The following is a 105,907-nucleotide window of genomic DNA, read 5'->3' as shown; positions in this document are numbered from 1 at the left end:
ATCCAGGCAGGATTTCTTCTTGACACCCACCATCAATCAGTCTTCCATTTTTAGTGGCACAGAGCTAAGATTCATTAGTTAGCTAGTTAGCAACTGAATGGTGTGTTCTCACATTTGTTACTACACACCTTTTCAGTGTTTGAATCAAATTCTCAAAACATTCAAACGTTATGTCCTGCCTGACTATCCTGTTTCATTCAGAAATAGGTCAAGGAATCTAGATATTCTTGAAAGGCTGTTTCATCTGTGTTTTTTGAACTTACTATAACCATTTTTTTAGGCCACTTCGGAGCAGAGAAGCAAGATATAAAAGTAACACTAGTGCACTTTCTCCATTCAAGTTCTAATGATGAATGCATTAGCAATGAGCTGCCTGTTCACAGCTGACAAGGAGCAACATTTGTTAACATTTGTTTGGAGTCATTATTCTGTCTCCCTGATTAATGAAAGTCAAACGTTCACTCTTGTAGCTCTGTTTTTGAACTCCACCAACTCTTGAGGGAAATATCTGTCTCATTAGCTGCTAAATGCTCCTTCATGATGACTAGCTAGTTGCTAACTTTGTCCGTCTGCAATTTGGTGACTGGGGACGGTTGCAAAACTATTTGCATTTTCCTCAGTCACTCAGAGACTATTTGGACTAGACTTACAAATCCTTATATTAAAATATAGTAAACTATATTAAACTTATATTAAACATCTGTCTGCTAATTACTCATAACATTTGAAGATGATTGCATATTGTTCATAGTATTTATTTGAATGAAAGAAGTCAGATGTTGCAACTGACCCCAACCACGGGGACAGACGTACCATTTTTTATTAATTACTTACAATCACAAATCAGTGTAAAATTAAATTTCACTAATCAGCTTTTGCTTTTTGTCTTCAGTATAACCACTATATTCTGACAATATGCACTTTTTTACAATAATACCATAGTATCATTTATCTACACAATATTATAATATTAGTTATTTATTTAGTATTTATTTATCAAATATCATTGGTTGAGTTGTTTGTCAATGTGCAGATGTTACAGATGCTATTCTCTCTAAATTTCAGTGTGAGATAGGAAGAATGGAACAATTTAACGCAACAAACTTTTATTAAACATTTATGTATTGAACAGTGTGTCAACACTCGAGCGCGTTTCTGACTGGACTTGATGCAACTGTCCCCCTGTTGCAAACGTCCCCAGTCTAGCCTGGAAAAAACTCAAAAACAGTAATGTTGCAGCCCACTAAATCAATATATTAAGCTGAACTACAGAGTAAACAAAGGTCTCATGCTCTTAAAGGTTAAAAGGGGCTTCCCTTTAAACTCAGCACGATGTGTAGGTGTAACACATGATTTATTTAGCATTAAGCAGTATTTATATGGTATATTATTTTTGGCTTTATTTGACTTAATTTCATGAATGTTCTGAGATCAACCAGCAATGGAAAGCAGAAGAAGAAAAGGAGGAGGAGACGAGAAAGCATTACCAGGGTAATGGGATACAATGGAATGACCTTTGACCTTCACCTGTGTCAACCAATCAATAGTCCTCTGTTCCAAAGACTTCCACCAATCACTGAAGTCTTTTAAAAATACCCACGAGGCACCTGTGGAGTAGTCAGACTGAGGACAGCGTCTCCATGGCAACAACATCATTACCAGAATAGCTCTTTCTTTCTCTCTTTCCCTCTATTTCTGTCTCTCACTCTCTCTGCCGTTTCATTCCACCCCCGCTCTCTTTCTCTTTTCCATCTTGTGTGTTTTCCTCTCTTCATGCAGAACATTTCTCCTCTCCTTTCCTGTTTCTCTGCTTTCCCCTTTCCTTTACATTTCCTTTTCCCCCCAGTACTTCCATTCCCTAACTTCCCTCCCTCCCTACCGTCCGTCCTTCCTTCCCTCCTTCATCTCTCTTCCCGCTTCTCTCCTTCTTCCTTTCATCTTTTCTCCAATGTCCCTGCTCTGTCGCATTCTCCTCCACCTTCTTTCCTCCCTCATTTTTCCCAGTCTCCTTCATTTCTGTTCCCTCCACCTCCTCCTCATCTATCTGTTTTGCAGTCACATTGTGCTAAGAGTGGAGATATTTATAGCTTCAACTATGATTCCTCCTCTCCTCTCTTTCCCTCTACTCTCCTTATATATGTAAACAATGATGAATGAAAGTGAGATTTTTCCATCTAAATCTTGTCACTCTTAATTCTGACAGTTATTTTTTACCTGTATGCATCTTAATTACAGTTATTTTTAAATCTGTTTTGACAAACCTCGTATGTTTATTTCCAAACAGAGCTGAAGTCTTACCGCAGTTCTCTTGTGCTCAACTCCTCAGTGCATTTTTGCGATGTATCTCGCATTTTTGTTTCCTAGCAAAGACTATTTTATGCTCAGTTTGTACCCTTCAACTCTCTGACAACAACTCTAAGTTGCTGTCAGCATAGCTGTTCATGATGACACAGTGGGCTAAGATTCATGTCCATCTGAGTGTTGGAATTGCTGAGAGTCTTTAGCCGTGCCACGTAGCTCTGTGTGGCTGTAGGCCCAGCAATGCTTTCAGCTGAATGCTGACATCAGTATGATAACTTGCCCAGGGATAGACACTAATATTTTTAAGCACTGGCTCCAGGAGCCTTACCTGGCGAGGCAGCTGGATTCATGAGATCACACGAGAATCCATCTTACCAGGCTTCAACTAATCAGTTTGCATTTGCACCAAAAGTGGTGCAGCAAGACAGCATCCTAAGAGAAACTACTGGTAGTTATGGATGTAGTTTTAGGTGTGACGACAGGAAGAAGAATCCATGACTCGTCTTGAACAAACAATGGCTCCTGAAGAGGTTAGCATAGATGCTGTGATAGCATCAGTTATATCAGAGCTGGAAAGTATTTCTTCATTGAAAGAAGAACAAAGAACGACACTGAAGGATTTTCTCCATGGAAAAGATGTTTTGGCTCTTTTTCCCAACCAGCTTCCACTGTTCCATGTCATAGACAGATGGTTCATCCAATCACTTGCTAAGTGTTTTTTGAAAGTGCCTGTCGTTTTCCAAACAGTTTCTGATGATAATTTCCCTGATGGTTCTGTGTTACAAACCATGTGGTGTGTCAGGTTACCACGAGCCATAAAGCCCCTAAATCTGGTAGCCAAACGATGAAGTCTTAAAATCTTATAATTTGGATACAGGGACCCTCTTTGGGTCAGAGGCTTTTTAGCGCAAGTAGGTTTTACAATTTAAAATATTTAAAATGTATTCAAATAACCAAGGAACAATTGTCACATGGTTAAAGTGGGGCTTTTGGAGGCTGAAGGGGGGCTGGGGCTGGAATATTTATACATCCGGATGTTAACAAGAGCCTGAGGATTCTGAAAATAATTTCAGTGGTAAGGTATATTTTTGGTAAAATATGATGCTTGGCTCTGTGACTTGAGTGTGATGGTAGTACATGAGGGGCACAAACAAAACCAGCCAATAAACCAGCCGTGAGAAAAGCATTCTCACAACTGAGCCTCTCAGTTGTGAGAATGCGAAAGTGTGATGTTGGGCATTTTCCTTTTATACAAATAATTTAATTATCATTAAAATAGTTTTAGATCATTTTCTTTTGATTGACCAGTTAAGTATTACTCAAGTGATTAGGAAGAGTTTTAACTCTTTAGTCTTCTGTAGCCCTTTCCTATAATATCTGCAGGTCTGACAGTTAGCAGAAACTAGGGGAGACCAGGAACAAGTGCAACAGGGAGTAGTCCTCCAATCAGAAACAAGCTCAAATTATGACACTCTGCACAAGTTTTCAGGAATGCACTGATTTTGAGGTATGAAAGTTACTTTTTGTATTTCTCCTCTGCTGTCTAAAGTTCAGATGACTGAAAATTTTAACTTACTAGGGTTGAAGATTTTATATATTTTCCATAACTGATAGTTGAACATGTTAACGATTAATCAATGAATTATTACTAATTAATAAGATACAAAATGCATGTCTTTTTCTCACTTAAAGATTTATTGAAACAATTATAGTGGCACATAAGTTATTTGTAATATAAATTCATGAACAACAAACAACACAAACATAAACAATGTAAATGAACAGAATAATAAAACAATAAGGTTCTTGTCCACATGTCCTTATTTAACAAAAGGCTTGATCAAATGCGACAAATACTGCCATTTCTAAACTAACAAGGCAGAACAAACCAAACCATGGCAGAACCTGTGAGCTTCAGGGAGATGGTACAGAAAACAAAAATGCAGTGTTTCTCAAACTTTTCACACTGCATACCACTTCAGAAAATATTGAGCTCTTCAGGTACCACTTTACTGTTTTGTGCCATTTGGTGCTTGCAGGAGCCGTGGACACTTCACTGGTGCTTCTTAAGTAGCCACTAGCCCTTGGGCTTGGTTGAATGTCATTTACTTCCTTTTCAACCCAGCTTGCTCCAGATATTCTCCTCCTGATCTGAACTTCTCGTTGTAATAATTCCTGTTTGGAGCCATGGTTGTGGTGCTCTTAAAGCATTCATCTTCTGTGTCTTTTATCTCTACTTATTAACTTACATCACAGTTTCACCAGTAATCAGGCTGATTTTGAAAGAAAAATACAGGAAGGACTAAACGTATTCTAAAAACTGCTTTTCAGTGATCTGAAGTATGTTCATGTATTTGTCATTTTGCATTTTTTGTCATGACATTTTTGCAATATTTTTATAGTATTATATGTTTTTTAACTTCATTTCTTTTTTTAAAAAAAATCTGTCAGTCTTCTGTGTACCACCAGCAGAAGCTCATGTACAACAGACTGAGAATCTAGGGGTTAATACATTTTAATCAATTAAAGTGTTAATGCAAATTAACCGCCTTATGATTAATCATTACTATCTGTAAAACTTAGATCAGTTTTATCTCTAGGTTATTGGTTAAAAGTGAACATGGACATCCTATGCTGATATACACGGTGCTAGCTAGCATATCAGATTTTTACCATGACTACAAACCCCTACCAAGGGGGCAATTGTAGTCTGCCTCACACACTGCTGCTATTAAGTCCTACTATTGGTTACTTGCTTCTTTTGAATTGCGGCCTTTGTTATCTACGTTTTCAAAGTCCTTGGGAAACTAGAACAACCGCCTAAATGCAACCTACATGCGGAAAATGCCAAATTAGCACTTGGGACACAAATGGAATGAATGTAAACAAGCTAACAGCTGTTACCTTTAATTGTTGCAGTGGTATAGTCATTTTAATGCCAGAGTTTGCCTCCCAACATGCAAATGTTCCACCAAAACAAGTTCCCCCTTGACACTATTTTGCAGCAGTACCATTGGTGCATTCTGGTCTTAGCGCCACCAAACATGTTTGTGATTGGTTTAAAGAAATGCAAACAAGGCAGGATGTTTTTTTTCCATGATAGCAGAATGTGTATGTGTGGAGCCAGGCCTTTCTCCAACGCTTAGCTCTGTGGAGAGACGTTTGGCTATGCGAGACTGGGGCAATTGTAGCACTTCTTACATTAAATTTAATAGTCTTACCTTTATTAGTAAAAACATTGCAATTCTATCATTTAGCAGTGTAAACATACTATATGTTTCTTATAGCAAAATATGGCTAGTGTATTCTAAGTAAACTGTGAGTTGGGATGAAAAATTAATAAAATGTTACAACTGCCCCCGGTCTCCCCTACCGAAACACCACACTGCCGGGAAACACGGGAGAGAAAGGTGAAGCAAGCACTGAAGACAAACTAAAGTGTGTATCTGTCTGCCTGCCTGTCTGTCTGCCTCCATTGGTTTCTATTGAGTCTATTTTTAGCCCCAGCAGACTGGTCACGTGGCAGGAGGAGGACGTCAATAATGTTGTTGTTGGTGGTGGGAGAGAGAGAGAGAGAGAGAGAGGGAGGGAGAGAGAGAGAGGCAGACTGTAAATATGGAGGAGGTGAAACGACAGGAGGTGAGCCGCGTCCTGCTTGTTAAATTACACGTTTTTGTGTAAAATAAAGGCGCAGCGGAGCTCTGCGAGGGGGACACACCGAGCCACGGCCGACACCGACGCCGGGAGGAAGCGACCTCTGCGCTAATACGCGTCCGGGAGGACCCACCGACATCCACGGTACCGTGGGCTTTATGAGAGAGCGCGTGCATGCGTGTGAACGTGTGTGCGTGACTGTAGAAAAAGGATATACCTACCGACAGCAGGCAAAGGTTTGTTGAAGAATGGCTGCAGAATCAGGGGAAAATGCTGTGCTTGCTAACCCGCTGCCTACACTTTTACTACACAGTTAACACTGTAGCTAACTTAAAAACACTTACCGTACTACTACAGCTAGCTAAAGGGCACACCTGACAGATACAACAGCTAACTAGCTACTAAACAGGTAACACTTGACAGCCATTATCTGCTTTCATACAAGTTACCTGTCTGCGAACAGTTATTAAGTTAAGTGAATAGCTAGCAGCTAACTAGGACACAACCAAAAGTTAAACAGCCACCAGCCTCAGTGAAAGCCTAAAGCTAACAGAGGATAGTTATAACCAGGGTTGCCAGGTCTGTGTGACAAATCCAGCCAAATAGCCACTCAAAGCCAGCTCGAAAAACAGCCCAATACCAGCACTTAAAAGATATATCTAAACAAACTACTACTACTGTGTTTAAAGTCCAACAGCATCGCTATCTTTGCAAAATGTATTATAACATATGCAAACTAACCTCATGAATGTTTAGTTTGCCAGCATTAAAAGTAGTTTTCACTAAGCAGTTTTTCACCTGGGTCCTAAAAGGCCTTATGTAATTGCATACAGTATATCATCATAAATAAAATATAGCTGTGAACACAAACTAACCTGTTGCCTTGTCTTTTCAGTTTCTCTTCTATTTCTCCCTGCCTGCCTGGATAATATAAATATACTGTATTTACTTCATATGGATTTATTGTAGTTATTGCTTCACCTTATGGCAGCTCAGACATCTTATCATGTTGCTTTACTATATTTTAATCAAGTACTTACTGTAAGTACCTGTGTAATCTGGCCTGGAGTCAGTTTGATAGGATTTGGGTTTAAATATCATTCAAATATTTCTACATAGATTGTTTTTCATATACTTTGCATACAAAATAGGTCTGTCCAAGCCGCAGACATAAACATTTTACCTGCAGCAACACTTAAAAGTAGCCCAGTTCCCAGAGAAAACAGTGGACCTGGCAACCCTGGTAACTGTACAGTGATGGTTAGTGGATGGCAAAAAGACAGCAGTGACTCAACAATGATTACCAGTGCAGCCAAATAACTATTTTATTTTATTTCACACAACTATTACCAGTAGCAAGTGACTAAACTTTAAAGGTGGCTATAAACCAGTGTAATATTACTCTACCTTGTCCAATCAGTGCTTACATTTATGAATGAGGTCCCTTATTAGAACATGGCTTATGCGTATGTTGCTCACACATTGTTAATCTTGAAGGTTTCTTGCATTTTGCTGAATCTTCCTTAAATGCACTGTCAGTGAGAACAGCAGCTTAGTTCATGCTTGGTGTGAAATATGGCTCCCTTCATGGCATTGTTGTCATCTGCCAGCTAGAAAATATGTTGCACACAATATGCTGTACATATTTCTGTCAAACTGCATATCAACTGCCATGTTGTGTTTGGCACATTACACTAACCTTGGTTGCCAGTTGCCGATGAAGAATGAGGCATCATATCTCTCAGCGCAGAACAACAAAACTGACTTTGCTTGTTTGTGAATTACAAAGCAACCCACAAAACCTGGACATGGAGAAATGAATGGCTAACATGCAACAGTCAGTGAAATGAAAATTAATCTGACATTAATGAATCAAAAAGCGTGTAGTCTTATGAAAAAAATATATTTAAAAAAATCTGACATGTTGGATATAGTTTTATCTTCATGGTTATGTTGTGAAAGATACATATGCAGCTCTGACACATTAAAATCTAAAAGTAAACTCATAATTTTGTTTTCTTTTGTCAGTCAGTGTGCATTACAAAAAATGGATGAAACATTGATAACATCTCAGTGAGGACTTATGAATAAGGAGAATCATAAATATATTTTCTTTTACAGCCCTGCTGTTTTATTGTGCTTGCCAAACTAACCACCCTCCATTTGTAAAACTAATTTTAACAGCATCATTCTCAGCTTCATACAAACTTGACAGAAACAAAAATAAAACTCACCAAAAACATCTTGGTTCGTCTTTTGACTGCTCCAATAATCACCAGATCTGGTTAGGTTGAAATAAATCCTTAATTCTAGGCGTGAAGTCAGACGGCAGTGTGACAGAGGCACCACAGTCGTAGATTTTATACCAGGAGGACGCACAATTTTAGTTTATCTGATGTTTTCAAATCACAGATAATGAAGAAAGACATTAAGACGTGAGTCTCACGTGAGACACGTGTTGCAACATGCTACTGTCACTGCAACAAGACCAATCCTCACAGCAATGATCAAGGCTACAAACTTACCAAAGGTAACTAAAATCACCTAGCCACTGTTAAGAATGGAGGGAGACAAATAAACCTACATACAAAATAATGATCAGCTTTACTTCTTTTAACATTATATCATCCAAACAAAAGAGGAAAAGGGAAGACAGAATCCAGCAAAACCAAAGGAAATAAACAGGAATAGGAAATAAAGAACAAATGTGGAAAAACAGAAGGGTTGTGTGGAGGTGGGAGGCTGACAGGATACCAACATACAGTCCAGCTAGACATCACTTTACAATAGAGTTTGTATCTTTTGAATTGTGTTAACTCCATGCTGCTTTTCCCTGCGGGGTCTTCCACTGGTCGTCAAAGATCCTTTTAACTGCTGTTGTAGCCATAAGTAGAAAGTGTCTCCTTTTTTCTTTAACAGATAGATAAAGTGTACGCTGATAAAACTGCTCGGGAACATGTAATGACTTTGCTCAAAATAGTAGTCAAGAGTGACGCTTCCATAAGACTTGGCTTGTTGGACATTGTGATATTAAATGTAAGAACAAAATAAAGATGTTTTTGCCTTTAAAACCAGTGAAACGATGAGCTGATCTAGAGTTGTTGAATGTTGTTCAGAAAGCTTTCTCTGTGATGGTTAGCACTGACTTGCCGGGTGTTGCTGTTGGCCAGTTGTGTTGAAGCTGGTAATATGGAATTCACATGAGCCTCAGGATAACTAGCTAACTTGGGGAGCCAAGAGATGACAACTTGGTGGAGATTTCCACAGTGTTGACTATACAGTGCCACACCAGTGGCTGTTAACATCGTACGTCAGTGAAAAAAATGTCTCCATGCTACAGGACAAAGTCATATTTGTCCATTATGGAATGTGTTTTTCAAATGCTCAGTTTGAGGTGGTGGAGGGCATAGGATTATTGTGATTGGAGGCCAAAAAAGAGATGTGCTTTCAGGACATTTCTATGCATTTGCATAGATGTGATGTGATTTTTATCATTCAGTATTTTATCATCTGGCACACAGTGCAGGTGGGGCCACTAAGTTTCCATTCCCCTATTTTTATGCAGATTGTCAATGTAAACCTGTGTGGAAAGTCGAAAAGAAACCAAAATATCACTTGTTGGTGTCGATAAAGTAGAAAACAATAAAAGCAAAATGCAACAAGTACAGAGGAGAGACTTAGGAAAGTAATCATGATGTACATGAAGCGTATGATTTAGATGTCACTGAAGCTTCCACTCCACTGGAGAGACCAAGAACATCAACTCTGTGTGGATCGATGAGGATATGTTTCATTTCCATCTTGTTTTCCACATTGTTTTCCAGTGTTTGAGGTTTGACTGGCGCTCTTTTAATAGGGCTGACCAAATGCTTGGAAGCTTCTAATGTTGCCATGGTAATCAACATCCAAGTCAGTATTTGAATGCCTCCTCGCCTTGTGTTTGAAGAAAGGAAGAAGGTGATGTGTTTGCTGCAAAGAAGAAGAGGCTAAAGAGTGAGAAATGGAGCTCTTCTATATGGCCTTTACTTAGTCTTAATGCACATGCATGTAAAACAACAGGCACCTGCATGTGGTACAAGTGCACAGATCAGTAATGGCAGTTAAGCATCTTAGCCAGGGAGCATCTCTGCTTCATGTGCTCTAGGCATGTTCATGAGTAATCATTAATCGCTGTTTAACTTAACTTTGTTTTGAGTCATTCGTTGAATACAAGAGGAAGCCAGGACAACTGTTTCGAGCCAGAGCCTTATTGTTTCATGTTACATAAATTGTTTGTGCTTTATAAATTCATGTTTCACATTAGGGTTGGGTGATGTCTACTAAAAACTGGCATCTGATCTCCACAATGAAACATTATGATAGGGGATGATATTGTTGCTGGGTCTAAAAGGGTCTTTGTCTTGGCACCACATGTCAGAACATTGAGATGAAGTGCAATGAACAGCAGCAACAGCTTCATTTTATTTTCCCTTCCCTTGTAAGAAAAAAAAAAAAAAATGGAACTCAGGAAACAACTCTATGGCAACTCTGATGGGACAAACTACCTCAAATACAGGCTGCTTTTAAATCAGTGAGCGATTTTGAAAAAATATCTAATTGTGATTATTTTGACTGATATTGCAACTGCGATTTTAGAGGTAATGATATTTTGTACTTCATTATTTGTAGTTTGATTGAAAAATATGTTATTATATTATTATATTATTGTTAATTTTATTTATTTATTTTCTGCAGGAATCTGTACCATGTGAAGATGTTTTTTTAAGTCTGTAGAATCTGATGTGTAAGACAGGACATCTGTCTCACCACATTCTGTCACTTTGAAGTTTTTTGACACACATTTTGCCTTAAACAAATATTGCACCTCCTGCCATTTGGAAATTGCAGAAAGCCATATTGCATTTTCAAATTCTGGTTAATTGTGCAGCCCTAGCAGAGGGCCCGGTGGTCAATGACTGTCAGCCACCACGATGAATGATGTCATCGCACATCGGCCCAACCCTAATTTACATAACTAGAGCTGCAACAATTAGCCTAATCAATTAACCAATGACAACAATTATTCTAATTGCGATTTTGGCAACTATTTTGATAATCGATTAATCAGCCTGAGTGAACTTTTAAGAAAAAAAGGTGATAAAAAATATTGAAAAAAGACTTCTCCACGCCTGGATGTGTGACAGGAGTGCTGGAGGAAGATTCAACTCAAAGACCATTAGAGAAACTACCACACAGTCTCACTTTCTGCTGATACATTTATTAAATATAAACATTTTGGTCTAAATGACCTTCGTCAGGTACCTGATCAGCAGAAAGGGAGACAGTGTGTGGAAGTTTCTCTAGTGAGCTTTAAGACAAAAAAGGTCAAAATTACAAGATTTTTAAATGTAAATGTGTTTGGATGTCTTTAGTCTTCTATGACACTGAACTTAACTTTGGGTTGTGGACAAAGCCATGAGTGAGTTTAGTTACAGCTATACAAATTACTAATGTGCCATTAGAGTTGTTTGAATAAAAGAAAAAGCTAAGTGTTTTCTTATGAATTTTTAGTAATTAATTGATTATGGATTGTTTACATATTCAACTATCAGTTATGGAAAATGCACAAAATTTGCAATCCTGGAGTACAGCTCAACCCTCTGTACATGCTGTAGAGGTAAAGAAAATATTTAGACACTTTTGTGACATTATCACTGTGACATTGCAGTGCGGGGCGGCACGGTGGTGCAGTGGTTAGCACTGCTGCCTCACAGCAAGAAGGTCCTGAGTTCGATCCCAGGCCTTTCTGTGTGGAGTTTGCATGTTCTCCCCGTGTCTGCGTGGGTTCTCTCCGGGTTCTCCTCCCACAGTTCAAAGACATGCATGCTAGGTTAATTGGTGACTCTAAATTGCCCGTAGGTGTGAATGTGAGTGTGAGTGGTTGTCTGTCTATGTGTCAGCCCTGTGATGAACTGGCGACTTGTCCAGGGTGAACCCCGCCTCTCGCCCAATGTCAGCTGGGATAGGCTCCAGCAGCCCGCAACCCTCACAGACTAAGCGGTTACAGAAAATGAATGAATGAACATTGCAGTGCTTTTTTCTATTTTCACTGTTCTGATTGTGTAAAAAATAACTTTTTCAACTCAGATTTTATGCAAATGGTGGTATGCTCTTCATACTATGCTACTTTATACTTTCCCTGAAATTATATGAAAAACACATTATATCACCTTGCTTACCGTATCGCAACATATTACAATATATTGAACTGTGACCCTGTATCGTAATGCGCTAGATTCTTGCCAATACAAAACCCTAAGTCGCTGTAGCTGTCCTTGTCTCTTATGGCAAAGTATGTAAGTGAAGAAGTTTGAGCAAAAGTATAATAACTTGCGGTGCCCACTCCTCCGCCCCATCAAATCTCTATTTTAGTTTTACAATTGTCTGACAGCAAAGAAGTGCTAAAGATTTTGTCCATGCTTTTTGGGACTGCTGAAGTTCCACATTTCACAGAATAAAAACTTATTCCAGTCATTTCTAATGCCTCAAACCAGTCTGACAAGACTGAAGCACCAAACCTCACAGGTGGATACTATAGATAGATCCGTAGGTAGATGGATAGATAACCTGTTCCATCTCTTCTTGCTAGTTGTGATAACTGGTGTAGAAGTTTGTTCACAGCATTCTGATCTGTGTCTCTGTTTTTCATTCTGGCTCTTCACACTCTATAATCCTTTAATTCACCTTTGTCCTTCCTTCTTTGCATTTAAATATCCTTCCTTCCTTCTATTCTTCCTTCCATTGCATCACATTATTGAACACAACATACACTCACAAATTATTCTCTGTTGTATCATAGTTCATAAGATCTATCATAAAATAAAAGGCGTTGACCAGCTGTATTTATTTCATTCTGGCAGTCGGTTGGCTCAACCAGACAAGGACTTTTTTTCTCTTAAAATGTGAAAGCCAAAAGAACTTTACCGCCCATGTGCTTGTGAAGAACTTTAGTAAAGAAACGGGGCCCCATCTTGAAACATTTTACCCAGTTCCCCTAATACATCCTTGGTCCCTCCTCCCTAAAGGGCCTGACCCCAACATCATTCCAGCTGGTGATGGTCTGGTTGGGACGATGTTGAGAAGGGATTTGCAGCTCTATCATGCACAGGGGTCAGTTCATTCAGTTCAAGGGTCACTCCATTAGTTACATAAGAGCTTAAAGGGCCATACCATGACTTTTACCTTCAGTGTCCAGATTTTATATGAGGGCTGTTCTATTCTGTTCTGTTGCATTTTGTTTTGTTCTACAAGATGTAGTTGACAGTAGCCCTATTAGGGATGTTCCTGGTAACTAAGTTCCCTGTTGATTAAATGCAAATTTTAATTTAGACTAGTTGACAAGTTTAGAAAAGTAAGACTAATAAGAAAACACTCAGAAAGCAGATTGAGAACAGTTTATTGACTGATAATGTTAAACCTTGTTAAGAGTCATTTGAACCCATTAATCACATTCTTCAATGACCAAATTGTGTTATGAACGCAGCTGAAATGTGTGCTACTTTACACCATGCATCACCAACCTGGTACATTATCCTTCAAAACATGACAACTCACTAAATGCTTCAACTTTTCACACCAAACTGAATCAGTGTGTGTGTAGACGTCATTGTTTTTACCCAGCACTGACGCACAGTATGGCTAATATTAGCAGTGCTAGCAGCAGCAGCCTGCTCGGCTTGCAGATTAATATCTGTGTCTGTGCTGAATGTGGTCACACATGTTGCTCCAGTCAAGTGATTATATACCAGTTTATTCTGTCACAACCTTATGTCATTGTCTACATCAAAATACTGACAAACCGCGCTGTTACTAGCTGTCATCTGTCTCACTTCACAGATAAAAACATGCCTGCACTGGCTAGAGGCAGGCAGCTGCATAACATCTTACAGGCAACAGCTAACTAGGACCGCACATGAATGAAATTTTGATAAATAGTTTAACCAACTTATTTTCTGGTGCTGACTCGTGAGGGTGGCGGCGTTTAATAATATAGTCGACTAATCGCTCACATCCCTAAACCCTACACATGAGTGTTGGGACAAAGATACCCAGTTGATTTGAGATGAGTTTTGTTCCCATTTGTGACAAAGAAACCACTTCCTGATTACAACCACTAATTAACATTTTACAACTTTAGTAATCAACTCAGGAAGCAGCATTTTGATGTTTATAATACCAATGTATGAAAAGGAAATATAAAAACAACAAGACAGCGTGAAAGAAGAATTATCATCTCTTAAGCTTTACAGAGCTTTAGAGTTTAGAGTTTTAGCTCATTGTCTCTTCTGGTTGGAGAATGTGGCTGTTTTCAGAGACACAGCTCAAAAACCATGCTGAACACTACACGCTCAGAACAAACAAACAGCAGACAGACAAAGTTAGCAACTATCTCATGAACATAATGGAATATTTAGCAGCTAAAGAGTTGGATATTTCCCTCAGGAATTGGTTAAAAACACCAAAAACAGAGCTAAAAGAGAGTAAATACCTGACTTGTATTGACCAGATGGTTAGAAACATGAGTCCAAATGAATGGTAATGTTGCTCTGTAACTACTGGATTTGTTAATAAGGAACGGTTGTTAACAAATTCACCATACCAACTTCTAATATGTTAATGTGGTGTTCACAACCTGTTTCCACTACACCCAAGTTGTCAAGTTGTGTGTTGCCTGATCAGTTTGGCTTTAATTAGTTACTTTTAATGCCATGATTGACAGCTGAAGCCTGCTTGTGACTGAATCGGCCGGCCGTGTGGGGCGAAACTAGAAAGTGTGGCTCCAGCGTTGGCCACTGCTGCGCAGACGCTGGCTCTGAATGACCCTAACCCTAACCCTATCTTTTATTGATGTCAGGGGTCCTGACCCTACAGATGTTTTTATTTTCTCATGTAGTTCAGTAAAAAAACACACAATATAATATACTTTGGCTTTTAAAAAATAAATACCTAAGCGTTTAAACTGAATACTCAAACATTATTATATAAAATATTCAAACCAAACTGATATAAACCAATATAGCTGATAGATAGATAAAAGCTGGTCAAGACATAGAGAGAATGCAATACAATTTTTGTATTCAATTTACTCATGTTAAGACATGGAGAAGAAGCTGGAACCAGTGAATTTGTGGCATTTTTGCTTGCAAACTTGCAACTAATTGATTATGTGTATAGTTGTGGATTGATTTTAGTTGCAGGTCTAACAGTGTTCTTTAATATGCAGTCCTTATGTCACTGCTAAAAGGACAGCTACTAGCCTTGGTGTGTGTATGTGTATTGGAATATGTGTATTTGTCTCCTTTCTCCTTGAGCCTGCTGGCGGAGAGGGGTGGGGGGGTGGGGGGAAGGGGAGATGTTATACATAGTCATGGTTGAAAAGTCGAGTGTGTGTGTGTGTCTGTGTGAGAGCGAGCAGTACCAGTAGAAGCAGCCCGCCATGCATCCCGTTCTCTCACTCACTCACACTTGCTGTTTGTTTAGGGAAGAGGTGCTCAGGTGAACCGTTACCACGGCAGCCAGCTCCCTGGTTGCCAGGCAGCACTTCCTGCTCCTCTCGAGAATGGGAGGGGCCAGGTATTTTAGGAAATGATGGTGTGAAGAGGAGGAGGAGGAGGTGGCAGAGAGAGAGGGAGGGAAGGGAGAGAGAAATTTCTGTTTCTTGATGCTTTGGCAACACTGCGACACATGACTCAAGTGTTAGCTTGTTCTCTTTCTTTCTTTCTTTCTTTCTTTCTTTCTTTCTTTCTTTCTTTCTTTCTTTCTTTCTCTCTCTCTCTCTCTGTCTTCCTTTGTGCGTTTGTTGGTCTGCATGTCATTAGGCTAATGGAGCAGTTGGCCAGCAGGTTAGTCTGTCACAGCTAGTTAGCTCCATAACCTAAGTAGACACACACAGAGACGCACACAAACATGCACTCCCCCACAGCATTTCATCCCATTATCTAGGCCCTGACACTGTTACCACGGCACCCAGCCCAGTTGCTGCTGTGACACGGACTTCCTGTGGCTTCTTTTGAGAGTTGGCGGAGTTGGAGAAGAGCCACATACTGTAAAGATGGTGTTAGCCAAAAATAGGCTAACAGGCTGATTAAATATTCGGATCTTGCATTTCAACTCACGTTTAGCTTTTGTTCTTTTTCATTATACATTAATAATTAAAAGGGTTGCAACTAATGATTATTCACATATTTTCACACTTATCTATGATTGCTATGAAAAATGCCTGCCTCAATGGAAGTATTGATGGAAATGGCAAAATTCCAACAAACTGCTTTAATTTAACAAAAAGCTGTATGCTTGCATGAGATGTTTTTTTTTTCCTTTTTTGAAAGAGTTAATGCACTTAATGGGAGATGGAAACACCTTTTTTGAATAAACTCACTAAATGTAGTGAACATTTAAGTTACATGACTGATCAGCTGTTTCTGCTGTCATGAATATAGCTGACATGAAAGAATAATCATAACTTGCCTAGTTGCTAATCTTCATCATCTTCTTCTTTTGTCTTCATCTATATCTTCGACTTCAGAGTGCAACAATAAGTTTTGCCTGTTTGCCTGGGGAAATTAAAATGACATGTCCGGCTAGTAAATCTAGCAACTTGCTTGCTAGAATTATAATATTGAAGTATTTTATTATTTATTTTACTATTCTACTACTATTTGCTGGTTGTTGCCTATTAAATATGGAGATTTCCCGCTTTTCTCTGTTTATTATCATGGTAAACTGAATATCTTTGGTGATGGACTGACAAAACTAGACATTTAAATACATCCTCAACATCTGACATTTTAAGACATTGCAGCTCAAGATCAACCTTGAAAATTAACTTTAGTATTTTGTTGTGTCAAATGTCACTTTGCATAGCCTAATTTATTTGCTCTAAACCAATTAATGTAAACACACCTAACCCATTTTTTCCTTGGCCACAGGTTAATAAGATAGTGAACTGTTAAAGTTTCATTCCCAAACGTCATTTCATTACGTGCAAATGAGACTCAACAACCAACCATCTTTCCCAAGAATTGCTTACTGCACCTTTAATGGCTGTATAACAGTCTGTCTTGTTCACCTAAATGCATCGTCTGCTTGTTAAAACTGGGCTCAGTTAAAAAAAAAATGCTTACAGTCATCTGATGAAAGCAGAATGAAAAATTATTAGTTAATTGGGGTTATTAATATTGAGAAAACATTTTCTAGTTTTCTAGTTCCAGCTTCTCAACTGTTTCTCTTTGTCTTATGTGACAGAAAACTAAACATCTTGGGGTTTTTGACTGTTGATCAGATAAGACATTTGAAGACTTCATCCTGGCCTTTGGGAAACTTTTGTAGTCCAAAGAAAATAATCAGCAGATTAACAAAAATATACTACTAAAAATAGACAGACTTGTGTCCTCCAGACTTTTGCCAACCCTCCCTCTTAGGCTTCAGTACAATGAGAAATGTAGTTTTTTTTTTTTTTTTTTTTTTTTTGTTGCTGCCAAGTTTCATTTTAGAGATGTTGTGACTTCAGTTACAGTGAAGCATTTGCAGGCAGAAATGAAGTTGCACCAATGTGATACCAGTGAAGTGTGTATTCACAGTATAGTAGTAGGTAATTTCAGCCTTTTCAAAGTGACTGGAACTTGAAGTCCACCTCGATTTAAAAAATGAGTTTTGTTTATTGATGGATTTTTGAGCTTCACTGTGCAGAATGATACATATGTAGAATTTCTTTTCACATTTGTCTTCTGAAGGGGAAACGTTTCTGTGCGCACACATTAAGTTATGTGTTACATGTTAAGTTTAACACATGTACATACGAGCATGAGTCAGGACATTGTATCTGATAGTTGCAGATCAATTTAATTGTTGATTAATAATTGATTAATCATTGCAGCTCTAACTTGACTTAATTTGATGAAGAAGTCAAATCATTTGGAGTGTATATACAGTATGTGTATAAATATGTAAGACTTGGTGTGAGGTCCTGGAAAAGCTTGAAACGATTTTTGGGGGGGAAAGGTGGAAGAATCAGAATCAGAAATACTTTACTGATCCCTGGGTGTTTATGATAAAGTTGCTCCCATTCAAGAATAGAAGTATATAGAAGCATGTAGAAAATATAAGAATATAAATAAAAATTGTAATTTAAAAAAAAGTAAAAATATGTAAAAAATACATGCATTAAACTTCTCTATACAACAATATATCAAAAATAGAAATAAGAAGTATAGAAATATGTAAACAGTGAGCAATTGCAACAAGCTGCGTGCACGGTCGGCAGATGAGCACAATTATAAAGAACTGTGGCTGGAATTTGAAGTGCAGTAAAGGAAATCATAAAATCCCACTGTGGACATGAATGGGTAATGATGATGAGGATAGTGATGTAGAGTCCACCCACAGTGAGGTAACCCCTCACTCACTCAGAGCATGAAATGACACAGATCTGATCTTGTGCTCAGACCTCAGACTGACTGTTGCTGCTTTGTGTGTGTGTCTGTGTGTGGTGTGAAGAACAAATGAAGAGTGTGTGCTTGTGTATAAATGCTGGGCAAGTTGAGGGGAAGCCGAGCTAAACGCGATCCTTTAAATCACATTATAGCTAAGTAGCCTGAGCCTCACCGGTGACACACACACACAAACATCCACACACACACTGACATTCATTCAAGACAATTATTCCAGATAGAATATGTTTGAGTCTGTGATGTTTTTCTGCTTATCCTGCCCCTCTCTCTTACACACACACACACACACACACACACACACGAAGGCACACACAATATAACATACAACACCAGTAGGTGGCACCAGAGGACCAGGGAGACGCAGTCAACAACAGGTTGCAGCTTGTTTCCTTAATGTGATGTAATTCCTGTTCAGACACAATGTTCAGGACACAACACATGGAAGGAGTCATTCAGAAATGTATGTTTTTAAAACAGAAGTGAAACTGAATGTAATTTCATCAGGGCCAGAATATAAAACCAGACAAAACACAAGAGTAGAGACATAAGATGAGATTTATTTGATCTCCAGAGAAGAAATTCATATGTCATGAAGTAAGAAAACAGATATACTTTTAGCTGTATTCACCATATGAATCCTCACCTTGCTTTGCCAGGGGGCCACTTCTGCAAAATGAGAGGCCAGTAAATAAATAAATGGAAAATAACATTATTTATCAGATAAAATGTATAAGAATTAAAAGGCCCATAACTCATTACAGGCTTTAATGTTTATAAATATATTTTAGTATTTTCTTGTACTGACCATTTTTGAGACTCTTTTATTCACCCTCTGTCTCAAAGGACAGTCTGTTTTAGCCACATATTTCTGTTGGTGTTGTGTAATATGTGACCTGTAATAACTTAATTTATGAACTAAATTAACTTGTTGCAAGGACTGACAGATAAAAAATCAGATATTTTACTGCGTTAAACAGCTGAAACCTCTTTCTGTTGAAACAATGACAATGAACAATGTCATTGTGTATTAGAAAATGCTCAGAGGATTACCCAGCATCCAACTGGGGGCCAGATTCAGCCCACAGACCGCAATTTGAGTATCATTGCCTCAGAATATATAAGCGAATTGTGCAATATTTATGCTAAAGAAAACTAAAGTAGTGCAAAGCTGGCAGCCATGCATAATGCAGGGTATGTGGGCTATATGTTTAGATAAGAATAAGTATAATATGCATAAAGATTTATAAAGTCTTAAGTCAATATATTTGCAGTCCAGGTAAAATAAACGCTGTACAATGATAATACAATGCCATGAAATGTAGGCTGTAATTACTTTGAGGATTTGCTTTTTTTTTCTGTTGTCTGTCTTTTTAAATAAAGCTGCAGTTATTATTCAATTAAGAAAGAAGGAGGGGTGAGCACATCCAAGTAAAAAAAAAAAATGGTGCAGGACAAAAATGACTAAAAAAAAAAAAAAAAAAAAAAAAAGCATTTCTCACAACTTTCTGAATTTTTCTAGACTCTTAACGATTAACTGATAAATGGTGAAAGCAATCAGTGGATTAATGGACAGTGAAAATAACTGTTTATGTTTGGATTTTGGACTGTAGGTTGGACAAAACAAGATGCAAACATCACCCAGAACTCACTTTTGTGTTTATCCAAAACACAAAACAGCATGTAAAGTACAAGTCTTATGGACTGAAAAGAGACGAGAAAGTTTGGATATGATCCAAAAGCCTTTTCTGACTACGGGAAGTTATCGGACTCCACAATAGAATGCTGGTCATTCATTAAGCACATTTCTTCCTCTATCATTTCCTTGTGCAGTGGCAAAACAACAATGCACAGTGAGGAGAAGCCACCAGGAAACACATGTTACTGGAAACACACTGTGGCTCCAGAGCGGCACACAGTCACACTGGCTTTATAAACTTTCCCCTAATAAATCCCCTTAGTAGGAATACAGAAAGTTCAAGAGCTAAGCTTTTTGTTCTCGTAAGTGACATATGTAGTCCACGCTGACTAAGTTTACATACACAAAGTATTCTGTTTTTTGTCCTTATTCTGAAACAAATACTACTAAGATTTCCATTTACATGCAGCTGTGCATACTTCAGTTCATGTAATGGAATATGTCCTGTTTTAGATTTTTTTTTTAATTTGTGCATTGTCAAAAACCTGTTGATATCCAAGTCTTTCATAACGTTAAAAGCAGGTGTGTATCTCCTTCTGGACAGAATATTTAAGTTTTTATTTTGTGCATGCATCTCCAACACAGCCCTACAAACTCCATAAAAAATCCACATAGTCACAGAGACACACACTCCAGAATGCACTGTATACACTCCAAAGAGTGCTTCTAAAACCCAAATAATATTGGCATATCCCAATGCCAAAAATGGAAAATGCTATGTTCAGAATGAGGCTGAATTCAGATTATCTAAAAGGAATGTGCCATTTACATGACCTGTATCATATTTGGAATAATAAAGGAAAATTAGTAAGCATGTTATATGCATCTCAGTGTCTCACTTCTGTCCTGGTCATTGTTGATAATCAAGCCAAAGGTAGCTCTCTCAGTTGGTTGAAAATAATGTCTGTGACCTTTTTAATGTTCACAGCTCATTTTAAAACAAAAACCCTGTTAAAGAGTTTCCAAAATACACATGAAATCATGCTAAAAGACTAAGGCTAAAGTTAAGACTGCATGGAAATGAAGAAATGGCATTGTTCTAGTACTGCAGCATAGAGACACTCTTAGTTGTCTATTACAAGTGATGAAACTGTTTGGCTGCTTAGCTTCGATTCTTGGACTAATATATGAACAGGAAAAGAGAAAACTGACTGAGGCAGCAAGGTATCTTACCTTGCGAGGCAGCTGGAGTCACGAGAATCCATCTTGCCAGGCTTCAAATTATCTGTTTGTGTCTGGACTGAAAGTGGTGCAGCCAATCAGTGTCCTAGGAGGGACTACTGGCAGCCATGGGCATGGCTTTATGTGTGTCGACAGGGCAAAGTGCCCATGGAAGTGTTACTCTGATTGGTTGAAGTTAGTTGTGGTAGATGTGATATACAGATGGTTCATCCAATCACCCGTCAAGTGTCTTTTTTTTTTTTTTGAAAGTGCCTGCCCTTTTCCAAACAGTTTCTAAGTACGACTCGCTAGATGGTTCTGTGTAACAAACCATCTGGTGTGTCAGGTTATGTGCTACCATGCTACCGTGCTCATGCCACCATGAGTACTACCATGCTTTTTTGAAATATAACCAGTAAGCTCACAATGAATGAAATGCTATATGGAAGTACCTCTGCATTAGTCACTACTGTCAGTTAGCTGCTAACGTTAGAATTGCATTTTAGCATCAACACATAAACACACAAATCAATTAATTACTCTTTTGCTCATAAGTTTTGGGTTTTAGAAATGCTGAAAAAACTTAAATCACCCTCTGAACTCTTCATATTCAGACCATGACTACTTCAACAAGTCCAAAACTGGACAGACCTGCTGTGTGTAGTTACAGTTGCTAAACTATGATTGGACTGTTTCTGTTTGGGGAAGGGGCTTAGTGAACAGTCAACAGGCAGAAAAAAAACAGGTGAATGGCAAGTTCTGAAAACCTTAATTTTGTCTTTTTGCAGAAAAACCGACATTGAGAAGAAAGTCTGATTCGTCTGTCTGTCCATCGTCTGTCCTACTACACATGGCTGACTCCGAGGACCCACTTTAACACACACACACACACACACACACACACACACACACACACACACACACACACGCACACAGTGGAAGGACTGGGGAGGGAAGTCCAGGATCAACCTTCATGAATTCATCACACGCCGCCTCAGGTGAGTCTCTGCTGTGGTTAATGCAGTGTTCCTATGCAGTGTGGAAAAGTTTGGAATATGATTTTATGCATTTCCGGATCTAGATCACTATGGAAAAAAGCAAAGAGAGTATGGAAAAATATTAGTGACTATTAGAGACTATTGTCCCTATTATCCCTATCCTGTATTTTTTTTTATTTTGTTCTGCTAATTCAGAAAGAAAAAAAAGATGGTACAATCAGAGGGTTTTTCATGACACACTAAAACAGGCAGTGTTGTCAAAGTAACAGGCCTTTTTCATGAGCAAAATGTTGGCAAAACCAGCTCAGCTTCACACTGCACTTCTACAGTTTTAAATGTCCTGGAATGCTTTTGTATTTTTTTGCCATGGACGTATTATGAATTATACATTATTCAGGTTACACAGATGCCTTACCAATTACTTACTTTTTTCAACTCCTTTTTTGTTCTTAATTATTTATTTATGTTCAAATAAAATAGAATATATAAGTAGGAAAACAAACCAAATTAGAATAACACATTTCACAAAGTCTCTGTCACAACTAAAACATATGGGGGGGAACAATAAGTAAAATAATAAAATTATTTATTAAATATGTTAAGGGAAAATAATACAAATATAAATGACATTGGTTAGTTTAGGCAGAGACAGAACAGCCACGATGGGGAATTGAAAGTTTTCCAAGGGCTAACATGACAATCCGAAGTATAAAACATGTTTGGCGAAGGATTCCATGTGGGAAAAGAAATGTCAGAAATGGTCTGTAAAATCTACAAAGAAGCTTGGAAATCTGAGTCTGGAAAAATATGGAATTTTTGAAATAGAACATGTGTAGAAACCCTGCTAACACTGGTGCATCTGGGGGGAGACAGGTGCTCCTGTGTCCTGTCTCCTGGTTTAACAAATGAAATAGTGTCTGACTGGTTTGCTGGTATTGACAGTGGCAGTGCTGGTATTTTAGACACTATGGACTGGCTTGTGACTAGACATCGCTTGTTTGAATCCCAGGGCTGTCAGATGTCTATTTTCTGTTTAGTCTCAGTTTTATCCAGAGTTACTGTAATCCTATAAGCATGAGAATGGACTGTTTTGACTAGTGGGTGTAACTGTACCCACAGGATACCATTCTTTTACATGATCTCTGTATTTTTTGTGTCAAAGTTTTGACCTCCCAGTCGAATCCATATGAGCAATGCAAGCTTCAGCCTTTTTTTCTCAAGGTTGTTGTTACACTTGTCAGCTCAGTCAGTTATATAAAGGGAACTTTATTGAGCCAGCAGCTCAGTTTACTGACTAGGGGTAAATAGTGTGAGGAGGACTGAAATATTTGAAGCATTTCTAGCAGCAGATTCCAGCTGATGTGTGTCTCACACTGGCTGAGGTCAATAACAGAATCAGCCCTATCATCATACTGTATGTTGCTTCTCTCTGCTGCACTTCAGAGACGGATATGTGTCGATAATGATATGCTTGAATGTCATCAACGTCCGTGGGACCCAAACTATTTCATTTGAAGTGCTCTTAACCCTGTGCTGCGTAACATAGGACATTTTTCCTTTCTGTTGTTTAATAAGCACATAGCAGTGTCAGCTGAATAATAGGATGTGTTTGTGAACATTCATGATTTGGGAGTCTTTCCCTTTTCCATAATTATGTACATATTGTACAAGTCGTGTCGTCACAAAAATGAATTATTTACACCTATGTTGGAGTGTATGGCTTTAGAGGTGACAGAGTCAGTTGGTCAGCCCACCACTTTGGTCCAAACTGAGATCTCAACAATTATTGGATGGATTGCCATAGCAGTTTTGGTGATCCACTGACCTCTCCTTTAGTGCTGTTTAGGATTGGGTAGCATCTATTTTTTCATATCTTCATATCAGATACTCATGCTAGATTTTTACCAGGGCGTACAGTATTGTAGAGCTGCAACTATTAATCTATTAATCCAATATTAAACTAATAGCTAACTAATATTAATTCTCAGATTTCAGCCTCTTAAATGTGAATATTTTCTGGTTTCTTTACGCCTCTCTGACAGTAAACTGACTATCTTTGGGTTGTGAATAAAACAAGACAAAGTCCATCCAATCCTTGCTGCCTCAGTCAACTTCCTCCTTTCCTGTGCATATATTAGTCCAAGAATCTACAGTATTATGGTGGTATTTGTGTAAGTTTTGTGCAAAACAGCACAACTTTACTCCGGTGCAGAAAGTACTCCCTTAATGTGGACCAGAGCTGATCGATGGATTTTTTTCTTACTGTGGTGACAAAGCAACACGTTACTGTGGGATGGCAGTTCACCACAACTGCCTTAATAATTGTGTTTTATTGGACTTTATTGAATCAGACTGTCATAAGTGTAGCATATTAATGAATCTGTCAGTATGTAAGTGTGTGTGGTGAGCAAGTGAGGGAGAGCAAACAGCAGGTGAGTGACAATGCTGCTCATAGCGGAGCAGAAACTTAAACTAAACACTACGTTGTCAGTCTGGCAGTAAATGTACAGTTCAGGGTACAGTGTGTCAGAAATGTCTCGTCTGTTGTTTCCCAACTGCTGAAACAGTCACCTAGCCCCAAAGTAAGCTAAGTAGGAAAGGCTAACATTAAGGTAAAGCTAACACTAGTGATGCTGCTGTTGTGCATTCGTATCCCTTTCAGAAGCTTTGTAATCCAGCATCGAAGAGCTGTGTCCTCTTGAAGACATGGGAAAATAATTTTTTCCATGTTCAAAATGGTTGTTCGTGTTGTTAGCATGTTGTTAGCAGCCCATAGGAAATTTACAAGATGCCTTGGGTTGAGTCTGTCAGAGGTCGTGTTCCTGACTTGTGTGTGACAGCGCAGATGTATTAATAGACTGATGCACTGACCTCAACATGAAATTGACCCTTCAAAATAAAAACGGCAATGATGACGGTAAATGAGCTCATCAAAACATAGTATCTTGATACTCAAAGAGCAGGATGTCATAAATTATAGAGCTCTGTGCTCCGTCTGATTGAAATCTGTGACGTGGGGTGTTGGTGGATGTTTTTAAAATGGCTAAACTTGTGCAATAACTTCTGTGAATGTATGCAGACATTGTTCCACATTATTCTCCAACATATAATATATATGTGTTGTTGTGTGTGTTGACAATCAGTGGATGGCAGATGAATGGGATTAATGAAGCAGCACACAGTCAAGACACCTGTAAGACCTCCTCAAGGTTTTTTGACATCTTTGTCTCCGACTGAGTGACTGGTTTACTGACTGACTGACTGTAATTTGGTTGTCATGGATACAGATATAGTACATAACGCGCACGCACACACACACACACACACACACACACAGACAGCAGTGTGACTCCAGGGGTTGATGCGCCTCAAATAGAAACGCAGAGATGAGTCATCCACTGAGCTACTGCAGTAGGCGCGCACACACACACACACACACACACACACACACACACACACACACACACCTTTAACAGATGTGTTTAGTATGTGAGAACATTAAGATGTCAGACATGTTGCCTGGTCAGTCACGTCTCTCTCTGCCTCTCTTGGTGCCAAAGTGATTTTAAATGAGGATGTAAGATAAGAGAAGAGGTCTTTAATAAATAATCACAGTTCTGGATAATAGAGAAGTAGCTCAAGTCGATGTACAACACTACAGAACATTACGAATGGGTTTTCAGTATTTACATTTTCTCCCCTTTCTATGTATTTAGTCTCTGTGCTTGTGTGAGTCATACTGAGGCAGCCCTGAATCTGCTTGAGGACACACAGAGCTGTTTACACAGGAGGTGAGGATGATGAGGGCGATGAAGGTGATGAGGAGGAGGTGGGACGAAGGTGACAATAAAATGATTCGATGAAATATTATCATTCCTGGAAAGGAAACTGTCATCACAGCAGCAACGATCAGCCAAGAGATGAGAAGCTGATGAATACAGAGGAGTCAAAAACATCTACTTTATTGAAATCCCATTGTATCAATTCATCATACATTGCACTGCAGCCATTCAAGACTTTTTAAAAAAAAATGTATTAGCATCGGTTGCGTAAACCCTGATTCATTCTGATCCTTTTTTTGGTAATCCATGCACTCCAGCAGTCAGTAACATCCCATTACACTCTGTTAAAACACAGGAACCTGTTCCTTAAAGCACAGCTTCACTTAGACTGTGCTGCTGAATGGAACAAACAAATACTATAAATAGCAGCCGGCAGTTTCAATTAATAATATCTACACTGACAGCAGAGTGAAGAAAGTGAGCAGTGCAGCTTTTGGTTATACAGCGACATTTCCGCTGCTGTTGGATGAAAACCACTTTTTGTCAAATTTAAACTTAAATGTTCAAAGATCCAAAGCGCAGAAACATTGTGAGTGTGATTTTATGTATTGGACTGGCCAGGCCCGGTTTCCTCTTACAGATTTTTCTTCTTCGTTTTTTTTTTTTTTTTTTTTTTTTTTTTTTTTACAGGGATTAGCTAATCAAACAAGATATAAAGAGCTAATTAGTGAGCTTTAGAAGTGCTAGCAGGTGGATTTTTTGTTGCCAGTCCTCATGCTAAGATAGCTAGCTGCAGGTTGTAGCTTCATGTTGACAGACATACCATGCAGCTTCTTTCGGCTAATATTTACATTTATTATTAGGTGGCAACCTCTAGCTGCTGGTTTCCCTAAAGGTGTGAGAAAGTCTGCATATGGGGAAGGTTGGGTTGGTGGATGGATCAAACATATCAAATGTATCTTGAACAATATATAATGCTCTGCATGAAGTAATACATTGCGTTGTGTTGCAATTTATTTATTTATTTATTGCATTATAAGTTCAAATACCTTGTTAAAATGGCAATGCATCAAGTATGATGCAGGCTTATGAAGCTCACATGTCCTGCAGATACTAATGGTAAGGAGGGTCCTTCATTTGCATAATCCCAATGATGCTTTGCAGAGAGTTTAAATGTTTCATTTTGTTAGGGTTTGTAATGTACAGTTGTTACTTTCTGGTCTTTCTGGCGCATCTCACCACTACAGCTGGAGCATACATTGGTGAGATGACATCTTTTAGTGCTGGGAAATCTATTGAGATTATATCACATTATGATCTAAGACTAGATGTTGCAATAGTTTCTGGATATTGTTATATTGTGATATGGTGTAAGTGTTGTATTTTCCTGGTTTTAAAGGCTGCATTACAGCGAAGTGATTTTACTTTCTGAACTTACCTGACTGTTCTAGCTGTTCTATTATTTAACTTTACCCACTTAGTTGTTAAAGCCACATCACTGATGTTTATTTATCAAAAATCTCATTGTGTTCATATTTTGTGAAACCACCAATAGTCATTCCAACAATGTTGTCGCAATACCAATATTGAGTTGATGTGTTTGGTCAAAAATATCGTGATATATATTTGTGACATCTTTCTATATTGCCGATCAATTATAGAAGAAACTTATTTTGTCACCTCAGCTGCCTCCACCCCTTGAAGTACACATGTCATCAGTTACAACCTACATGATCAATAATTATCGATATCGACTGACATGAAACTTACCTATCATGATAGCTTTTTCAGCTATGTTGCCCAGGCTTCAGATCTTTATCCCCCGATCATCGAAGGTAAATTAAAGACTGAAGTCAACAGTGTGTTGCTAGTAACCACTGTGATATAGAGACGAAATTTAGGAGAAGTTGGAAAAACACACAGGTCGAAAATATACACAAGGTTAGAAGTAGAATGGACAAGTGGAATTGACAGTAGGCAGGGTTGGTATCTATTTTTTCATACCATCATACCCTCTTGACATTTAAAAAAAAACAAAAACAAATTATTAAAAACTGTTGATAGAAGTCATCATAGCATTGTCCAGCTTACACTGCTTTGTGTCACAGATGCAATTAGCCTTCTTTGACAAGTCTTACTGGGTTTAAATATTTCTGGCCCACAGATGAATGAACACATAGGAAAGAAGCACCCTTATTCCACACAAACACATCATTTAACTGATCAGAAATTATTGACAGATTCATCATGCGGTTAATAGACTGCTTTTATAGTTGGAAGAGATCATATCAAAATAAAATTACGTGTGTCAGTGTATTCAAATTCATCTCAGTTATATTTAATTAATATAGAGCTGAAATGACAAGCCAATTATTTCTTTTTTACCTCCAAATAATTCTTTATTTTATTTTTATTTGTCATAAATTAAAAATCGGCTTTAGATAACTTTATTCACAATGACCATATTGACAATCATACGGTCGAGATTTCTAAACACCCTGATATGCCATAATATGTCAGTACTGCCCAAGTCTAATGGAAAGTTTACTTAATGATTCCTGAAGAATCTTTTTGAACTGATTCCACTTTAAAACCAGTTCTCTGTGCCAAACCATTGTTTTGACCAATATAGTTGTCCAACCAAAATGGTGAAATTGCCATCCTAAACACCTCAAGGTTAGCGCTGCAAACATAAAGTGGTTGTTGCATCTCATTGCACACAGTGCACAGACGGGACAAGGCATCAGCACGAGCATGTCGTGGCCACTGTGGCTATAAAGTGGCTCGTCTCCATCTACAGAAACTCAAACTGCATCAACACAAAATCAGAGGAAGAAGAGCTCACGGTCCCGCCCACGCAGTTTGACTGACAGGTGATCTCTGGGCAGTGCGGTGCAGAAACATGACAGCGCTGAACGCCTCCCCCTCCCCCCCCCGTCAACCACCCCCCACTCCACCCCACCCCAGAGCTGTAGGCTTACTGCTCTCTTCTCTGTCTATTTTTATCTCGAGCTCCTCCTCCTCCCTGGCAGGCTATTTTCAGCTGTAGTCCCTCCATCAACCCCCCATCTCCTGTGTTAGTAAATGCTTCTCTTCTCTTCTCCTCTCTTCTGCTCTCCTCTGCTCTTCTCTCCTCTCTCCCCTTCCTGTTCTTTAATCTTTCAAAAAGTCAGAGCAAAAAACACACTGCAAAAACAGGAACAAATGGAGGCGAATGGAGGGACGGACACTGAAGAAGTGTCCTCGTCTCCACTCTTCCTCCTCTTTGTGTGTTGTGACGCTCACTGAGACGAAGAAGAGGAGGCTGTTGTTGACTTTCTCTTCATCCATCTAACTTCCTTTCCACCCAGTGATCTACTTTCAGCCTCCCTCCCTGGCTTACCCTCCTCCTCCTCCTCCTCCTCCTCCCTCCGTCTCCTCTCTCAACGTTCATTCAGCAGCTCAAAGAGCGTCACAGACACACTGCCGCGTACACACACACACACACACACACACACACCAGTGACTCTCAGACAGTGAATATTAGCCGTCTGACCAGCAGCTGTTTCTGGTCGCTGTACACATCTCGGCTCTGCAGCAGCCCCTTTTTTTTTGTGTGTGTTTTCAAGCGAGGGCTAAGAGGACAGCGTGCGATCTCTGGCTGTTCATTTTGCTGGGAGGATTCTAACTCACCGCTCGTCTTTCCTCTCCTCTCCCCTCCTTGCGTTTCCTCTTTTTTCATTATACTGCTCTGTCCCTCTCCCTCCTTCCTTCCATTTCCCTCTCTCTGTCATTCTCTCAGCGTTTCGTTCTAATTTTGGAAGCATGGAACCTCGGGGAGCGCTCTCCCAAAGCTATTTACGTCCTCGCCTCTCCTCCTCCACCTCCTCCTCCTCCTTCTCCACCGCCTCCTCCTCCTCCTCCTCTCCTCTCCCTCTCGTCGTCCAGGAGGAGAGCAGCATGAGGATCCTTTGATGCAGCCGAGCAGGGGAATTCGGCTTCTCCCCGTCTCTGTATTTTTGTTGTGTTGTCAGCCAGCGGGAAGAGGCTGCAGCAGCACCGCTCTCCAACTGATCCCTCCAACCATCACTTCTCAGCTTATGGGAATGCACGGCTTTAGACAGTGACAGGATTTCATTGATTCCTTCCTGCTCTTGCTTGTTCAATTTGGACAGTAAAGACTGAGAGAGGGTTCGGTGCACCAGAGGAAACAAACTTTTTTTCTTCCATCTGCAGCGTACCAGCCACTGCCACTGTTTCACGAGGCAGCAAAGTGTTCTGCACGGATCAGGACTCCAGGTGATGTAGACCGGACTGATCAGAAAGTCACCTGCATTCCTTAAATTTGACTCTTAAAGCTGCACATCTTCCCTTTTTAAGTTTAATTCCCTCCTCGAGCTGAACAGAGGGAAGGATTTCTGGAACCTGCAGCCACGGCGACAACATCAGAAAAGAGGATTTTGCCGTAAGTGTCAGTGACTGGTTGTCACAGCACAAACTGAAGAGCCAGAGACAGCGGAAGCTCCTACCTGCAAAAATCTAACTGAGACTGCAACCTAAACGGGACATCCTTGCTGGATTACTCAATAAAAGCACAGAGGAGTTTTCTCTGGGATTTTTAATGGAATTCATGGTAATTTTTCAATCAACTTTACAATAGAAGCACAGAAAACATTTGGAAGTTATCAATTTCACTTCATCCCAGAATTAGTAATCCATGATTTAGTATTTTTGAAACCGTATTTTAATGTTTGTCTCCCCCTCATTCTTGGCAACTTGAGTCCTAAACAAAGCCATGCCGGTGTCTCGGAAGAGGAACTGACTGGTGTGTTTTTTGTGACAAAATAGAGCGCTGCCTCTTGTCTTGGCATGCTGTTGCATCCCACGGTGTCAGGATTGTGCGCCATGTTGCAGACCATCTATGAGACTGAGTCCTGTTTTTCCTCTGCCAGCACAGACAGCCACCACCAGCCTCTGGAGCTCCTAAGTGGCAACAGGGGCTCCAGCAGTACCGCCATGCCCACCGCCGGTGAGTCATCTCTGGGGAAGGAGAGGTGGGGAGGGGAGGAGGCTGAGAGGTTTTGTTGACAGAGTAGGATACAGAGATGGACAGTAGGTCTAGGTCAGAGGTTTTCAAGGGGGGAGAGATGTGAAGCAAAGATACTGTGTGATGTGAATGTGACAGGTGCATGCTGGTGTTCAAAAAACAACAGAGTTAGTTATTGTAATTTGAGGCATTTATCAGCAGTTACAGCAGCAGAGGCAATTTAGGTACTTAAAAACCCGAATACCCAAGTGCTGCATACCGGCTCTGTGAAATCTGTACTCCTCCTGTCCGAGGATATCATTATCTCCAATGTATGTTGCGAATAAACATCCATAAATCTGCTTAGGGAAAAAAAACCTCTACTCAGACTCTGCCTTGCCTGAGAATCATCATGTTTTTAAGTTTTCTTCAGTGTCAAAATAATCCAGTGATAGTTATCTGTGCATTCATGGGCACATTGCGAACAGGAACTTCTAATAGGTAATTTGACCAAAATGTAAACAAATTTGGGCTCAGGTTTTATCCCACAGCTAACTCACTGAATCTATTGAAACAATGTACTTCCTGGTAACATAACCCAAAGCCACTAAATTATAGGAACTGTAGTTCTGAAGCTAGGAGACGCAGATAAACGCAAGACAAAATCCATTAATGCCTTTATTCACATGCCACTATTATTCTGTTTTCGACATTAGTAAGGCTCTGAATTTACAGGTATTTGCCCTATGTTGAAAACCTGTGGATATACAGACAAAAAAGCACATAGTCTGCCCAGAGTATCTTCAGTAAAAAAAAAGCATATGGGAGCAAGGCAAGGCAATATTTCCTCTTCCTTTTTCATAAGAAAAAGGGCAAGAATGCCTCAGGGGCTGTTCCATAAATCAGTGGTTTTCCAACTGTGGTCCAGGGACTTACAGAGGTCCTTGAGTTGAATCCTTGAGGATGAATAGAACATTTTAACTTTTATCACATTTTTTGGAAGTCAGAACAACAAGGGGAGAAATAGGGTTGACTGACTATAATTTCTAATGATCCTTGATTGATTGTTGATTGACTATGAAGACTTTTATCTACAAACCTACAATAAAATTACTTTGAAGACAAAATCCTCTCAGATTGGGGTTCCATGGTCTAATGTGCATCCCATTGACTTTAAAAAGTTTGGCATTTGCTCATGATTTCCATCTACTGCTGTACACTACTCCTTGTCAGCTTAGGTAGTCTGGATAACCTTTGTTTGGGAACCTTTTCAGACTTTGACGAACATTTTTTTTAAAGGCTATGGTGCTCTTGTGTTCAGCCAACTCTAAGGAGACTTCTTTTATCTTAGCTTTAATATTTAAGTCATTTATCTGATGTTGAAACACACATCTAGAGTGTGACATGTGGCTGGTAAAAGATCAACCTGTGAACGTTTTGGTCCGGTAAAGGCTGCTGAACAAAGACAGGTGAGCTGTGTTTGGAGTGTGGCTTGATGCCATCTCTTGATGCCAGCAGGTTGTTAATTGGTCGCAAGCAGGACGTACATTCACTGTAATCTTCTTTTGGACTGCAATTACAGTGTTTGCTGACTGGTAAACCCAGGTCAGTGTATATTTGTGTTTGTGTGTGTGTTCAGACTTAACAGCCTCACAGACACTTGAATATCGGTGTAGTAGGTAATATGGGTCCTCATCATGATCTTTACTGATATTGGTCAGTAGGGTTGGGTTTATGGTTTATGGCAGCTTTGAGGGGACAAACTTCCTCAAATACAGAATCACAGTGGTACAATGGTAGAGGGCTATTGCAATGGACTATGGCATTGTCCATCAGCCCAATGCTATTGGTCAAGTCAATTCTTTAAACCTGGTTATGCTTATTTTGTTTGATGCTGATTTGTGTTTGTGTAGTGATGCAATTTAGGGGTGGATGATCTGGCCAAAAAAAAAAAAAAACTGTATAAAAATCTGTTTGATCATGATCCATGATCTAAAGTTTGATCTTTAAGAATGCCCTATAGACTATAGCTGGGCTTGAAATATGAATCTCTCCATTTGCACATTAAAACAAAATATTGCTCACAAGATATTACACAGAAAATGGTGATTGAAGTGTTGTTATAGTGTTGTACACACTAGGGATGTTCCTGGCAACTAATTTAATACCCGTCGCAAATTTCAGACCAGTCGACTAGTCTAACAATAAGAAAACACTCGGAAAGCAGTTTAGCACAGTTTATTGCTTGATAATGTTAAATACTGACTGAAAAAATACTGTGTGTATTAAGACCACTTGAAGTCATTAATCAAGTCTATAATCACCAAATCATTTTTTAAAAGCTGGTGAAATGCATGCCATTTTGTGCCATGTAATACAAACATTGCACATTAGCTTAGAAACATGACAACAGCTCACTAAATTCTGCACCATTTCAGGCCGAAAAGGATCAACAATATCAGTCATCCAGAGCTGATGTTAGCTACCAGCCTGCTGCACAGTGTGGCTAACGTTAGCAGTGCTAGCAGCAGCAGCTGCTCTGCTTGCGGGTTAATGTCCGTGTCTGTGCTGAATGTGGTCACATGTTGAGTGCTTATATACCAGTTTATTCTGTCACAGTCTATAACATTATTTCCATTTTCTAGATTAAAACATGCCAAAACTGGCTGGTTTTACGAGCTGTCATCTGTCCAACTTTGCTGGGCATTCATGCTGGGCGAGAGGGGCTGTTGTCTGATGGGGCCGCCGCCCCAACTAGTGGCAAGCAGCTGTAGAACACCTTAGAGGCAACAGTTACTAGCATCGTGCACGAATAAAATATTAATAATGAATTTAATTGACTAGTATTTCTGGTGCCGACTAGCAAGGGTGGTGACATTTAATCGTGTAGTCAACTATTCGTGCACATCCTTAGTACACATAAGCCAAAAGATAACATAATCATAAATCATTAAGTAATTTTTCCAATCAGCGTCCATCACTCTATTGGTTTGTTCACATAGCACTGCTAGTCAGTGATGTTATGTGAAATTTGGAATTAGAGGTAAGAGGACATTAAATACAGCAATCCTTATGATTTTCCTGAAAAGTATGTGGTTGAAGCCTTCACATACTCTTTTACTGTTAAAACTAGCAAACTGGTTTCTGTCCAAGCTCTCTTTTTAGCTCTGTTTGGGCTCCACCAACTCCCGTGGGAAATGTGTTTAGTTTTTAAATGCTCCGCTATGTTCACCAGCTAGTCAGAAACGTTCCACATTGTATAATTTTTTATTATTTTTTTTAAAGTCCTTCTAGGGAGTTGCAATGTTTCGATGACAACAATTAATGCAAATTCAACCAATCCATGTGAATTCTGCGTGACCTTTCAATTTTGTCCAATCAGTACAACTTTTCCGCAAATTTGACCAATCATTTCCCACGAGTTCCACCAGTCATAGCAGCCCCCCATGCAAACATCATACATGTGCATCTATATGAGCTGACTCAATGGTTTATTAGTTATTTTTTTATTCATTGTCTTGAGCACTGAAAGGGACTAAAGGTATGAAATGGAGGGAGTTTTTTTGTGCGTGTATATAATTGTGTGTATAAAAAAGAAATCACTACTTTTTCTTGAAATTTTATTGAAAAAACATTTTTTTAGTAACGCAGCATCAAGCATTTTATGCTGCAACAATCCAGTAACAGCCTGGAGGGACTGATAAAAGCTTTTTTGCTGAAAACAGCTGAATATGAGATTGATGAGAGCATTGAGACTGAATCAAAACAAAAAACGCTGTGGGCTGTAATCCAAAACATTTAGCTAAAAGATGCTAACACACTCCACAGAGCTGAGGGGAACTGCAGAGTTGTTGATATTTTTTTGTGATTTCATCATTATCAGTGATCTCCTTCACATTAAACATAGTCACTGGACCCAGTGTTGATATCAAAATATTGGTTAGTGCACCTTTAAAAATATGCATACCTACTGTGTAAATGATTGAACCAGATGTTGTCAAAGACATAAAGCTTGGTGTAACACAACAGACAGCATCCGCTGTGGATGACCTACAGTCTGCCAGCCCATAATACTTCTGACCCACCCTCGGTCTCTATAGCAACGCTACACATGTGACTTCTCTCTCTCTGTAAGCTTCTAATTTGTCTAAAGTACACACAGCCATTATACTATTTTTACCTCACTCTCTCTCCTGCTCTGTCTTTTCTTTCTCCCTCCCGTCTCTCTCTCTCTCCTGGCTTTTTTTAGAGTGTTTTGCAGGGCTGATGTCATAGTGCCTATTTTCTTTTAGCAACGCAGAACGAACAAGACAGGGAGAGAGAGAGCGATAGATAGAGAGAAAAGAGAGAGATAGATAGATAGATAAAGAGGAGAAAAGACGAATATTGGTTTCCAGAAATACCTCCCAGCAGCAGCAGCAGCAGCAGCAGCAGCAATGTGAAGTAGGAGCAACAGAAACAGACTGGACTTCAAACTACACTCCTCTGTCTTCCGTCTTTGTGTCTTTATGAACCAATTAAAAGTGACAACAGCTTGGTCAGCACTTATTGAGGCATCTTTCCATCTTTGCAGAAAATGTCAGATAATATAAGAGGATGCAGATAAAACAAAGGAAGGATCTGCGTTCACATCAGGCTTTATAGTCACAGTGAAGAATTACGCGCTGCGAAAAACAACACACATTGTTGACTATTAAACCAATTTTGTTTAAGTCTCCATCTTTGTTGCTTACTTAATGTGTTTCTGCATTACACCTTCCAAAGGTCATCTGTCCAGTTTGAGTGTTGGGAGGTGGACTGCTGTCCTGTGTCCTCATGCTAACTATTCACATCTTCTTGTGTTTGTTCCAAACTAACTGGACACATAAAACACTTCCTGTGTAGCAGGAAAGAGGCTCTAGACAGCAAGGGTTGTAGAACAGCGAACAGCTTTTATTATCAGAAGACAGGCTGGAACACAAACACTTATAAGCAGGCCCACTCCTGTCAGAAGTTGTTGTAGATTCACAGTTGTTGCATTGTAGTACAGAACTGGTGCATTCCAGTGGTCCAATAAAAAAAAAGAACCTATCAGTGGTTACCTTCCAGTGAAAGATTCTCTGTTAACTCAAACTGTACCATAGAGCTTCAGCGAATAGTCAATCAATTGATTAATCAGTTATCAGAACAATAAAGTCCATGGTTTTTCAACTGAACACATTATACATGTTAGAAGATAGTTGCTTAAAATATGTGAAAACACTGAGAACTATGTGGGACTGAATTGTGAGGTTGAAGTGTTACATTTTTTTTTGGCGGATGTGAAACATGGCTCAGTGATGTGCTGGAGCTGTGGTTCCCCAACACTATGTAAGCCCCACGAACTGACACACGAACAACACCACCTCCCCTCACCCTCCCTAACAGTCAGTTAGAAGTGTACCTTCAGCAGCTCTCTCAGTAAAATCAGCCCAGCAGTTCACTTCAGCTCACTTCAGTTCCAACAACCCGACACAGAAAAAAAAAAATGTCACTGTCCTCTGGCTCTGGTGTCTCAAACATGTCTAGATGTGTCCAGTAAAGCTGCTGGATGGAGCGTCCATGTTTCAGGTTGTTTTCAGGTCGTAGTGGTGTTTGACACTGAGACGGCGGGGTGGACACACCCCCTGTGTTTCAGAGCAGAGAGAACCTGCTCCTATTTTTTTTCTTGTGATTTTGCAACCTTTTATATTCTTAGTGATTTTTTTAATCATTCAAATTTAGCTGGGTAGCACATGTTTTTGTAGTGTGACAAACTCAGAACACACATTTATTGTTGATTTCCACTTTAATTGGAACATGAGTGTGAGATTAATAAGCAGATTTGGTATGATGTCAGCAGGGACCAATTAACACCAGCCAAATGCTGGTAAAATATGTAAGGTGCTGCTAGATTTCCCTCACCCACCAGCCAAAATGAAACAATGGTAATCTATTGAGTTGCTGGTAAAATTTGAACAAACATCAGCTATTTAACTTTGCACCCTGGGTAATGACGAAAGAATGAGGTTGCAGATAAAAGATGTCAAAATGAGTTTCCTCATCTGAGAAATTTGGACATCCAGAGGGAGCATGAAGTAGAACCGCTGCTCCGTTGGAGGTTTTCCAGGCACATCCAATTGGAAGGAGAACCCGGGGTAGACCCAGAACTCGCTGGAGGGATTACATATCTCATCTGGCCTGGGAACGCCTCGGGATCCCCCAGGAGGAGCTAGAAAGCGTGGCTGAGGGAAGGGACGTGTAGGATGCCCTGCTTAGCCTGCTGCCATCATGATCAGACCATAGATAAGCAGAAAAAAATGGATGGTTGGATGGTTTATCAAGCAAAAATGCACAAAATATGATATTTCCATTTTATTAAATTAAATTATTTGCTGCTTTCTTTGGGTTTACATTAGAGTGCATTGAATATTTTTTTGTTTTGGGATGTTCACCTTGGGGGTCTGGCTTATTGCTCTTACATTTACCACTGTTTTCTAATGATTTATAGACCAATCTATTAATCAAGAAAATAATTGCCAGACTAATACGAAGTGAAAATTACAAGTTACAGCCCTGCTTTACATGCATGATGTGTCACAGCATTATCTTCTTAAGATTAATGTATAGATAAGCTGTTCTGGATCAGTTCCGTTTCACCCATGCTGACTATTTTAGGAAGCAGTGACAATATTTCACCCAGGATGAGTAAAGTTCAGTTTATATGAAGAAACCCACTTTGAAATGCTGGAACCAATTGGCATTTCTGCATTAAAAATGACTATTATTTAACCATTATTGAAATTGTTGGCAATTATTTCAGATCTAGGTGAATGCAGACAGCATTGGGTCTTGTGATTAATTTCTCTGATTTTCTTGGTACAGACTGAAATAAAAGCCATGTCCTGACACCGACGAAGCACTAAATGTTGGCATTAGATTCTCAGTCAGTTTTTCAGTCTTGTATATGCATTCTTTTGTCAGATATTTTCAGATATAAAATAATAATTTTGTCAAATGCTAAACTATATTTTATTCAGGCAAAGTTCATGCTGGTAAACATTATCTGCAAAAACATCAGCATGTTAGCATTGACACAGTTAGCATATTCACATGCTGAGCATGTAGCTCAAAGTACAGTCTTACAGAGCCGTTAGCATGGCTGTAGACTCTTACGCTGGTCACACCACAATGGCAGCATTCATGGAGGTGCACGTTGTAAATGATAAACACTCACCTAAAAGTCAACCTAAAGTGTATTTACCTGTATTTAATTAAAATAGTACATGCTATCATGTAGTTAAGTTTCAGAAAGTAAAATGTACAATGTATGTCATGCATCATTTTTCTTCCTGTTTTGTTTAAATGTGAGGAGGATACACTGCTGAGAGTTCAACTATGTATACTATGCACACTTACCAAAGGAACTCATCAGTTTGTCAGAGTCAACAATGTTTTACATTTTATGTTTGTTTATGTCATGCACCTGGAATGCTTGGAGGTCCAAAGTTGGAAATTTCAACTGGGAAATACAGACTTTGACTGGAATGCAGCATTAATCTTGTTAAAAGTTAAAAGCTGTCCCAGTTTCAGCCCCTCAGTTGCACAGATTTGATGCTTTTCTTTGTCTCATGTGATAATTGAGTGAAATTGTTTTAGCTATCTTGATTAACATGACTGTCGGTCAAAACAAACAGTACATTTTATACAATTTTCTGACAATTACACACCCAAATGATTAATTGATTACTCAATGTGATTGTCAAATTAACTGGATGCAGAAATTGGTACAAAAATATTGTTTTGGTACCAGTTCAAGGAGGAGTACTAAACCAAAGCAGTGCAAACATGGAACCTAACTCTATTCTTCATTCATAATCTTTACATAAACTATTTTAGAAAACTGTGAAAAAGCATCTCCTTGTGATTTGAAGTTCTCTGTGATCCACGTAGAGTCATATTAGCACAAAAGTATAATTGGCAGTCTGTGTTCAGTTCCAGCAGGATCCACTGACCGTACAGACTGGATGCACAGTCTGCCTTTCATTCTTTTTTACTGCTTCCGTCCTGGTGGTGCATGAATTACTGTGTTTAACAGCAGTCAGTTAGAGACTGATATGACCGACCCCAATGTTGCCTCTTTGTCAGACTGTACGTTAGTGTGTGTGTGTGTGTGTGTATGTGTGTGTGTGTGTGTTTACCAGACTATAAATGTCTTCAGTTTGACGTCAGACGCTGGCTGCTGTGGAATGCTGCTCTCTTGCCAAACGGACTGTTGTACACACACTCACAGACCGGTTTCTCACATACACACCGACTCAGGGACAGTGTGTGTGTTGTAGTGGAAGGGGAGACACGTGCGTCACAGTGAAACGCCAGAATATTTGTTTAGGTAATTTAGATGTGAGTGGCCACACACACACACACACACACACACACACACACACACACACACACAGCCTTGTCTATGCCCAGCTCTCAGTTTTTTACCAAATTTTCCTTGCAGCGGCCAAAGGTGGCAAAAGTACATATATTCTTCACTCAAGTAGAAGTATAGATACTTGTGTAAAAAGACTCTGGCAAAAATAGAAGTACTGATTCAACTTCTTTACTGCAGTAACCTTCACAAAGTACAGGTTCTGAAATGTACTCAAACTATAAAAGTAAAAAGTCGCCCACTGAAAGTCATTTGTGTGCAAAGCTAACTGAACCTCACCTCACTCTCATCACTTACATCTTACATTGTTTTCAATCTTGTTGCATTGTTTTTGTTTTGTTATGTGTTTTTTATCATGTTACATCATTTTCATCTTGTTCCATTGTTTTATTGTCATTACATTTTTTTTGTCGTTTTCACGTTTTCATCTTTTAAATTGCTTTCGTCTTGTTTCATTTTTTTAGTCTTGTTACATTGTTTTTGTCTTTTAATGTTGGTTTTATCTTGTTACATCTTTTACATTGTTTTTTTTCATTGTTTGTCTCGTTATATCATTTTCATCTCATTACGCCTTTTTTGTCGTCGTTTTTGTCTTGTTACGTGTTTACATCATTTTCATCCTTTTTCTTTGTTTAAGTCTTGTTACGTCATTTTTGTCTTGTTAGGCCTTTTTCATCATTGTCGTTTTTGTCTAGTTACATCTTTTACACAGTTTTGGCCTTCTTTTTCATTTTATTACGTCATCTTTGGTTTTTCTGTCTCACTACATCCATTACATGCCGATAGAGACACCAAGGAATCGTCTTTTCTGTCTTAATGTCCCATCCATTGAGGGTTATATCTGACTTGATATTGGAAAGACAACGTGCATTGATGTCAAATAAAAATAATAATCAGTAATTCCCCTCAAGTGCATTCAAACTGAAGTACAAGCCTGTTTTGAAAACATAAGGAGATGTTTGTTTTAAAATATTTGGAGTAAAAGTAAAAAAAAAAAGATGCTCAAAATAAAGTACAACAGCCATAATGATGGAGCTAACTTAATGGTGACAAACCTGCAAACCTGAAACTGGACTGCTTCTTCACATGTGTGTGAAAGGGAAAAATAATCTTTTAATTCCATAAGATTTAGTCATAAATAAAATCAGAGGTCTAACAATGGATTTGAGTGAATAAAGCAAGCCACGACAGGGTAACAGGGCTAATAGGCTTGGCCTTATTACAGATGTTGGTGTTTGATTAGCTTAGAACCCACGTGACGCAAAAGCAGAAAGGGTGTGCCAAACACCAGGAAGTGACCAATCGGAACACCTCCATACAGAAAGGTCATAGGTCAGACTGCACAGTAGGTAAAGCCTAATTGAATTTCCTCTTTGGCTGGCAGACAGGCAATATCGTGACGTCTCAACAGGTCGCGTTGTGTGGCATCGTCCAGGTATTAGCCTGATCCAATAGCAGAGGTCACCAAGGTCAGGAAAGCACAGTCGCCACAGGCTTGTGTCAGGTCAAGGCTATGGCCCTGCTCAAGGGTGCATCGATAAGTGCTGATGAGGTTGATGGGATACTGAGGCCACCACCCCTGTCTCCCCCTCTCCTGTCTGTCCTTCAGCCAGTGTGTTCATCTGTTGGCTCTTGACCTGTCAGCCCTCTGCACTAAAGAAATAGTCCAAATGACGTCATACAGACTCACTGTCTAACTCTCTCTCACACTAACACTCACACAAGTGATCAGTGTAAGCTGATTGGAGCAGCTAAGCTGAGAGGAGCTTCCGATCTGAGTGCTGCAGAGTCTTCGCTTTGTAACATGAATGCTGTAAAAACCTAAATAACCACATACAGAAAACGTGTGTCCGTCCACCTGTATTTATACACATTTTCAAGTTTCATGAGCGCAAATGTCGGAAAATCCAAAACCACGTTTCTACTCTTGGCTGAAGAGAAGTCGGTGTATGGATAAAAAACAAAATTCAACAAAGTGCAGTAGGAACAGCCTTAATGAAGGAGTCATGACTTACATGAAGCATGTGACTTAAACTCCACCTGAATGAAGAATGTGGAGACTGTGACAAAACAAACATAAATGCCACATTTCCACCACCCCACACACTGTGCTTGTTTAAGGTTTGACTGGAGCTTTTTTAATTTTGTCATCTTGTTGTGCTCCAACCAAGCCAGGAACTCTAGGTATTTTCTTTTGCAGATTTCCTGGTGGTTTTCCTGGAAAATGTTGACCTGGTGGTTAACATTTTCAGAGCAGCGGGCTTTTGTTTTCAGAATAACTTTATTAACTTTACATTGACAGACAACTGACAGTTATAAACAGCTGATCAACTTGCAGTGTAGGGCTCCCTTGTTATTGTCAGTTTACGATGTTGCATGTGTCTTGCACTCCTGCAGTGTTCCTGCATTCTGCCTGATCTTCAGCGAGTCTGAGGAGGAGAGGGAGGCGAGGAAACAGTTAACTTCAACCATAAATCGTTGATTAAATAAAATTTCAACTGATTTAATATACAGTCTGTGGCTCCAACTTGCTATTTGGACTGCAGTACTCATTTTTGTGCAGTTGCTGCATATTGCTCATTTTCACGGCACTGACAAATTTAAAATGATGAATTCTTGCCCCTGTGAGTTTCCATATCTTTAACTGAAAAGTCAGCTAACGCCACTCTGGTGCCTAAGCAGCAAATCAATATTAATCTGTCATACTGATTAGCCCAAGTGGAGGCCACAAATCCAGATCAGTACAAGGCGGTGCATTTCTTCACTGATTGAGAGGAGGGGAGGGGCACATTTACAGTTTTACACTCATTTCTGTAATGCACCAGTGCACCGGCTGGTCCTGCAATCCTCTTTTCTTTCTTTCCTTTTTTCTTTCTTTCTGCCATTCTGCTATAAATAACAGCAGCCCTCTCTGATAATTTGTCTTTGTGAATATATACGACACGTTAGCATATTTCTGCTGTGTCCTTTACCCGAGCCACGCTGAATATAGGCTAGGCTAAAAGTCAGTGCTGTCTATTGCTAGGCTAATGCTAGCCTCGTGGCTATTTTTAGGTGGCAGGACGTGGTGTTCCTCACTTACAACACCATCATAGCCCATCTGAATGAAATGGGAACTGCCTCTGTGTGTGTGTGTGTTTGTGTGTGTGTGTGTGTGTAGGGGGGATGTGATGAATCATGTAATAGTCTTTTCCTGACTAATCAATCACTCTTTTCTCTCCCTCTCTCTTTTTCTCTGTCCTGCAGTAGTGGAGGTGAAGAGCAGCCTCCCATCGGGCATGCAGAGCCCAGTAGGAACAGCCAGCGAGCAGAGAGGAGGAGGTGGAGAGGGTGGTGAGTAGGGAGCCCTGAAAGAGTCCTTGGGGTGGGTGGGGGGGTGGGCGTGAGGGTCAACTGCCTCCCTAAAAGTGGACCAGTTAGACTGACTGAGAGGTGTTAGGGGATTCTAAGGGTCTTTGGCTGGGTTCAAGTTTTTTACTACTGCTTATGTGAGACAAGTTGTATAAAGGCTTTTGTGTCTCCAGAGGGAGCTCTGTGAAGTCTGATAGATTGCGTTGGTTGAGGCTGAAGACTACAAGTCTGAAAATGAAAATATCTGAGGGTATGGAGTTAGAAAGTCGTGACCAGAGCTCTGTAGCTGCCCCTCGTCTCTCCTTGAGGCGAGAGGTTCCAGACTGCTGTTGGCGGTGGAGAACAAAGAATAACTAAGTAAAATTGTGGATAATGTAGGTGCTCGATTTGTATGAGAAAGAAAAAGACAATATCTCTTGTTCTATTGCATCAATTTGAAATAAAAACATAAATCAGTGGGTACTTTGTTCTTCAGTTAAAGACCTCCCGTACTTCAATGTACCTCAGATCTGTGCAGTCTGTGGGGGTCCTTTTGGAGGAACCAGTCAGAATCTTAAGCTGAGTTAATGTTAAAGCGTTGGATTTCACCCCAACATTACTAGAAGGACGTATCCAGGGATGGACGTTAACTGTGGCCCGATGACACATGGCCACAAAAAGTCTGTAGCCACCAAATATTCCATGTAGGGGGCCCCTGTGGCCACCAACGTTCCAGTTCCACAAACGTTCCAATTCCTTTGCACATTTTAGTTCATCAGTCTGTGAAAACAGCGAACAATACTTGTCACAAGCTCCGCCGATGTCAGTAGGGCAATAAAATCGCAGCATGGCCAAGTGCAATATCCAAATCGCAGAACCAAACTGTAATTTTTTGAAAAAAGAAAAATGTGGAAGAAACCAGCATTACATTGAAGTACTGCAGTGCTGCAGAGATGATGTTTTTCCGATGAAAGAAAACATTTTTGTTTGGTACAGACCTGACACACTCAAAACTTACAAACTGATAATTTCCAAATATCATATTGTATATTGCAATCGCAATCTCAGTCAAAACAATGCAATATTACTCTTTTTTAACAAATCATTCAATTCAGGGCTATTGAAGTATGGTCTTACTTAGCTTACTCAAACTGATAACACGATCCTTGCAGAAGAAGGTGGCCTATGTTCATTTATTTACTGTGACCGTGATAGTGGTGAACAGTGGAGATGGCTTTGTCTGATACTAAAAACAGCTGTTGAATCTGTCTTAAACTTCCTTAATGTTGTCACCTAGATCCACACCAATAAATCACCATGTGCTCTTGATTAGATATTTGGTTACTAAGGTTGCTTCAGGTTATTTTGAGTACATGATTGTTGGACCACTGAAGGGGTTCCTACGGTCTTGGAGAGTCTCAAGGCCTTAGTATGCTAAAACCAAGGTGCTTCTTGAATCATCAAACAGGGTCTGAAACACCCTCCCCCGACATCTTCAACAACAACATGCATGCCTTTTTGGAACGCTCGTTGGAAAGTGTTCGGCATTATCCACATGTTGGAACGCTCGTTGTTTCTTGTCTCTCTCTGTGATAAAAGAAGAGCTGTTAACACTTTTGCCTTCTGGCTTGATCTTATGATGTGAGCTGGTGAGTTTGTGGTTATGACGTGGGAAGTTGTGGATTAAATGTTCATACCGTTCAAGTGGTTAAGCCGTGAGTACACTGCTGCTAGGCAGCAGCAACACGGACACCAAAACTGTCGGCGTCTAGAAGCCACTGTTGGCTAATAATTTAGCATACTAGTGAGCGGGTAATGTAAAGCAGGGAATGCAAAGGCATAATGAAAACATTTTCTTCAGACATATTGTAAAATTATGAAGAAAAACTTCATAGGCCGAACATTACAATACATTAACTTAGCATCCACAGGAAAATGTTTCCATGGCCTCCACCATCTCCGAAAAGATCATCAAACTCTTGAACGCTAAGCTTTTGGAAAATTTCCACTTTGGAGGTCATGAACACCTCAAGAGCAGGTTATTCGTGAACATGGTAAACCCCATTTGACCCCATTTGAGAAGAGCTGTGCACACATCACACAAACAAGTCAATTTCAAGCACAACCTGGCTTTTGTGGTCGTTTTGAAGGTGTGTTGGAAGCTCGGTGGTTCTGGTCTTCTAGTTCTGGGGTTTAGGGGGTCATTTAAGCAGGTTCCAGTGGGTTCACAGTGGGTTCCAGAACGGTTGGTCTAATTAGCTTCCAGAGTGTTGGTAGCCAATGTTTTGGTTTTCTCCACAGAAAACAGTTAAATAGGAAATAGAAAAAGAAAATGTGATGCAACGAAAAACAAGAAGGACTCAGTTTTTAAAAATCATAAATTGGAGTCAAAAATACCAAGGACAGTTTGTAAATTTCAAACATGTTTAATTAGAACGGCAATCTGAAAGCGCAGGCCTCCTCCAAGGATGATTGACCTATCTTGCAATATTCACAAAAATAAAAATAATTTGGATTCAAATCTGTTCCAAAATTCATTGGTTTCTTCCTTGGCCCATGCTACACCCTTCCATCAAATTGTATTAAAATGAAGGTTGTAATTTATTCCATAATTCTGCTGTTAAACTGACACCAAAAACAAAACGTCTTTGACCAAGAAAAAAAACAGACAGCAGACAGACTGAGGAAAGAAAAATTAAGACAGTCTGCAAAGTGATGAGGATGGGTAAAGCTGACCTTTTGTCTGTTGCTGCTTTTCCAGGTGGGGGTCCAGGAGAAGGCCCAGGGGGAGGAGGAGGAGGAGGAGGCCCAGTGGACCTTCGGACAGAGCCCAGGGTGGGGTCTCTGTCTGGGGGTGCTGCGGCTGTGGACACAACGCTGAGAGAGCAGCAGCTCCAGCAGGAACTCGTGCTCCTCAAACAACAGCAGGAGCTCCAGAAACAACTGCTGTTTGCCGAGTTCCAGAAAAAACACGAAGTGCTCACGAGACAACATGAAGTCCAGCTGCAGGAGCACCTGAAGGTAGCTAGTCAGGTAGTTATTTCCTGAACCTATAAGATGGCTAATAATGTGGGAAGCAACCCTTCTATTCTGACTTTTGCGTATGTGTGTGTGTGGGTGTGTAAGCAACAACAGGAGCTGTTGGCAGCAAAGCGGCAGCAGGAGCTGGAGCAGAAGAGGAAACTAGAGCAGCAAAGACACGAGGAGCAGGAGAAGCATCGACTGGAGCAGCAACTGCTGCTGCTGAGGAACAAGGAGAAAGGCAAAGAGAGTAGGTTCTACTGCTGCCACTGCTTTTACTACCATGCAGAGGTGGGACCAAGTCATTGATTCACAAGCCACAAGTAAAGCCACGTTTCCAACCGCAGGAACCTCCTCAGAGACTAGGAACCGTTGGAGGAACTTAGTGTGTTTCCGCTGCAGAGACCAGGGTGTAAATTAAGTTCCAGGAACATAATTTGACCCCCTCAGAAGTCCCTGATTTTACAAAAGAACAGGAACTTTGGGTGTGGGGCTTGCAGTGCTGAACATTTTTATTTGGTCAGGTTCTCACAGCATTTTATTTCAGAAAAATCTGCCCCTGCAAACAAGTTTGTTTTTTGTTCATTGTGCATTTCGGATGATTTGAATCCACTTTGCTGCCACTGCTCGTCTCTTTTCCAGGGCTGACTCAATGACCCCATTTTCAAAGCGGCAAATGACCATCGACAGCAGCGTGACCTGAATCTCCTCCATGCTTCCTGTTGTTGCACTGTTGCACATTGTTGTATAGTTGGGTTTAAAAATGACGCACAGACAACAATGGACAGAAGGAACCTGTTAGTTCCTTGAAAAGTAGTTCCTATGACTAAGAGTTCTGGATATTTTGGGTGATAATGTGGCTAAATTCTCAAGTCTGTGCACTCAAGGCCCAAGTCAAGTTCCTAGTCCTAACCTTTGTGTTTTGAATCCAAACAAGCTCTTCATCAAATGTAACACTATTTAACAACAGTGCTTCAACTTACTGTTCTCAGTGTGGCTTCAAATATCAAATGATGTCGCAAATTTTTGTGTCTCCATCTTTTGTTTTCAACCTACAATGCATTTTGTTAACTTCCTGGTAGTTTTTGTACATGACATGGTATAATTTTTTTTACAACTGGAGCTCAGGAACATGACATTAGTTCTTCATGGTTCTCTCCTGGAGATTGAATCGGATGCTGTCAGATTGGTGGAACTGGGTGATTAGGCCTAAGTGTCCACTTGTTGAGAATGAATAATGTTTGTTGATTCAAGAAATGAAAGAGAATTGATTGATTTGTGGATTCACATTTTTGTGTAACAGACATTTTAATCTTTGGAGTCGGTCCAAGGCTCAAGTCCAAGAAAAGTAACACATAATCTGAGTTAAACTCCAAGTTGAGTCTTTTTTTCATTTTGTCAAGTTGAGTCTAAAGCAAGGTTGTGCAGTGTCTACCAAATAGGCATATGACAATGTAAACAATAAAACATCGCTCGACCCCATATCGGAAGATAACATGGTTGTTTTGAAAAGCAGACCTGCTCGCCGATTCACCACTGTAGTCACCGCTGCTGTGACGGAAACCTCCAGCTGTCTCACTCAGCCGAGAAAACTCAGATGAACTCTCACAACTCTGCCAGGCAAGCTTTGTGTTCAGCCTCTGAAGCTGGAAACAAAGTTAGTCGACTAGCTATACTGAAGAAACAAAACTAAGAAAAGAACAGCATGACTGAGAAAAACACACCGACAACAGCCCACAAAAAAAAAAAACGCCTTACATCAACCATGTGGGGACACACTACCTCAAATACATAAGAATATGTGACTCAAGTCCACACCTGTGTCACCATGCTATGCACATTTGCTCTGTGTACACAATATAAAGACAGTCAAGTGTCCTGATTGCTGTCCTCTCTCTGTGATGTGTTTTGGAAGGTGCCATTGCCAGTACAGAGGTGAAGCTGAAGCTACAGGAGTTTCTTCTCAGTAAAAAAGAGCCTGGCATCGGCGGACTGAACCATTCCTTCTCCCCAAAGTGCTGGTGAGGACAGATCCTGGACAGATCAGTCACATATTATCTCAGACTGAAGTCTTCTACTTTGTAAAAGTCACATTTTTAATGTTAATGTAAGCTGTAATCTTCTCTACTGTATGAATATGAAAATCTTTCTCGGTCACAGATGCCTCCTCACTGGCTGGTGTGAACAGTGTTCTGTCAGGACAGCGAGTTGCTGCTCTAGTTTGTGCAGCTTGAACAGTTTTGTAGTCTGACCCAGGCTTGAACAAGCAGCTTCAGCACTCACTGACAGTGTTAAAGTGTGTTTCTAAACCAGGACCCAAGAATCTCAGAATCACCTCCAGGAATCTAAACTAAAAACTCTCCTACCACAGAAGGAGACTAATGATGATGCCTTATGAAGCCTCCTACACTGTTTTTTACCAAGGAGGACTCCTAACCCGTTGATTCCACTGGGCACAGCATGTCTGTGAGTTTTGATCTTTCCTCCACGCGGCTGCAGATCCCATCAGCAGCGTTTTAGCGGCCGAGCGTTTTTCCTGCTCGATTATGTTGACTTGCTCAGATTTTATTTATTCGGTCCTGTTTCCATGAATGCATTAAAAAATAGCACCACCAGGCTCAACAGTATGCATTGGCAGCTTGCACAGGGTAAAATAAAATGCCATGTCTGGCTAGTAGGTTTCGCAACTAATATGCTCAATTGGGCAAGTGGTACAAAGAACTATTTTGATCATTGATTAATTGTTTAAGTAATTTTTTCAAGCTAAAAAGGTTTTCAGCCTCTCAAACATGAAGATTTTCCAAAAAAAAAAATTCTGATGGACATTTCTCAATATTTTCTTACATTTTATAAACATTGCAGTGCTAGATCAAACATGACAATGAACTTTTGTCTTTGTTGTCATTTGATAACTGATAATAAATCAGCTCATTTGTACAGGGGCAAGTAAAAACTGACTTTGGGGAAGTAGATTTCTGACCCACTTGCCTGGCCAGACACATTATTTTATAGCATAAAAAAGTGCCACATTTTGCACATATTAGCTGTGTTTCCATGTTCCAAGTTTTATGCTTGCTTGAAGATTGATTTGACCTTTTTTGAAGAGATACTGTGCATTCCAGTACCCTTACCAGCATACTATTTAGTAGGCTAGAAAAAGATTTAGTACAGTGTGTCAAAATACCAGGATGTCCCACTGCACCCAGTCACATTTTGCACTACACGAGCCAGCGTGCTTTCCTGGCTTTTCTGACCCACAATCCTTCGTGACAGATGTATGAGCAAGAGGGGTAAAGTTCAAGGGGCAACGTCATGTGGAAGTAGTGCTGTATGTCCCAGTTGTCTGCATACCGTGTGCAGCAGTATGTTCTTTGCACGGGCAGCTGCAGGATGTGCTAAGAGTAAAAAGAAAAAGCAATTTATAGCCTAGTTTATTTGCTCTAACCCATTTAATGGAAACATCCCTCATTTTTCCTTTTGGCAACAATCGAAAGGTTTGCTTCAAATTTGGTTCACAATTATATGGAAATAAATGTCATTGCTTCTTCCCTCAGGCTGTGAGACTGCTGAATTCATCCTCGGCACCCCTCCATACCAATTAGTTTGTTCTATGTACTTAAATTTATCTTTTCAGCTAAGTCCAATCAATAAATCAAGAGGAAAATATATCGAATAGTTGTAAGCGATAAATAAATTGCCTTTTATCCTTTTAGTAAGAATGTCTAAACAGTACCTGAACTAACACTTTTTAAAAAAGGAAGCACAAAATGAAAAAAAACTATAATACACTATTGAACAGTTACAGCACTAATAACAACAAAATAAATTAAAATTTCAGCTTCAAGTGTGTCCCATGTGCAATATGTTTCTTAGGATGGCAAAGTAAAGTCCCCTCAGTCATGACTTCATCATCCTGGGAAAGCAGTGTGTCACAAGGTGCTTCTTCCATTTACTCACAATTGTTTTTAGTTGTTTTGAGTGAAATGCAGAAACACTATAGACTCTTTAGCCCATTTTAATTTAGTTTAAAGTGGCTACTAGCTAACAAGACTACCTGCTGCCAGAGCCATGTGGAGAGAGGGTTGATATAATGTTTGGTGATGTGTCTGTGAGGTCCACATCAGGGGACAACTGTTTCAGTAGACAAGGTACCAAAATGAGGTACCGTAATCTGTTGTGATTCAGTCCGTTAGGTTTTGGTTGTGTGGGAACTGGTGCCTTGATGGCAGAGGATTTCGGTACCCAACCCTACTCTCCTCTGCTACTCTGCTCTTACTCTGGTTTTGTCAAAATGACTCCCAGCAGGTAAAACACCTCTGGAGCTCCAGCACAGATAAGAGTCATTTTGTAAGAACAGAAAGTTGATAAAATGCTCATACTCCCTGTCCTAAAACACCAGAAATGCAAAGTGTTTTCCTAAAGAAAAAGCACAGAGAAAATGTTTCCATACTTGCAGTAACAGGAAATAACAGGAAAGACATTCTAGGAAATGTAGGAAATGACTAAATCTACAAGAACACAACATGGTAAATTACTTTACTGCAAACAATTACTTTTTTACCAGCCAGCTCACTCACTCTACCCTTGTGTGTGTGTGTGTGCGTGTGTGTGTGTGTGCGTGTGTGTCTGCAGGGGAGGCCAGCACACCTCCCTGGAGCAGGGCTCTCCTCCACAGAGTAACACCCCGGGAACTCCTCCCTCCTACAAACTGCCCCCACTGCTGGGGAACTACGAGGGCAAAGACGACTTCCCGCTCCGCAAGACAGGTAGGAGAGACAGACTGAGACAGAGTGTGTGTGTGTGTGTGTGTGATTTGTCACTTGCAATATAAAAGTAGCTTGACGAAAGACTTTGTGGAGGTGGTGTGTGGTGTGTGTGTGTGTGTGTGTGTGTGAATCAGAGTCTGACTCATCAGAAAAGAGGTACCTAGAGATAAAACACACACACACACACACACACACACACACACACACACACACACACACACACACACACACACACACACACACACACTCATACACACTTAAGGTACAACTGATAGCATGGGAAAGCATTTTCTCCCTCTGCATGTTCACTATGAGTTCAGAGGTCAGGATGAGAAACTGGTTCTGTCCCTCCAGGAACCTGAACTGACTGTTCACTAACTGACAGATTTGCCTTTAAGTGCAAACGCTAGAAAGTCAGAAAAAGACGCTGGAAATACCGATAAATAGTTTTTATGCTTGTCTAAGATGGAATAGTTGGTGTATCTGTAAAGATAATATGCAACAAAGTGCAATGGAAACAGACTTAGTGAATAAATCATCACACATGAAGCATGTGACGTTCTGAAAGTTCCACTCTACTGAAGAGGTAAGAAACATCAGATCTGTGTGGACCAGTGAGGAGACCTTCCTTCCTTGACATAGGAACACATAAATGTGATATTCCTATGACTGGTGCTCCTCCTCTGCAGTGTTTTAACAGAACCCGACTGGAGAATAAGCATCACTGTTTCTCTTGTACAGTATTTGTATTACAGTAGTGGATTAAAGCCACAGGAGTTTTTAACTGGATCAGTTTTTTACTCATGCCTCTATATGACTATAAGTTAAAGGGAAAGTTCACCCAAAAATCACCTGAAATTCTGCATCGCTGTTTTCCTGTGAAACTCCAGCAGTGTTTTATGGACTAAAAAAATTCAGCATGACGGTGAGTAGATAATGACTGAATTAAAATTTTTCCTTCAACTAGACCATCCCTGGGAAAATCTGCTATTTTTGTGTTTAGTTATTCTTCATGTCTGTCACACAAGGATTCTCCTTGAAATCAGATAAAACAAGCCTGTGTTTACTGTTACAGTTTCCCAGGCAAAGGTAGTGTGTCATATGTTAGTCAGTTAAAAACAAGCAGGGGGAGATTTTTATTAAGATGATTTTATTTTTGTTTATTTCAGTGGAAACACTACTGCTCTGTTTGCACTTCTAAAATCAACAAAATCCTAAAGTTCCTTGTAGTCGCTTTAATTTGGATTTATTCTGAGAAGGTTTGTGATAAATTTGGTAAGGACCTGACCTGTGGATTTCTTGATTTCATCAAAGAAGGCTTCTCATTTCTAGCTGGTGTCTGCAAATTTTGCTGACTGTTGCTGTAACACGATAAATGAATGTGTCTAGTCATCAAGTGCCTTGATATCAAGATAATTTATTTATCATTATACACTACAGGGTCACATAGTGAAATGAAAGTTGTAGTCCCTTCATGCTACACACATATATAATAGATAATTAAATTCAGAATGGAACAGGCTAAAATATTAAATCAAATAAAACAATATATTTAGTTATTTACATGTACACATACATGTATACACCCAGAATTTGTGTCAGCAACAGTAAGGTGATAATATGGTCAACATCTTCACATGGTAAGTTCCTCATCTGGGAAACACTGTCCATCAACTTTGCATATTTTCACAAAGCATCAGTGATGTAAACACAGAGTCCTCCTCCCCTCGTCCTGCTGGAGTCTTGCGCTTCACATCCTGTCAGCTTTAAAAACGGTCCTCCCCGTCACATGCAGCAGCTGTGATGTTGTATCCAGGGTGCACTTGATGGCTACAGACATGATACTGTGCTAAAAGACTGAGCATAAGCTACATGTCCCTGGAAATTTACCATTTACCACACAGAGGACACTGAGATCAAGAAACAGTGTGGTTCTTGTAGTGCTGTGTAGAGCACGTCCTGGTGTTTCTGCGCAGTATGATAAGGAAGATTTCAGATCAAACTGTGTTTTTTGTTCCAGCTACAACAAACTTACTCTTGAAATTACAAGAGAAAAGGCTTTAAGGACTTGCTGATGTGTTTGGCCAGTACAACTTTCCCAAATCCAGTAAACAGCAGGACAGAGCTGCTGCCATTAACTTTAAGCCTGATAGTGTCCAGTACGGGCTTCCACAGTGGAAAACTTCTTCAGAGTGGAAGAACTGACCTGTGACCCCACAAACTGATGTAATAGAGAGAGAAGTTAATGACAGGCTGAGTTTTGATGTTAGAAGTAAAGCTTGGTTACTGTTGTAGTAAGTTAGTTATCTGTTGACGTGATACATCTGTAGTAATGTAGCTACACATCTCCAGTCCAGTGTGATATGAGTGACACTTCAATACGCTTTTCATCTGTTATGTTTTATCCGTTTACAGGAAAAGATTTATAAGTTTCCCCAAAAATCCGCCACACTTTCTGATAAGTCATTCAATCACTGATCTTTTGTTGAGCTGCCAGCATCGGACTATTAAGTAATATTTCCTCACATACAGTATAGCCTTCCTTGAGCAGGATGAATACACACTTGAATTTCTAAAAGTGTCTTCTTTTCAACTAATATTTCAAGTTCAGCAGCAGAGATGATTTTCTTTTGCGCCTCGCTGCTTTCCAGACACGCCCAACACATGTCAAAACAGCCCACCATCAGGCCTTCTTCAGCGGCACTTATGCAAATCAGATGAACTGCGGTTAGGCTCATTTACATCTGCGCTTCTGTAGTCTTAGTAATTACATGCTTAGTAATAAATCCTCCCATATATTCTGGGATTCTGTATCCAGGCCCCTGCAGTCTTTGGATGGAATGAATGGACTTATAGCATGTCCAAGTCCTGCTCAGTCAGACCTGTCATTGATTGTCCCAGTGCCACGTGGTCAAATGGTCTTTCTAGATTCAGGACTTCTTATGGAGGACCCTTACTGCTGAAATTAAATATAAATAAATGAATGACTCAATAAATGAATTCATATGGCGATAAAGGCACATTTATGTCACATTTTGTGAATTAATTGTCGCCTAGATTTTAAAAAAATATTTCTGTTAATTTCTTCCTGTATTTATTTACCTTATATTAATTCCCCTCTCTTAACTTTCCCATTTAATTTCATTTTTGAATTATTGATTAATTTATGTATTTATTTCCCTTTGCATTTTTTCAACTATTTATTTCTCCAAACTCGTTTATTTCTGTATTCTCTGTTTACACTTATGAATGCATCTTTGCTTCATTATGCATATTTTCTTATTGTAAATAAATACAGAAGAAAATTCCAAAACAAAATAAATATTTTAATATATTAATTAATTTATACCACATTTGTAAAGTAATGAAAATTACAATTACATTCATTTTTAATGTTTCTGTTAATTTGTTCTATATTTATTTACCTTTATATTAATTCTGCTGTGTTTATATTCTCATTTAATTTCCTTTTTATTAATTGATGAATGTATTTGTTTATGTATTTGTTTCCTTTTGCATTTTTCCCTAAACTTATTTATTTCTGTATTTTTTTTTTTACATCCCTTAATGCATTTTTTCCTACATTATGCAAATGTTCCTACGACGAAAATAAACATGAATTATATTTATGTCACATTTATAAATGAATTTTCAATATCTTTTTTCATTTATTTATGTTCTTTTTTTATTTTGGCAGTTGCGATCTTCCATATTCAGGCAGCTTAAACCAATAAAACCTGGATACTTTTTCCTCTTCCTGCTTCCTCCCTTAACCTTGACTTACAAACCAAAGCCACCTTAAAATACACCTTCTGTAGCTGCTCATCCAGCAAGCCAACTGGCCAGCCAAAAAGTGCAGCCAGCCAAACTATAATGTAGGATTACCAGACAGCCTGTGCTCCTGCATCCGCCCTGATCGCCTCCTGTTGGCAAACCACCAGTCACCTTAAAATACCCCAGAAACACTCTGCCAAACAAAACACTGCACGTCACACTGAAACAAACAGAGTAGAGTTAATTGGTTTAGAAGAGACCTGTGTTTCACTTGGTTTAAAAGGGTTTACAAAAATGCTATTTACATGGTACCTAAAAGTGACAACAACACAAGAAAAAAAGTCAGACTCAACAACATGTAAAAACAACTACTTTGACAAAAGATGCATATTTATCCAAACAGACTGTAATATAAGAAAAAAGAGTCATTGATTGGTGCCAGTGCTGACTGATTTTTTTTTCTTCCTGTCTCTTTGCGTCACTCGTCCAGTGTCGGAGCCTAATTTGAAGGTGCGCTCACGGTTGAAGCAGAAAGTGGCAGAGAGGCGGAGCTCTCCACTCCTTCGCAGGAAGGATGGAACTGTCATCAGCACCTTTAAGAAGAGAGCCATAGAGATATCAGGTGAGCACACACACATGCACACGTGGTGCGAGGTTGGACACTGAAAAACGCAGTAGTAGTAATTCACTGTAAATACATTATTTTAAAGGGACAGTTCACCCTTCAAATCAAAAATCCGTATTTCTCCTCTTGCCTGTAGTGTTATTTATCCATTTAGATTTGCAAAGTTTTTGCAGATTTGCCTTCTCCAGAATTTAATAGGACTAAATGGCACTCAGCTTATGGTGCTCAAACCACCAAAAAAAGCTACAGCTATAGAAAGTAGTTCCTACATGAAACTGCTCATAACAAGGTCTGTATTATCTGGGACTGGGATTGTGACTGGGAGTTTTGGAAAGAGACACCAATAATATGAAATTAAATAATGCCATAAAATCATTTTAAATTTAATATTTTGGAATATTTTGTGTCATATAAATGTGTGCCAAATATTTTTTTGGCAAGTATCCAAATAAAGAGTGGGATAATACACAGTAAGTAGGTTATTATTATGAAATACACCCCATCAAGATGATGCAGGACCCCAACATGAAGCAGGACAAGGTAGACATCTCTGCAGTCCATATCTCCAAAACTCTGTAAGTCACACCAAAAAAATCTAGATGGATAAGTAGCACTACAGGCCAGAGGAAAATTATGTATTTTTGATTTTGGGGTGAATTGTCCCTTTATTAATACATTTCAATATATTTCATGAATTTATTTAAAGATTAATTCCCTTTTCTCTCTCTTTCTTTCTCTCTCTGTCTGTGTCTCTCGACCAGTCTCCTCTCTCTGTAATAGCGCTCCAGGTTCAGGTCCCAGCAGTCCCAACAGTTCCAATTCAGCTATCGCCAATGGCAACACGGGCTCGGTCCCCAACATACAGACTGAGGTACACACACACAAACAATTAACTTTAAAATGTCAAACTTTACTCTATCACCATTGCTTTGAAAGCATCGGTCACCATGGCAACTTAGATGAATCTACAGACCACCCTCTCAGCTACTTCCACAAACTAGACACCTAAGTTAACCAGTCTGTATCTGTCTGTCTGCAGCTGAGATCTCTCCATCAGACGCTGGGGGCTGATGGGACATTGAGTCCTCTGAATCTCTACACCTCGCCCTCCTTGCCGAATATCTCCCTGGGCCTCCCCGCCAACACACACATCACGGTGGGTCAACAGTTTTTGTGTTTTTTCTTCTTTTACAGACGTTTATTTTGTGATGACCAAGTTTTACAAGCTGGGACCAAGGATGTCACATGACCTGAAGTTACCACTTACAGTACAGACTTTTCCACATTGTGTGGTGGTTACCCAGAGATGTATCTGTTTGGTAACCATGGTAATGTGCCCTTCACAGGCTCCCCAGAAGCTGTCTACCCAGCAAGAAGCCGAGCGTCAAGCCATCCAATCACTGCGAGGGGGTGGAGCTCTAACAGGGAAGTTCCTCTCCACATCCTCCCTACCTGCAGGTAGTCTTTACTGTAGATAAATCTATATGTATGCATGTAAATATGTATTATCCAATGTCATGTATAGACACTCTTAGAAATAAGGGTTCCAAAAGTTTTCTTCTTGAAGAGCTGAGGTTCTACCCAGAACTATATGCTTCTAAAGAACCCTGTTTTGAAGAAAGGGTTTTTGTAAGGTGAAGGGTTCCATAAAGAACCTTTTCCATCCAAAGAATGCTTTTGGAGAAAAGAGTTCTTCAGGGATTCTTGGGAGAACCCCCTGGCAGGGTTCTAGCAGAAACCCTTGGAATATAAAATGGTTCTCGTTAGAACACCCTTGTTGAGTTCTAGATAAAACACGTGGAATAAAAAGGGGGTCCCGGTCGAACTCTTGATTGTGTTCAAGATGAAATGCTTGGAATACAAAAGGATTCTCTGTAGAACCTCGTGACTGTGTTCTCAATAAGAAATTATGGTTCTTGTTATCACTTTTATTTCTTAGAATGTTTGAGGAAAGCATTTAGTTTTGAAATGTACTGTATCATTCTGAACTCCTGCTGATTGAATGATGTTTCTCTGCAGGGGTGGGACATGATGTGGAGACTCCGCCCCCCAGCTCTCATTCTGCCCATTCCTCGTTATTGCAGCACGTCCTCCTGCTGGAGCAGGCCAGACAACAGACTGCTATGCTAGCTGGTACACACACACACACACGCACACGCACACGCAAAAGCACAAGCACACTAAAGTCTGTGATAACATCCACGGCAGTGTCCATCCGAAGTATGCAACTCATTGTCTCTGTTATGACCCTCCACCCACTCAGTCCCCATGTACAGCCAATCGCCGCTGGTTACGGCGGAGAGAGGCGTGTCCAGCGGCATGAGGTCGGTCAACAAGCTGCCTCGCCATCGGCCGCTGGCTCGGACCCAGAGCGCACCTTTGCCCCAGTCCCCCCAGGCCCTGCAGCAGCTGGTGGTCCAACAGCAACACCAGCACTTCCTTGAGAAACACTACAAGGTGCACAATTTGACACAAACACACATTCACACACACACACGCTCAAGCATTAACATAACGTTGTCTGTGCAGATGCTCTCGAAGGGGGCAGAGCTTCCCAGGCCGCCGCCCACCCACCCAGAGGAGACAGAGGAGGAGCTAACAGAGACCAATGACATGCAGGAGGACGAGGGAGGGGCAAGCCTTCACAGGTGTGGCATTTCTGACAACCAATCACACAGTATGAATGACTGATTTAACCTTACCTATAAATGTTATTGCAACTGAATGTCTGTCTTGTTATTCTGACCAATCAGGCTTCAGAAGGAGGGGTCGGACGACAGCACGCCTTCCTCTGAGCGACTTGGTGTGCACACGAAGAGTGAGGAGGAGCACGGGGGCGTGCACGTCAAAGGGGAAAGCACCGAGAGCGAGCTGGATGAAGAGGAAGAGGAAGACGACGTCATCCAGCTGAGGGAGGGCGACGAAGAGGAGAGGGGGGGCTACACACAGGTTAGTGTGTGAGCGCAGTGCTTCTCTCTACAGACACTCCGTGTGCTTCAGTCTGCTGTTTTTACATCAAAGTCCCAGCGTTTCTCAGCAGCTCCATATGCTCTACACATCACATGTTTCCCAATTAGGGGTTGTTGCACTCCAGGGGGCACATGAAAGATTGTGGAACACTGGAATTTATTTTTTAATTCAGTTAATTCAAAAGAACTTGAGGGAATGAGTTGATCAAAAAATATTTACACATATTTGTGTTTAGTACAAAAACAAACCTCCAGTTAAAAAGTTGAAATATTACATAAAAGTAGCAGATACACAGTAGAGATTAGCTATAAATAATGAATATATTTTTGAAAAAAATATCTAAAATTCAAGGATAAACAGAGTTAAAGTAAATGTTGAAAGATACATGGTGGAGAGGTCCAGTCTCTGCCACTCTGAGTTGCAGAGTATAACTGCATTGATAATTCAGAATTAATTGTATAAAAAAATATTGTGGCAGTGTTCATCTTATGTTGTGTTACTTAACACCCCATTTAAAATCAGATGAAAAGTGCACATTCAGAATGTGGTGGGTGGGATGGATGAAGAAGCTCATCTGATTGGGATGTGGGGTGCACGTCACACAAAACAGATTGGGAAGCGCTGCTTTAAGATCCCAGGTCAGTCTTCAATTCAGGACATTTTGGTTACGCAGCATCATCCCACAGAGGGATGAATCACACGGATGCATCATCAGCCGACCTCCTGCTGTTTTCTGTCTCAGTGTGTTTGTTCTGTTACAGATGTTGGGGTGTGTGTGTGTGTGTGTGTGTGTGTTAGCTGTCTGACTCATCACAGCTAACGGTTGGCCTGCTACTTCAGTCCAAACCTGAGATGGCTTCAGGTGTTTTACACCTCCGCACGCTTGTTTTCACACATAGAAATACTGATCTGCAGTGCGTTTGCGTATCACTATTGACTATTCTTTTTAGGTGCTGCTTCTTCAGAGGAACAACACATTGTGCCTTGTGAGCTCATTGCATAACATGCCTATTATCTGCTCTCAATGAAAAGTACATGTGGTTAGTTTGCCAAAATTTAACAAAGCCTGTTTCCACGTCACAGACAAGACCTAGTGTCCTCGAATAACTTGCTCATATGGCTTCAAAAGACTAACACTGTTGTATTTGAGCAGTTGTAGTTTGAATAGTTATGAGGGCGCACTATTGACGCTTATCAACCTTCTTAAAAGCTGATTTGAGCTCTTTTGTCAGTGGAGAAAGTATGGTCTGCTCCACGTAAATTTCTTCCTGTTTATTCTGTCCTCTGCCATTTGAATCATGCAGTCTCACAACTGGATCGTTTCACATTTCCATTGCATGGACCCTGCTACCCAGCCTATGTCTCCGAACTGTCAGCATGACAGAAACTTCTTGAACCCTGAGACAATATATGGAATTTGTTGGGTTGCTCGTTCAATAAGACTAGGTGCAACACAAGAAAGGGACTTTACACAGAACACTTCTGAAGTTGTAGTTCAACATTTGTAGCTCTTGCTTTGTTGTGGCTCTTGTTTTGCTGTGTTATGCAAATACAGTTGAAAATGAAAGGATCTGATTGGCTGTGTGACGACAGTCCAACTGGTTAATGAACAGAAACAGTGACCAATCATGAAGCTGATATGAAACATTCTTCTTAAATATTGATGTTTTTTCTCAGGAGAGCACATGTGATTTTCAGAATAAATATGTATTCTATAGCAGACAATTAACAATTTAATTTCAGTGGGACTGCAGATGCACTAATGACTTTTTAAAAAATTAACAATAGACAACCTGATTGACCACAAACACCCACTAACATCTGGTTTATGATTTCAATGGATGAACGGTACAATTGGCGTTCACTCCCAGGTCACACAACTTTGCAGCAGTCATGAGTGTTTATCACTCCAGCTTTGATCAGAAACGTGACATCCAAGTGGACATGTTAATTTTAACCCCCTCTCTGAGTTGCCCCTGTCAATAACTTACAAGACTCTTTTGCGCCTTTTCCATCCATATCCATGTGTTGTTTGGTTTGACTCAATATGACTCAGTGTGTCGCCCAGCACAGCAGAGTTAGCAGCCGCTTGAATGTGAATTTTTGACTAATGACAGCTTGTCTCAAGTCAAACGGTTATAAAACAATAGATTCTATAGATCCTTCACAATAAAAGACCTTTGTCATTTAGTCATCTCAAAGCTTTATTGTAAAGCAGCGAATCGGGAAATGCTGGGTTTTTATCAGCAGTAGCTTAAAACTTCTCCCATGCAGCTGACAGCAAACATGAAACAGTAAAATAAAGCAGATACCTGAAAGTAGAAACAGTCACGTAGGACAGAAATCAAACCACAGAGATTCAGTTAGAAGCTGTAAAGGAACAGAGAAACAGAGACATTTAAAGACGTCTTTCTTTCTTTCTGCTCTCCTGCACAGACATGAGCTGAGTCTGAGATTTCATGATGGCATGTCAGAAAAAAAAACAACAACAGAAAGCCAAACTTGTACATAGGTGATGGGAAAGCAGTCAATCACCTATTTCCACATTAAAAAAAAACATGTATACACTCTAAATTTGGTGCAAAAACAGTATGTGTGTAATGTGAAAGGATTTGCTTATAGAGCCAAACTCACTCTGCAGTTCCCTTCAGCTCTGTGGAACTTTATAGTGTCTTTCAGCTCATTGTTTCTGTTTTACAATCTGTAACTTTCTCTTCAGTCTCACCGTTCCCATCAGCCTCATTTGCAGCAACAACAGGATGCTGTTTTCAGTGAAAATGCAAACCCACTGCACATGACCTCATCACTAGCTGGTGAACATAATGCAGCATTAGAGAGAGAATGCCTTGAGTTATGGCATATTAGTTAGCAATGGTTGGGGCTGAAGACCACGAGTTTTGTAAATTAAAAAAAAAAAGAAGTGTCTGGGAACGGAGAGTCTGAAAGAAGTTCTTAACACACCTGCATCTGTGTAGACACTTTTTGGGCTGACGACATGGTGTTAGCTGGAGGCAAAATGAGGCACACACAGAGTAGTCGTCCACATAATCAAGCTAAAATGTCCTCTGGTTGTGTTTGTTGGATGCTAAAATTGAAGTTAATGGCTCAAGTTTTATTTTGAAAGTTTTATCACACATTTTTCACCAGCTGCTGCTGCTGTGAGCCGCAACAAAATAACCAAATTACACTTGCAAAATGTCAAGAAAGGAAATATTCTCGCACATATTTTCATTATTAAACAGAAAAATGCAACAGATCATCTTCTGAATTGAAGTTTCTCTCTTTCACCAAACTAAGACGAGCTTTAACTGCCTTGTTAACTCCATAAAAGACACTTTATTTAAACTCAACAGACAAACAAAATAAAACTAAACCATCTTGTCTAGTCTTTCCACTGTTCCAGCAATCACCTGCTCTGGTTTGGTGGAAATAAATCTTTAATTCACTGCGGTAGCAATCACAGAAGGAGCGTCCATTCATTGCGTGAGCATGTACTGGTCGGCCAGTCTGGTCCCACTGGTTAATGTGAACTGTTCCAGCTAACACTTGTGGTCCAGGAGAGTGAGTGAGTAGATCGTTCTGCAGGTTTTCTGAAAGCTCAGGGATACAGAGCAGTACCTTCTGTAGTTGTGGGGCAGTGTTGCCAGTAGTTAAAGCGAGACACGACCACAGGACACAATGAAGAGACATTCGGCACCAGTAAGGCCGTGGAAAAAAATCTCAATCCACATGTTGTGATGTATTTAATGGCGCATAGACCACCTCCATCCACAACGCTGCCTGCGCTTCTGCCTCTTTCTCAAGAGGTACATTTTTACAGCCTCATCCAGTGGTGCCATGTTTGATGTTGTCAAACTGACTCTTCTTCTTCTGGGTTCACTCTGAGCGGCGCCCTCTAGTGGATGTATTGCTTAACATCCATGCTAATGTAAAGGAAGCATGGAAGTATGTTGGCAGTGACATTTAAACCATTTAAAACATAAAACGTGTGTTTTTGCACAAGCCTTAAGACTCACCCACAACAAACATTGTAATGTTTACCCACAGAGAGGAGTCTACAGTCAATGAAGTTGCACTGCATTGTGGATAATGTAGGCAATATGGAAGAGGGGTGCAATTAAAAAGATATTTCTGGGACTGTTGCATTGATTTTGATCCTTCATTCGTCACAGCAGTGCCTTGCTGAAAGTAGTCTTTTAAACATCAGCAGGAGTGTCACATGCTGTCTTCCAGCCCTAACCTACGCACTTCAATACTTTTTATAAGATCTTTTTTCTCTCTTGCCTCATCACACCCAAATACACACCTCTAACCCGTGTCCACTGTGGGTGGTGTTTGTGCCTGAGGAGGAGGAGGCAGCTTTTATTTGAGGAGAGCGTTGAATGGATCAATCCAAAATGTATGATCGCATTTAACTATTTTTTTCTTTTTTTTCATAAGCACACAAGTACAGGATGAGTCATCAGGAGAAAGCTTTGACATTTTGCAGAAACTGAAAAGGGTAGGATTTGAATATAAAATTGCACAACACTTACCATTTTGTGACATATAAAGGATATATATGTGAAATGAGAGTGGGGAAAAAAAACACAACAAACTTGAACAAAGACGAGCTCTTCAACCATTACGGCATGAAAACAGGAGAGCTTTCACGGCTGGGTGTCCAGTCGAACTTTAGCAGAGGGACTGACACACACACACACACACACACAAACACACACACAATTGTCGACGCTGCGGTGACATCACCAGCTGATGACTCAACCACTGGACTCATCGCTGTGTGTTGCTGTATGTCTGTACATCTTCAAGTGTGTGTGTGTTTTAGTGTCCACCCACACATGATGAGTCACCCTGTTCACAGCAGGGAGCACAGCAACACCCCCTATATATAGACACTACAGACTATGAGTGTGTGTGTGTGTGTGTCTGCAGTGCACGCACACACACACACTGTGGAGGCTGGTAATCAGTGAAACTTCAAGACAGTCAGTCCAAGTGTCATGAAAACTAAGAGTGTAACAATTGTTGTTGTCATAAAAAGTGTAGTAGCAGAAATTTTTGTCAATCAAACGATCGATCAGCTAATAAGTCAATTGTAATGATAAAAAGGAAAGAATCACTCATTCTCACTGATTCACTCATTATTGATTTTTACTCTTCAATTATGCTGGAAAAAAATCTATTTTTAAAGATCCCTGTCAGATGGAAAATCTGATGGAGCTGATAAGATGTTAATTTTTTTCTTTTCACAGCATAGTCGGACTGAGTAGCAATATTATGTTTTAAAATTGCTCAGAGTTCTCTTAATGCTAATCAAAATACACATTTTAAACCATAATTCTTATTTAGCTTTGATATAGAAGGGCTACAGAGTTGACATGTTATGGTTGAAACACATCTGATAGAAATATTAGTTCATGAATTTGTATGAATAGAAAGTTTACCAGTGCTTGAGCAGTATTCCTGCCTTTCTTAAAAAACAGCAAATGAAACAGTGGTCCTTAGGGTAGAGCTAACCTTTTTTACGTCTCATTAAATCAGGTTTTTGTACAGTTGACAGAAATCTGGGACACAATTTAATGGGGACAAGATTTAAATTAAAAAATGATTTTAAAACGGTGTTGATTGTAATAGCACATTTACATACCTATGTTATCATTAGGTATTGTAAGTTTTAGATTTTGAAGGCTTTTAACATGTTTTTAGATTGTTTCAAGCAAGTTTTTGTCTGGGACGAGGGAGATTTCTGGCACAGAGCAAGTTCAGAAATAAAAATCCAACCAAAACATTAAATAAATTACATAAATTTCATAATTATAAACCCTTAAAGGATAAATCTTCTCAAAAAAATTGCATTAGAGTGCACTAGAGGCTCTAGGAGAAATATGTATTTTTTAATTTTTTGGGTGTATTGTCTCTTTAATGGTATGTTTTCATACATTGATTTTAATGAAAGTGTTCAACAATTAGAATGATAGTAGTTTGAGTGTGTGTGATGACAGGAGAGAGACAGGAGGGGGGTTGGTGTTAATCCTTCTGTCATGTTTTACACACACACACACGCACACACACACACACACTCTCTCCTCCGTCATTGCAGTGAATGGATCCGATGTCTGATTCATCCTTCTGCTATGAATCACAACTTTCTCTGCTTCTCTCTCTCTCTCTCTCTCTCTTCCCCTTCCCATCAGGCCTTGCAGCAGCTGGGTGTGCTCCAGTCCTCGCTGCCCCACAGACCCCTGGGAAGAGCGCAGTCCTCCCCTGCAGCCACTGTCAATCCCATCAAACACCTCTTCACCACTGGTCAGTTTCTTTGTGGCCTTTTTTTTTTTTTTTTTTTTTTTTTTGGGAGGTGGGGGGAGGTGTCACATCTGGTTCGTCATTGGATGGGAGTTTGACATCAGCGGTGTCAGTCCGCCTACTGTAAGCCACCATGCTTGTTGCCTAGCAACAAGGAGCTGCCCCTCTGTTAGCTGATGGCTTGGATGAATTTAGTAATCGGACTGAAATACCATAAATTCATAGGTAGGGTTTTGTCTATTGTGGTGAATTTCCTGGTTTATTAGTATATTTGAACATTTTCAAGTATAAAATCCTCTGTTTTGTTTCAGTTTTGCTACGTTAGTTTGCTCTTGCTGCTGTTTGCTGTCAGCACAAACTCATCATTTCCTTCACCAGTTTCATACTGGTGATCATGTTGCAACACGAGGTTGTGTGATGAAATGTACTTTTGTAGACAACCCAGAATAAAACATAACAAAAAAACATTCATTTTGATGGACTGAGGGGGAAGAAGCTGTTTGTAGTGTGGCAGTACAGCAATGAATACTTCTGTATCTCTTGCCCGTTTGGTTATATCTGCTGCTGGACTGCGACTGCCAGAATTCTGAAATGCCAAGTTTGTCTGTGATTTGTCTTCTGAGAATAACAACCTCATGAAAGTGATATTGCACCGGTCCAGTTTTGCAAACCCACCTGTACCTGCCCCGCAAAGCTGAGAACCAGAACTAATCCCATTACCCACAATTATTTCCAAGTCAAATCTGTACTCACCTGGGAACGTGTAGTAAGCTAGTGTAGTTTGCTAACTGGTCACAGGAGACGTGGTTTGCTTCGTGCTCCTGTGTATTATTGATGAATGTTTTATTTCACATTAACTGACACAGACCCGTCACCTGTCAACCAATCACTGTAGACATGGTGAGTTCATTCAAAAAACATGATGTCATCCATAGCAACAGAGTCAACCACCCTCTTTCTGGTATCTTAGGATTTCTCTCAGCTCCTCTCAGCAGCTTTTTTAAAAGGTCTTAAAGGGACAGTTCACCCCAAAATCAAAAATGCACATTGTTCCTCTCACCTTTAGTGCTATTTATCCATCCATCTGAGTTTTGGAGATATCAGCTGTAGAGATGTCTGCCTTTTCTCCAATATAATGGGACTAAATGGTGCTCAGCTTGTGGTGGTCAAACCGCCAAAAATATCAATTTGAAAAAATCAAAACCAGCGTCTCTCTCCAAAAATCATGACCTGGTTACTCAAGATAATTCAAAGACCATGTTATGTAGGAGCTACTTCTTTATAGTAGAAAGAAAGTAGATACCATAGATTCTACCGCTGAAAGAAAATGGTTCCAGTAGATTCTACCATAGAAAGAAAATTTACTGAGATTTAGAACCTCTGTGATTGTGACCTCAGAACAACTTAACATGAGCTGAGCACAGTCCAAGTACAGTAATATATAACATATTGACAAAAAAAGTCAAAGAATATGCTCCGATTTAGCAAGCTGAGAAATTTATTCATTCTAATTCTTATATAACATTTACAGAAAAATAGTATTTGCTGCCTAGTTTGAGACTAAATGTAGATTTTTCAAAGCTACTTTGTCATCTATGGCTGTATAGCTACAGAAACAAATAAAATCAAGCAAGCTGCAACAGCTAACCTGGCTGTGTGGTGCAGGCAGTCTGTCTATAAATAACAAAGACTATATGTGGAAATCAGTTATATTGATCACGCTCAGTGCTTATGGATCATAAAGCTCAGGACAGAATCATCGCTATACAAATGCTGTTTATATAATTCGATTATAGAAATCAGTCTGCTTACAGTGTGCATTTGGGGTCTTTTCATACAAAACGAGGCAAAAAATGAAATAAGGTGATTATTCTTTAAAAAAAAAAAAACTTAACTCCCATGATACTTCACTTCATGATAACCTTCCTGAGGCTGCTGCTGTGTGCACATTTCAATCATGAAGAGAAAACAAAAAGTAATTCTTTGTCACTGAAAAACAAAGTATCCCTAAAGCTTATGACAGATTGCCAAAAGGAAGCCAATGAGATGCAGCAGTGACTTACAGCACACTATATTTTATATGCTGTACTGTATTATAGTGCATTTGAATTATACACAATAGAGAAATTTAAGTTGCATGGTCATTTCAAAAACTTTTGAAACAGCTGTGCTGTATTTTGATAGTCAATAAAATTTAATAAATAGTAATAAAAGTCCACCTCCAGTTTAAACAATATAAAATGCAAGAAGTTTTTCAATGCATATTTTGAAATAGCTTCGATTAGTATTCAAGGATTCATCAATGTGCAAATAGTCCCTGTCCTCTCCACTCCACCTGACAGTAGCTGTTTGCCTCCTCCTCTGTTTTTCTAGCTAATCACGGTAACCAGTTACAACCAGCTTCTCTGGCTTCTTGCTGATAATGATATGTATAGTGCCACTCCCTCAATTAAAGGGATTGGTTCCTTAGGTTTATGACATCATATATTTTCAGAGCAAGAAATGCTCAAACATGGTGTTTAGTGCTTATTTTGCTTAAATATCCATGTAATGATTATATAAATATAAATTAGATGATAATATACATGAGAAATTAGAGAAAACAAAAACACTTGTTCACAGTGATTAAATTGACCTGGACAGATGTGATCACTGTATATAACCTCTGTAAATTAGTCCTATATTCTTGTAATGTAAATAGAAGATTCAGATAAAACATTTCAAATGTGTATCACATCCCAGGTTCTTACTAATGTCTGCTTCTGTCCAGTAGAAGTGTTGTGGTAAATTTAATGTCCTGCATGTCTCCATGGATCACACATGGATCACTTGTAGCTACTGACATCTTGTGGTGCTTCTTTGTTACTACAAAAATATATTGGGGAGGAGCATTAACACATATTTGTTGTTGTTCAGGGCTAATTGCAGATAATTTATCATATGAATCATAATATACATTATTTTTTTGTATTTCAGTGGGCTTTTATTTGACAACATGTGGTATTAATATCTGTCTCTTCTCTGTCTCTTCAGGGCTTGTATATGACAGTCTGATGTTGAAGCATCAGTGTGTGTGTGGCAACGCTCACATCCACCCAGAGCATGCTGGGAGAGTGCAAAGCATCTGGTCCAGACTGCAGGAGACGGGCCTGCTGGGCCGCTGCGAGGTATACACACACACACACAAACACACACACACACACACACACACACACACACCCACACACACACACACACACACACACACACACACACACACACACACACACACACACTTTGCAAACAGGACCTTTATACTCACAGAGGAGCTACGCCCACAGTGATGTAATGTCATGACCGGTGCACACACTGCAGGCTATCCCAGCATGCACTGCAATTCACTGCCAACATTCACCTCCCAGAGAAAGTGAGTGAAGCCTTCGTGGCAGTTTGATTGCACAGCTGATCTCATTTTAACATCGTTTCCATCTCCTCTGCATCCACACGCCAAAGTTTCTTTTTCCATCTCATCTGTAACAGCTCATTTTTTTACAGTAGTTACATGACCTAAGCAACTGCCAAATATCCATTCTATTATTTATTTGTTAGGTGCAAATTTAAAATGTGTAAATTCCTTACTCAGTCTCTCTCTCTCTCTGTCTGTGTGTGAGCAGAGGATTCGTGGGCGTAAAGCGTCTCTGGATGAGATCCAGTCTGTCCATTCAGAGTTCCACACTCTTCTGTATGGAACCAGTCCACTGAATCGACACAAGCTGGACCACAAGAAGCTGCTGGGTACCTGTCTGTCTGTCTGTCTGTCTGTCTGTCTCACCTCCATAGCTAACACAATGGGGCTGTGTTCACAAAAGCATTTTTCTCAGCTGAAAACACCAGGTGCTCCTCTGAAAACACCCAGCTGGGAGCGCCTTGGAGGTGCAGTGTTTTTCCAGCTGAGATGTCTTGGTCACTAATATATGGAATGTCTGCAGAATTTAACAAATAGTTTGTGTTATCATCAAATACTCAAGGTAGCCTAGTGGCTCTGTCTGAATCCTGCCTCGCCCATTTTAATAGTTGGGACAAGGGCCAAACTAAAACATCAAAGTACACATCAAATAAGATGATTTCTGTCATTTGAGGTAGTTCGTATCATGCTGATGTTTGTTCAAGTGTTAATTTATTCATCAGTTTGGTTTTAATTAGTTATTTGATGCAGTAAAAAGGGTTAGCAGGATTTTTTTTTTATTAATTAATTAATTTATTTGGGTCTCCATTAGCCACTACCAAGGTAGTAACAACTCTCCCTGCTATCCACACAAGAAAACATAGTGTAAAACAATTTATAAATCCAAGGCAAAATGAGCCAAAACAACAAGAAAAAAAAACTACAATAACCAATTAACAATAAAATCAGCACCAATGTAATGTCTACAGATCACATTCCTACATTGTATCTAAAACTAAGTTATGAATGGATGGATAAATCCGTATTTCTGGTTTTCTGTAATTCGTCCAAGTTTACACTCCTGTAACCGCAGCTCTGATTGGTTGCTTCAGGTCCAATCAGCCAGAAGATGTATGCTGTCCTTCCCTGCGGTGGAATAGGGGTGGACAGTGACACCGTATGGAATGAGATGCATTCGTCAGCCGCAGTCCGCATGGCGGTCGGCTCAGTCATCGAGCTGGCCTTCAGAGTAGCAGCAGGGGAGCTGAAGGTAACGCACATAGAAACACTTGCTGGTGTTTAGTTTTCTGAAAATAACACACTAACTGACCCGTCCTTCACTCTGCGTGTGTTTCTGCTGCAGAACGGCTTCGCAGTGGTGCGTCCGCCAGGTCACCATGCTGAGGAGTCCACCGCCATGTGAGTACACACACAAGATTACTGTCACACCACTAAACACTTCACTACATCACATACTGGTGATGACTGACAGTTTGTACCACTTTTTCTGTGTACATATATGTGTGTCCTGCATGTGTGTGTGTGAGAACAGGGGGTTTTGTTTCTTCAATTCAGTAGCCATCACTGCCAAGCTGCTGCAACAGAAACTGGGAGTGGGAAAGATCCTCATTGTGGACTGGGTGAGTAACACGGACACACACACACACACACACACACACACACACACACACACACACACACACACACACACACACACGTGATCTGTCAGAGCTGTCACAGGGAAAACAAGTATTTGGTTTTTTTTACATTTTTTTTTATGCCTTTAATTTATGTGACAGCTGAAGATATGACAGGAAAACATGAGAGAGAGAGAGAGAGAGAGAGAGAGAGAGAGAGAGAGAGAGAGAGAGAGAGAGAGAGAGAGTGGGGGGAATGACATGCAGCAAAGGGCTGTAGGCGGGAGTCAAACCCACGGATGCTGCAGAGGACTCACAGCCTCAGCACATGGAGCCAATGCTCCACCAACTGTTCTTCAAATTTGTCATGAATGACCACCTGGACTCAAAGATGATCTGATTAGAATTTGGAGGTCAGAGGTCACAGTGACCTCATAAACACATTCTTGGCCATAACTCAAAAGAAATCATATGCTAATTACGACATACACTTAATAACATATTCAAATACCTATGAACTCTTCACAGCATATATGAGTTTGGAAAGATGTGGTTGTAAACTGCAACTTAATTGGTTAACAGAGACAAACAACCATGAGGCGGTAATTCTAGTTTTGAGATATAGTCAGTATGTTGAATCCATGTGAGCTTTTTGTGTACAAGAACACACAATTCTTGTATTTAGCAAAAATTAAAATTTGTTTTCTTAATACGACAGCACAGCTTATTCACCTTGAACCAGTTTGCAACCTTTCCCATCTGGTGTCCATGTTCACATCAGAACAGTAGCTAATATGACTGTTTTGCTAAACCCTCAGTAACTGCAGAATTTTCTCTACTGTACATACTGTGAAAATGAAAGGCTGCGTTTTCCAGTCAAAGCCAGGACTGTGCTGCACCATGTATCAGACTTGAACAACAACAACATGATCAGAATTGATGGTAGAGCCTGCCAATCTGTTACACAACTAGGACTGAGCTGTCTGACCTTAAACCAGGTGACTCTTTTCTCACCTTTCTCTGCGCACAAAGATCCACCTCCTTAATAAACTCTGAGGCTGATTCATTTCCACATGACAGATCTGCAACATTTTCTTGGTTCTCAACTTGGAGAACAAGTCGTCTCCCTCATGATGTGAGCGTCCGGTTAGTATTTTAAAACTGACTGAATTAGAAAAATGAGTTGGTGTGTTCCATTAAGTGTAATTTACAGGCCAGCTGATTCATTTTGTCCCCCACACTGTCTATTTAGACTGTTGTGAAATAAACACCCAGTTGGCTTGTTGGTCAGTTTAACATCCACGCAGGTCAAGAAGTTGGCATAACTCACTGCAGTGACCCTTTTAGATTTAATCTGAAGAGAATCAGGATAAAAGCCTGTAGTAAAACATCCTGTTAGTTTCCATAACAACTCCATCACAAAGTCTTCATTATGGATTTGTACGGAAGCCCTGAGAGACAAGTGAGAATGTCTTAATCAACATTTACTCACATTTCTAGCCAAATGAAAGGCATGAGAGTAATATCATATAATTTACTAACACATGGTATTTGTGTTAAGAGTGCATGGAGAAATGAAAACTCACCAGGAAGAAAACATAAATGTTTTTAGTCCTGTTGGTGCACTTCTGCCCCTTGTGGCTGAAATGAGCATCACAACAACCACACAAGCGAGTGATCCTGACAAAAAAAACAAATCCTCTCCCAGAACTTTTTCATCTGTTTCACAGGTGAAAAAAATGAAAAGAAAAATGATCCTAGCTCATATATGTGTGTTAAAACCTTTTTTCCACCTGTTCTTAAAGGGACAGTTCACGCAAGATCAGCTGTAGAGATGTCTGCCTTCTCTTCAGTATAATGGAACTAAATGTGATGGTAAAAAGCGCCACAAAATATATGTAAAAAACTCAGCAGCATAGTCTCTTTCCAGAAATCACAAACCAGTTACTCAAGATAATCCACAGACCTTGTTGGGAGCAGTCTAATGTAGGAACTACTTTCTTTCTAGTAGAAATAAAGTAGCTCCAGTTGATTCTACAGCAGAAGAAAGATGTAAGAAGAATATGTATTGCTGATTTTGTGGTGAACTGTTCCTTTAAGATATTACAGATGCAAAACCTCCCCTGGCCCACGGTCAGGACCAAACAGCTGAGCCTTGGTCTGACAGACACAGGTGGTCTCAGTTTGGATGAAACTGAATCATGGTTTAGTTCATTTTTAGTGTGAATACATTTCTTTGGATGGTTCTAACTTTTGGACCAATTACAAGAACTTGGAAGCTGGATCAGTACATTGATCAGTGACATCAGTCGTATCTTATAAAAGAATTTCCTGTATTGACACCTGTTACCAGTATTTTATTGGATTGGTCCCATCTCTCACTTGAAGACATTATGAAAAGAGAATTTATTCCCTGCTGTTTCAGTTCTATACCTCACTATAATTAATATCCACTTATCCTGTCCAGGATGAGGATTAAATGTTGACCACGGTTACTGTGTTCAGTGTCTTTATATCATAACATCTCACTGACCTTCTCTCTGATGCCACCGTGACCTGTCACTGCAGGACATTCACCATGGCAACGGCACCCAGCAGGCCTTCTACAGTGACCCCAACGTCCTCTACATCTCCCTCCATCGCTACGATGACGGAAACTTCTTTCCTGGCAGTGGAGCTCCTGAGGAGGTGCGCACACACGCGCACACACACACATGCACACACACACACACGCACGCACAAACAGAAATCACAAAAGATGCACAACAATAAAATCTCTCTCTGTCTCTGCAGGTGGGATCAGGTGCAGGTGTTGGGTTTAATGTGAACATAGCGTGGACTGGAGGAGTAGAGCCACCTATGGGTGATGTGGAGTACCTGACTGCCTTTAGGTAAACATTACTATTATTGGATCATCTTTGAAATCAATTTTTTTCAGTGATGACCTTGTCACAAAGGACAATGGAGAGACACAAATGTATATATATATATATATTTTGTGTGTTTCCTGTTTTTCCCCCAGGAGTCATGGCCTGCCCTACTCTGACTCTGATTGGCTAGTGCTTGTTGCCTTTGGGTTGGGTAGGATTAGACTTGAGGAGCAGAGGTGCAAAGACCACAGAACCCATCGTTCAGATCCTAATTTTCCTTTGTATAATCTACTGGATCGGCAAAAAAGAAAAAACACAGTGGTATTATGGTTAAAGTATTTTAAAAATGCACTTTGCCTTAATCTTTGGCTATAGGCGGCACCATTGTAATGTAATATAAATACAGATACAAATACAAATAGATATCAGGAACATTACAGTAAACATCACAATCTGATGTAAACATAACAATCTGTTTTTATGATGACAAGTATGCCCTGTTCTCCAGTTACACCACTGAAAATAGCCAAAGCCATGGTGGGAATTTCACTCTATAGAAGCAGTGTGATGGATTTTACATCAGTCGCTCTTCCTTTTTTTCTTTTTTAGACTTTGCTGCCAGACAAAGATGCACTGCAGGGTAAAACATCAGTTTTGTCTCCTCATCGAGGTTCAGGGAATTATTACTTAAAAAAATTACAGCAACTTTAAAACTGTTTCATGCTATGATGGTTTTATTTAGTATGCGGATCACGTGCGGGCCAAACTGTGAGGGGTGATCCATACTTTGTTCCACTCCACCCCTAATGAGCAGTATGATTGGGTAAAGTTAGGGTAAGAATATCAGGGCAAGCCAATCAGAGGCGGAGGTGTTAGCAAAACATTAGCTAACTTCCTGTTGAATGTCATGTCAGTAATTAGCTAGCTAGTGAGGAGGAAGTTGACCAAGGTTCCACTGGGTATCAAGTTTGCTCAACTGCTATTGGAGCCAACATATCCATAATAATAAAGCTATCTACTGTTGAGTTTATTTCTTGATATGAAAAATTAACTCTTAGTAGTGGAAATGTTCGTTATAGATATCTCTAATTTAGTTACAACGATCAGTCAGCCCTACTGATTACATCTTAAAGGCTTGCCACACACAACATGCTTTAAATTGTCCATTGTGTGTGTGTGTGTGTGTGTGTGTGTCTGTGTATCTGTGTGTAGGAGTGTGGTGATGCCCATCGCCCAGCAGTTCAGTCCAGATGTGGTCCTGGTGTCGGCAGGCTTCGACGCAGTGGAGGGTCATCAGTCTCCTCTGGGAGGATACAACGTCTCCGCCAAGTGTGAGTACTGCACTGGTTACCATGGTGACAAGACCATCTTTTTGAACGTCAGCAAATAGTTTTGATGAGTGTTTCTTGACGGTGACCGGTGTGTGTCTGTGTGTGTGTGTGCGCAGGTTTCGGACAGCTAACGCAGCTGCTGATGGGTCTGGCGGGTGGGCGCGTTGTTATGGCGCTGGAGGGCGGTCATGACCTCACCGCCATTTGTGACGCATCAGAGGCCTGTGTCTCTGCGCTTCTGGGAGACCCGGTGAGCAAGTCAGAATGTCAGCAGTAATTATTCATGTTTTAATTTGAAACATGAACTCATCCTATAAAAAATATGGAAATACTACACTGCCAGTAAGACCAGGACCAAGTCTCTGAGTGAACTTTGTGGTGATATGATGAATGAGCTACAATATTGTCCATTCGAATGTCAAAGGGACAGTTCAACATTTCAGTTTATTTGCTTTGCTACACTGATTGCTCATGACTGTGCATAAAGTACAGAACTGGAGTCAGGACTGTCTTTGGTTAACACAAAGGCTGGAAACAGGGAGAAACAGCTAGTCCAATTCTGTCCAAAGTGGAAAGATACGTCCAATGCTCACTAATCAACACATTGTTTACCTCAAAAAGGGAGTTACATGCTGGAACTATTTCTTAGAGCAGTGATTCCCAACAGTTCTTCCTTTTTCCTTCCTTCCTTCCTCCTACTTGTATTCAAGGAAAGCTGAGCCCCCTCAGCCCACACACATGCATACATACACTAAACGTTTCAGAGCTGTACTGTCCAAAATAAGCACCAATTAAACTGTCCTGATTCTTTGAACCTTCACCTTAAATGGTCTCTTTTCTAGTCAGCTTAACATTTTTTAACAACCCAGCAGAGTAGCTTATAAACACTCATCCTGACCAAAAGAACAATGTTTCACGTCTGCTAAGCAGCCTTCAAAGTAACCTAATGTGTTTAATTGAGGACAAAGAAATGTATCTGTTCAAATAGATTTGTTTACAGACCTTTGTATAAATGACGGGGTTCATACAGGTGCTGGAAATCCTTGGAAACACTTGAATTTCTGCACAGGGTCTTTTATTTTGAAAATTAACCAGATTCTCCCTGCCTTTTCTGTGTCTGACTTCCTGCCTGTTCGATCTGCTCTGTGCTAATTGACGCAGCATCCGTCAAAAATAGACTTGCTGTGTATTTGAAATGGAGAGCTGCTTCTGGGAAGCGTCTGAAACATGTTGCAGTGCTTTTGGTGGAATGATGGAATGAATTTTGGTTGATAATGAGGACAATAAAATCTGATTTAATGTGCTGAAGAGGTGAAATAAGCATTTTGTGTGTAAATATGACATTTACCAGCTGTAAGCTGCTCGAAAAGCTTGAAAATGATTGAAAAGTGCTTGAATTTGACTTTGGAAAAGGTGCAGGAACCCTGAAATTGTGACTTTAGTTGACATGTGCAAATCTGATTTTGAGGATCTCAGAGCAGACAAAGTCATGGGAACCCCCTGTGGGGACTAGTGTCTTGGAGAACAGCTGCTGGGTGTGACTGAAGGCAGCATCCCAGAGGTGTACCATCACAGTGAGGTTGCCAAGTTTGGTACCAAAACCTGCTCACTGATCCCATCTGACAACCCACTGTTGACCTTATGAGCCTTCTGGTTTTTGCTTTATTCAGCTTCTTGTCTCATAACATCTGGTTGCCGTTGCCAGCAGTAGTAAATAAATAGCAATCATTGGTCATGTGACCTGAGACTACAGCATCCACCACAGATGTAGGATTAAAAAGACCATCTTTGGGTCAAGGTAACTGTAATGGTTAAGTATCTCACATCCATTCATTCAACATTTAGTTATACAGGTGAGATCACTGATTGGTGAACAACAATGAGATTTACTAACATTGTAAAGGCATTACCTCTACTAAAAATCCATTAAAACTAATAATAGATTAAAATAAATAAAATGTAAAATGAAATAAAAATTCTCTACCCCATTAGCTCTGTGTTGGAGCAGTAGCTTAATGTTTCCCTTATGACAAATTTCAAGAGATTTGATAACTAACTCATCAGAATAATTTAGCATATCATTAGATTATTAACATTTTTGTATTCCTAATTATCCCTCTGAAACGTTTGTTGAGCTGACGCTCATTTGGAGTGGTTTATGAAGCTCAAAAAGATCTGTTGTGCTTTATATGGATGGTCATGTTCAAACAATCACAGAAGAGGTAGTTTGATAACGCTGTGAAGCAGCATGGGATCATGGGAGTTGCTTTCCATGTTAAACAACCACCATAGCTAATTAAATTGATATGAATCATGTTCACAGACGAGGTGAAGCTTTCAAGTTTTATTCAACTTATGTTTAGCCACGTTCACTGACTTCCCTCCTCACTCTGACATATTTTTTCCCAGAAGTTATGGCAGTTAAGGTTGTCACAAGTATTGATACTTTAATACATATGTTTAAAATCAATACAATACTAACATTTCATAGTATCAAGAGTACCAAAGCTTCAAAAATGTTAAGATCCAAGTGTTCATGTAGGATCTCAGCTCTGTTTAGTCTTCATTTGGTTTCAGTTCCAACACTGTGTGCAGGTGGTTAATGGAAACATTTGGGATGATGTAAATACACAATTCAAACAAAATATATAACATACATCTAGTGTTTTTAGACTTTTAAATGCAGAAATGTTTTGTTTTAATTTAATCTAGTTTTAATACACATTGTGTATGTAGGCACTTGTTTTGATGGCTAGTCAGTCATGTTACATATATATACACACTAGAAAAAAACAACTCATACCAACGCATTTTGACAAGTCACCATGACTGTGTGGGAGAGCTACAACCACTAATAATGATCAGTGTTGATCAGACTGTCAGAGTCTCTCCACGCAGTGTCTTCCAGCTGTCACGCTGTGTTATATACTGTAGAACAGGTCAAATAAGAAATGCTGAAATGCACGTGATAACAGACAGATAGACCAAAAGTCTCACACCTGAGCTCTTCATTCTTGCTGAGAAGCACAAAGTGGATGGGTGGAGATGCTGCACAAAAATGCTACATGGATGGATAAACTTGTTGCTAATCAAGAAATAGTTCCAGCATGCAACTCAACCAAAACTACAACTTGTTTTTATGTTTTCTGTTAAACAATTCTGTTAATTAGTGAGCTTTAGAGGTGCTCATTGGAATAATTTTTCACTTTGGGCTGTTTGCTCTTTGCCGCTGCTTCTGATCATTATGCTAAGCTAGGCTAACCATGTCACGACTCCAACACACAAGATGAACACTGACCCTCTCACATCACTCTTGCGGGGTTTGATATGAACAACTTTAAAATGTTGAACTGTTCCTTCAGACACAGCAGATCAACATATATAGATGAGACAGTTTGTGTTGTTTTCATCCTCAGTGATGAGATTTGTGTTTGCTGGATGTGTTTTTTTATTAATTTCATGCATTGCTGTTAACACACACTCTCTGTCTCTTTCAGTGTGACTCTGTGTTTCAGTGGCCTCAGGAGAAGCCATGTCCAAAAGCTTGCGCCTCACTAGAGAGAGTAATAGAGATCCAGAGTAAGACACACACACACACACACACACACACACACACACACACACACACACACACACACACACACACACACACACACACACACACAGTCCTATATTACTAACAGTGGACTATCATGCTACACTGACCAGATATGAACCTATGGTTCTGGTCTTTAAAAAACATAAAATAAAAATAGAATGTTTCTTTCAAAAATGGACAATTGAATTAATACTGAATACAACAAATGTTTCACCTGCAAATCAGTAACTTGGCTGCATGCACTAATATTAAGAACAGTAATATTAGCAACAATATGTACCATATCTATGTTTAAATTATGTAAAATATATAAAACTTTATTTACAGATTACAGTGGTAAATGATGATGATGTCATTTTCTCATTTTAGGGGAATTCATATTCTTCTGTGTTTTTGTTGGTTCTTTTTACGGCCTGTGTGTAAACATGAAGACTGAATTTTAGAGAAGACTCTTCATCCTGTGGTTTATAACTTATTTTGTATTTATTTTTAATAACTTAACAGGAGAAAAAACTTTTACCAGACTCCTGCATCGACCACACTTTGTTGTGGCTGTTGGGACGCTCATTTAAAATCCGTTCATGAATGTAGCGAGGTCAGATTAAAGATACTGATTTGTTCTTTTTAAATAAGGATCACTTGCATGCTCATTTTTGGTCCTCTGTCACTTTTCATCCAAAACTGTGTATTAAAGTTGCTTCTGTCAGTCTTAACAGTAAATCAGAGTATAATATAAATGCTCTGGACAAGATGCATCATGTGGACAAAATCTGCTGGAATCTATCTTTAAGAGCAAAAAACTGTTGTATTTTAATATGAATCATAGATTCTGTAATTGATGTTGCACACACACACATAAACTAAATATATCCAGTGATTAGAAGCTACATCATGTCTTGACCTTCAGTCCCTCCTCAATCTGTCTCTCGTGTCTCTCTGTCCCTGCAGGTAAACACTGGCCTTGTCTCCAGAGTTTGTCTCAGACGAGCGGCACCTCGCTATTGGATGGCCCCCGGGGGGCTCAGGGCCACTCGGAGGACGAGGCAGAAACAGTCAGCGCCATGGCCTCCCTTAGTGTTGATGTTGAGCAGCCGACCTCCGTCCCTGACAGCACGGAAACCAGCAGGTCAGCGGCGCACTGTGTTCACATCAAATCATTGGGTAGTGAGAAGAAGAGAACTAGTTCTGGGACGTACAGCTAGCAGACTGGGAAAAAGGCACATTGGCACACAAAACACAACAGAATGACATGGTTGCTGCCAATGGATGTTTCAGGTCATCCAGGTTCATATGATAGCAGTGTCTTCAGTTTGGCTGTGTGTGAGTGTTTCATCTGTCCGTCTTTCACAAGTTGTAGGTGGCTCAGTTTTCAAGCTAAACTCATGATCCCCTGCAGACTTGCACCTGATGGAGAAAATTGTGAGATCATTTGTGTCACAAATGAATTGCCATGTATTTACTCTTAAACACGATGTTTGATTTTGAACTGCCGCAGGTCCACAGAGGAGCCAATGGAAGAAGAGCCTGTCTTGTAGGAGGAGCTTAAACAAGAACCACACAAAAACTCCACATTCACCTCCTTCTGGCACCTCCTCTTCCTCTTCCTTTCCCTCTTCCTCCACAGAGTGTGCGTAGGTACACGTGCGCATGGGGTGGAATTGTGCCGTTATGGAGTACTCCGATTGGCTGAGGAGAACAGTACGGAGGCAGGAGAAGGACACATCTCTTTCCTATTGGTTCTTCATCCCAAGGAGGAGCAGACGACTTGTTAGCATCTCCATGGAAACCAGAGGAGGAGAGTGGTCAGCAAGGAGACACGTCTTGTGACCTGTATACTTAACCACCTGTACACAGCACCACCGAATTTTCCCTCTTCCTCCGCCCAGTCACTCTTCTGTCTTTCTATTTTGTCCCTGCTCCTCTGTTTCCACAGCGGGACGATGACTGCGGAAAAAAATGCCAAAATATCAGGCAGCAAGCAGACGACTGGTCTTCTTGTCTGTCAGAGGGACCGGCTGAGCAAACACTCGGCAGGGTTGGCTGGCGGAGGAGGAATAACTTGTTTTTAAAATGAGCAGAGGAGGAGGAGGAACTAGGTGCCTTTTTTAAAGAAAAAAAACAAAACAAACAAACCAAGTCCAATCAGAAACCACAAAACACCACCGCCGCAGCACCTCAGCAAAACCAACCAGCCAATCAGGACTGAAGAAACACACTGACGCACACACACATACCTGCTGTCGTTTCAGTCGGTCAGTTCATCTTTGAGTCTTTGTTTCTTCATCTGGATGCCTTAATTTGTTCTTGTCTCACTATTTAGCAACCTCGAGAGAGATAGCGAGAGAGAATCATGGGAGCTGATGTAAACATGTAAACATTCAGACTGCTAAGAATTGTATTTTCTTTCAAATCTTGCAATATTCACACCAGGTATTCCCAACAGACTGAAGAAAAGCCTCTAAAGCCATCATTACACACTAGACATCTCCAGTAAAAATCTCCATTGAATATTAATATAAATTGAATAATAATATTCAATCAGACTTTTATGGGATCTGGTGAGTGTCTCAGGATCAGGCCGGTTTTAGCAGTATTCATCGTTTGAAATATGTACGGAAAGAAACAGACCACCACTCTTCTCTCTCTTTCACTCATTCTGGTTGAGAGTCATGACCTGAGCCCCGTCCCTTCTTCTCTAAAGGGATTGTGGGATTGTGGCACGTTTTTTAAACACCACAACGACCACCACAACCCTCTTTTTTTTTTTTTTTAATTATTATTGTAATATTTCCTGTTTGGTGTAAATACTGTCTCCTGTCCTGTTGCTCACGGTTACATCACAGCAGACTCAATGTGGTCACTTTTCTATATCTGTACATACATATATGTATAAAAACACAAAATACTTTCTCTTTTTGTATAAAACAGACAAAATAATATTCTATATATAAATATATATATATGTAAACAGTGTTTTATCCAATCAGATTGGATTTATGAATATATTCTATTTGGAGATTTGATGTTTTAAAGGTTTGGCTGTTTGACAGGAAGTAAGCACATGGTCTGATGTCATCAGACCGCCACCTGTTTGTTTGTTTGTTTGTTTACAGATCTTGAGGGTGGCTGGATATTGTTGTCATAGGAGTTGTTGTTGTTGTTGTTGTTGGAGGTGAACAGCGAGGCAGGCAGCGCTGCCCTCCACAGGCAAACCGCAGCAACAACAGAATATGAGATATTAAGGTCAAAGGTCAGGACGGGGTTAATAGGTTGGTCCAGTGATGATGCATTTTTGTAGTCCACCAGGGAGTTAGCTTGGCCCTCCATGGCTTACATCTTTCATTAGACCTGATCTCATTCTACATATCACAGCCGAATCACCAGCTCCACTAACGCAGACGCTTTAGTCACCGACCGGCTCCAAAAGTTTGTTACAGCAACAACTGCGACCATTTTTATCTGCATTAATATGCAGATATATGTTTACAGAGATTAGCCTCCAACTCCATCCTTGCATCTTAAGTTGCTAATTGGTAAACAATGACTGGAGGAGGATATCTTGACCCAGGTAGCTGTTATCCAGATATCCACTGGCTTCACTAGAAACCTTGAAACACTGGTCATTGCACTCAGAGGCCACATCATTGTTAGCCAATGACCGAAGGATACTGAGATAGTCCTCTTAGCAACATAGGAGATGGTGGAAAAGTGCGAGGCAGTTGCGGTGTAACAAATATGTATGAATTACCCTGACCAAGAAAGATGATCAAACATGATTCAGAAGGCCACCAGTGGGAGCACAAGATCCACGGACGTCCCAGAGAGGGCAGGAGATGTCAGGCAGTGGATCAAAGACAGTGTTCCTTCTTTTTAGCTCATGAGGATAGAGTCATATATCACTTCACTCAAATTTACAAGAATATTTTGGTGCTAGCTGCTTGAGATGTTGCGATACCATTGTTTCCTTCCCGGCAAGAAGGAAACAATGGTATCAGATATATATGTATATATATATATATATATATATATATATATATATATATATATATATATATATATATATATATATATATACATATATGTATGTACACACACACACACACACACACACACACACACAGTATATGTATATATTAGCTGTATACAACTAAACTAACTTGCCCGAAAATACCTGACCCAGCATTTTTGGCTGTATAGACATTTCTGATACTGATATCAGTATTGGAACAACCCTAGTAGCTACCATGATGACTGTCATTATATTCACAGCAAACAAAATACAAGAGTCCTGGCTATTTTGTCATAGTTAGGGGTAGGGTTGGGGTTAGGGTTAGGGTTAGGGGGTTGAGATGAATTTGGCTTAACTGACGTTTCGAATCCAAGGAACAATAGCCAGGTTCTGAAAATTCCAGCGTATGGTGCAGAAATAAAAATAAGTGAGTTTGATGGAGAGAACATCTCTTGGTCAGGGTGTGTTAAATCTTGGAAGCGGTTAACAATATTGCCTACCATCTGATGAGTTCATATCTTCAACATTCTTGCTGTAACAAATTTTATGATCCACTCAGCGACAGTGACGTAATAACACTCTTCCTGGATCAGGGCTAATGGACCACTTGGTGACTGAAATCAGCTGCGTGATTGTTAGATGAAACCATCTCAGCTCTCACAAGTCAGCATTGCTCACACCAGATCAAAAGGATACATCAGATGTATTGGGTAACATTTTAAAAAAATGAACCTGAGGTCTTACTGCTTTGGTGCCATTTATGGAAACTTCTTTGGCTTCATATCTACACTACCCCAACAAATTAAGAAAACCCAAAAGAAATTGTGTTTTTCTTTTAAAAAAAACCTACAGTTGAGATGTCTATTGATTACAAAGCATCCTTTAACTGAAAGTGTGTGTACTGGAGGTTTATGGCTTTAAAAAGTACTGTTGATGTGATAATTCTCCAACTGCAGTGAAACTTTGAAGACCATCAGCAACTTTCTTTACTGCAGTAGATCTCATGAAAGCTTTAAAATTGATGAACAGGGTGTAAAAAGGTTTGTTCAAGCTCACAAAACTACAACCGAAACTCCACACACATCCATCCATCCATACACTGTTTGCAACCATGGCTCAAACACACTAACTCCAGTTTATCACTCTTTCTTCTGTGGTCTTCGAGCACATGTGGCTTCTTTTTTTATTTGTTTGTTTTGAAGATGTGATGTTTTTTCCAGTATCACTTTTCACAAACTGACAAATCACATCTGAGGCTGGGGTGAGCCGCTTCTCTACTCGGTGAAGACACCCGGTGGACGCAACGCTTCAGACCTGGACCATCCTATTATCCGCATCTATAGAAAGTCAACTCAGACACATTATTGAGTCACTCAGTGCGCTGACTCTGCCGGACACCATCTTCAACCTCACTGAAGTTTCCCAGGACCCTCTACGGTGTAGCGAGTGTTGTAGCTCACGCTGCTACCTCTGGGTCTCATCTGTTCAAAGCAATATAACACTGATAGGACAGCAGAGAGAGAAGGAGAACTATAATGTCCAGCTTTAACATTGCCATGGTAACACAGCAGACAGCGTCACAGCTTACATCATTCGTGGAGCTCCCTGTGGTTGAGTGCTGTTTGTGTGTACTATCTGTCAGGTGGAAGAGGCAGATTGATCAACAGACTGATTGATTTATTGAGCTGTGTTTCCAGGCGGTTCAGTGTAGTCTTTTTGTACTAATGTAAACACTAAGGCCATTTTGTCCATTAAACCAGTAGTCAGTAACAGCAGCGCCTCTTGTTGGGGAGGAAGAGCGATGGAGTCGGACAGATCGTGTTAAAGAGATGAAAATTAGCTATTGAACGTGGTAGCTGTTAGCGACTGAGCTCGACTGGAGCTCAGGTGGGCACAAAGGAACAAAACAAATTGCTGTGGTGGGATGAGCAAGCGGCAACAACCACACCTGAGAAGCCTGTCAGTTAAGCAATTTATACCCTGCTTAAAAATGCCTTAATATTTTCTCTACCATTTACAAAAAAAAAAAAAAAAAAAAAAAAACATCCAACAAGTGATCAATTCAGATATTCTGTTGAAGATTCTGGTATTTTCTCTGTCACTGGGGCGACATCAAGTGGTCGTCTGACAAACTGCAGTTTCAAATGTATTGTTTTCAACATTAAGGATTCATTCTGGTTTATTACAACTTGGGCCTCGTTTTTGTAGTTTTGGTCATCTTTACCATCAGTAATAAGAACACTGAGAACCTCAGAAAAAAGAAGTCTGATGAGGTGAAAAAATAGATCAGTTGGACATAAACAAACCCCACCATATTTGTCATATCTGTGCACAAACACTTTTCCTGCACGGTGAGGGATAATAACCAACATCATACATGTGCTCTGACAATTTAACTGCCAGATTCAGTGGTTTAGATTAACACCTCCCAACCCTTTCTGGCTTGTGACCTTGTTAAAGAGAGGTAATATATATTCACAGCTTTAAGGAGATTGAATAGTTGCAAGCAGATCAATCAAAGAGTGATTTTCAGATTGTTTAATTTGAATTGTCTTAAGAGGTCAGAAACAATCAAGTATTTAACAATAAAAAATCAGAGATTAGATTAGATTACAAAATACCTTGTTTTTCAACGTTTCGATCCTAGAGATCTCTGTCAGGCATCATCACATCTTCATTGTTAAATCTTCAGTCTTTGTTAGACTTGGTCAAATCTTTATTGTCAAAACTTTGACCATTGTCAGGCATCGTCAAATTTTGGTCAAATCTACCTGATTGAAGAAGCGAGAATGAAGACTTGACCAAATTTTGACAGTGTCTGATGAAGATCTCTTTTAGATCAAAATGTTGCTGAATTAAAATTGATGGTGGAAGGTGGTAGATCTTTTGTCTGAATCTTGCCGTCAGTTTGTTTTTTTGATCCAGCACCTGTAGAAGTCTTTTGGACCTGCATACCCTACACTGTTTGTTTTTGGATTACCATCCCGGCAAAGTGGGCCTAACAATTTGTGTAACTCTGAAACCGACAATCATGCCCACATTAAACTTAAATGGAAATTTGACTGTTGAGGACAGACTTTTTAACCCACCTTTTAACAAAATGACGTAACCCTCTTGACGTGGTCATACAGCATATCGTTCAAACTAATTCTTTTGGAAAATACCCTGGCTTTTCATTGGAGCGATGTTACTGTGCTCCGGACAACTCAGGTTTCATTATTTTATTGTTACACAGAACCATCTGGGAAGTTGTCCTTAGAAACTGTTTGGAAAAGGGCAGGGACTTAAAAAACACACTTGGCTATCACATCTCACATAGGCTATCAGCCAATTGCTCTTCTTTCAATGAAGAAATACTCTCCAGCTCTGATATAATTGATGCTATCACAGCATGTATGCTAACCTCTTCAGGAGCCGCCATTGTCGAGACAAGTTGCTTCCATGAACGCCTCTCACCGTTGTCACACCTAAAACCACACCCACAGCTTCCATTAGTCCCTTGTAGGGTGCTGACTGGCTGCACCACTTTTGGTGTGGACACAAATGGATATTTGATGGCAAGATGGATTCTTGCGTCATCTTGTGATCTCATGAATCCAAAATGATCCGCCAAAATACAAAAACTGAGACTCAAGTTGTAACAAGCTGAATGATCCTTTAAGTCAGGCTGGTTGCTGCTTGCTGCTGGAGAGCACATGTAAGCATTGGTTGAGGGCTGAAACTTTATGAGGCTGTTTCAGTGCAGCTCAGTTTTGGTTGGTTTGGACTGAGACAAACGTTTGGAGGAGCCAACATGGTCATCCTTTAAAAAAAGGGGGGGCTTAAGGAACCATTTGAACCCTGAATTTAAAATTCTAACAATACAACAGTGCTGACAGTCTGATGGTTTATGTCATCAGGGTGACGAAACCTCCCCAGTCCAGAGGCTACACCGCTTTACTGTTGCTACCACCCACCCACACACACACACACACACACACTTAAGGTGAAACGCACACTTTAACACACATTACACACACAGACACACACAGACTATTTTGCTACATGAGTTAATACTGTATATTTCTTGATATGTTTGATACTGTGGTGTACATGTAGTGTCCTGCTATGATGCGGTGTGAGGGAGGGGTCGGGGGGGTGTATTTGGACTCGTGGGTGGGACGGAGGAGGTTCAGTATCGGTGTGACTGTCACCTTCTCTCTCTCTCTTTTACCTCCTTGTGTTTTCGAGGGGAGACGTTCTCTCTGTTACCTTTCTCTCGTCCGGCTCGTGACTGAAAAATTGGAAAAAAAAAAAAACGCTGTTTTTGTTGGAACTGATCACAAGCACATTCCTGACTATTCTCTGTCTGTGCTGTCGTTTGAATCCAGATTCTTTCTTGTTGCGACAATACAACATGTGTCTAGTTCTTGCTGACTCACATGTATATAAAGTGCATATATGTGTACACATGTGCAATACACGCTATTCGAGCAATCTATTACTGTGACTATTATTGATGATGATACTTGTCCCTTTTTCGAAGTTTCAGCCCGTTTTTTTTCTTCTCGTCCTGATTTCCTGTTGATGAATTGTGTTGCAGGAGCTTAAAAAGGGAAGAAGGTGACTCTTGTGATTCTTCACACTCAGTTTCATTTCAGGGGTTTGTGGACATTTTATTGAAGCCCTTTTTTATTACTCTCACTGTAATGTTGTGACGTTGATCCTGATTATCTGTTTCTTTGTTTTTTTTTTTTTTAAGTGGGCCTGTTGTTAAACTTGTCTGGAAACTCAATAAAGCAATTCACTGACTTCCCTTGGCCTTTCCTAAGGTAACAAAACCCATATTCCATCACCTTCAGACAGAGCCACGCCAGCCGTTTCCCCTTGTTTCTGGTCATATTGCTAAGCTAAGCTAACCAGCTGCTGGCTGTAGCTTCATATTTACTGCTCAGACATCATCTGACTCACAGCAACAAAGTGAAGAAACACGTTTCCCAAAATGTGAAACTGTTCCTTTAAGGTTTACAGCCTCTCAGAGCCACCAAAAAAAAAGGTGACAATTAATGCTTTCATCAGTGGTGAGAAATGTCACGTCTTCCAGCCTTCACAATCTCATCATCATTATGAATTGATCGAACAAAAATGCTTATAAAGCCTGGAAAAAAGAGGCCTGTGTTACCTGAACAACTTCCAGGTTGCAGGTTTTAAACTTGATTTTTCAAACAAACCGTTTTAGTCTTTATAAGTTTAACTTTCAAAAGTACAGATTTGCAATGATAATCGATTATGTAATTAGTCAACAGTTTTTTTGAAAACTGATTTTTTTTTTTAAGATAAAAAACAACAAAATTCTCTGATTCCAGTTTCTGAAATGTGAATATTTACTGGTTTCTTTGCTCCTTTTTGACTGTAAACTGTATATAACTAACTGTAACTATATATATATATATATATGTACACACACTTATGTGTACTTAGGAGCTGGAGTGGAGACAGGACTTTAGAAAAAAAACTTGTGTACTGTGTATTTAGTTGTTTTTTTTTAAAGCAAATATTGGCTGGTTTCAGCTCAAATACAAAGATTTGATGGTTTTCTTGTTGTAAAAACACTTTGTACTGCCGATCAAACACATTTGTATATCAACTCTTGCTCTGCGGAGCTTTAATGACCTTTTCTTAAAAGTTGACAACTTTCTAACATTTTATAGATCAGAAAATGAATCAGTTATTTAAATAATTATGACCTACAACAAATTATTAAAAGTTAAATACCCTCAGTCTAAATCTGCTGGATTTGGCCTTCGAGGAATCATCAGTGTAAGGTTACTGTTTGTCTCACACACACACACACACACACACACACACACACACACACACAGAGGGAATAAAGATGTTCACCAGCGCTCCACCAGCTCAGCTGCTAACACTTTGGCCTGTTTGTTAGCAATAAGGCACGACTGTGTATGCAGCAGATTCTGGGATGCTGAACAGTGTGGAGACATAGGAGTGCCATAAGAAAATACTAAATCTGTGAAAGGAGAAATGTGGAAACATACAGAGTAATAAAAATATTCAAATATATAGCAAAGTAAATGAATAAGAGACAGTTTCATGTATTTTCACTTATTTGTTCATTTATTTCTGTTCAAATGTTTTTTTTTATTTTTATTTATATATAAATTCTCTTTTTTCTGCATATTTTAAAAATATTTATTTTCATAATGTCATTCATTTATTTTTATCCCTATTGCTCTTGCTTGATTGAACACTTGGTTGCAAGAATTGAGGGCCGGCCCAAAGCCAGCAGTGGGGACAGAGACAGGAACAAGGAAAAAAAAGGGACATAAATAATGACATAAAAATATACATTAAAAAATTAGTAATTCTTATTATTCCTCTATATTTTCATATATATATTATTTTTTTATGGCACTTCTATGAATCCACACATTTGTACAGTTACTGCAGTTACAAAGAAACTAGATCATCAAGAGGAGACACTTTAATAATGAATTTATAAATATTTAATGTGAAATTAGCACTGGAGCTCTTATTTTATACAGAGTGAAACAGTCACAATGTGCTTCTCCTGAAAAAGGGACAGATTGTCAGCACAGAGAAAACTCGCTGACTCATTCACTTCTAATGAGAGCTTGACTTTTCAAAAACAAGGCCACTGTTCTCTGATAATGTTTGTAGTCTGAAACGGCACACATGCTGGGACTGGACACCAACATGTCGTCTAGCTCTCTGGCGAGTAGATCTTGATGAGGTGCTGCAGTTCGGTGGGGTAGCCGGTGACGGGGCAGCGGCGGTTGGCCTTCACATACGTGTAGATGCAGCGATAACAGAAGACGAAGCCCGAGGTGGACAGCACCGTGGCGTTGGTGCGGAGCCTCCGGCACAGAGGGCAGTTCTTGCCATCAGAAACAGGTTGAGTTCCTTCCTCGCTCGAGTCCTGGCCGCTCTGTTCCTGCTGCAGGTGGAGGGGGGGCGGAGGAGCAGGCAGGGAGGTGAGGCTCTTCACAGTGCTCTGGTTCTCTGAGGAGTACCACCACTCCAGGAACTGCAGGAAGAAGACACCCAAAGACAGGGAGGTGGAGAGGGATAAGGCCACGCCCCTCGCAGCTGATGACATCAACCACCACGCTCTCTGCACCAGGCTGCAAACAGAACAACAATGCATTGTGGGTGACAGATTTAAGATCTTTAGTCTGACACTGGGCCTCTTCTTTCCAAAACAAACTATTGTTCTTTAAACTTGCTTTTCTTCTTCCCAGGAGCAGAAGTTTTGAGCAATTTCTGTTTTTTTGGAACTAAAGTGGTTTTAGTTTTTTTTTTTTTGCCCCGATTTAAGCCTCTTAGTTAAGCTTTGCTTTTAGGTTACATAAAAATCTGGCTTCCTTCAGTGGGATGGCAGGCTCTAACCAAACCATCATCTCTATCTGTCTGGGAGACGAGACTGGGGGGAAATGTGGGGTTCCTATGAAACTCTGGGTAAAAAAAAAAAATTCTGATTTTGGCCGATTCAGATTTTCTTTTACATTTTCTTCAAAAGTGCTCCAGGTAACAGCCAGGCCTTATTATATTAAGACTCTACCATGTACCAGAAGGAGCATGATCTTGCAAGATCTGAAATGGTACATGATTTCACATGATGTCACGTGGAAACAGTTATAAACAAATCGGAGACTGACACGGTGCTGTAGTGAAGCTTTGCAGTGAGAAAAGCAGAAGTTCAACGAGTCTGGATGAGAACATATTTGAAGAGACGCATCAACACAGGTTGTTTATTCTTCAGCCAGAACAGGAGGTGAGATTTTAACTGTCAGTCTGTGACAGTCTGAAGAGCTAGAAAGTTTGCTGTTGTTCAGTGAAACCATCAGCTGCTCCCTCTCCTTGTAAACTGTCTGTCTTCTTTTTATCCTGTTCTTGGAATCTATTGCAAATGCCTAATTCATGCAAGCATGTGTCTGAGGGTGTGTGGCTGTGACGTTACGGTCTGTGTCGCCGCACACTTGACATGACCATCGTGTGGAGCATGTGTATAAATTTGACCAGTACAGAATTGGATATGTGATGTTGACCGGCTGGTCAAAGTAAAAACCAGTCGGTTACAGTCTCTGGCCAGTCGATCAGTGCATCCCTATACTCTATTAGTCCACAGAACTGTGACAAGTCTTAATCTTACACTCAAATAGAGACACTTTAGAGATAGAGACACCCAAAATTAGCACTTATGTGCATGATTTGTAAATACGGCTATAACCGCTAAAAATAAGCGATTGGATTTGCCGAGACTCAACTCCTTTCTATACAGGACAGAAGAGAGAAAAGTATTTAAATGTGTTCAGCTCTCAGTATTTTTGTAGCTTCTAACTGAATCTCTGTGATTTGAAGTTGAGTTTCTCTCCTGCATCCCTGTTTGTACTTTTAGGTATCCGTTTTAATTTACAGTTTCTTGTTCGCTTTCAGCTAACAGGAGCCGTGTGTACTGCTGATGAAAACCCAACATTTCCTGATTTTGCTGCATCACAATAAAAGCTTTTATATAACAAAGCATTTAAAGGAAATAAGTCCACCATTCTGACGTGCACCAAAAAAGCCAGAGTTAGTGGGTGTTAGTGTGGTTTTGTCCAGTATGAAAAGGTTTTTAGACTGTTTGGACTGAGACGTACCTCCCCTCAGCCGGGTTGCCAGTTCTGCTGCTCTTCAGCTCCATGTCTCTGATATCTTGAGTGTTAAGTTGTGCCAGTCTGACTCTGGCCAGCCACAGCAGAGGACTATGAGTCCTGGTGACTCCAAAAACAAAGAGCAGCTGCTGGCAGAAGATCCATGCCTGCCAGGCTGAGCTGACATAGGGATAAGCCGCCACCGCTGCCCGGTACAGCCTCTGGCTCCTGGTCTGCGCCAGCCGGATGGAGAAGTCCTCCTCGTCCCTCTGCCGCGCCAGTGTCGCCTCCAGCTTGGCGCGCAGGTACGGCACCAGGCACAGAAGGAGAAGAGAGCACCAGTGGGCTTTCCTGTTCAGCCCTAGGCGAATGGGAAGTCCTCGCCCTCCCGAAACTCTCTTCAGGCCATAAAAGTTCTCAGAGAAAGAGGCGCTGCAGTGAGACAGGAAGTGGTTCTGGAGGAGGAGGTCCAGCAGCAGGTAGAGCTCATCAAAGTGTCGCCACAGGAAACCAAAACGGGACGGGCTGGACTCTGCCAGGACCTGAGGAGGACACCAGGACACCACAGGTTGTTAGAGACAGGGTCACAGTTATTTGTAGAGCATATTTTGGGGCTGCATGATGACTCAAACTAAGATCTCAGTCTCTAGTCAGGCCTCTCATTGTTCTGTGACAACTACTGTCAGGGAAAAGAAAGAGTGAGAAAGTACAGCTTGTACCAGAGTACTGATATGGCAAAAAATAAGTAATGAAAGCATCTGGAATATCCAGTATCAGTATTTCAATATTTCTGAAAACACTAAAGGATTTACACAATTGAAAAAAAATATATATACAGACACAAGTTTTTTTTTTGTTTTTTTTTTTCATTTTAAAAAGACACCCTTAATTTCCTGGGTGACCTGAGCTCACCTTGACAGCATGTCTCAGTGCTGGTCTGACCGCCTCCATCAGAGACTCCTGAGCCAGGACCTCAAAGATGGACGGCTGCTCGTTCGCAGCGCTGGAGGTCAGGTGGGCTCCGGCCTCCGCCATGATGGCTGCTGCAGAACCAAAACACAAAGACTTTTTACTTCACAGCACAAGTGGACAAGCAGGAAAATACCCTCTGGGCTTTAGGAGAGTTGGATTGCACCAGACGGGCAGTATGGAGGCATTTAATATTTTGTTGTTTTTTTTTTGTTGTTGTTGTTTTTTACGTGACAACAAACATGGTAAACATCCTCTTTAATTGGAGATTCTGCAACACTGTTTTCCTGTGAAACTCTAGTAGTGTTTTGTGGACTATAAAACTAAACCCAACTTTCATTCGGCATGAAGGTGAGTAGATAATGACTGAATTTTCATTTTTGTGTAAAATTCAATATACCCATCTATGCAATATCTACAGCCAGACATAGATCACCTTTCTGAAATGTAAATGTTTCGCATAAAATGGACTGCACATTTACACAATTATTAAAACACAATTATTGCAACTATACATAATTATTATTATTATTATTGTTGTTGTTGTTATTGTGTCATATTTGTCCCACATACTGTATGAAAGAGTGTAAATGCAATGACCTGTGTGTGCATTAGGGTTGAAGTTCATTAAACTCTACGTATGTCAGCCTCACACAAAGCAGGTAACTTCAAGTTCAACACCTTTTTAAAAATGTGACCTCTTTTATGGAAAGTTGTGGGAGATTCTGAATGTTTCTTTCTTGTGAATGACGTTACAGATTACACAAAATGTTCGTGTAAAGTTTAGCTTGATAGTAGGCAGATTAAGTTAAACTCATTTACAGATAAAACCAATAACAAAGCACCACTGGTCAAGTTAACACGCAGCCTGTCAATAACAGAGGCAGGCGGTGATGTTCTGTCTTCTTTCTGCAGACATGTTGTCAAACCTGGGTGACATACCTCCACCTCCCTGTGTTAGCTGTTAGCTGTCAGTTAGCAGCGCTGCGTCGCTGATGTTTCCGTCCGTCTCCGTCTCCTCAGCTCCGTCAGCATCACACACTCGTCTAAAAACACGTCATGTTGCCCTGAACATCACAGCAAACACACACACACGCCTCATTTGCCATTTCTCTGCTGTTACTGACCACTCGCGCCCTGCACGGCGTGTACATCATGCATGCACTAAGAGAACACTTCCGCATTCAGACGCTTCCTAAACGTCATGACGTGATGTACGTAAACGCTTCACCGGGCTTGTTGGCTGAGAAAATAGACTGCATACCCCTGTAACTGTTTTTTCTTCTACCCTGTCTTTCCATCCAATTTATTCATGAATTTTATTTTATTCATTATCCATTATTTATTTTTATATATTTTTATTTATTTTTATGTTTTAGCCATTTTTTATTTTTTAATATTATTTAATTATCTGTATTATTTATATTCATTTTATTTTGTTATGTCCATATATATATATATATATATATGATGAGAGAGAGAAAGAGAGAGAGGGAGTCATAAAACATTTCTGTTTACACTGTTATATTTTCATATCAAGATCAATTTTTCTTATTTCTATTCTATATCTCTACTTCTAATCTATTGCAGTATATGTATAATAACAAGTACATAATATCAGTATATTATTGTTCAGAAAACAGAACACATAGCTTTACTGTATATATTCTGTTTTTTATTATCTGTGGAGTGCTTCTGATCCTGATTCTGAGAGAGAGAGAGAGAGAGAGAAAAAAAAAAAACAGACGGGATGCCAAGTGTGAAAATGAAAGTAACCTAGTTCATACTTTATGTTTAGAGTTACACTAAATAAGTTACACATTTGACACTGTCATGATGTGAACTTTAACAGAGCTCGGGTGACACTTATTTTCAGTATTGATAACTGGGTATTTATTTCTTGTGCTATATAATGTTGCCCTTTTAGAGATTAATAAACTGAAAATGCTACAGAAAAGAAAAGTAAAATACTTACATACAGACCATTTGTCTCTGTTCTAAAATTATTTTCTTCAAGATAACAGAATAATTATCTTGTTATCAGAATAGAATGATTAACAGAATATTATCTCTTTATCTCGAGGTAAAGAAGATTGTTTCTCAAGATAATAATTAATGATAATTATTTTGTTACCTTGACAAAAAAACCTCTCTGTTCCTGACCCCAGGCTATAAATCATCAGCAGAACCAAACCTCAGACCAAGACAGTGCAAATCTGGACTGAGGAGGCCTCACCATCATTACAGGACTGTTTTGAGGACACCAGGTGGGAGCTCTCCGAACACTCAGACACTGAGCGCTACACCTCCACAGTATGATCATACATCAACTCCTGCACCTGCACTGTAACCACACAAAAGCAAGTTAAAGTGTTCTCCAACAGCAGTGTGGGAGAAGAGCTCCGAGCCCGGGATACAATACACTGATCAGGAGAGAGGGAGGCCTACACAGAGGCATTAAAACTGCTAAACAAAAATACACACAACACTTTGAGTTCAGCTTCAGTGAAAACAACCCAGGCACTATGTGGCAAGATGTCAGGAACATCACTTACTTTGTGTACATGGACAATATTTCTTCAGGTCTGGTTGAAGAAATTATATGGAATTAAATGGAGTGGATTACTTCCAAACAAATGCAATGATAATAAAGCAAATAATCTAAAGTAAACAGTTGAGATAATGTAAGAATTATCTCCAGATCACAAAGATTTTCTCAAGATAACAGAATAATTTTCTCTTTATCTGGAGAAACCCAAAAACGTTACCTTGAGATAAACAGAATAATTGTCTTGTTTTCTCAAGGTGACAAAGATCATTTTCTCGAGATAATAATTATCGTTATCTTGAGATAACAGATTAATTATCATGTTTTCTTGAAATAGCAGAATAATTATCTCATTATCTTGAGAAAACCAAGATGATTCTCTCAACATAACAGAATAATTATCATGTTATCTTGAAGAAACCAAGATAATCTTCTCAAGATGACTGAATAATTATATCGGAAAAACTAAGATTGTTTTCTTGGGATAACAGAATCATTGTTTTTATGAGAATAACAGTAAAATTATCTTGTTATCTTGAGATACCAAAACAAAATACACATAATTGCAAGCATGGCCATTCTCAGCTTCAGATGGTCTGATATAATGAAGGTTTTTCAGGGACTTTGGACTTCTGAGACCACAGGTCAAGTGTCTGGTTTTCCCAGTAAATCCAGTCTTGTATGAGACCACCGCTGGTGCTTTCATGTGAGTTTTGGTGGGCAAATCAGCTGTGGTTTTGTTTTTTTCTCCATTGGTCCATCGCCCATCTGCACACTCTCCGCAAGATGTTAACAGTCTTTATGTAATATTAAAGTCAGTGAAACAGACGGGTGGAGATGGAGGGACGCCAAGGTTCCCTAGTGGTATTAACAGGAAATGAGAGGGAGGAGGACAGAGACAGAGTCAAGATAAAAAACATCAGATGAGCTGCCAGAGTTTAGTGGATGAGAGGAAACATTTGGTGATTGGAGGGGATTAGAGGATTACTGACACAGCTGACTGCACTGAGAGTCTCCATCAGCATCATCACTCTGTCTTTGTGTCTCTCTGTCCATCAGTTCCCGAACTGGTTTCGTCTCGCTGTCATCCAGTGAAGTCAGGACGTATAGATGCTGATGATCCAGCATGGAGGTGATCTGGGATCTTCAGGAGCAGAGGGGGTGAGTTAGGCCTCAAAGAGGAAATTTTGGTCATATGGATTTTCATTTTACTCTTTACATTTGTCTTAAAAATGATCATTTTCACAGCCTGTGTCTCCACTTTTCTGATTGTGAAAAATATATTGTTAACCAGCAAAAATGACTGTGTGCTGTTGACAATACTGTAGACTATAAAATGTAATTATTAGTATAATCAGTGAACAAGTTATGAGAAACTGATCATTCTGCTGCTGCTTTTTAGTGAATAAGAAATGAATGCTGAATTGAACTGTTGCTTTTACACTACATCTCTCTCTCTCTCTCTCTCTCTCTCTCTCTCTCTCTCTCTCTCTCTCTCTCTCTCTGTGTGTTTGTGTGTGTGTGTGTGTGTGTGTGTGTGTGTGTGTGTCAGACAGGCTGAATTTAATCCTTTCTTCTGCTCTGCCCTTAATGACTGTGATTATGTAATTATATTTGACTGTGATGCACAGAAAGGGGATAAATCGGATGAAAAACCTGTGTTAAAAACAAGTGTAACAATTATGAGAGAGACCCAAAGTAAGCCAGTTATGTAATGATAGAAATTTTGGCAACTTTTTTGTTTGTTTGTTTGTTTTAATGCTAGCATTTGACTGTAAAAAGCATGCGTGCTTCTTCTGGGCCACTCCAGGTGTAGAATTCATTAAAGAAAGTCAGAATGGTGGAAAATCAGAGATGGTGGAAAATGAATGAAGTTTCAGCGCTTAAATGTTGATCAGGCTACACACACAGAGTGTTTTTACACTATAGGAAAGGATTATGGGTTAGCAGGACAAACCGGTGTCAAAGATTTCGTCAGTGTTGGACATGAGTGGCAAATTGTAAAGTATGGAAACCCATTTCTTGTCAGTGTGATGAAAAAAAAAAGTCTTGTAAGTCATTATGAGATACTTTCTCAAATGAATGACTTAGTATTTCAAAATGAGAAAGCTTTATTCCAAAGAATGACTGACATACCAACTTTATATTTTTAGATACTAAATCATCATTTTGTGATATTATTTCATTATTTTACGATACTAAGTTATTATTATTTTGAGATATTACACCATTATCTTAAGATATTATGCCATTATTTTAACATACTACATCATTATTTTAACATAGTATGTCATTATTTAAAGATATTAAGTCATTATTTTAAAGTACTACATTATTTAAATATATTAAGTTATTATTTTAAAGTACTACATTATTTAAATATATTATGTCATTACTTTAAAGTACTACATTATTTAAAGATATCAAGTCATTACTTTAAAGAACTACATTATTTAAAGATATTAAGTCATTATTTTAAAGTACTACATTATTTAAAGATATTAAGTCATTATTTTAAAGTACTACATTATTTAAAGATATCGTCATTATTTTAAAGTACTACATTATTTAAAGATATTAAGTCATTATTTTAAAGTACTACATTATTTAAAGATATTAAGTCATTATTTTAAAGTACTACATTATTTAAAGATATCAAGTCATTATTTTAAAGTACTACATTATTTAAAGATATTAAGTCATTATTTTAAAGTACTACATTATTTAAAGATATCGTCATTATTTTAAAGTACTACATTATTTAAAGATATCGTCATTATTTTAAAGTACTACATTATTTAAAGATATTAAGTCATTATTTTAAAGTACTACATTATTTAAAGATATTAAGTCATTATTTTAAAGTACTACATTATTTAAAGATATCAAGTCATTATTTCAAAGTACTACATTATTTAATGATATCAAGTCATTATTTTAAAGTACTACATTATTTAAAGATATTAAGTCATTATTTTAAAGTACTATTTAAATATATCAAGTCATTATTTTAAAATACTATTTAAATATATTAAGTCATTATTTTAACAAACTAAGTCATTTTTTGAGAGTTTCTCATTAAAATGACATACATGATCTCTTTTTTCCATCACATGGCAGAACTGCACTTCTAGTTGAGATGCTGGGTTTTGTCCCATTGTTCAGATAGAACTGTAATATCAAGCCCATCCCAAGGTAAAGACAGGACATGACAACACATGAAACCACTGAAGAAAATAATAGTCTCATTTGAACTTTAAAGTTGCACTAGTCAATATTTTCATATTAAAGGTCCCCTACTTTTCATGTAAACAAGCCAATGTTTATAATTAGTGTTACTCACCATAATGCATTGGTGTATCTTTTAAGTCTTAACAAACTTGTTGAGTATATTTCCTTCTTCATCAAACACATGTAAAGCAATTTTTCTGAAATAAAACTAGGACATGATCATAACAACATTGCTCAATAGCACTCCTAAAGGTCAAAATTCTACAAGGTACTTTAAAAATTAATCAGATTCTAAAGGGAAAGGGTCTCGAAGTGACAAACTCACAGAAAGTGATCATCAACTTTTCCCTATAGCTTTATGGAAATTCTTTTAGCTCTTTTTGTTTGTTTGTTTTTCAGCTCCCAAACCCTGAACTTATTGGCCCTGTTTTCCAGTAGGCTTTCAGCAAAAACCCTCTGAAAAACCCTTCTTTCCACTACCACATTGGTGACAGACAAAGTTATCCACTGTCTGAACATAGTGAAGCATTTAGAAACTTAAGAGCCAGATGTTTCCCTCAGCAGCTGGTGGAGACCAAACTAGAGCCTAAAGGAGGGTTGATATTGGACTCTCCTTAGTCTGGTGGCCAATCAAAGAAACTCGACTTGTGCTGATTTAAATGAAACTAAAAACTGTGCTCTGCTTGCTTTCTTATTTTCAGTTGTGTGGATGCTGACTGTGAGGCTTGGCGAAGAGAACGGCAGAATTAAACTACCAAACTTTCCACATTTAAATCAGCTGCCCTCCCTCCTCTTTCTGTCCGGGAAATATGTGTCTTGTTTTCCTGGCCCTTTTCTGCTTCCTCTTTGCCTTTTATTCCCCGCCATCCCTTTTACCATCCGTTGAGGGCTCACGGTCGTGCCCACACCAGTGTGTTTGTTACGAGCACGCTGACCTGGTGGACTGCCGCAGCCGTGGGTTCGAGCATGTTCCCAGAGGCCTCCCACACGGCACATGGCTGCTGGAACTGGGAGGAAACAATCTGAGCGAGATTGGCACCAGAGCCTTCACTGGACTGTGGTCCCTGCGGGTGCTGGTGCTCACCAACAGCCAGATACAAGAAATACAACCACAGGTAGGAATGATGGGATGGTGGAGGGTAAAAACATGGGAAATGTCACTTGAAGTGGAAGTACTGTGCACTGAAAACAGTTGAATAGAGAGGCGAAATTCCTCCCCTTCTGGTGCACCACCACGGGATTTTACCTCAGAAAATATATTGAAGTCAGTCAGTGACAAGAGACAAATAATTTTTCAGTCCCATCTGAATTGTTCCAATTTTACAAGCCAAGAAGGTCATTGTTTAATTAGAAAGACTACACTCCTAGAAGTCGCATAAGTGACCAAAACTAATGTTACTCACTGAAGCTGTGATGTCTGTGTTTTTATACTGGGATTCAGTCACATGAGCAATGGTCTTGCTTGGTTTTTCTCTTCCCTGCTGATAGCTGTTACAAGGGACAGAGATGTTGGTGTTGTATATTGTGTGAGACAAGAGACGTTTAACGCAAAACTAAACTACAACAAACCTATGACAAACTGTGACTTTCTTGATTTGTAAAATTGTTTCAAATTAACAAACATCATTCGTGTGTAATCCATGACACACTTCAAACAAGACCAAAAATTGTCCCTCGCCACGGTCTACCGTTCATAGTCTTTCCAAACTAAGGTCTTGTGGGGCACAATGGGAAGAGGCGTGACTTTGCATTCTTTATTGGTGAAGTATAATCACTGCAGGTGAACCACATACACATCTGAGGACTAAGAAATGAAATGAAAGCAGTTGAGTTGTCAGTTGATGAGTTTGGCTGACAGTTTGGTTAGATTTCAGCACAAAAACTACTCTGTTAGATTTAGGAAAAGATTGTGGTTTGGGTATAATAACTACGTAATGTATGTCATGTGACAGAAGTGGTGTCACTCATGTAACAGCATAACTCATGTGACATTAAACACTGTCCGTTGTAAAACGGTTGCGGTTTGGTTTGATGTAGGCACAAAAACTCTTAATTTTCAGAAAAGATCGTGGCTTGGGTCAAAATAACAACATTACATGTCACATAAGGGAAGTGATGTTGCTTGAATCCATAATGAAATTTTAAGGTACGTAAAACTTTAAATAACTCTACGCTTACTTTTCATTTCACACAGGAATGAAACTGTGGTCTCCTGGGTGAAAGTTCTGTTTGTTTGAGCCATCCTTCCCCACCTCCTCCAAATGTGGACTTTCTGACTCCTTATAATTTTGAGTCCACTAGGGGGAGCCACCTCACATTAAACTGACATCAGTGGAAATAAGCTGCTTGAAGGAAATTTAAAACAGTGCTGAACAAGTAATGAGGGAGGGGCACAGAGGAGAATGCAGTATCTACACTGATGATTATCTGTCTCCACAGGCATTTTTGTCTTTGTCCTTCCTGGAGAAGCTGGATCTCAGCTGGAACCAGTTAACAACTCTACCTGTCGACTTCTCAACCAGTCTGTCTTCTCTCAGAGAGCTGCGACTGGAGCACAACAACTTACGTTATATATCTGGATACAGGTACCTGTCTGCCTGTTGCTCTCTCCTCTCTCCTCCACCATCATACTCCATACTCCTTCAGCTCCTCACAGCAGGGGCTGATGGGTAGGGAGACATAGTTGCTCACTGTTTGTGCTGGTGTTAAAAGCCTCCAGTGTGTGTTCTTCTTTTCTTTCTGAACAGTCTTTAATTCATTTCTTCTCCTTCACCTGATGTTGGTAGCACAGAGAGACTAAGTCCCGCCTCTTCCTCCCTAAAATCTGGCAGCTAGGGAGGAGCTTATCGCAGACATCGATTGTTGTTCACAGGAGAAAGTCATGCCCCTTCTGGTGGATCTCCACAGGACCTTATATTGGAAAAAACATGAAAGGCAATCTATAGCAAGAGAAAGATATTTTTTTGTTCCCTTTTGAATTGTGTCAAGAATTAGTGAGGTGAAATGTTTTATCTGTGACTCCTGGTCCTTTTATCAGTCAGGAAGTGAAAAAACAGGCAAGACCTGTTATTTGGGTGACTGCATTCTGATATGAAAACACACAGGTGTCGTAGCTTCAGCGGCTGACTTTTCGAAGGGGAAAATCACACTTTAAAAAACACTTACATGACCTCTGGTGTGTGTATGCTTGCTAATTATAATTCTTCACTACGACAGTTTTACAACAAACATTTTTAACTTGACAAACATCATATGTGTAATTCATGACACAATTCCACCAAGGTCAAAAGATTATTTGTCTCTTGCCATTGACTACAGTTTATATTTTTTCCAAAGTAAAGTCCCATGGTGGTCCACCAGAAGGGGTGTGGCTTCACCTTTCTATACATCAGACCGGCACATATGGGTATTTTGCCAAAATGTTACATGGGATGAGTGCTGTGTTTACAACTGGTTTCCCCATGTGGCCAATGTGGTCAGTTATTGCAGGTTTAAAGCATGGTCTCCTCTGTTTTTGCTTACCTATACGCACTAAATGAAAATTCAGTCATCATCTACTCACTGTTGTGCAAATTGAAGGTCTGGTTTTCGTGGATTAATAAACTAAACCCAACCTTCAAACGGCAGGCAGGTGAGTAGATAATGACTGAGGTTTCATTTTCGGGTGAAGTATCCCTTTAATATTTTGTGGAGTTTTTTTTTTATTATTTAATTCTCAGGCCCACTCTCTTTGATAATAGTGTGATGCATTCATGTTAATGTGTAATTTTACACATAATTTTCATTTTTTTCAAGAAAAGAAAATGAAAGAAATTTTTGATGGATCCCCTGCAGTAACTCTGAGGACACCCTTAGGGGTCAGGGAACCCCTATTGAATACCCATGGCATAGACAGTATAAATAGTGGGTGGAGCTTCCGTGTCTGATAAGCCAATGTGGAGGTGCCTCAAACCTGCATTCTATCTAATGGCCAGCAGAGGACAACTCCACTGGTTGCACAGAGAAGTCAGATTGTGTGTAAGCTTATGGCAAAATGAGTCAAGATGGTGACTGTGTGAAAATAAACTTTCAGAACCAGCAGCTGTTCCTTCTGCTTCACTCTCTTTGTACACCCCAGATCCCTCACACCAGGTTAACACCAGGGTATCAGGGCCAACTGGCCACAAACACCCCAGAAACAAGAGACTTTCACTGCCAGTACATGAAGATAATTGTCTCTCCCTCCGTCTCTCAGCTTGGAGTATCTGGACAACATGGAGAAGTTGGACCTCAGTCATAACCAGCTGGTGTCAATTGGCTCTGGTGTGTTCAGGGGCCTCTCCAGGCTTAGACAGCTCTACCTACACAACAACAGAATGACTGTGGTGCAGCAGGGGAGCCTGGATATGCTGCCTGGACTAGAGGTGAGTAAATGCCTGTTGATATTCTGTGAGTGTATACCAAGTTGCCTGTTTGCCTGTCTGATTACCTGTCTGTCAATCTGTCTAGGTGCTCCAGCTGAGTAACAACAACATTTCCCAGATAGACAGTGATGCTCTGGCTCCTCTCTACAGCCTGGCCGTCCTCTCTCTGGAGGGAAACAACCTGCATCACCTCAAATTTAAGACCTTCATCAGCCTCCATACAACAGCTACACACATCCAGCTTTCAGGTTTCCACCATCTCTAATCTCCAATTATTTTTTTTAAATGATCTTGTCTGAAGAACACAAGTGAATAATTCCTTTATCTCAGGCTTGTTTTCTTGTGATAACAGGTTAATTTATCCCATTATATTGAGAAAACAACAGGCCAATTTCTCAAGAGATCAGTTATTACAAGAAAACAACTTTTGTTTTCTAGAGATCATGAGATAATTATGGACTGTCTGATTCATTTGATGACACTTGATTTAAGCCTTTAGCCTTATTTTATTTTTACCTTTATTATTTCATTATTCCAAGACAACAAATCTTGTTTTCTCAAGATAAGGAAATAATTAATATGTGATCATGAGAAAATAAGCTTGAGCAGGTAAAAAAGAAAAAAAAAATCCAAACACGGCTGTTCCCAGCTTCTGTGATTTCCCATGTTCATTTTGTGTTTTTACTGTGAAAAAATATGTTCCTACCATTAAACACCTGCTTTTAGAATGGAGTTTGGTTCAACAGTTCCAAACCAGCAAAATGAAGTGTCTTCATTACCGTTTTTTTTTCCGTATTTCTAAAATGTTTTGTTTTATTTTGTACAATTAAAACACAAAAATTACAAATATGACAAAGGACATAGAGTGCAGGGAGATGCAAAAAATCCAGAGAGCTTATTTGACGCCTCCACCTAAATAAAATTTTCACAGTTATTAAGACAGAAAAAAAAGCAGATCAACAGAGACATTGTATAATTGGTCGCCTGACTGGCCAGAGAATTTGGGGTCCACCAGTCAAACTAGGCTGGTGGTCAATACAAATTGGCTACATTTTTTACACTTAGAAAAAGCTTTAGTCAAAGCCTAAAGCCATGATCAATCACATAACATGTCTTAATCCTTTAATCTTTATTCTTTATTCGGATCCCCATTAGCTTCCACAAGGTGGTTGCTAGTCTTCTTGGGGTCCACTCACAAAACATACATCAATTTAAAATCAACAGAATATCAAAGAGACAACATAATTCAATATCAACCCAAAATAAAATTCACAAAAATGTTCCAGAACTGCCATAACAAAATTTACATGTGATTCATCAATTTGAGTTTTGGTGGTTTCTAATAGTAGTGTCTAATGCTGGTAGGGAGCCTATTCCAAACTGAGATTCCTCTATAAAGAACAGTTCTCATCATAAAATTTGTTCGTGGACTTGGTGCCACCAGAAGACCAGTGGTTACTTGACGTGTCACATATCCATGACAAAAACCACTATATACTAATGTATCACCAAAGAACTGAGGTGTATTTTTCAAGATGACAGTATGCATGAATAACGAAAGACTAGATTTTAGTTTAGCCTCCACAGTTTAGCCTCCACAGTTATGCATCTCACTCACATTGGCACGGAAAGAACAACAAAGAACTAATCTGGCTGCCCTGTTCTGTGCAATTTGAAGCTTTTTAAGGTGTTTTTGAGCAGCACTTGACCAGATGACTGGGCAGTACTCCAAGTGTGACAGAACGAGTGACCGAACACCATCGTTCATAACAGAGGATGGAAGCCAGAACATGTCCTTGACATGGCAATGTCCTTTCCCATCATGGAGACAATATGATCGATCTGGTCAGACCAAGACAGTAAACTGTCTAATTTAACACCCAGTAATGTAGTTTTAGTGACCTGCTCAACCAATATCCCATCAATAGACAGACTGAGAGCAGTAGCATTAGATTTAACATTTCTACTGCCAAATACAATGCATTTAGTTTTTGCAATGTTCAATGCTAATTTATTCATTTTCACCCAATTGGTGATGGTATGCAACTCAAGCTGTAGATTCTCACTCAGCTCTCCAATCACTGGTGATGCACAGAACAAAGTGGTGTCATCAGCATACATCACAATATCAGCCTTCCAAACAGCATATGGCAAATCATTTATAAAAAATTGAAAATGAAAGTGGCCCCAAACAACTCCCTCATATTATTTTTCCATCATGTTATATGATGGATTAAGACACATGACAGATGTTTTTAGGTATTATGGCTGTGGACTACTCTCATAATGTTTTGTTGTACGTGCATTGGCTACCAGATGGCAGATATTATCTGACAAGAATGAACATCTCCTCCCCTCCTGCCAGCACGATCAACACACAGGGCCAGATAACATTAGGAATGATGGTGTGCTTAAATGCTCATGACCCAGTTCATGGTCTTCCTCTCATCAGTATTAAAGCCCACCATTCCTGACAGCACACTGCATCTCTGATGTGGATGAAACTGGATCATGTTTAATGAGGAAATTATTTTCTTATTTTCTCCTCTGATGTCCTCTGGTTTCTCAGCTTCAACTCTCAGTCCTTCCTGATTGATAGATCACTTTAGCCTACTTGTTGCTAAAGTAGCTAAGTATGACTGTTAGCAGCTGTGGGCAACGGCAAAACGGTCTGACCGGGACTGAACACAGCCTCTGAGACCAACAGGGAATACAGCACCATGGTCATTTACAGAGTTTACTACTGGAAAGATAACTTTATTTGTTGCTAAAGTAGCTAACTATGACTATTAGTTGCCGTTAGTAGACAGTGGAACAGGGCTCACTGGTGTCCTAGTGAACACGGCGTGACTGGCACTGAACACATCCTCCAAGACCGTCAGGGAATACAGCATCCAGGTCTTTTATACAGTTTCCTGTAGGAAAGATCACGGAAACCTCAGGAAACGACAACCTGCAAGAACCTACAAGCTAAAACTGGCAAATCAGCACTAATGGCATGAATATAAAAAGCCAGCAGCTGTTATCTTTTCTGTTGCAGAGATTTAGTCATTTTAATACCAGAGCATGCCTCCTGACATGCAAATCTTCTGTCAAAACAAGTTCTCCCAACATTATTTTACAGGGGCACCATCTCTGCATCCTGTGCTTAGTGCCACACAAGACGACTGTGATTGGCTTAGAGAAATACAAACAAAGCAGGCAGTTTTTTCCCCCTATAGGACAAGATCAAGCATGGAGCCAGACCTTTCTCTGATATCTCCTCTGTGGAGAGGAGTCTGGCTATGCGAGACTAAAAAGTAGCTCACCATTTACTGCTATTAGCAGTAGCTGTGACTGAGCCCTGAGGTAGGAGCCAAACCCAACAAGAAAAAACACCTTATTACTGTATTCCCTGTCCTCAAACTGGTGTTGTAGGCTGTTTTCTGTCCCAGTTCGGCTGTGTTCACTGGGTGCTCTCAGTCTGGGAAAAACTGTAGGGTCCGTTGTCTTTAATCCCTTAATGGACTGCTATAGCTTCATGGCATAATGCACATGTAGCGCTGCTGGCTACTGTAAACCCCAATCAGTGTCTATGACAAGTGTCTCCTAAGCTGCCCCCCCCCTTTTTTTTTTACAGTATACATGTAATATGCTCAAACAATAAGCATTCTGCTAGCTATTTCAACTGAACTTAAAATATCAAGTGTTCTTAGGTCCAGTGAAGGTTGATTGTACAACATTAAATTGCATCATGATAATTCCATTATTTAATTAATTTAAAAATTCTTATACTTGTGGGGCTATGGAAGAATTTCCCTTATGTATTCCCTTTTTGTTGGCAGTGTGTAGCTAAATTTCTGCTTTAGATTTACATGCTGCAAAATAAAACAAGCACAAAATTGTAAAATTAACTTGACACAATTAAAACATTTTACTATTTTCAAGTGTCTGGTCAAAATCTTCGAGGGGTCTGTTTGACTCAGCACTCGACACGCCTGAGTCTATAACATCTCTTCAACTGATAACTACAGTCATCTTTTTTGTTGCTCCACCAGGCAACCCGTGGAGCTGCGACTGCGAGCTGCATCGCGTCTTCAGTAAGATCTTGCGCGTTCGCCACCTCCACATCGATGACTACCGCAATGTGACGTGCCGGGACCCGCCGCAGCTGGCCGGCGCTTCGCTGGCCTGGGTTGACAGCCAGCTCTGCATTGCCGAAACAGCCACCGTTCTCGTCATCACCATCACTGTGCTGGTCACCGTGGTGGCAGCTCTGGTGATGGCAGAGAGGAACAGGAAGAGGAACCCTGGAAAGAACTGGGACACTGAGTCACAGACGCAAACGTAGAGCCCACCATAAAAAAAGCACAAAAAATAGTGAGAGAAGGAGGAGACCTAAAGATATGGAGACTCTGTGAGACTAAAGAGTGACCTCCTAGTGACAATACAAGATGTCTGATTGATATAAATGGACGATTACTTAAATGGACAAACGAGAAAATGAATGCTGCTATGTGTTGTTTTGATACCACCACTTGGAGTCGCCGAAGTCAAAACTGTTGAAATCCTACACATAGAGGCTTTAATGTAAATTAAAATGTGTATTTATGTATGTATTTATGAATTAGTTTAGACAATCCTCTAAGGCTCATTCATTCAAACAGCAGAGAAAGCAACTAGAGGCTTCTAATAATCAAAAAACAGTGATTGGTAAAGACAGTTCATCAGTGTAATAAGGGTTAGGCTTGAAATGGTACAATCAGAAAGCAAATATCAAAATGAAACAGAAATGAAAGCTTAACAAAACTGAAATGAGAGCTTTTATTTCATGCTCTTTAGCTGACAGTAATTTTTCCAACATGTTCTTACGCCAAACTCATCAAACATGGCAGCTTGGTCAGTGGTTCTACACTAAGTAATCGTCTAGTGTCAGTTTTGCC

At 39.8% G+C, this 105,907-nt stretch overlaps 3 protein-coding genes across 4 annotated transcripts; 2 read left to right on the top strand and 1 right to left on the bottom strand.

The window, feature by feature from the left end:
* The first annotated feature begins 29,980 nt into the window (after positions 1–29,980).
* Positions 29,981–81,162, top strand: hdac5 (histone deacetylase 5). 2 transcript variants are annotated; one of them, XM_084743668.1, is made up of 27 exons: positions 29,981–31,088; positions 42,766–42,852; positions 45,611–45,882; positions 45,976–46,120; positions 47,786–47,891; positions 50,503–50,636; positions 54,901–55,032; positions 55,797–55,906; positions 56,075–56,191; positions 56,382–56,493; positions 57,055–57,168; positions 57,299–57,492; positions 57,565–57,683; positions 57,789–57,984; positions 64,203–64,314; positions 67,345–67,478; positions 67,965–68,085; positions 68,848–69,005; positions 69,099–69,154; positions 69,288–69,375; positions 71,941–72,060; positions 72,166–72,263; positions 73,455–73,573; positions 73,690–73,823; positions 77,071–77,152; positions 78,120–78,297; positions 78,667–81,162. In XM_084743668.1, exons 1-27 carry the CDS (start codon positions 30,929–30,931, stop codon positions 78,704–78,706), a joined length of 3,438 nt encoding a protein of 1,145 aa, XP_084599794.1. In that variant the 5' UTR covers positions 29,981–30,928; the 3' UTR covers positions 78,707–81,162. The 2 variants fall into 2 exon arrangements, with proteins under 2 accessions (XP_084599794.1, XP_084599795.1); XM_084743669.1 differs by having other exon boundaries at positions 29,982–31,088; positions 45,611–45,870.
* A 6,533-nt stretch (positions 81,163–87,695) lies between these two features.
* Positions 87,696–91,974, bottom strand: pex12 (peroxisomal biogenesis factor 12). Its single transcript, XM_084745108.1, has 4 exons — positions 91,746–91,974; positions 90,747–90,877; positions 89,841–90,376; positions 87,696–88,325 (listed from the first exon to the last, which is right to left on the bottom strand). Exons 2-4 carry the CDS (start codon positions 90,867–90,869, stop codon positions 87,905–87,907), a joined length of 1,080 nt encoding a protein of 359 aa, XP_084601234.1. The 5' UTR covers positions 90,870–90,877; positions 91,746–91,974; the 3' UTR covers positions 87,696–87,904.
* Positions 91,975–93,866: 1,892 nt separating this feature from the next.
* LOC146310143 (uncharacterized) lies at positions 93,867–105,694 on the top strand. Its single transcript, XM_084744201.1, has 6 exons — positions 93,867–94,512; positions 97,284–97,697; positions 99,022–99,167; positions 100,817–100,985; positions 101,071–101,233; positions 105,023–105,694. Exons 2-6 carry the CDS (start codon positions 97,392–97,394, stop codon positions 105,313–105,315), a joined length of 1,077 nt encoding a protein of 358 aa, XP_084600327.1. The 5' UTR covers positions 93,867–94,512; positions 97,284–97,391; the 3' UTR covers positions 105,316–105,694.
* The last annotated feature ends 213 nt before the right edge of the window (positions 105,695–105,907 follow it).

Source organism: Lutjanus erythropterus, chromosome 19 (assembly GCF_056507025.1).
Source record: "Lutjanus erythropterus isolate fLutEry1 chromosome 19, fLutEry1.hap2, whole genome shotgun sequence".
NCBI classification, from domain to species: Eukaryota; Metazoa; Chordata; class Actinopteri; order Lutjaniformes; family Lutjanidae; genus Lutjanus; species Lutjanus erythropterus.
Note: the sequence above shows the minus strand (reverse complement) of the source record. Positions and strands in the feature narration are given on the sequence as shown.

Bases quoted from the DNA above. Each gene is read 5' to 3' on its own strand.
- pex12 (XM_084745108.1), bottom strand. From the start codon at position 90,869: ATGGCGGAGGCCGGAGCCCACCTGACCTCCAGCGCTGCGAACGAGCAG. The intron at 90,377-90,746 runs GTGAGCTCAGGT...TGTCCTCCTCAG, and splicing joins CACTGAGACATGCTGTCAAG to GTCCTGGCAGAGTCCAGCCC. The intron at 88,326-89,840 runs GTACGTCTCAGT...TTCTGTTTGCAG, and splicing joins GGCAACCCGGCTGAGGGGAG to CCTGGTGCAGAGAGCGTGGT.
- hdac5 (XM_084743668.1), top strand. From the start codon at position 30,929: ATGCTGTTGCATCCCACGGTGTCAGGATTGTGCGCCATGTTGCAGACC. The intron at 46,121-47,785 runs GTAGGTTCTACT...GTGTTTTGGAAG, and splicing joins CAAGGAGAAAGGCAAAGAGA to GTGCCATTGCCAGTACAGAG. The intron at 50,637-54,900 runs GTAGGAGAGACA...TCACTCGTCCAG, and splicing joins CTTCCCGCTCCGCAAGACAG to TGTCGGAGCCTAATTTGAAG.
- LOC146310143 (XM_084744201.1), top strand. From the start codon at position 97,392: ATGTGTCTTGTTTTCCTGGCCCTTTTCTGCTTCCTCTTTGCCTTTTAT. The intron at 99,168-100,816 runs GTACCTGTCTGC...TCCGTCTCTCAG, and splicing joins CGTTATATATCTGGATACAG to CTTGGAGTATCTGGACAACA. The intron at 100,986-101,070 runs GTGAGTAAATGC...CAATCTGTCTAG, and splicing joins ATATGCTGCCTGGACTAGAG to GTGCTCCAGCTGAGTAACAA.